The 144179-nt window shown below is 47.6% G+C and overlaps 2 protein-coding genes, 1 non-coding gene and 1 pseudogene across 3 annotated transcripts; 3 read left to right on the top strand and 1 right to left on the bottom strand.

The window, feature by feature from the left end:
• Positions 1 to 58084: 58084 nt before the first annotated feature.
• On the top strand, positions 58085 to 69883 carry LOC123111276 (U3 small nucleolar ribonucleoprotein protein MPP10-like; annotated as a pseudogene).
• Positions 69884 to 75050: 5167 nt separating this feature from the next.
• LOC123111275 (dual specificity protein phosphatase 12) lies at positions 75051 to 87218 on the top strand. Its single transcript, XM_044532036.1, has 6 exons — positions 75051 to 75600; positions 85787 to 85839; positions 85962 to 86026; positions 86105 to 86183; positions 86431 to 86727; positions 86833 to 87218. The coding sequence occupies exons 1-6, from the start codon at positions 75149 to 75151 to the stop codon at positions 86985 to 86987; spliced, it is 1101 nt and encodes a 366-aa protein (XP_044387971.1). The 5' UTR covers positions 75051 to 75148; the 3' UTR covers positions 86988 to 87218.
• LOC123118155 (small nucleolar RNA Z247) lies at positions 76398 to 76526 on the top strand. The gene has a single exon (XR_006457758.1). It is a non-coding gene; the product is annotated as a small nucleolar RNA Z247 (small nucleolar RNA).
• A 4902-nt stretch (positions 87219 to 92120) lies between the features above and the next one.
• On the bottom strand, positions 92121 to 94705 carry LOC123115956 (calcium-dependent protein kinase 25-like). Its single transcript, XM_044536984.1, has 6 exons — positions 93558 to 94705; positions 93326 to 93441; positions 93078 to 93245; positions 92859 to 92986; positions 92526 to 92625; positions 92121 to 92439 (listed from the first exon to the last, which is right to left on the bottom strand). Exons 1-6 carry the CDS (start codon positions 94561 to 94563, stop codon positions 92338 to 92340), a joined length of 1620 nt encoding a protein of 539 aa, XP_044392919.1. The 5' UTR covers positions 94564 to 94705; the 3' UTR covers positions 92121 to 92337.
• Positions 94706 to 144179: the final 49474 nt, after the last annotated feature.

The raw sequence follows: 144179 nt of genomic DNA, 5'->3' as shown, positions 1-144179 counted from the left end.
CTTCTCCAAGACTCTGGCGCAGATTGCGCGCGACTCGTCAGCCAGCTGCTTTGGGATCCTTTCCCGGAGTTGCTGGAGAGCCGTCGCCACACCCTTGAAGAAAAGAGTAAGCTTGGCGCTGGGCTGGAGGTTCTCGTCGGAGGAGTACCCGAAGCCCGCCAAGTCCAGTTGCGCCAGCTCCTCGTCGATGACTACAGCGATGTTGACGAGGCCCTCCGTCCAAAGCTCCACCGTAGTCCTGAAGGTGTTTTGAGTCTCGGCGGCCCTCGTTAGCAGCTCCTCGTTGGCCTTGATCTCTTTCTTCAAATCCTCCTCTCGCTTCTTGGCGCCGCCCAGCGTCTCCGTCAGTGTGGCCAGCTTCAGCTCCAGATCAGCATTTGAGTCCTTGGCGGCGTTCAGTTCCTTGCCCTTGTCGGCGAGTTGGACTTGAAGATCACCATGAGCGAGGGCATCCTTCTCGTGTTCGCACTGGAGCGCGGCAAGCTCCTCATCCTTCCCTTTCAGATCAGCCTCCAGCTGCGTCATCTTCACCTCTAATTCCTTCTTGGGGGATTCGGCAGCTGCGGCGGCGTCCTTCGCTTCCTTAAGCGCCCCGCCAAGTGATTGCTCTCGCGCGGCGAGCTCCTCCTCATAGCTATCCAGATTGACTTTCCGCTGCTTCAGTTCACCTTCCCGGGTGGACAGCTCCTCGGCGACAAGCCTCTGCTGCTCCTCGGCTTCAGCCTTTTCAAGGATGAACGCCTTCTTCGCCTCGACAAGCTGCGCCCTCTCCTCAGCAATAGACCGGAGGGCCTCTTGGTTACGGCTCTGGAGCTCCTCCGCATGCTTCTCTATGTCAATTCCCGCCCGTGCGACAAGCGCTTCCCGGGACTCCAGCTTCGCTTGCCGGGCGCGGTAGAGCGACACCAACTTCCGGAGCAACTGCTCCTCTTCAGACTCGCCACTGCTGCTGCTTGGCGCGTCAACCACTGTCAGCCCTGCAGAGGCGAGCACCTCTCCGTCAAAAGCCTCTCCCTCGACCGGCGCCCTGGAGCTCGACACCCAGGGAAGCTTGATGAAGACACCCTCGCCGGCCTTCAAGTAGGCGTCGGGCTGGGGCTCTTCGGAGCCCGGTGCTACGTCAGCGGCGGAGGGGTCGGCGGTCGGTGTAGCGCCTTGCGCTCCTGCGCCCTCGGGATCGTCAGTACGATCACCGGACCCCTCGCCAGCTCCTGCGCCAGCAGCCTTGGCAGCCTCTTCGCCGGCGGGGTCGTCAGCGTCGGCCTCTTCCTCGGTGGCGGCGACATCTTCAGTATTGCCGCGTGCGTCCTCCTCGCCGGTGGCCTCAGTCTCCATTGAATCTGTGGCAGGGGGATCTGAAGACAGGAAGAGGAAGGAAAAGTCAAGCAAACATCCAAAAAGAAGACCAGAAGAAGAAGAACCCAAGGGAAAATTTCCGACAAGGAGGGTTACCTGTGCTGGGCTCTGTGACCATGGGCTCCACCACCGAAGGCTCGCTGGTCCCATCCCTTGCCGGGGACCTCTCCCTTGCCGGAGAGCGCTCCCTTGTCGGAGAATCGCCCCTTGGCGGCGTAGTTGAAGCAGATAGCACCTCTGGAGCGGCTTCTGGTTGCTCCTGATGGGCCTGCTCTGCTCCTCCACAAGCAAGTCAACAGTCAAGATGTCAACAAAGAAAGAGCACACACACGCGCCCCACAACAGGAAGTGAACAAGTACTTACGCTGGGGGCTGCGCCGGGGGATGCTTCGGGGAGAGGTTGCCGGGTCCGTCAAGGTGGTCTCGGATGTGTCCTTTGTTGTCGCAGCAGGATCATCCTCGATGACTACCACGGGGACCTTGGCCCTCTTCACCGCTCTCTCGGCCAGAGTCCTGAAAAAGAACGAAGTTCAGAAGGAAGCAGATTAGATACAAGACAAGAAACAGCAAGAAACGAAGAAGTATAAATACGACAGGAAGAAAGTCTTACTCCTCCTCCTCTTCTTCCTCCTCGTCGGAGCTGAGCGTGGAAAGGTCGAAGTCAGGTACCCTTTCTGCGTGACGAGGCGGAGGAGTAGGATCCCTTGGGCGCTTGGCGGGAGCTGCAGCAGGATCAGAAGTGGCGGCCCGAGAAGACCCCTCTCCAGTTGCCGGCGCGGCATGAGATGCTCCCGTGTCAGTGGTGCTTGGCGCGGTGGAGTGTGTCCCGCGGCACGGCGGCTGTTGGACCGTCTGCCGCCCTACTGTGTCTCCGGTCCTGCGGAGACGCCTCCTTGGTTGAGCTGGGGGCTGCACTGAGGGCCCCGTCTGCGGCAAGCTACTCGAAGATGGTTGGCCACTTGCGCCCCCGACAGGCTCGCTCGCCTCGGCTTCGAGCTCCCCCTCACCAACGACCTCCCCGCCAAAGTCCTCTCGGTCGGCAAGGCTTGCCGCCTCGGCCGCCTCTGCCTCCTCCAACGTGAAACCAAACTCGCCCGCGGTGGCGGCTGCCGCTGCCTCTTCCGCCCTGGTGGCGATGTACCGCATCTCGTCGTCAGTGGTGTCGCGGGTGAGGAGCCTCTGCTCGTCAGCACGGACTGCTACCTCCACCAAGCCGTCGAAGAATTGCCGCACGACGTCGTCGGAGGGCTCCCGCCAAGTTGGGATAATCCCGTGCGAATCGCACTCCGGCGTCATTGCGCGGATGCGATCGAGCTGGGAGTTGTTGCACAGGGGGATGACGCCCTGCGGCAGCCTGAACCACTCCGGGTGGTTGGGGTCGTGCTTGAACAGCTCCTTGAGCATCCCGTCCAACTCCAAAACAGTGAAGTTAAAATTGAGGCCTGGGCGCAGCCTCATGATATCTGCCGGGCCCCCGAACAGCCAGGCGGGCCTCCCCCTCTCCTGCAGAGGGGCGATGCGGCGGCGAAGGAAGTCCGCGCCAACGGCCCCTACAGTGAGCCCGGCAAGCCTGAGTCGCAGAATCCGGGTGGTGGCGATCTTCAACTTAGCATCATCCGCCGCCAGAGCGCTCCAGTCGCCGCCGCGCACCACTCGGGTTTGGCGCAAATTGGTGAATGGCTGCGGATCTACGTCAACAATCCAACACCACTCCGCTCTCCACTCATCCCACTTGCTGCGGAGCTCCCCTTCCAGATAGACCTCCTTCTTGCCGGCCCTCGAGATCCAGGCGATCCCGCCAGACAGGGGCTCTCCTTTCTCGACTCGGGGCATGAAATAGTGGCGGAAAAGGGCTACGTTGGGGTAGATTCCGACAAAGTTCTCGCAAAGATGCGCGAAAACTGCCATGGTCAGAACGGCGTTGGGGGTGAAGTCGAGGAGATGGAGCCCGTACGTGTTCATAATGTCGCAGAAGAAATCAGAAAAGGGTGGGCAGAGCCCGCAATAGAAGAACAATGGGAAGAAGTAGTACCCTTTTGGGCACCGCTTCGAAGTAGAAGCTTCGGCGGAGAGTGTCAGCGTGCGCGGATGCGCCCGCGTCTCCGTCGACCAGAAGAGATAGAACTCCTCCCGCAGCGCCTTCGGGGTGAGCTCGGGAGGGAAAAGTGCTCGCTCCTTGCGCAGCGCCTCAAGCCGCAGCGCCTCGGCCGACTTCGCACTCTTTCCGGTCTTCGGAGCCATGGCGGAAGCGGTGGAGGAGGGCGGCAGCGACGGGCGGCGGCGACGGGCGGCGGAGTGCTGCTCTCTTTCGGCTTGGGAAGCGGAGGGGAGCGGCGGAGCTTTCTGAGGAAGGAACCGCAAGTGGCAAAGGTGGGGGAACGGCCCCTATTTCCCCTGCTTATAAAGAGGGGAGGTGAACGTTACGCCTTTCTTGATTAAAAAATTGCCCACGATCTCTCCCACGACGCCGCGTTTGACGCGTGCCGTTATGGGAGGGCGCGGTGGATTCGGAGTTAGATTTGGTATGGACCCAGGCCGCGCGTGCCCGTGCCCTGTTTTGGGCCTGGCCTAACAGCGCTCGGCACCGTGTGTGGCCCAGGACTGGGGGCTCCTGTCGGTGTACTAAAGTAGGGGTACCTTAGTACCCCGAACTTGTGCACGGGCAGTCGCAGCACCCAGCGGCAGGGCTTGCCGGGCGTCCGCCAAGATGCTCCGTAGCTCATAGTGATGCCATTCAAGAACAAAGTGTTTTGACTGAGAAGACAAGACTCCGGCAAGAGGAGCTTGCCGGGAAGGGCAAGGCCCCGGCAAGAGGAGCTTGCCGGGAAGGCCAACCAAGGCATTTCAAGAAACTTGCCGCGACGCACCGCGCGTCTCGGCAAGGCCCGGCGAGCGTCAAGCTTTCGGGTGCGACAAGACAACGACCGCGGCAAGGCGCTTGCCGCGGTGAAGCCACCACTCTGCGCCCACGCTCCAGCGCATCCGACGACGTGTCGCCCCAAGATCGTTCCTGGCGCACGTGGCGGGCGGCTGTGCAGTCAAGCGGTGTGAGGTGGCAAGTGGAGATGATGAGAAGGCCATCATGGCAAGCGGTGGCGCCCCAAACGGTCGTTTTCTGCACTGTTTGGGCAACCGGACGGGCATTAAATGCCCTTGTCCCCTGCCGTCAGAGTTAGGTAGAGTACACTGTAGAAGCAGTTGTACCAACCCCTCTTTTTACATTTGTACCCCTGTCTGCGTTGCCACCTGTCGGTGACCCCTTTAGCCTATAAAAGGAGGCCCATGCGCAACGTAGAGGGGGTTCGACTCATTCGAAACTACAGAACGCTCACTCCCTCGAGCAAGAACACAATACAAACAGAAAGCAGTAGTAGGAGTTTTATCTCTCCGGAGAGCTCCGAAGCTGGGTAAAATCCCTCGCGTGCTTCGCCTCGATCTGCTCTTCATGCGCCCTCCGCTCCCTGCCAGACCGAGAAGGGGCCCTGCCCCATAGGTGTTCGTTTCCCATGACAGTTGGTGAGATAACCTCGACGCCACCCCGTACCGGGGCAGGAGTTCGGGAGTATTGCCATAGCTCGTATAACGGATGCTTTTCGAAGGTTGAGGTACACGATTTCCGAAGGTTTCTTGGTTATGTGTTGATAGATGGATACAGCTTGGATGTAGGTATTGTTAGTTTTGGGTGAGATATATTGCTTCCCTTGTATCCCCAACACCAGATTGCATAACCAGAAAGTTTCGGGAGTTTATAGGTGGGAATTCAAGTAGCTCCTAGAATATCTTTCCGACACATGCATGATATGGGATTGGGTAAATCTCTATCATATGTATTTGTTCCGTCTTATTATGCAAGCCAAATCCTTTGTTTTGTTTTATTTGTGGTATTTGAGTTGCTTCGAAGTCAAATGTTGAATCCATACCTTTCCTAAATGGTGTTCTCATATTTCTATGGGAGTGTTAATCCTTCTTGATCATTGAGGTTGTCTTATTAATTCTTTTCCAACCGCGTGCTTCTCTTCAGGTTAACCCGATCCTTTCAATCTGTGCAAGACCAATTCTTGTTTTCTTTCTCAATGGTGTTTGTTTCGTTCATCCCAAGTTGCCTTTGTTTTTCCCGCCCTCCCACCCTTTTTCTTCAAGGACTCAGATTTCTTAATCGGGTATCCATTTTATTGATGGGAAGTCTCTCTATTCTTTTCCGTCAATGTTCTTATCCGGTGATTCTTAGGAAGATACTAATGGAGCTCTAGTTTATTATTCTTTGTTTTTTTTCTCCGGTGGATTAATTTCAAGCTTCGGTGTTGATTATATCTCTTCCTTTTGTTTCACATATCTTCCCATGTGAATTTCGTATCCCAGGCTCTCTTATTTATTCACCTCTCCCAGTTCTTATCCGGAGTGTTAGAACATATCTCAGAAGGCTCATATTTTCATTCAAGATTCGTTCAAGCTATTTCGAGATTATTATCTCATTCAAGTCATTTAATTCAACCAGTGCAATCTCTCTTTAAAATCATTTCAACGGTGTTTCTCTTGAGTGGGCCCTAACCCACAGGTCTTTTTTCCAAGATCTTACCTAACTCTTCTAATTTTTCCGGAGCCATTCCTAATTTTTTCAAAGTTTGACGTAAGAATGAATTTCATCAGTCAGATGTTTTCCAAGATCGATTTCAAATTATTTTTCATTGTTGGCTCAACCTCTTTGTTTTTCATTCTCCTGGAGTATCTCAACAATTCATGTTTGGTGTTTCTCGATGTCATTCTCGGATTTTGAAGACCAAAGAAGAGTTCCTCTTAAATCCTTACCCGTTCTTCCAAAGATGCGTAGTTCAAGTTTGATGCCATCCTCTCATAATTGTTTTCGATTGTGAGAATTCTTTTCACCCATCCGGAGCATTTCATGAGTTGTTTCCATTTCTTTCCTCTGAAGGTCGTCATGTCATAATTCTTCATTCTCAGCATGTAGCTATCGTTCTCCAAATCTTACCCGTGCATCATTCAAGTATTCTCTAATAAGCTCGTGATCTCTTCGTTCAATTGTATCTAAATCCCCTCAAGTATCTTCATTCGTTTTCCAATTCTTTCCAGAGAATTGTGCCTTTGCTACTTTCATTTTCAATTCTTACGGTGGTTCGTTCAAGATTTCACTTCCTTCGTTATCATATTAATTCATTCGTTGTTTCCTAATCCCACCGGTGGTTCCATCTATACCTTCTCAAGTTTACGCTATATCTCTCTTAATAGTTTCTACGAGAATAAGTAGGATGCCAAATCCGTTGCTTGTCATCAATTTAAAATGGTGAAGGATACACATAACGTAATTCTTATTATTGTTTGATCCAAGTGATCTAGTTTCTGTCGGATTTCGGGTTCCGGCAGACCCTTGAGGTTCGAACTCTGGGGTGCGCACGAAGATCTTTCCCCTACCAGCTCACGTCTCAAGGCCTCACAAGGAATCTAGGCTAGAAATAAGAACACACAAGGGACACGGGGTTTATACTGGTTCAGGCCACCATTGTGGTATAATACCCTACTCCAGTGTGTGGTGCGGTGGATTGCCTTAGGGGATGATGATGAACAATACAAAGGGAGAACAGCCTCGCGAGGGGCTGTTCTTGAGCTGGTGCGATGAACTGCTTGGGTGAGTTCAGTCGCCTCTCTCTAGTCTATGCGCAATCTGTATCCGATCCCCCCTCTACTGTGGTGGCTAGTCCTATTTATAGAGGGAGGCCCTGGGCCTCTTCCCAAATAATGAGCGGGAAGGGCGCCAACAATTGGCCATTTTGAAGGGGAACATCTAGTACACTTATCCTGACTAAAGTTGGTCTTTGACTGCCAAAGACTCTGGCGGTGACGCCGTCCTGGGCTCCACGATGACTTCCATCCTGCCACTCTGCTGGTCTTGGTCTTGTTGCACCGAAATAGTAACCTTTGCCTGATGCCTTGGCTTGTGCTTGCCCCCTTTGCACCAAAGGGGAAACAAGGACACTGCACAGGCCGGCGCCCGCCTGGCGCCCGCCTGGTCTCGATCGTCATGGTTTGTGTCACGGGTTCCTCGCGAGGTGCCCTGCCTTGATCTCTCCGCCTCCTCGCGAGTCTCCCTGATGAGGCTGCTCCTGAGGAAGCTTCCTGTCATCCGCCCCGCGAGGCTTGGCCCCTCGCGAGGGTCTTGAGCTTGAGCTAATGAAGCTGGGCTGCACTGGGCCTTCGCTTGAGCCACGCCGCAGGCCGCAGGCAGGCAAGTCTAGGGACCCCCGTTCCCAGAACACCGACAGTAGCCCTCGGGCCCAAGGCGCGCTCGGACTTGGCTTAGCAGAGAAGCGATGGGGCAAGTGCGAAGCACCGCGGGCCCCAATAGCCTGCGGCCTTGGGCGCCGCATGGCGATTGATTGGACGTGGGCGTCCTTGCTTCCCCACGATGCCTCATTATACGCCCGGCTAGGCGGACCCGTGGTTGCACACAGCTATTCTCCTTTCGCCGTCCGCGCGCTTCCTGCCCTTCCTTCTTCCTCTGGCTCCAACTTCCGCCTCCAATCCAACTCAAAATCTCCCCCCTTCTCATTGCCATGGTGCCAACGAAGAAGGAAAGGGGGAAGAAGCCCGCGCCTTCGTCCCGCTCGCCTCCGGCGGCGGCCCCTGCCGTTGATCGGTCTATCATACTCAACCCCGAGGCCTTGGGCAAGGTCCGTTCTGCTCTTGCCACCATCTTCAATGAGTGCAGCAGGACCACGGTCTGGCTTGTGTCCCATGCTTCTTTTGATAGGGTCGTCATGGAGGTCCGGTTCTTTGCCGATGCCCTGTGGGCAGGTCTGGTTCCCCCCTTTTTCGCTTTCTTCAATGCGGTGCTCCCCCATTATCAGATCCACATGATGCACCTCGGGCCTGAGTCCATTACCCTCCTGGCTGTCTTCGCTTTTGTTTGCGAGGAAATGGTGGGCATTCCTCCTTCCGTTGCCCTGCTGCGCCACTTCTTCTCTTTGCGCCTGACCGACCCCACTCAATGCTCGGGGTGTGTGAGCTTCCTCGCCGTGCCAGAGATGGCTGCTTCAAGGATCGATTTCGGCCTTCCTCCCCCTGAGGCCAGGTTCAGAGAGCGGTGGCTGTATGTGGATGTCGGGGTCCCAGCCCCCTGCTCTCGCACCCAACCTTGCCCGCTGTTCCCAACTCAAGCTGGGATCACGAGACGCTCGTGAGCCCCCGGCTCGCCTTCGTCTGGCGCCGCTTCCAGAGTTTGAGGGCGCTCGACGTGACGGCGCCCAAGGTGGTGAAGGAGTTCCTCCAACGTTGCATTGCTCCTCTCCAGCGCCACTCCCGTCGGATGCGGGACTTTGCGGGGCACAAAGACCTCATGCGGCTCCAGGAGAAGGATCTGGCGCCTGAAGTGCTGAAGACGGTGCTCAGGGTCCTGACTGGCAATCCTTCCCCAGGCAGCCTTCGGCACGATGATGCCCTCTTGTATCTTTGCTCGGGCAGGGCCGATTTTGTGAGGCAGATGCCCAGCTTTGACAAGTGGGGGTTGCGCCTGGTTGGCCTCACAGGACCCCGCGAGAACCCAGTTGGTGTGGTTGCCCTTCCGGTCGCCCACGGTGGTCCTGCCTCAGGCGATGGAGCGGGGAGACGAAAATCGCCGGGAGCTGAGGGGGCCGATGTCGAGATGCTGACGCCGCGTGGAGCCCCAAAGGTGGCATCTCCCGAAGCCCGTCCTGGAGCAGTGGCAGGCATGGAGTTGCGGCCTACAGCTCCTGAGGCCGAGGCTCCCGAGGCCCCGGCCGTCCCTTGCGAGGCAGCGCCCCGCGGCGTCCCCCATGCCGGTTCCCTCGGCGCTGATCACCTTGACGATTCTTTCGTGCCACAGGCCGACCCGTGCGCCGAGCGCTTAGGCTGGTTCCGCGTAGACTTCGAGGCCCTCCGCAAGAGGAAGGAGGCCTTGGGCGGTGACGATCGCCCTTGCCGCATGTTGAAGTGCAGGAAGTACTTTGCCATGGATGAGTAAGTCCTCTTCTCTCTTTGCTCCTTTACCTCTCTGCTCTTGCAGCTGATCGCGGCCTTTCAGGGCCCTTCCTGCCGAATTCACAGAGACGGCCAAGGAGCCATCCCCCCAAGCTTTGTCCTCACTGCTGACCCTAGGCGTGCCGAGCTCGAGCGGCGCCCCTTCCACTCGGCCGGTCGGAGAAGTGGTCCGTCCCGCTGGGCACCTCAAGCCTGCGCGCCTGCTGTCCTCCCTTCACGAGCTCTCCTGGGGCACAGCTAGCTTGCCCTGTGCTCCTTCCCTGATCGTGGATGGTGATTGGCTGAAGTCGGTCTGGAGCTCCTCTTTTGGGGACGGACCGGCGCCAGGCCGGGCTTCTGGCGAGGTCCGTCCAGTAATTGTTGGGGCACCAAGCCCCAGCCTCGCGCCGGGAGGGGGCATGCCGCCTCAGGGCCCTCCGCATACGCCAGTGGCAGAGGGTGACGTGCAAGACATGCTCAGGCGCGCTCGGGAAAGTCGCGCCCTTCATCAAGAGTTCCTCCAGGGGGCGGCGGATGTGGTGAGCCGGATTAGGGCGGAGCTTGCTGGCGAGGATGCGCGCCTTGAGGCCGAGGGCCTGCGCCTCGCTGAGAAGAGGCGCAAGCTGAAGGTAGTTGTCGCCCTCGCGCGTCATCAGCGTGACCTTGACAATGCGAAGGCTGAAGTGTCGCTGGCGGCCTCACGGGAGGCCTGCTCCCAAGCCGTCGAGGAGGCCTGGGAAGTAGATCGACAGCGCAAAGATGCGGAGGAGTGCGCATGGGAGCTCCAAGCCTGGAGCAGCAAGTGGAACTGCGCCAGGCGGCCCTTGTGTCGCGGAAGGGGGCTTCCATCGACCACGTGGAGCTCCTGAAGCGCGAGGAGGCGCTGACGCTGGAGGCCGCCGAGCGCAACCTTGACCTTGAGCGGTTGGAGACGAGGGAGCGCCTGGTGACTCAGGCGGAGGATGACGTCGCCACGCGCGAAGTCCAAGTCCAAGAAGAGGTCGACCGCCGCGTGGCGGAAGCTCGCTCGGATCTCGAGCGCAAATATGAAGTGAGGTTGGAGTTGATCAGGGCCGAAGCTGAGGGTAGGACCGCGGCCCTCAGGGCCAAACTGGCTGAAGTGACGCGGGGTGCGGACTCCTCCGCAGCCGCTCTTGGCGCAACGCAGGCGGAGCTGGCCTCTTCCCACGCTGAGCTGCTTCTTCTCCAATAGGGGGTTGATGGTGCCGAGGCCATCGCACGGCGGAATGAGGACGAGATCCGTCAGCGGCGGATTCTGGAGCACGAGCGCGCTCCCATGCTCCGAACGCTCCAGGAACGGGCTAACACAGCCTTGGGCAACATTTGCGAGGCTGCCGCCGAGGTGCCGCATGAGACCAACTACGCCGGCAACCTCCAGTTTTTCACTGACATGGTGACGCTTCTGGAGAACCGCTCTAAGAGGTCTCATTGGCTTGTCGAGGAGAGTTGCCGAGCCTTACTCGGGTGTGCCTTCTCCCGTGTCTTCAGCTATCTACAGGACAGGGACCCCCACTTCGATTTCGATGCCGCCATCGCACCTGTGCCCATAGCCATCCGGGGCGACCTGGCGCAATGGGTGGAGGACAACGTGGACGCCCTCGTCAGGGCCTTCGCATCTGATGATGATGGCGTGATCGTGGCCGCCGATGAAGGCGGCGTTGTGGACGAGCCTGGCGCTGACGGAGGTGTTGGCGGTAGTGGTGATGATGTCAGTGACGCCAGCGACGCCTCTGGAGGCGCCCCAGAAGACGCGGTGAGTGATATGTCCGACTGATCGTATGTCGCCACTGTTTACCCTGCATGAAGAAGGTTCGAGCTCGGCCCTGAAGATTGTAAGAGCATTTTGGGAGGGGAAGCCCCTCATGTAAAGGTTTGCGATCAGTACCCCGATAAGCATAACGCTGCGTGTGAGCTTAGCTACTGGCCCGGTGACGGGTCAGCTGACTTGTTTACCTTTTGACCCCGATGAGTCCCGAGTGGACCTGTGGGGGCCGCAGCGCCTCGAGTGTCTTCTGGGTGAACCCATTGATCCTGCGATGAGAACCTCCGGAGAGGGTGCGGCGATAGCGGTCCGGATTGTAGACGTGCTTGGCCCGGCCCGGCTCGCGAGGGGCTCACGAGGGGAGGCAACTGACGCTAACTTTGGACGCAAAGCCAAAACCAGAACACAAGAGATTGCTCGAACGAGACTAAACACCCCTTCCCCAAACACACGCAAGCCTCAAGATCAAATCCAACTTAAATTCAAATTGAAGAAACTTGTCAACAGAGGAAAAGGCAAAAAGCAAAAAGCCGCGTCCGGCACCTAGCCTAGTCTTCGACGTCTTCTCACCAGCGTGGAGCTAAGTGCTGCCACTGGGCGTGGGCGGGAGCCCCCGAGGCCCGAGGGCGGCTCTCCGGAGACTCTGGGGCATGTACAGCCCCACTCATTATTACGTGAGAGTGTCACGGGCGGCAAGATTCACAGGCACTGGGCCTTCTTCACAGGTACCGGCCTTGCTTCATATCGCCAGGCGAGGGCCCCGCCTTGCACCACACTCTATCGCCATTGATGGCGACCGAAGACCAAGGACGACGCCAACGGGGTAGAGCGGTCGCCAGCGGTTCCCCCGACGACCACGGGTCCTCTGCTGGGGGTAGGCCCTGGGGCACCTCCCCGGCAGAGGGCCTACATCCTGAGAACGCCTTGCTCCGAGCGCCGCGGGGGCGAACCCGGGTCTCGGCCCCTCTCCTGCAGCCCCCGGCGCCCTCCTCCTGAGGGGTAGGAGGCTGCCGCATTGGGGCAGCCATCTGCTGCTGCAACATGTACCTCCTACGACCCATGGTTAGCATAAGCTTGCTCCTGAGGAATTAGTGGTACCCGATAGTTGCTGCCACCAGCGCGGTTGTCGAGGCTCTCTTGAGGTTCCTGAAAGAGCTCAGCTTCTGGCGCCTCCTTGCCCCAGCCTGGCCCGAGGAACGAGCCATGGTCTTCTTCCAGTGCGCACTCTTGATCCACCATGTGGGGCACATAAGCTTCTGGGGCCACCGCTCCGTGGGTCTCACCGTAGTGCCTCATGTGCCACGTAGTTCGGCCTGGAGCATTGTCTTTGGGGTGGCGTGGTGGTCCGCCGAGGCCGAGGGTCGCGGCATGCACTCCTTCGCCAGCCGGAGATGGGGCCGGTGCGACTTGTCGCCTGGTGCTGCCAGCCGGGTTGGCGTTGAGTAGGTCCCGGAGCCCGCTTGGAGTTGCGTGGGCGCGTATGGGGCCGCCATACGGCCCGCTCTGGATCTGGGGCGGCAGCTGGACGCAGAAAGGAGGTGCTCCCGAGGTGGCGACGCCCAGGAGCTCGGCCACTCGCTCTAACAACATGTCACGGCCGCCCTCCAGTAGCCGGCACCTTAGCAGCTCTCGGGCCACCGTGAGCGCGGCCCTTGAGTTCGCCTGCTACCGTCGGGTGTGCGGTGCTGTGGCCGCAGTGTGGCTTGAGGCTCTTGCTGCTGACCGCACCTGCCGTGGTGTGAGGGCAGGCGGCGTTTGTCCGCGTAGCCCGCGCCCTGCAGCGCCCTGCGAAGCGCGAGCTGCTTGAGGCGCAAGGTTGAGGTCGCCCTGGGTCGGCGGCATGGCGTGGGCGGGCCACGCCGCCCAGCAGTCGGCGTTGGCAGTCGGGTCGCTTGACATTAGAACGGCGGGGTGACGGAATGCGAGGTGGCGGAAGAAGGATTCCGGCGCACCCCTAACTGGCACGCCAAATGTCGGATTTCGGGTTCTGGCAGACCCTTGAGGTTCGAACTCTGGGGTGCGCACGAAGATCTTTCCCCTACCAGCTCGCGTCTCAAGGCCTCGCAAGGAATCTAGGCTAGAAAGAAGAACACACAAGGGACACGAGGTTTATACTGGTTCAGGCCACCATTGTGGTGTAATACCCTACTCCAGTGTGTGGTGCGGTGGATTGCCTCACGGGCTGATGATGAACAATACAAAGGGAGAACAGCCTCGCGAGGGGCTGTTCTTGAGCTGGTGTGATGAACTGCTTCGGTGAGTTCAGTCGCCTCTCTCTAGTCTATGCACAATCTGGATCCGATCACCCCTCTACTGTGGTGGCTAGTCCTATTTATAGAGGGAGGCCCTGGGCCTCTTCCCAAATAATGAGTGGGAAGGGCGCCAACAATTGGCCATTTTGAAGGGGAACATCTAGTACACTTATCGTGACTAAAGTTGGTCTTCGACTGCCAAAGACTCTGGCGGTGACGCCGTCCTGGGCTCCACGATGACTTCCATCCTGCCACTCTGCTAGTCTTGGTCTTGTTGCACCGAAACGGTAACCTTTGCCTAATGCCTTGGCCTGTGCTTGCCCCCTTTGCACCAAAGGGGAAACAAGGACACTACATAGGCCGGCGCCCGCCTGGCGCCCGCCTGGTCTCGATCGTCATGGCTTGCGTCACGGGCTCCTCGCGAGGCGCCCTGCATTGATCTCTCTGCCTCCTCGCGAGCCTGCTTGATGAGGCTGCTCCTGAGGAAGCTTCCTGTCGTCTGCCCCGCGAGGCTTGGCCCCTCGCGAGGGTCTTGAGCTTGAGCTGATGAAGCTGGGCTACGCTGGGCCTTCGCTTGAGCCACGCCGCAGGCCGCAGGCAGGCAAGTCTGGGGACCCCCATTCCCAGAACGCCGACAGTTTCTTCTTCCAGAGTTGTTCATCATGTCACATTTCTCGGTTCGAGATGCTTCATATTTTCTTTTCTGGAGTTCCAAGTTTTCCGCATTATCTCGTCGCGAAGCTCCATCTAAATCATTGCAAGGCTTTACCTTGTGTTTGCAACTTCTCTTTCGTTCTATCATCCTTTTATTACCGAAATTCTTCATGGAGGCTCTACATGGTGGTTCTTCAAGGATTCTTTTCATTCTTCAATTGTTCTTCAAGATTTCTCTTGAAGTTAAGATCAGCCAAGCTATACTCAAAATTAAACATGGTGCTCAACACATGTTTTGTTTTGAGGAGCTCAAGTATTCTTCATCTTGCATTCCAAAGTGCAATTCTTTCTACCTTATCTTTTGAGATGGTGTTATATCATTCTTGACAATTTCCGTTCATGTTTCGCGATTCACATGCTATCAAGAATGAGGTATTTTAAATCCATCAATCTCTTCGTTGGAGTTATCTTGGTATAGATTTCACTTAAAGCCTTCCCTAAGGAATGTGGCTATTGTGGTGATTATCAATGGTCCAAGTTATCTCTATATCATCTTGGTGGAAGAAGTTTTTCATCTCATCGGTGTTATCAATTATATTATTTGTTTCCGTAGTGGCAGAAATTCACCTCAATTTTGAGAAGTTTTCCTTAAGCCCACTACAAGCTTATTCGTTTCGTTGTTGATTTTCCAACAACTCCGTTATAACCTTCTTGAAAGGGTGTTTTCCAAGCTCAGTTGTGGCAGAAGTTGGCTTTTTTTCTCCATTCTGTTATTCCAATGATCTATCTTCTATTCTTTCTTTCGGAGGCATTGTGATGTTGCTCTTTTCACTCATCATCTCGATTTGTGAGGATCATGTTCTTTTCGTGCTTAGCCATTTAACCAGAGTGTCATGTCCTCTTTCCAAGTTCTTCCCATTTTATCAAGTTTTGCTTCTCTTTTCTACCGGAGTGCTGCCTGCATTCTTTCGTTCTCATTCCTTGTTTATCTCGTTTTAACCAGAGGGATTTCAATTCCTTCTTGTCCATTGTACTCGTCGTTCATAGCTTTGCAACCTCCAAGGTTCACATGGTGTTCCTTGTTTCTATTTTCTACCATAGTGCTCTCAATTGTGTTCAACTTTGTTGTGTTCTTTCTTTCAACTTTTCAACCTCTCAAGGTTCTTTGGTTTCACTCATTGGTCGAAAAAGCAACTTTGTCTTACCTCTTTCTCTTCCGTTTCTCTCCGGTGCCATCGTAGATCTCGGGACGAGATCCTCTTGTAGTGGTGGAGTGTTGTAACACCCCGGATGTTACTTTCCATAATTGTAACTCCAACTCTTGCCATTTCCAGCTATGTGATATGTTATTTCCTTCGTGCTTGTGTTTTTGTCTTTTGTTTTGCATTTTGTTCATGTCAAGCATCTCATTACATAGCATCATCCGCATTGCATCCGCATGTTTTCATAAAACTCATAATCGTTCGTGGTCGCTGCGTCCCCGTTGCCTTCGTTGACCGTTCCGAGACCAACATGTTTTCGTTTCCCTCTTGTCCAACCACCTAACCTCTCTTGCCAGCTCGCAGCCCCCTCGCGCATGTGTCCGAAACTTCTCCCGGACCCAACCCGGGTTGTCATGACAGATGAGTCTGGATCATCCCCAAACATCTATAAAACATCTTTGGTTTCTCTTTCGGTCTTCCTAACCTATTTATTCCGGGCCGTCCGATTATGATCGGAGGGACCCAAACGACCCCTATCCAAATCCACTCGGTATACATACCGGACAAACCCTAGAATAGTCGTTCCATCAATCATTTCCACCCCGCCGCTGCAAAAACCTCCACCTTGTGTCCTCTTCGTTTTCCCCTCGGGATTGCCAGTGAGCCAATCACCAGCCTCATCCTCCCCGATCCAAATCCATCCAATCGATCTAGCCAACCACCACTGTTGGGTTCTACGGTAGGGTGCGTCGACTGCAAATTAAAATTTCCTACGCGCAAAATAACAGGAACATGCTACGGGAGATGGATCACAGTTTGTTACCACTAGACGCACAGTGCCGTGTAGCGGAAGAAGAGTTGGGGCAGCGCGTGTGCGTGAATCGTCTCCTACTCGTCCAATCTCCCTCGAACAGCCGGTCGTCCGATCCCACGTACAAGTTTGCCGGAGCGGCGCAAGTGCACCGCCTCTAACGGTATCCGCGCGTGCAGGAGGAACACCGTGCGGCGGACTGCTAGGTCCGATCACACAGTCGGCGGCGAGTGGAGGTGGCTATTCACAACACATGCAAACCCTAGTCGCAACGCCGAAGCGATCAACCACATGAGTGTGCTACACCTCCACTTTATATAGGCGTCCGTCCAGGGCTCAACACTTGGGCCTCGCACGGACCCTAAAGCCCACAAGTCTACTCGGTCACGTTCCTAGTCCAGTTCGGATCACATCCGACCAGTGTCCTATGAACCGACCTTGTAGGTTCCTTCCCTTAAGCACCAACCGACCTGCACGGTTAGTAGCAGCCTCTAGCAAGGCGTGCCAACCACCAAGCAGACTATGAAGTTGGTTAGGCGAACCTGTACAACGTGTCACACTTCTGTTCCCTTTGCCTCACGATATATGTTGTCGGGCTCAAGGCGAGACTATCATCCTTGTGCTAGCCCGACCTCTTTCTCGTTCCAGTGATACCGACCACAAACCGGATTATCTCATAATCCCTGTCGCATGGCCATGCTTATCCTGGTCGGATCACACGAGGGCCCAGAGTATATCTCTCCTGATCGGAGGGGCAAATCCCATCTTGCTCGACCATGTCTCGCAGCATGGGACTGGACTAACCCGAAACCTACCTTTGTAATTACCCAGTCACGGAGTAGCGTTTGGTCGGCCCAAAGCAAGTCTGTCACCATCTCGAGTACATGCGTCAGCTCATGTCTTAGGACATAGAACCTATGTTGTACTAGAGACTCACAGATGACATATCGCTGCGTCTCATAGTTGGGTCTGTCCAACTCGGACCTTATCTCGACTCGGATCCGACTACGTCGAATCCAACCAGACCTTTCCAAGTCCACATTATCCGGTTAGCATCCAATGCTTCATGGCTAGTGAGACCAAGCCATCGAACGTGTCATATGCTAGTCTAGTCGGCTGCGTGTCCACACAGCCCTTTCGACTAGGGACCTTTTAGGACAGTCATCTTACAATGCATAGTCCCACAAACAAGTCACGTACTTACTGATACACATCATTGATAATGTCCAAGGACTATCTTTATTCATAAACACATAGGAAATATCATCATACATGATTGCCTCTAGGGCATATCTCCAACAAGCACCTCCTCTCCCTGGAATTCCCCATCGAGCCAACCGGTGCCCGCGGTCGTCTCGCCTTCAGCCACCCACCAACCAGTGCAGCCCCAGCCCCGCTTAATCTGGATCAAACCGAGGCAACATCCTCTCGCCCGAGCCTCTCCTCCGTTTCCGTCGCTGTCGGCTACAAGCCACAGCTCGCGGGGGCACCCAAACGTCATTGGCAACGAAGCCAGCAAGACCCCTCTCCTTCCCTTGTGTTTCAGTTTCTCTCCCTCCTCTCAACATCTCGGTCTTGCCTTCCTACAGGAGCTCCACGTTGGAACCACGCCATGGCTTGAGCTCGGCCTCGAGGTCCCGTCGCCGCCATCTTCTGTAGCTGCTGCTCCATTGCCTTGCCCGCCGGTCGCCGGCACCTCTAGGTCTGGTGAGCCCCGCCCCGCGTGCCCTCTTCTTCCTGTCCTTCTTCTATCTCTTTTGCTCCCTCTCTGTCTTTCTCTGAATTTTCCCCGCCATGACCTTGCAGCTCGTCGCCGGAGATCCACCAGCAGGTCACCAGCATCGTGCCCCGCCATCTTCAGCCTCGTGCCGTCCAAGCCGACGCCGTCACCGCCGAACCTCGCTGCCGGCCTCTGTTTCCCCCGCTTCGAGCAGTGGCTCGGGATCGAGCGCCGCCGCCTGCGCCTGTTCATCGCCCCGCTGCCAGCTCCGCCCTGTCCCTACTGGATCCGCATCGCTAGCCTCTTCTGGAGTCACGCCAAGTTCCCCTGCTCACGCTCGGCCTCCTCTACCTCACGGTCGCACCGCACGCCCGCGCCGTGCGTTGACCTCGCCAGCAACAGCAAGGCCCAGCCCCAAGTCAGCCAGCCTGCATCCTCTCCACCAGCTGGGCCAAGGCCCATGGTGAGAAAACACCCAACCTCTCCTGTGCACTATCGGGCCAGCCAGATTTGGCCCGCGAATGTTTTTTCCCAGATCTGCGAATTTGCTAATTATCCAGTGAATTAATAGATTTGCAGAAAAGTCCCTCTAGATCATGCATTTAATAACTCACAAACCGTGCATCATTTGTAAATAATTTATATATGTAAAATGCTTAGTTTTTCATCTAGTTTCATAATCTACTGCTTTCATCCATGTTAAATATGTTTAAAATGTTGTTTGTTTAAAATTGCTTAAATGCCATGCTAAAATGATTTATTCCGTAACTAAATAATCGTAGGTCCAATTTTAATGAACTTTGTATGTAAATGGGGTGGAAAATGCATAGATTAACTTGGTGCACTTTGTTTTACTGCTTAACAACATTAAAATATGGTTTAGGGTAGAACAGTAGTTAGTTTGAAATATGGACATGAGGATTTTCCGGAATTGTTGTTTGTTGTTTCTGGCCTCATTTAAACTTGCCTAAATAGTTAGTTTACTTTTTTTTCACCTCTTGCCATGTTAATTAACATTTAACAATTGTTGAGTATCTTAACTAAGAGTAAACTAAATAATTCGATGTGGTGTTTCGTCGATATGCAACTCGTTGCATATTGAGCTCCACTTAATTTGTAGTTTTGTTTGTGCATATTGCCATGCCATGCCTCATTAAACCGGACATGCATCATACTTGATTGTGCATCATGCCATGTTTATGTGATGGTTGTTTACCATGTTGTTTGCTTCTTTCCGGTTTGCTTCTCTCAATAGCTTCGGTTTCATTCCGGAGTTGTGAGGATTCGTTCGACTACATCCGTCTTCTTGGTCTCGTTCTTCTTCCTTGCGGAATATCAGGCCAGATGACCATTACCCTCGATATCACTTATATCTTTCCTTGCTAGTTGCTTCGTTCTATCGCTATGCTGCGCTACCTATCACTTGTTTACCATGCCTCCCATATTGCCATGTCAGCCTCTAACCTTTTCACCCTTCCTAGCAAATCGTTGTTTGGCTATGTTACCGCTTTTGCTCAGCCCCTCTTATAGCATTGTTAGTTGCAGGTGAAGTTGAAGATTGCTCCATGTTGGATCCGGATTATTTTGGGATATCACAATATCTCTTATTTAATTAATGCATCTATATACTTGGTAAAGGGTGGAAGGCTCGGCCTTATGCCTGGTGTTTTGTTCCACTCTTGTCGCCCTAGTTTCCGTCATACCGGTGTTATGTCATTTGATTTTGCGTTCCTTACGCGGTTGGTTGATTTATGGGACCCCCTTGACGGTTCGCTTTGAATAAAACTCCTCCAGCAAGGCCCAAGGGTCATCTTTATTTTACCCCCCCCCCCCCGGCCAGTGCTTCTTTAAGTGTTGGTCCGAACCGAGTAGACTGTGGGGCCACCTCGGGGAAACTTGAGGTCTGGTTTTACTCGTAGGATGTCTCATTCGGTGTGCCCTGAGAACGAGATATGTGTAGCTCCTATCGGGATTTGTCGGCACAGTCGGGCGGTCTTGCTGGTCTTGTTTTACCATTGTTGAAATGTCTTGTAACCGGGATTCCGAGACTGATCGGGTCTTCCCGGGAGAAGGAATATCCTTCGTTGACCGTGAGAGCTTGTGATGGCCTAAGTTGGGACACCCCTGCAGGGTATAAACTTTCGAGAGCCGTGCCCGCAGTTATGTGGCAGATGGGAATTTGTTAATATCCGGTTGTAGAGAACTTGACACTTGACTTAATTAAAATGCATCAACCGCGTGTGTAGCTGTGATGGTCTCTTCTTGGCGGAGTCCGGGAAGTGAACACGGTTTGTGTTATGGTTGAACGTAAGTAGTTTCAGGATCACTTCTAGCTTCTCGACCGTTCCGTTACTTCTCTTCCCGCTCTTATTTGTGTATGTTAGCCACCATATTTGCTTAGTGATTGCTGCAACTCCACCTCTTTACCACTTCCTACCCATAAGCTTAAATAGTCTTGATCTCGCGGGTTTTGAGATTGCTGAGTCCTCGTGACTCACAAGATACTATCACAACAGTTGCAGGTGCCGATGATACCAGTGCATGTGATGCAACCGAGCTCAGATGGGAGCTCAACGAAGATCTTGGTCATTGCTATGTTTCATTTCATGTTGATCAGTAGTGGAGCCCAGTTGGGACGATCGGGGATCTAGCAGTTGGGTTATCTTCTTTTCTTTTGGCTTCATCTGTAGTCGGACTATGTGTGTGTTTTGGATGATGTATGAATTATATGTTCATTGTGTGAAGTGGCGATTGTAAGCCAACTCTTTATCCCATTCTTGTTCATTACATGGGATTGTGTGAAGATGACCCTTCTTGCGACAAAACCACCATGCGGTTATGCCTCTAAATCATGCCTCGACACGTGGGAGATATAGCCGCATCATGGGTGTTACATGGACGCTGATCCATCTCCCTTAATACATGAGGCAGATCGATCTCCTTAATACATGAGGTAGGCCTCTCTCCTCCTCCACACATATACCAGCCATTGTACCTCTATAGTTAATTGGGCCTCCCTCTTCCCCCACCACACACTGATAGTCGAGCGCTTCAGGTAGGTATCCATGCCACAGAGACAAACTGCACATGTCCCCTCTCACGTTCCAGTAGGCCAGCCACTCTATATCTTTGACGTGGGCACACACAAATTCGATGGCACTCTTTATCGATCGTGCGCACACACACACACATCATCCCTCTCTTCGATTCTATGGACACCTCAAGCCGATGATACCTCCACTCTCTTCTCATGGATCGCCCCCTCTATATATATGTTATATCCAGGACTCTATTTCACACACATTGCATATGTTACATTTTTTGATTGACCCCCCCCCCAAAAAAACTCTCAAGAACCCAGAGACTATATCTCTCTAGGTTTGTATCTCTCTCACACAACCCCACGTAGGTGGTGTGTGTATACAAGAAGAGAATAGGTGCACCGTGCACATACTCACGCTTCGTGCCCAGCCACACCCGCGCAAGTACACGGTGGAGCTCATTTCTTTACGAAATGGAAGCCCACGTGCTAATTTGAACGCCTGTAGCGGTTGTTTACCTAGGGAGGTCGTGTACCACGCGTGCACGGAACAAAGTTTGACTTGACGCGTTGCCACGTTATTTTTAAATAAAGTTATAGCGCTCAATGGCACGTAAACAGAATATAAAACGATTTTTATGGAGAAAAAGGTAGTCCGCTCAACTATATACAATGGAGCCCGCCTTCCTGGTGTGTCGCTCTTCAGAGTATCTCACACAAGGCTGCGGTGGCCTCTCTCTCTCTCACCGTTGATCACTGATCTGGCCGCATCCCGTCCGCCGAGGGAAAGGGAGTGTGGTGGCCTCTCTCTCTCTCACCGTTGGCCACTGACCCGGCCGCATCCCGTCCGCCGGGGAAAGGGAGGAAGTGCATCGTTTCTCCGTTCGATGGCGCCGAGGAAGCACGTCCTGATCTGCGGTACACGCCGTTCTCTCTGACCAAGCTCCGGCGCGGCAGGGCCTACGCCACCTGCTCGCAGATTCTGCCCGCCTCCACTCACCTAGTTACATCCCGACGACCTCCAGGTATCCCCTCCAGCCTTGCTCCACTGCCTGTCTTCCCACGTCGCTACATGTGGATCTTCCATAGTTCTTTGCCCAAAACGTAGCTCGTTCGGCGTACTTTCCATATTGCAATCTCGTCCTCACACCGTTTTAGACAAACACAACCGTGTTGTTATCTTCCCTTAGGACAAGGAATATGCTTCTTTTTTGTATGTGTCATAAACTGTTATTGGCCAGTAATTGTTTCCTTTCTACCTCTTTTTTGCAAACAGGGCTATCCATTTCACCTCGTTGCTATTGCGACCTTTTGGTGGACTGCACAAATCACTTTTTTCTTAAGAGTGTTTTGTGCAGTTGTACTAAAATGTCACAGGGGCAACGTCTCTACATTTCAGTGCGACTGCACAAAGGGAGATTGGTTTTGCTCTATCCTCCTCATCCAACTCCGAGCCTAATCTTCTCCAACTAGTTAGTCTTAAGAGAGACTGCAAAGGTGACCGACTTCTATTTGTGTGTTTATTGTTTCATCAGCAGCCCTCTATTATCGTAATCACACTTAATATCTTTGGAACAGGGAAGCTCAGCTCTATTTTAGTGGAACTGCACAAAATGATCAGAATGTTGCATGCTCCAGACAGCTACTTTTTTTCCCAACATGCCTTGTTGATTTAGACAGAGCTGGGGGACGTTGCTGCCAATGAAAGCATGGATCAATTTTAATTTAACACCTTCTCACAAATATGTCTTCAGTTGTGATCTAATTATTAGCTCTGATCTGCTAATAACTGACATGCATCAGCAAGGAAGTTAGTTTTTTATTGTTTCTGAAAGAGCATCGATGGCAAGACACATGACACAAAAGCTGAAAGCTCACACCATTGTACAATTTCATGTCGCTGGAAAATTATTTGTATAGTACGTCAATTATGTAAACAAATGATGGAAGCTTGATAGCATTGCCAGAAGCCTCTTCATCATCCGGGTCCATGTGCCATGCACAAAATTATACTCCTTCGTTCCTAAATATTTGTCTTTTTAAAAAATTCAAATGGGCATATTTTAGAGTGTAGATTCACTCATTTTGCTTCGTATGTGTACTCCCTCCGTTCCTAAATACTCTATTCGTCTTTCTAGAGATTTCAACAAGTGACTACATACAAAGCAAAATGAGTGAATATACACTCTAAAATATGTCTATATACATCTGTATGTATTAGTCCATTTGAATCTCTAAAAAGACAAATATTTGAGTAGTCACTCGTTGAAATCTCTAGAAAGACAAATACCCCGGAGTATATTTAAGAAACAAGGGGGTAGTGCACAACCGCATGGGAGACTCAGCCCGGTCGTCGCGCCGCATTAATAGTGAGTAATGAGCAGTCAAATCATAAGCCCCACCTTTCCCACTATAAGTTGCTCGGAAGAAGCAACCATCAATATGCTCTTCTTTGAATCCGCTCATACTACTCCATCCGTCACTGTTTATAGAGCGCGCTTCAGAAAAAGAAAAAAATCTGTGGGACCAAGGCGACTAGCGATCGGCCTGAAAAATAGCATTGGTAGTTATAGCACGGCGTTTATTACTAGAGGGAATAATGCGTACACACATGCATGCAATGCTTCCACCCTGGGTACACACATGCATGCACTTACTCCACTCCGTAGTACTACTCCCTCCTTTCCGGTTTATAGTGCTCAATTCAAAAATCTCACCAATCAAGGTAGATGGCGAGTGGTGGAATACTTTGTGTAGTTTTGCAAAAGCACCTAATTAATGCTCTTGTTTTCCTCAAAAAATTATGTTTATCAATGCATTAATTGCAATGCATGCATGCATAAAGTACATGCATTGGTCAATTTTCTCTTAGTACTTGCATGTAATGATTTAATGCACATTGGAATCTGAACATGTGATGGAAAACAACCAAATTGAGCCTTATAAAATGGAAAAACTAAAATTTTGAGATAAGCCCTATAAACCGGAAAGGAGGGAGTACATCGAGAGAAAATTGTGGACTTGATTGTGGTTACCACGCCCTAATTAATTGAGCATTAAACCAAACGCGTCTACAGTCTCTCTAGTGGTGGAAATGCATTGAGAGAAATGCATCATAATGAAGCGCGCCCTATAAACTGTGACGGAGGGAGGAGTATGAAGGTGCAAAACCAAGTGCGCGTATGGCCAGTCGGTCAACGCACCTCCTCTTGGCATATCACTGACATGTGGGACAGGAGTGTGAGAAAACCGATCTCAATTGACGGCAAAGAGCCAACCCGCCGTTCCTTGACAGAGACGAGGAGCGAGAACACACAGACAGGCTCGCACGGAGGCCAAGATATATTCGAGCATGGTTGGTTGATCGATATCATCATTACATGTTGGGCTGCCGTTTTCCGCCCTTCTCCGGAATAAACGTGTACTTTATCAGAGATAAAAAAATAAGAGTACAGACGCTCCACCATGCGGTTCTAGTAGTAGTACGAGCTCTTCACCTCTTCGTGAAGTCGAACAATGATGGTACTCCGCATGTTGGGTACTACAGTGTATGCCTCTGACAATCTGACACCGAATGGGCTGATGCATGTCCACCGAGGGTAGGTTGCATTAGTCAAAAGGCGTAAGCGAGCTTCACCTTGTCTTGCAAGCTTCTCCTCATTCTGCGAATTGACGGGACACACCAAAAAATAGTGCTAGTCCATACTCCCTCCTTTCCGGTTAATATGGCTAAATCTTTTTTGCGGGTAAATGAGAGAGATTTATTCATATATAAGCATTCTTAGGACGATCAGCCAAGACACTGGTCACTAGGAAGCGAGGTACCCCGCAAAAAAAGAAGTAGAAAGCGAGGTGTTTCATCAAGCCAGCTCTCGGCCACATTCAAAGTGCAGCAAGCACGGTTCGCACGAAGATGCGCCGCAAGGTTTGCTGACCTGTTTACATGCTGAATAACGGCCCTGTTTGGATACTCTAACTCAGTTAGAGGTTAGAGTTAGATTCTAACCATGAACTAACCTTAAACTAACTCTAACCAAAGAGATGTTTGGATGGTAGGGCTAGATTGACAATAAATATTCTTTCTCAATCATTTGACTACTTTGGATCCTGTTTGGATGGGAGGGGTAACTTTTTTTACTAATTTTTCTAGTGGGCCTAGGAGAACTAACCCAAATAAGCTCCTCTAGTGTGGGCTAGTTTTTTGGGGTGGGTTATATCCAACTAACCCAAACTAACCCATCATGTTTGGATACTTTTGGGTTATTTGAGCCTCAACTAACTAAAACTAACTTTAACTTAGGGATCCAAACAGGGCCAACAAAAAAAGAGGAAATATTACCGAGCGCTCCTATTTGTAACAGGATATGAGTCATAATTAAGCGAGAATTGTGGCGAGTGTTCCATGCAATCAACTTCCATTATTACATGCAAGAACCCTCGAAGAGAACCAAATGTGTTGAAGATTGCTTTATCACATTTTAAAATTATAATAAGAGTGCAGACGCTCCTCCATCCGGTTCCTAGTACTAGTATAGTACATACCTTTATAGACTATAGTATTAGTACTAGTACTACTAGTAAACTTTGCGCTTGGCTGTTCGCCTATTCGGGAAGTTGAACAATAATAGCACTAGTAGTATAGTGTATGCTTCTGGCATTCTGACATCGAATTAACTGTTGCACGTCCACCGCCTGAGTGAGGGAGAGCTTGCATTAGTCAAAAGTTTCTCCTTGTCCTGCGAGCCACCGCGCGCAAGCTTCTCCTGTCCTGCAACCTTCTCCTCGTTCGGCAAGTTGACGGGACACAGCAAAGTAATGCTAGTCCATACTGCCTCCTCTCCGGTTAATATGGCTTAATTTCAACGAGATAAATACACTGTCTCTCACTGTATATTTGTAAATATACGGTCAGTGGACTTCATAATATGCTCATTGCGCTCAATATATATATATATTCTGGTGTTTATACGGTCACTAGCTCACCCTGACTGAGTATGTGTGCGCATACACGTGTAGGTTGAGCACTTGAGCATGACCGTGTGTGTTCCGTCATGTGCTCGGACATGCATGCATTAGGGCATCGCGCGCGTTTTTGCGTCCATGTGTACGTGTGACTGTTGCATACACGTAGGGGGAGTATGTGTAGGGGCCACTAAGGAGCGGTCAAATCACACAGTAAGTTAGTCGGAAGAAGCAACCATCATTTCACTCTTCAATGACACGTACGCAATATAAAATGGTTGATATGGAGAGAAAAGGAAAACCACTATGTATACACTAGAAGGAGCCTAAGCTACAAACCTGCTTGCTTAGGTTGCTCTCTTCACAAGCATAGAACGACGGGCCTGATCCCGCAGCTGGGGGAAGGGAACAATGTTCTGCGTAGACGCGGTCGACATCAGTGAGGGAGAAAACCCACAGTTGGTGCGTCCTAATCGGGGGTCACCGCGGTATGGGCCGATGTCGCGTCCCAACTGCCCTTCTAGCTACAGCTCGACGTCCCAGGTAGTCCGTCTTCCTTTTGGAGCTGGCTTGCTCCACTGCCGTAGCTCCATCTCCATGTCGATCTTTCTCTACTTCTACCGGCTTCTACTTGTGATGAGTTTATGTCTCATGAACTAGTGCCAGTACTATTATTCTAATCACACTTCTTCAATATCTTTGCCATCAGGGATGCTCAGGTCGATCTTAGTGGAACTGCACAAAAGCATTGTATGATCCGAGGGTGCCAGCCATCTTTCCTTCGACAGGTTCTGCCTGGCCAGGAAATTAAATCATGTTTAGGGTTTGGGGTTTAAGTCGTAGTGACCCCATCAGTAGTTTTCTTTCGTACACGCTCTCACAACTTTTTTCTTTAGTTGTGAAGTAAATATTGGCTATGATCTGTGAATCATTGAGATGCATCAGCATGCATTTTAGTTTTCCTTTGTATTTGATGGAATGTTGTAACGGGGCAACCTTGGAATAGGAATGAAAATGGAGAGGAAGTTTCCGTTTTTCCGGAGAAAAAATGGAAGCGGGGAGAAACCAACATTTCGTTTCGTTGGATCGCGCCATCGAGCAAAACCAACGTTTAAATCACATCTGTCGTGTTCGTGTCTCACCCTCCTCCACGGCTCGACCCCACATGATCGCTCGGCATGCCACTCACCGCAAACCGAGTATACGATAACTTTCCCGCCTGCTTATCGATGGATCGTGCCATGGAGTACTAGCACTACCGAAAGAGATTGACGAGTTGGGGGAGGACAGCTAGCTGTAGCACGGACTCCCGATAACTTTTTACATGCATGTTGTAGCCGGCTATTGTGACCTTTGAACGCGGAGCAGCCGCGTGCACCCGGAAGCGGCGTGGGCGATGCTCTCTTGGCCGGCACGCCGCTTCAATGCCGGCGCCAGTGAGAGGTCACGTCCGCTCTGGCCGGGCATGAATGCGGCACTGACCGTTTCGGGCGGGAAGCACGCGCGGGTGATGAAGAGGGTTTGGGTTGGTCAGGACCGGCCGTGGCAGCGGTCCGGACGTCTGCAAACAAGAGATGTTATATGTTAATATTGCTGCGTATATAACTAACAACGTAAATAATGTGTCAGTTGGACAAATATGATTGGAGATGGAGATGGAAATTGAATTTTACGTAAACACGGATATGCATGTCTATGTCTATGCGTGTGTGCGTGACGACTCTCGCGGCCTGGAAGCGGGGGCGTGTTTTTGATCGAGTTTTCTTTCTTGGTATGTTAAAAAATCAGTTTGTCTAATTCACATCTAGATGTTATTTAAGGATATCACATCTAAGCTCCCACAGGTATATAATGTAGCAACAAGAAACAAAAAAAACTAGGACAAAAAAATAGACCACAAACAGAGTGGACATCAACTTAGATGTGACATAACTATGTCACATCTAGATGTGTCCTAGACAGACCCTTAAAAAATTGTCCGCCAGTTTTCGTTTCTTTTTTCCGGGAATGCGTGTATTCTATTTAAAAGCACTGCTATGGAGAGATTTTTTACTCCATTATAGCCTCTTGTTTGATAGAGTTTCCCGCGTCTCGCTCTCTCACCCTTTCCATATCAAAACAAGATGACAGTGTCCACTCTATCTCTCTCCTTACCGGTGGTCACAGATCCGGCCGAATCCCGTTCGCTGTGGGAGGTGAGGAGGTGCAGCGTTGACGTTGTCGCCGTCGGTGACGGTGGAACCCGATGCGCACCGTCCTCTCGGAGTCGGCACTGGCACGGACGAAGATCCTCCGCGCCCTTGTTCGCTGCCGTCGTGTGGGCAGATCCCGCCTGCCTGCCTAAACGACATCTCGCCCACCTGAGGTATAACTTCTTGTACTGGTCCAGCTCCCCAGGTTGCTGCGTGCGGGTTTTCTTCTATGCGACTACTCCCCAGCTCCCCATGTATAGTAGCTAGGGTTCGTCCGCTGGTCCAACATCACCTACTAGTACTATTATGGAGGAAATGCCACTCGAAAAGTGAAGGAAATATGCCCTAGAGGCAATAATAAAGTTATTATTTATTTCCTTATATCATGATAAATGTTTATTATTCATGCTAGAATTGTATTAACCGGAAACATGATACATGTGTGAATACATAGACAAACTTAATGTCACTAGTATGCCTCTACTTGACTAGCTCATTAATCAAAGATGGTTATGTTTCCTAACCATAGACATGTGTTGTCATTTGATTAACGGGATTACATCATTAGAAGAATGATGTGATTGACTTGACCCATTCCGTTAGCCTAGCACTTGATCGTTTAGTATGTTGCTATTGCTTTCTTCATGACTTATACAAAGTTCCTACAACTATGAGATTATGCAACTCCCGTTTACCAGAGGAACACTTTGTGTGCTACCAAACGTCACAATGTAACTGGGTGATTATAAAGGTGCTCTACAGGTGTCTCCGAAGGTACATGTTGGGTTGGCGTATTTCGAGATTAGGTTTTGTCACTCCGATTGTCAGAGAGGTATCTCTGGGCCCTCTCGGTAATGCACATCACTATAAGCCTTGCAAGCAATGTGACCAATGAGTTGGTTACGGGATGATGCATTACGTAACGAGTAAAGAGACTTGCCGGTAACAAGATTGAACTAGGTATTGGATACCGACGATCAAATCTCGGGCAAGTAACATACCGATGACAAAGGGAACAACGTATGTTGTTATGCGGTTTGACCGATAAAGATCTTCGTAGAATATGTAGGAACCAATATGGGCATCCAGGTCCCGCTATTGGTTATTGATCGAGAATGGTTCTAGGTCATGTCTACATAGTTCTCGAACCCGTAGGGTCCACACGCTTAACGTTACGATGACAGTTTTATTATGAGTTTATAAGTTTTGATGTACCGAAGTTTGTTCGGAGTCTCGGATGTGATCACAGACATGACGAGGAGTCTCGAAATGGTCGAGACATAAAGATTGATATATTGGACGACTATATTCGGACACCGGAAGTGTTCCGGGTGATTTCGGAGAAAACCGGAGTGCCAGAAGGGTTACCGGAACCCCCCGGGAGAGTATTGGGCCTTATGGGCCTTAGGGGAAAGGAGAGAGGGGCGGCCAGCATGGGCCGTGTGCCCCCTCCCCCCTCTGGTCCGAATTGGACTAGGAGGGGGGGCGGCGCCCCCCTTTCCTTTCCCCTCTCCTCCTTCCTTCCCCCTCCTAGTAGGAGTAGGAAAGGAGGAGTCCTACTCCTACTAGGAGGAGGATTCCTCCTCCCTTGGCGCGCTGGCCGGCCTCCCCCCCTTGCTCCTTTATATACGGGGGCGGGGGGGGCACCCCATAGACACACAAGCTGATCTTCGTGATCGTTCCTTAGCCATGTGCGGTGCCCCCCTCCACCATATTCCACCTCGGTCATATCGTCGCGGAGTTTAGGCGAAGCCCTGCGCCAGTAGAACATCATCATCGTCACCACGCCGTCGTGCTGATGGAACTCATCCCCGACACTTTGCTGGATCGGAGTCCGCGGATCGTCATCAAGCTGAACGTGTGCTGAACTCGGAGGTGTCGTACATTCGATACTTGGATCGGTCGGATCGTGAAGACGTACGACTATATCAACCGCGTTGTCATAACGCTTCCGCTTACGGTCTACGAGGGTACGTGGACAACACTCTCCCCTCTCGTTGCTATGCCATCACCATGATCTTGCGTGTGCGTAGGAATTTTTTTGAAATTACTACGTTCCCCAACAAAAAGTTGTCCTGATTTATGCCTCGGTGGAGGTAGTATACATGTTGTTTCGACAAAAAGTACATGGTGGTTGTGCGGTCATTGTCCATATGGTGGTAGTACTATCACTGGTTAAATGAAGAAATGCTTTTTTTCTCGGGTATCCTGGTTTAGTTCCCATCAAGATAATTATGATGCTTCTGTTTGTTGGTGTGCTTTTCATTAATTCTTATTGACAATTGAGATGTCGTTGCTAATCTTGTAAAACAAAGTAACAACACTATATCCCTTTTTATATTTTTGGAAACAGCGATGCGTATCTCCATACCCGGGCATGTCTTCCTCAATTTTAGTGGAACTGCACAAAATTGGATGGCCATTGTTGTTCTGCCTCACTGTCCTCTGCCACGTGGTTCTTCCTTCCTCGAGCTTGATTACTGAGAAGAAACAGACCACAGCGAGGATTTGTCGAACTTCATAGGTGCCTCACCCAAACTTGATGCCAAATGGATGATGCATCACCACGATGACCTATCGATGCTCATGGTTGCGCCTCATGGTTGCGTCGGCTGGTGAAGCTGGTCGATTTTCAATGAAAAACAAGCTGTCTTCCATCAGTACTCTTTGCTTGTTACGCACAAAGATGATATCCTTCGTCAGTTCACCTTGGTTGCGTTGGAGACGCAGTCGTCTTTCACGTTGGTGCAATTTTATCACACAATTGGCTATGAACCAGATGTTTCCTCGAAGAAGGATCGACATTGGTACTAAGAGCATAAGTTTTGTATTGATTTCTAAGCCTTCTCACAACTTTGTCTCCAGCTCCCCTGTAATTTTATTTGTCCAGCTATTAACTTTGATTTAAAAAAATGGTGTGGACTAAAAACCCGGATGGACGTAGTAGCCCTCCATTTTTATTTACTCTGCATATTAGATTTGACCGAAGTCAAACTTTGTAATACTCTCAAACCTTTCTGATAATTGAAATTAAAATTATTTATTTGTACACACTCTCACACGATTCCGATAATTTGGCGCATGTGTGGTTGTTCACTTAAGGGAGGGTAGTGTACCACACGTGAAGGATAGGAAGTGCGACCAGGACGCGTGGGCGTGGATCGTTAGTTCACTGGAAGTAATACTCCCTCCGTCTAGGTGTGTAAGTCATCTCACGAAAACCAAATAATTCCAAAACACTTAGGCGCGGTGCATTAACTTCTACCTCATTTTTTGTTTCTTGACATTTCAACCAATAAGAGATAAAGGGTGTGCATGCTTTTAATGACTTGAGACTATCAAACACGACATACAGTGGTTAGTTCATTGCATGCAATACTATTAATTAGCAAATAAACATTAATGTTTCTCATTTTCCCCTCCTCCTTGGTCATGGTGCACAGCCTAAGATGACTTACTCACCTAGACGGAGGGAGTAGTAGTTTTCTTCACTATACGTTAAATAAAGAGTTTCGTTTTGTACTTACACAATTTAAAACGATTGTTATGGAGAGAATAAGAAAACCACTCCACTATATATTAGTCGTATACACGAGAGTACTATATGGACGCAGCTTCATTGACTTAGTGCACCTGCCTTTGGGTTTATGACAGGTGGGCCCAAAATATGGCTGGCTCACCTGTCATACAGCCAAAAGCAGGTGCAGTGAAGGCACCGGAGCTCAGTCCGTAGTATAGTAGTATATATATAAGCTGGAGCCTCAGCACTTGTTCGCTAGGGTTTGCACTCTCCACACTCTTGCCGCACTACATATATGTATACACGCTGGAGGCTCGGCGTTCATTTGCTAGGGTTTGCTATATTCACAGTCTCTCACCCTCTCTTCACCAGATCTAAACAAGATTGCATTGGCCTCTTGTCTCTCTCTCCCCCCTCATAGATGGTGAAGGAGGCGTCCATATCCCGTCACACCGGGAAGGGGAGGAGGTGCAGTGTTCACTCTATCGCCTTCGGCGAGGGAGGCAATCCACTGCCAGCTGCGATGTTCTCTTTGACCCAGCGCCTGTGCGGGAGGGCCACCGACCCCTTCTTCCTCGCTGTCGTACATAGTGTGGGCAGATCCGGCCTCCCGTCGCACGCCTTGCCACATCCCGACGACCCTAAGGTATAAGTTTCTTTGAAACCGTTGTTGCTCTAGCTGCATGTGGATCTTTTTCGATCTGTAGTCGAATCTAGGTCTTGGTTCAAAGAGGAAAGAAGGGTGCGGTGGGCTGGAGCAAGAATCTAGGACGTGGTTCAACGAGGAAAGGAGGGACAGAAAGTAGTATAAACTGGCTATCCAGCCGCTTTGTTGGTCGAAAAGGGAAAAAGGGGGGTAACCCGGTACACACATCTGTAAGGAACCGATCTCTTTGTTGAAAAGGGAAAGAAACTGGGGGGTCGGGTAGTTTGTGCAGGACTAGATTTGCTGCCCTCACATGGAAAAAGGTTCAAAGAGAACAAATATGGGACCAACGCATATATGTTGCTTGGCTACATACTCTACATCACCCATTTATATGTGTGGACGCACATGGTGCTGGCATGTCCCATACAGCTATTTTGCTGTTGTTAATCTAAGAATGCCGCCGGAAAATTGAAGCAATGCCACTATTAAAAGTAAATTACATTTTTTAATGAATGTTGTTTTAAGAGAATGTCTCTGTTAATATGAATCAATGCAACCATTTTAGAAATGCTACTATCCTATTTTGTTTTCCATCCAAGATAAGTTAGATGCTTCTTTCTGCCACCGTCTATTTCATCCTCCTTTATCGACAAGCAATTGTTTCCTTTTTTGCCTCTGTTAAAACAGGGGTATCGATTCAACTTGTTGCTATTACGACATTTTGCTTCACTACTCGAAACACTTTGCTTGATTTCAGTGCAACTACACAAAACGAGATTGGATTTCCTATTCGTGTTGGCAGATTCGTAGTTGATCTTGTGAGTGTCATGATAGGTTGGTACTTGCCTTCATCCACATGATCATGCAGTGTGTTTTGAGATGATGTGCTACTTGTATTGGTACTATTTTAAATAAATATTGAATTGAAGCTATTGTATTGCTGTCTTTTCCCATTAAATAGTGAACAAAAATGGTACCAACCCAGACATGATGCTTGTTGCTTTGTTACAACAAACTCTGCATCACCCCCTTTATAAGTAGATGGAAGCACATGGTGTTGTTGCGCCCACTCTCCCCTGGAACTGTTTATGCTTTTTGTTAATCTATTGCCGCTGGTAAAATTAAACAATGCCACTCTCAGAATTAACTACTGAATCTTATTTCAAAACTGCAACACTTGTTAGGGATTGGCGGGATTACCATTTTTGTGGCCGCATGTTTCATCCTCCTTTATTAGCCAGTAATTGATTCCTTTTTGCCTCTGTTTAAACAGGAATATCTATTAAACTTGTTGCTATTGCGACATTTTGCTTCGCTACGCGAAACACTTTGCTTGATTTCAGTGCAACTGCACAAAACGAGATTGGATTTCCTATTTGTGTTGGCAGATTCATATTTTATCCTAGTCTTCTCATGAAAGGTTGGTACAGGCCTTCATCCACATGATTGTGCAGTGTGCTTTGAGATGTTGTGCTACTTGTATTGGTACTGTTTTAAATAAATGTTGAAATGAAGCTATTGTATTGCTGTCTTTTCCCATTAAGTAGTGAACAAAAATGGGACCAACCCAGACATGATGCTTGTTGCTTTGTTACAGCAAACTCTGCATCACCCCCTTTATAAGTAGATGGAAGCACATATTGTTGTTGCGCCCACTCTCCCCTGGAACTGTTTATGCTTTTCGTTAATCTAATGCCGCTGGTAAAATTAAGCAATGCCACTCTCAGAATTAATTAACTACTGAATCTTAGTTCAAAACTGCAACACTTGTTAGGAATGGTACTATCCTGCTTTGTAGTTATTTCTACATGTTTAACCAAGGTATTGTTAAGATAATGTCTCTGTTAAAATGAATCGGTTGCATTGTTTTAGGAATGGTACTTTTCTGCTTTGTCATTCTTTATACATGTTGAAACAAGGCATTGTTAAGATAATGTCTCAGTCAATATGAATGAATCACACTGATGGAGAATTGCTACTCTCCTGATTTGTTTCCCACTAAGATAAAGTAGATCAGTAGATGTTTTTCTTCTCGGAGTACAAGTCATCAACCGTTATTTCTCAGCAATTGTTTCCCTTATACCTATTGTTGCTTATAGGGATATCAAAATTAAAGCTCGGTTTTATTCCAACTTCGATTTTAGTTGAACTGCACAAAAGCAGCCAATGTGTCCAAGGCAAACTGCTGCATTACTGGGTCCAGTTGGTCGTTCCACTTTGCAGAAAGAAGCAGCCACTGTTTGCACTACATTACAGAAGGAATGACCGAGAAGCTTTACAGAGTATTATTAGACGTTGGTGACATGACTAGTCTGCAGAGAGCATTGTCAATTCTACAACACATGGAGTGCACTGGGCAAAAAGTGCCCAAACAAGTACAAGAAGCTATGACAGGACTCCACAATCATAGGCATTACATATTTTGAATGGGAAAAGCTTGTCAAAGTTTAATCATTGATGTTAGCAAGAAGACGTTTGTTTAAGATATTGGAATTGGAAAACCTTGTCAAGATTTGCTCATTGATGTTAGCCAGAAGACATGCATTTGATATTTTTGAGTGGGACGCCCTTGCTGTGAGCAGCGTCGATTGTTTTTTCCTATTCCTGTGTTTAGTTTAGAAGTAATAGTTACTCTGCTGAGATATTCCTGTGTTAAGAGTTTGTTTTGAATATTGCCTATGTAATGCCAGGCCTTGTGTTTGATTGCAAAGTTGAGCTTGGAATGTTGTGGCATGCAGCATCACGAGCTGTTCACCGTGCCTCCTGGGAATAATGCTTCGTATTGTTTTGCATGTCGATCTAATGCCAGTGATTTGCTTGTTAAGAAGAGCATCCTCTTCTGTTGTTTCCATGCTTAAGAAGTTCATCGTCTTATGTTTCATTCATAGCCTATACGACAAGTCGGGTAGGTTAGACATGAAACCATATGATCTTCGGACCAACTCATGATATTAGGCCGTGATTTGATCGTCGTTTTCCAACCAAAACTGCTTGTAAAACTGATGCTTGTAAATAAAAGCAGATGGTCTCGGGCAAAGCGCTTGGTTGGTCGATTTCGACTAGTAAAATATTGGAAGTACTTCACACACGATAAAAACGTTGAACGACACTCGGACGATTGCTAATCTAGCCGTTAGCTGTTGATTCAGCCTTGCCCGTGGATGGCATGATACGCACGTCCTGCATGTATCGTCTCGTAATGTCGTCCATATAGCAGTGCTCGTAAAATATACACTAGTCTCTCAAATTACACACGTAACCCGCCGGTTTTACTTACAGACCTCGGCCCTCGATTTCATTACGCCTGTATTTTACGCGTTGTTTCCGATGACGAGTAAATTACACTTGTATGTTAATACAGGTTTGAAATAAACCAGAGCTCCCAAGCGCGGCCTTACCATTTCATGTCGTCTTAGTTTCTCGAAGGTGCTCATAGGTGTCCGATGATCCTGGCTTCTTGAATGAGTAGGGGCGCTGTATCAGACCATCCATAGGGCCCGCGAGGCCCTCTCCGTTGTCCTTCGAGTTGTTGTGCTCGCCGTGGCGCTGAGCATTGTCAACATCGTCAACGAACATGAGGATTCAGGAGATGACTTTATTTTGACTGGATGACACTAGGGACCCACTAGGGCCATAGCCGTACGTATGCAAGTGCCTCCTTATTATGTACAACTATATTTTTTTTGCTTCCTCCTGGTTTCATGACATCACGGTCCCACACCATTGTCAACCTATGTAGTCAATATAAACGAGAGAATTGCACAAGGTGCGGCCGACAGCTGGGACCAAGCAGCTCGAGCAGTATTTGTGTTTTTGAGGCGTGAGCATTGCAGAGTTTTTCTTGGCGATGATTTCGTTGTTGTTTAGAGGAGAGCGGGGTATTAACTGGGCAGGCTGTGGCCCGTCTAGCCCAGGCTAGATATCCAGCCCAGATACTAATTTTTTCAAGATGAAAATGGCTAGCCCAGCTATACGTTTTTTTGAGGAATACCCAGGCAAGGTCAACTTGTTATTCTCCGCTCCGCTGGGCTGCAAATCTTTCCTAGGAGGGATGCATTAGGCTTAACAGGAAAATGGGCTTTAAAAATAATAAATGGGATGTAATTATAAAAACTGGGCAGTAACTATAAAAAATGCACCAAACACGAAATTAGTTTATAAAATATTATTTATGGATTTTGAAAATCTTAAATTTTCATTGTTGCGCGCGCAATGTTTCGTTGGATTTTTACGTAATACAAATTTATATTTAATCTGACTAGAAATTTCGGGATAAAAATATTTCGGATCCCATCAAAATGTGGGAAATTTTATTGAATTCTGTCTTCAATGGTTGGTTGAAATTATTAATGTTGTTCTAGCTAGAAAATGGGTTGTACTTTTAACAAACTGTAAATGGGTTGTAGTAAATTCCATTAGAATTCAAAAATGGGTTGTACATTCTTACAAATGGCAAATGGGCTATAAGTTCTCTGCCACACACTTGTGGGCCCACTATGTTGACGCATCCCCTAAAATATAAGTTGACGCGTATGCAAGGCTTTGTCAACTTATTATAGTCAACACACGGTTCTAGCAGCAGTGGCTGTTGGATGTCTATCCAACGGATGTCGTGCTTCTTCTTCAATCTCGGATATTCTTAGCTTCGGCCGCCCAAAAAATGATTCCTCCCCATGACATCTGGGGCGCACCATTTTGGAGGCTGGCCTGTGGGCCTACTAAGTTGGCGCGTACCAAGGGCTTTGTCAACTTAGTCAGTATAAGCGATTCTAGCTTTAGTGACCGTACGATGTCCATCCAACGGCCGTAGTGCTTCTTCAACCTCTGGTCTTCTTGCTCCAGCCGCCCAAAGCAGCCGGTCGTGCCGCCTACTCCTGCCTCTCGTGGCCAGTTGTGTTGCCGCGGAGGCCTCACCGCCCCCATACTACTCCCATCGCTGGCCAGGCCATCCCTCCACTCACCCACACCTCCTATTATTCTGCGACCACGATAGCCTCACACCGCAGCCGAACCAGTGAACCCTTGTACTCCTCTGTGCACGGGCTTCCACTGTTGCGTCTTCCCTGGCTCCACGTCGTCCCCTTCCTAGGCCTCGTCGTCGTCCATCGCCCTGGTGCTCTCGGCGCAGCGTGGTCAACGTGGTCAACGACCGACTTCCATCGGAAGAATACTGTACGTGGAGAGGCTGACAGCTGGGTCCACGGCGGCCGCAAGGAAGTGCCTCCTTATTACACGCAAAATGATTATTCCTCCACCTGACAGCAGGGACCCACCGGATGGGCCACCTTATTTCGCGAAAAAAACGTTTCCCCCCTAACTGCTAGGACCCACCGGATGGGCCACCGTATTTCGCGAAAAAACGTTCCCCCCGCTGTCAGCTCGGACCCACCGGAAGTGCCTCCTTATTACGCACAAAAAAATGAATACTCCCCCTGCTAGCTGGGACCCACCTTGGTGGGAGGCTGACTTGTGAGCCTACTAAGTTGACGGGGACGGAGGGCTTTGTCAACTTAGTCAATATGAATGATTCTAGCTCCAGTGACCGTACGATGTCCATCCAACGGCTGTAGTGCTTCTTCAACCTCTGGTCTTCTTGCTCCAGCCGCCCAAAGCAGCGCCGATCGTGCCTCCTGCTCCTGCCTCCCGTGGCCGGCTGTGCTGCCGCGGAGGCCTCACTGCCTCCTACTATTCCCACCGCTGGCCAGGCCCTGCGGCGACGACAGCCTCACATCGCAGTCGAACGAGTGAACCCTCATACTCCTCTCCGCGTGGGCATCCACTGCCGCGTCTTCCCCGTGTCGTCCCCTTCCTAGGCCTCGCCGTCGTCCATCGCCCTGGTGCTCTCGGCGCGGCGTGGTCAACGTGGTCAAGGAACGACTTCCATCGGACATGGACTGTACGTGGAGAGGCTGACAGCTGGGTCCACGGCCACAGCAAGGAAGTGCCTCCTTATTACGCGGAAAATAATGATACCTCCACCTGACAGCAGGGACCCGCCGGACGGGCCACTGTATTTCACCAAAAAAACGTTTCCCCCCTGACTGCTAGGACCCACCAGCTACTCTTCGCACGCAAGGAAGTGCATCCAAAAAAAACCGATTCACCCCCCTGACTGCTGGGACCCACCAGCTACATCTTCGCACGCAAGGAAGTGCCTGACAGTTGGGACCCACCTGGTCGAAGCATACGTAGCGTTGTCATTCTGGTCGCGAACGTGTACGTACATACTGGTGGATGTAGAGGAGTGCACGTGTCATAGTAGAGGCGCGCACGTGTCATAGTAGAGGCGCGCACGTAGCATGTACACGTACGTACAGTGGCCAGGGTGCAAGAAATAAAATACGGCCACGTACGTACATACGGGCAGGGTCTCGAATGCCTACTCGCGCATACGTATGGCCAGGGCTCGTGTACATGGCTAGGTCGGAACAGAGAAACTGCGTCATCGTCGTGTTCATGGGGCGGCAACGGAATGCGTCGTGTTCATGGGGAGGCAACGGAATGCGTCGTGTTCATTGGAAGGCAACGAAATGCGTGGGAGCCAACCGACTTGGACGGAACAGGCGATGGAAACGAGGCTTGGTGTACCGCAGAACGGAGGAAATGGCCTTGTGTTCGACTGGCCATGTTCGAAACGGGATCCTGTTCATTGGGAGGGGTGTGGCGTACCGCAAAACGGAGGAAACGGACCTCCTACGGTCGAAACGGGGGTCCTATTGATCGGGAGGGATGTGGCGTACCGCAAAACGGACGAAACAGACTTGTGTTGGAGCGCTATGGTCGAAACGGGGGTCCTGTTCATCGGGAGGGGTGTGGCGTACCGCAAAACGGGACTCCACGGGATACTGTTCATCTCCACCATCGATCTCCTCCAGCCTCCATGGGCTACCGTCGACCTCCTCCAGCCTCACGGGCTCCTGTTCATCCAGCCTCCACCATGCGCTACTCCATCGGCTACTGTTCAACCACCCCTCTAGGGGCACCCCTCCACCGTCTACTGTTCATCCAGCCCTCCACGGGGTCGTCCTGTTCATCTAGCCCTCCACTCCACGGGGTCCTGTTCATCCAGCCCCAACTGGCTCGATCGATCGGGTTCCTATTCATCTAGAGGCAACGCCACCGCTCACTGTTCATCCAAGCCCCCCCCCCCCCCCCCCCCCCCCCCCCCCCCCCGCGCCCCGCAACGCTCACTATTCATCCAGATAGGCAGCATCGATCGGCTTCAGTTAGCAGTAGTAGCAAAGGAATCGCCCGATCGGGTTCAGTTAACAGCCATCGATCGATCGCTCGGATTCAATGACGCGTAGCCTGCAGTGCAATTGCACGGGTTCAGTTAGAGCCCAACGCCTCACTCGGGTTTAGTTAGAGCCAACGCCTCGCGCACACGCGCGTACGTGTACGAGAGAAACGCGCATCGCTCGGCCCCCGACCACCCACTGTAACCGGGAACTCCCTGAAATTTTCCTCGCCCTCGCTTCTACCACGGTTTTTTCCGTCATGGATGGCCCAAAGAATGTCATGCAGCTGCATCTCCGGCCCGCCCAGGATGAAAATCCTGTCATGATTTTTTTTCATAGAAGTAGGAGCCGACCACATCTATGATGATACTGGGTTTTGTCACAATTATCGTCATAGAAGTGTCATATGTATGACAGAAAAAAAATTCGTTCGGCCCAAAATGTCATGGATGTGTCTTTTTTGTAGTGGAAGGAACCCGTCTTGCAATGTCCAAGATAATCCGCGTGCCGAACACATCGTCATCGAAGACTGGTTCAGGGGCTAGTGAGGGAGTCCTGGATTAGGGGGTCCTCGGGTGACCGGTCTATTCAAAATGGGCCGGACCGATGAGCCGTGAAGATAAAACAGAAGACTATCCCCCATGTCCGGGTAGGACTACTATATGCGTGGACGGCAAGTTTGATGTTCGGATGTACTATTTCCTTCCTCAGCAAACCGACTCTGTACAACCCTAGGCCCCTTCGGTGTGTATATAAACCGGAGGGTTTAGTCTGTAGAGCCCATTAGAACAATCATAGGCTAGACAGCTAGGGTTTAGCCATTACGATCTTGAGGTAGATCAACTCTTGTAACCCTTATACACACCGAATATAATCAAGCAGGACGTAGGGTTTTACCTCCCTTAAGAGGGCCCGAACCTGGGTAAACATGTGTCCCTATTGTCCCTTGTTACCATCGATCCTCGGGCACACAACTTGGGACCCCCTACCCGAGATCTGCCGGTTTTGACACCGACAGCTCCACCCACAAAGGGTCCACGAAGAAGCAACCTTGTCTATTCCACCATGGCCAACGCCCACAAAGGACTTGCCTCACTTGGGTAGATCTTCACGAAGTGGGCGATCTCCTTGCCCTTACAAACTCCTTGGTTCAACTCCACAATCTTGTCGGAGGCTCCCAAGTGACACCTAACCAATCTAGGAGACACCACTCTCCAAAAGGTAATAGATGGCGTGTTGATGATGAACTCATTGCTCTTGTGCTTCAAATGATAGTCTCCCCAACACTCAACTCTCTCTCACAGATTTGTCTATGGTGGAAAGATGATTTGACTGGAAAGCAACTTGGGGAAGGCTAGAGATCAAGATTCTTGTGGTTGGATTGGAATGTCTTGATCTCAACACATGAGTAGGTTGTTCTCTCTTAGAACATGAGTAGTGGAAGTGTAGGCACGTTCTGATGGCTCTCTCACAAATGGAAATGGGGATGGAGGGGTACATATAGCCTCCACACAAAAAATCCAACTGTTACACACATTTGACCGAACTCGGTCAGACCGAATAGAAGAACTCGGTGAGACCGATTTAGTTCAAAATGTGAATGTTAGAAATCTCAGTGGGACCGACATGATCAACTCGATGGGACCGATGTGCTAGGGCTAGGGCAAAGCCTTATCTCGGTGAGACCGATTTTAGCAATGAGTAAACAGACAGTTGGTCACGCAAACTCGATGGGACCAATCGCTCATTTCGGTGAGACCGAAATGTTAGGAAGGGAAACAGAGAGTTTGTCATGCAAACTCGGTGGGACTGATCGCTCATTTCGGTGAGACTGAAATGTTATGAAGGGAAACATAGAGTTTGCAATGCCATCTCGGTGAGACCGAGATCCGTATCGGTGAGATTGAATTGTCTAGGGTTTCTGGCAGTGGCTATGTCAAATGAACTCGGTGGCGCCGGATAGATCAAATCAGTGGGGCCAAGTTTGACTTTAGGTTTTCGACAAATGTGGAAATGAGAAAGTGGCTGAGGGTTTTGGAGAAATATCACTAAGCATTTTGAGCAAGTAGACCATTAAGCAACACCTCATCCCCTTTTAATAGTATTGGCTTTCCTATGGACTCAATGTGATCTTGGATCACTAAAATAGAAATGAAGAGTCTTGAGCTTTTGCTAATCTTTATCCTTAGCATTTTGAAGGGGTTCCTCATCCTCTTGTCCTTGCCATGCCATTGTTAAACTGGTCTGAAATACACTAGGTAAAGGTATTAGTCCAACAAGAGATATGTTGACATTAATTACCAAAATCACCTAGGGAGCACTTGTGCTTACACCGCGGAAAGGGGAAGGAGAATAGGGTGGCGGATGGCTGGAAAGGAAGTCCGGCCGCGTGGTTGCGCGTGGCAGCGGCGGCGGTGCCATCTGTGTGCATTAAGGAGAACCCCTCCCGTGTGTTAGCCCAAGTGTGTTTTCCTCCCGTGTGTTAGGCCCGATGGCAAGCACCATGGGGGGCTCTCTGCAAAAGCAAAACATTTTTCTTCCATTTATAACACCTAAAACTATATTGCGGGTTGAATACCTAAAACTACATGGACTCCTCTGGAAATTTAGCGACGGACCGATAAAAGCAATAATGACTTAATTAGTAGGTATAGATATAAATTATTTTATGTATTGGTACATGCATTGTATGATGAGAATCAACATGTACTAATTCCTTTTGAAATACAAGAGCATTTTTTGGTCCACAAAGTTAACGCACACAACCATCATTTCCTCTAGTCGCATGCATGCTTGCATTATTTTTCATAACTTTTTCAGGGTTTGACACATTAAATGGCTCAACTTTCATAGGACTATCGATCAATGGTGCCATGCCCGCATCATCCTCCCTCCCTTGAAGAGAAATTGTCCTCGGTTTTGAGTCTAATTTCTGTACAACCTTCTTCCAGAACTTGCATCTCTATGGTGATTGCACTGTCTGCCATCGGTTCACCACATGCTTCCTTCCATCACGCATGAACGTGTATATGTTGGATCTTCCAACATGGATGACATCATGATCGAATTGCCATGGTCTTCTCAATAGCAACAAGCATTCATTTATTGACACGACGTTACACTCCACCTTGTCAATATAATATTTTAATTGGACAAACCCGATGCTTGCACAAGATCTTTGCTCACATAATTAGTAAGATTGCCACCAATAGTTATCATCTTGCATGCCCGGTCTGCTGGAAATATGCCCTAGAGGCAATAATAAATGGTTATTATTATATTTCTTTGTTCATGATAATTGTATATTATTCATTTTATAACTGTATTATCCGGAAATCATAATACACATGTGAATACATAGACCACAACATGTCCCTAGTAAGCCTCTAGTTGACTAGCTTGTTGATTAACAAATAGTCATGGTTTCCTGACTATGGGCATTGGATGTCGTTGATAACGGGATCACATCATTAGGAGAATGATGTGATGGACAAGACCCAATCCTAAGCATAGCTCAAAGATCGTGTAGTTCGTTTAGCTAGAGCTTTTCCAAGTGTAAAGTATCATTTCCTTAGACCATGAGATTGTGCAACTCCCGGATACCGTAGGAGTGCTTTGGGTGTGCCAAACGTTACAACATAACTGGGTGACTATAAAGGTGCACTACGGGTATCTCCGAAAGTGTTTGTTGGGTTGGCACGAATCGAGACTGGGATTTGTCACTCCGTATGACGGAGAGGTATCTCTGGGCCCACTCGGTAATGCATCATCATAATGAGCTCAATGTGACCAAGTGTCTGGTCACTGGATCATGCATTACGGTACGAGTAAAGTGACTTGCCAGTAACGAGACTGAACGAGGTATTGGGATACCGACGATCAAGTCTCGGGCAAGTAACATACCGATTGACAAAGGGAATTGTATACGGGATTGATTGAATCATCGACATCATGGTTCATCTGATGAGATCATCGAGGAGCATGTGGGAGCCAACATAGGTATCTAGATCCCGCTGTTGGTTATTGACCGGAGAGGCGTCTCGGTCATGTCTGCATGTCTCCCGAACCCGTAGGGTCTACACACTTAAGGTTCGGTGACGCTAGGCTTGTAGAGATATGAATATGCAGTAACTCGAAAGTTATTCGGAGTCCCGGATGAGATCCCGGACGTCACGAGGAGTTCTGGAATGGTCCGGAGGTGAAGAATTATATATAGGAAGTGCAGTTTCGGCCATCGGGAGAGTTTCTGGGGTCACTGGTATTGTACCGGGACCACCGGAAGGGTCCCGGGGGTCCATCGGGTGGGGCCACCTATCCCGTAGGGCCCCGTGGGCTGAAGTGGGGAGGGGAACCAGCCCCTGGTGGGCTGGTGCGCCCCCCTTGGGCCCCCCCTGTGTCTAGGGTTGGAAACCCTAGGGTGGGGGGGGCGCCTCCACTTGCCTTGGGGGGCAAGCCTTCCCCTTGGCCGGCGCCCCCCCTGGAGATCCCTTCTCCAGGGCCGGCGCCCCCCCTGGGGACCCTATATAAAGAGGGGGGAGGGAGGGCAGCCGCACCCGTGCACTTGGCGCCTCCCTTCCCCCTTGCTACACCTCTCCCTCCCGCAGACGCTTGGCGAAGCCTTGCTGGGATCCCTGCTGCATCCACCACCACGCCATCATGCTGTTGGATCTTCATCAACCTCTCCTTCCCCCTTGCTGGATCAAGAAGGAGGAGACGTCATGCTGACTGTACGTGTGTTGAACGCGGAGGTGCCGTCCGTTTGACGCTAGGATCTCCGGTGATTTGGGTCACGACGAGTACGACTCCCTCAACCCTGTTCTCTTGAACGCTTCCGCTCGCGATCTACAAGGGTATGTAGATGCACTCCTCTCTCTCGTTGCTGGATGAGCTCCTAGATTGATCTTGGTGAACGTAGGAAATTTTTTATTTTATGCAATGTTCCCCAATAGTGGTATCAGAGCTAGGTCTTTGCGTCGTTCTCTTTGCACGAGTAGAACACAATTTGTTATGGGCATAGATGTTGACCACTTTCTTGCCACTACTAGTCTTATTTTGCTTCAGCGGTATTGTGGGATGAAGCGGCCCGGACCGACCTTGCACATACTCTTACGTGAGACAGGTTCCACCGACTGACATGCACTAGTTGCATAAGGTGGCTAGCGGGTGTCTATCTCTCCCACTTTAGTTGGAGCGGATTCGATGAAAAGGGTCCTTATGAAGGGTAAATAGAATTTGGCAAATCACGTTGTGGCTTTAACCTAGGTAAGAAAACGTTCTTGCTAGATCACCTATAGAAGCCACGTAAAAACTTGCAACAACAATTAGAGGACGTCTAACTTGTTTTTGCAGCAAGTGTTTTGTGATGTGATATGGCCAAAGGATGTGATGAATGATATATGTGATGTATGAGATGATCATGTTCTTGTAATAGGAATCACGACTTGCATGTCGATGAGTATGACAACCGGCAGGAGCCATAGGAGTTGTCTTTATTTTTTGTATGACCTGCGTGTCATTGAAGAACGTCATGTAAATTACTTTACTTTATTGCTAAACGCATTAGCCATAGAAGTAGAAGTAGTCGTTGGCGTGACAACTTCATGAAGACACGATGATGGAGATCATGATGATGGAGATCATGGTGTCGTGCCGGTGATGAAGATGATCATGGCGCCCCGAAGATGGAGATCAAAGGAGCAGTATGATATTGGCCATATCATGTCACTATTTGATTGCATGTGATGTTTATCATGTTTTTCATCTTGTTTACTTAGAACGATGGTAGTAAATAAGATGATCCCTCATAATAATTTCAAGAAAAGTGTTCCCCCTAACTGTGCACCGTTGCGAAGGTTCGTTGTTTAGAAGCACCACGTGATGATCGGGTGTGATAGATCCTAACGTTCGAATACAACGGGTGTAAGCCAGATTTACACACGCAATACACTTAGGTTAACTTGACGAGCCTAGCATGTATAGACATGGCCTCGGAACACGGAAGACCGAAAGGTCGAACATGAGTCGTATAGAAGATACGATCAACATGAAGATGTTCACCGATGATGACTAGTCCGTCTCACGTGATGATCGGACACGGGCTAGTTGACTCGGATCATGGATCACTTAGATGACTAGAGGGATGTCTATCTGAGTGGGAGTTCATTATTTGATTAGATGAACTTAATTATCATGAACTTAGTCTAAAATCTTTGCAATATGTCTTGTAGATCAAATGGCCCACGCTAATGTTGTCCTCAACTTCAACGCGTTCCTAGAGAAAACCAAGCTGAAAGACGATGGCAGCAACTATACGGACTGGGTCCGGAACTTGAGGATCATCCTCATAGCTGCCAAGAAAGCATATGTCCTAGATGCACCGCTAGGTGAAGCACCCGTTTTCCCAGCAACTCAAGACGTCATGAACGTCTGGCAGTCGCGTAGTGATGATTACTCCCTGGTTCAGTGCGGCATGCTTTACAGCTTAGAACCGGGGCTCCAAAAGCGTTTTGAGCAGCACGGAGCATATTAGATGTTCCAAGAGCTGAGAATGGTTTTCCAAGCTCACGCCCGGGTCGAGAGATATGAAGTCTCCGACAAGTTCTACAGTTGTAAGATGGAGGAGAATGGTTCTGTCAGCGAGCACATACTCAAAATGTCTGTGTTGCACAACCGCTTATCCCAACTGGGGGTTAATCTCCCGGATGACGCGGTGGTCGACAGAATCCTCCAGTCGCTCCCACCTAGCTACAAGAGCTTTGTGATGAATTTCAATATGCAGGGGATGGAGAAAACCATTCCTGAGGTATATTCAATGCTGAAATCAGCGGAGGTGGAGATCAAAAAGGAACATCAAGTGTTGATGGTGAATAAAAACCACTAAGTTCAAGAAAGTCAAGGGTAAGAAGAACTTCAAGAAGGACGGCAAGGGAGTTGCCGCGCCCGGTAAGCCAGTTGCCGGGAAGAAGTCAAGTAATGGACCCAAGCCTGAAACTGAGTGCTTTTATTGCAAGGGAAGCGGACGCTGGAAGCGGAACTGCCCCAAGTACTTAGCGGACAAGAAGGCCGGCAAAACCAAAGGTATATGTGATATACATGTGATTTATGTGTACCTTACCATTGCTCGTAGTAGCTCCTGGGTATTTGATACCGGTGTGGTTGCTCATATCTGTAACTCAAAGCAAGAGCTGCGGAATAAGCGAAGACTGGCGAAGGACAAGGTGACGATGCGCGTCGGGAATGGTTCCAAGGTCGATGTGATCACCGTCAGCACGCTACCTCTACATTTACCTACGGGATTAGTTTTAAACCTCAATAATCGTTATTTAGTACTCCCTCTATTCCGAATTACTTGTCACACATATGGATGTATCTAGATGTATTTTAGTTCTAGATACATCCATTTCAGCGACGAGTAATTTGGAACGGAGGGAGTACCAGCTTTGAGCATGAACATTGTATCAGGATCTTGTTTAATTCGAGATGGATACTCATTTAAATCCGAGAATAATGGTGATGAGGACATGACTACCTTGGATATGACCAAAAATATTGCATACATGCATATTTGTCAGGTGATTTCTAGTGCAAACTATTCAATAATCTATGATACCACTTGATAGAGGCAAAGGTGTCCCGTCTTTTGATGAGATGGTGGATTTCGCTTTGGTGGAAGTCGACTTTGACGATCCGACTACGAGAGTGCGAGGATGTCGCGCCTTAGCAATCGCTAAACCAACTCCGAGAGGTTATTGACCACGCCGGAGCACGATCAACCTGACCACGAAGGTCTGTTTCCTGCGAGCAAACGAAGAACAAGCAAGAAACTGAGATTGCAGTCTGGATATTGCGAATATAAGATGAAAGCTTTATTGATCAAGGTGGGGTTCTGTGACGCCTTTGTCTGGTCGTTGAACACAAACGAAGTACGCGAAGTTGCAGCTATGGCGAACTTTTAATCTAAACAAAACCCAAAGTCTAAACGGTGCCCTAAGGGCTGTATATATGGAGGAAGAGGGGGTGAATTTTGTGGCCCTTGGTGGAGGGGTCCGAAACTAACCCTATCTCTTGTTTCCCCACACATACGGACTCTAAAAATAGCATATACTTATGTATTTCGAAATTACATGGGCCTGGCCCAATAATAAGGTGACGCAGCACCTAGAATAGCCTCTGGACGAAATTTGTGAAGTGGCATCTTGTATATTTCGTCCAAGGCTTCATGCACTCATTATGGTGGCTTCAAAGTCCTGAAATCATCACTTGTAACTCCGTTCTTGTCCCCCTTGCGCATGCCATCATCTCCATGCTTGTTCTTGCTCCAATGTTCATCCTTCTCCAAGCTAGGCCCTTCATTTGTAAGCAAAACAAATGTATCCAATTTAGGCAGCATCATATTCTTATAAACATTAGAATCATTACCAAGAAACGAAAGTACCTGGTAATTTAGTTGGCGTGCGCGAGCTCTAGTAATTGGTCCAGTATGTATAGCAGCAGGGGCTGTGGGTGTAACAATGGTATTGATGTCCTCATCAAATGGTTGTTCTATTTATATGAGTGATATGTTTTATGGTCATGCCCCGCTGGTGAATGGTTTATTCTTAATGAATCTCGAGCGTAATGTTACACATATTCATAGTGTGAATACTAAAAGATGTAAAGTTGATAACGATAGTCCCACATACTTGTGGCACTGCTGCCTTGGTCACATTGGTGTCAAGCGTATGAAGAAGCTCCATGCTGATGGACTTTTGGAGTCTCTAGATTATGAATCGTTTGACACATGCGAGCCATGCCTCATGGGCAAGATGACCAAGACTTCGTTCTCCGGAACAATGGAGCGAGCAACCAACTTATTGGAAATCATACATACTGATGTGTGTGGTCCAATGAGCGTTGAGGCTCGCGGAGGATATCATTATGTTCTCACTCTCACTGATGACTTGAGTAGATATGGGTATGTCTACTTGATGAAACACAAGTCTGAGACCTTTGAAAAGTTCAAGGAATTTCAGAATGAGGTAGAGAATCAACGTGACCGAAAGATAAAGTTCTTACGATCAGATCGTGGGGGTGAATATTTAAGTCACGAATTTGGTACGCACTTAAGGAAATGTGGAATCATTTCACAACTCACGCCGCCTGGAACACCTCAGCGAAATGGTGTGTCCGAACATTGTAATCGCACTCTATTGGATATGGTGCGATCTATGATGTCACTTACTGATTTACCGCTATCATTTTGGGGGTATGCTCTAGAGACAGCTACATTCACTTTAAATAGGGCACCGTCTATATCCATTAAGACGACACCGTATGAATTATGGTTTGGGAAGAAACCTAAGCTGTCGTTTCTAAAAGTTTGGGGATGCGATGCTTATGTCAAGAAACTTCAACCCGAGAAGCTCGAACCCAAGTCGGAAAAATGCATCTTCATAGGATACCCTAAGGAAACCATTGGGTATACCTTCTACTTAAGATCCGAGGGCAAGATCTTTGTTGCCAAGAACGGATCCTTTCTGGAGAAAGAGTTTCTCTCGAAAGAATTAAGTGGGAGGAAAGTAGAGCTTGATGAAGTACTGCCTCTTGAAACAGTGAGTAGCGCAACTCAGGAAGATGTTCCTGTGGTGCCTGCACCGACAAGAGAGGAGGTTAATGATGATGATCAAGATACTTCGGATCAAGCTACTGCTGAACTTCGAAGGTCCACAAGGACACGTTCCGCACCAGAGTGGTACGGCAACCCTGTCTTGGAAATCATGTTGTTAGACAACGGTGAACCTTCGAACTATGAAGAAGCGATGGCGGGCCCAGATTCCAACAAATGGCTAGAAGCCATGCAATCCGAGATAGGATCCATGTATGAAAACAAAGTATGGACTTTGACAGACTTGCCCGATGATCGGCGAGCAATAGAAAACAAATGGATCTTTAAGAAGAAGACGGACGCGGATGGTAATGTTACCATATATAAAGCTCGACTTGTCGCTAAGGGTTATCGACAAGTTCAAGGGATTGACTACGATGAGACATTCTCTCCCGTAGCAAAGCTGAAGTCCGTCCGAATCATGTTAGCAATTGCCGCATACTATGATTATGAGATATGGCAAATGGACGTAAAAACGGCATTCCTTAACGGTCACCTTAAGGAAGAACTATATATGATGCAGCCGGAAGGTTTTGTCGACCCTAAGAATGCTAACAAAGTATGCAAGCTCCAGCGCTCCATCTATGGGCTGGTGCAAGCATCTCGGAGTTGGAACATTCGCTTTAATGAGATGATTAAAGCGTTTGGGTTTATGCAGACTTATGGAGAAGCCTGCGTTTACAAGAAAGTGAGTGGGAGCTCTGTAGCATTTCTCATATTATATGTGGATGACATACTTTTGATGGGAAATGATATAGAACTTTTGGACAGCATAAAGGAATACTTGAATAAGTGTTTTTCAATGAAGGACCTTGGAGAAGTTGCTTACATATTAGGCATCAAAATCTATAGAGATAGATCAAGACGCCTCATAGGTCTTTCGCAAAGCACATACCTTGATAAGATATTGAAGAAGTTCAATATGGATCAGTCCAAGAAGGGGTTCTTGCCTGTGTTGCGAGGTGTGAAATTGAGCTCAGCTCAATGCTCGACCACGGCAGAAGATAGAGAAAAGATGAGTGTCGTCCCCTATGCCTCAGCCATAGGGTCTATCATGTATGCCATGACCTGTACCAGGCCTGATATAAACCTTGCCGTAAGTTTGGTAGGAAGGTACCAAAGTAATCCCGGCATGGAACACTGGACAGCGGTCAAGAACATCCTTAAGTACCTGAAAAGGACTAAGGACATGTTTCTCGTATATGGAGGTGACGAAGAGCTCGTCGTAAAGGGTTACGTCGACGCTAGCTTCGACACAGATCTGAATGACTCGAAGTCACAAACCGGATACGTGTATATTTTGAATGGTGGGGCAGTAAGCTGGTGCAGTTGCAAGCAAAGCGTCATGGCGGGATCTACATGTGAAGCGGAGTACATGGCAGCCTCGGAGGCAGCACATGAAGCAATCTGCGTGAAAGAGTTCATCACCGACCTAGGAGTCATACCCAATGCGTCGGGGCCGATTACACTCTTCTGTGACAACACTGGAGCTATTGCACTTGCCAAGGAGCCCAGGTTTCACAAGAAGACCAGGCACATCAAGCGTCGCTTCAACTCCATCCGTAACAATGTTCAAGATGGAGACATAGATATTTGTAAAGTACATACGAACCTGAATGTAGCAGATCCGTTGACTAAACCTCTCCCTAGAGCAAAACATGATCAACATCAGGACACAATGGGTGTTCGATACATCACAATGTAACTAGATTATTGACTCTAGTACAAGTGGGAGACTGTTGGAAATATGCCCTAGAGGCAATAATAAATGGTTATTATTATATTTCTTTGTTCATGATAATTGTCTATTATTCATGCTATAACTGTATTATCCGGAAATCATAATACACGTGTGAATACATAGACCACAACATGTCCCTAGTAAGCCTCTAGTTGACTAGCTCGTTGATCAACAGATAGTCATGGTTTCCTGACTATGGGCATTGGATGTCGTTGATAACGGGATCACATCATTAGGAGAATGATGTGATGGACAGGACCCAATCCTAAGCATAGCTCAAAGATCATGTAGTTCGTTTAGCTAGAGCTTTTCCAAGTGTCAAGTATCATTTCCTTAGACCATGAGATTTTGCAACTCCCGAATACCGTAGGAGTGCTTTGGGTGTGCCAAACGTCACAAAGTAACTGCGTGACTATAAAGGTGCACTACGGGTATCTCCGAAAGTGTCTGTTGGGTTGGCACGAATCGAGACTGGGATTTGTCACTCCGTATGACGGAGAGGTATCTCTGGGCCCACTCGGTAATGCATCATCATAATGAGCTCAATGTGACCAAGTGTCTGGTCACTGGATCATGCATTACGGTACGAGTAAAGTGACTTGCCGGTAACGAGACTGAACGAGGTATTGGGATACCGATGATCAAGTCTCGGGCAAGTAACGTACCTATTGACAAAGGGAATTGTATACGGGATTGATTGAATCCTCGACATCGTGGTTCATCCGATGAGATCATCGAGGAGCATGTGGGAGCCAACATGGGTATCCAGATCCCGCTGTTGGTTATTGACCGGAGAGGCGTCTCGGTCATGTCTGCATGTCTCTCGAACCCGTAGGGTCTACACACTTAAGGTTCGGTGACGCTAGGGTTGTGGAGATATGAATATGCAGTAACCCAAAAGTTGTTTGGAGTCCCGGATGAGATCCCGGACGTCACGAGGAGTTCCGGAATGGTCCGGAGGTGAAGAATTATATATAGGAAGTGTAGTTTCGGCCATCGGGAGAGTTTCGGGGGTCACCGGTATTGTACCGGGACCACCGGAAGGGTCCCGGGGGTCCATCGGGTGGGGCCGCCTATCCCGGAGGGCCCCGTGGGCTGAAGTGGGGAGGGGAACCAGCCCCTGGTGGGCTGGTGCGCCCCCCCTTGGACCCCCCCTGCGCCTAGGGTTGGAAACCCTAGGGTGGGGGGGCGCCTCCACTTGCCTTGGGGGGCAAGCCTTCCCCCTGGCCACCGCCCCCCTGGAGATCCCATCTCCAGGTCTGGCGCCCCCCTGGGGACCCTATATAAAGAGGGGGGAGGGAGGGCAACCGCACCCTTGCACTTGGCGCCTCCCTTCCCCCTTGCTACACCTCTCCCTCCCGCAGACGCTTGGCGAAGCCCTGCCGGGATCCCTGCTGCATCCACCACCACGCCGTCGTGCTGCTGGATCTTCATCAACCTCTCCTTCCCCCTTGCTGGATCAAGAAGGAGGAGACGTCACGCTGACCGTACGTGTGTTGAACGCGGAGGTGCCGTCCGTTCGGCGCTAGGATCTCCGGTGATTTGGATCACGACGAGTACGACTCCCTCAACCTCGTTCTCTTGAACGCTTCCGCTCGCGATCTACAAGGGTATGTAGATGCACTCCTCTCTCTCGTTGTTGGACGAACTCATAGATTGATCTTGGTGAACGTAGGAAATTTTTTATTTTATGCAACGTTCCCCAACACGGTCCTTGATCATGCACTGTTTTTTGAAAACACTCCACCGCTGTCCCTTTGCACCGCCATCATATTTCACCTTCTCCATGAATAGATTCAGCCCCTTTGTCGGTGCGTCAACTTTATCGTTTATTTCTTCTTATTCATCTCTTCTTTTCTGCAAACGATCTTCCCAAACTGCCATGAACACATCCACTGGCATATGAATAAAACAAATTTGTTGTCCTCTCCATGATAGAAAGTTACTATTTTTTGGACACCTCAAACCGCCCCGACGCGTTTGCACCATGTGTTCCCAAGTAGTAGATGGCACGACGCCATGGGCACATGATAAACATAAAAAATACTCTACACAACAATAAATTTTCCAAAGTGAAGATTAGCAAAATCCATGTGTAATTTTGATTTCACCTTTGAACCACTTAACTATGTACGGTCTTTCAAGAGGCGCCATATTCAGCCCAAATTTTCTCACCACCTCGATGCTCACCATGTTGACCGCAACAAAATGTATATACATGAGAACACACACATATAGATAGATGGAATTTGTGCAACCAAGGAATGAGCAACAAAATGCGTTTCCACGAAAAAAGCTCATGTTACACAAACACAAGAGAGACGCTAGCGTGATTGCTCAAATGGGCTAGATATGTACTTGTGCACCAACCTATGAGAACAAACGTGTCATCTTCTATTCCAAGTATGCTTGTATGTATGATCTAAGAGGATATACACTCCAAGATAATCGATGTGAAATGCCACGGCTATTGCTATTGAAGCTCTTTTGTATCCTTTTCTTTTGCTTAAGAGTTTTTATATGCTTCATTTACCGCTCTGCTTGATGCTTGAACTGATATGCAAGGCAAGCATGCAATTGTTGTTATGCGGGGATATTGTATCACTAAAGTGCACAAGTAACATGGCCCGATAATTCTGAAACGCTAGTCGCAATGGGTAAGGAACACAACATGCTCGAGGCTATAAATTGTAATGGAAAGGGAAGGTGAATGATGACGGAATGGATACCTTCGTCAACACTACCTTCAGCGATGTCGGAGAGGTTACCATCATTGCTTCCGATTATGGTGTCAAAGAATTAAGTGATCGTTGTCGTCGAAGAATTCAGTGACGGGTCTTAGTCATCCCTAAGTAGCCAAAAATCGTTAGGAAAATGCAAACCGCAAACTCTAAAACCTCAAAAAGAAAAATGGGTAAAAATTTGGGTTTGGTAGTGGAAGGTGGGTTGTGGTTACAAAAGCTTAAGTGTGGTTTGCCGAAATTGGAGTAGAGCCGCAGAAGAGAAGGTGGTAATGTGTGATGGTGTTTTCTCTATTTCTCCTTCCTTTTTATTGGACAAGGTTGATTGGATGTCCAGTGCGTTGATCGGTACGGGATGTCTGGTGGTTGGGGAAAGTGCGTGGTTGACTTGGAAAATCTAGATCTCGTGAATTTGGTGGAATAACAAAAAATTGCATGGATGGGTGGGGTGGATTTTATGGGGGAAAGCGGAGGGAAGGTGGAAAAAAATATATCTAGATCGACTCACAACACAATAAATTCATGGATCAAATCCAACCAAATCTCATCAAAACCAATAAATTGCAAGATTTTTGGTATGGCTATTTTTGGTGGGGATTTTCAAAGTTGGGTAAAAAATAAAATTGGCTAGAAAAGGTGAAGAGGGAGAACTCGAAGATGTGATCAACATTGTTGTGATCCAAGATGATGTAGGGTAAGGGACACTAGTGGACCGATCTTCCAAAACTTAGAGGGGACTCAAGAGGAACACAAATCACAAGGAGGAATACTCAATACAAGTCCGATCACACATCCACTAGATAGAGAAACACATGAGATCCATAAGCATACACAAACAATCTAAGAGAAAAGAGGAACAAGGCAAAGTTCATCCCAAATCCAAGAGGAAGTGGGGTCTTGATGGTAGACAGTTCTTCTTGAATCTCTACGAGAGATGGGGGCTTGAATCCATGGTGGATCTTCCCTTGCAGGGGTCTTGAATCCACTTGGGATCTTTTCCAATGGAGGTCTTGGCCTCCAAGATGGGGTAAAGGAGCAAAGCTCTCTCTAGTTCTTCATCCATGCTTTGATAACCTTAATTCACCCAAGGGGAGGGGTATTTATGGTCTAGGGGGTGACAGAGGGTACATGGGCCAAAACCCTCGAGTCTACGCGCAGGCAGTACCTAATGTCCGGTGGCTATCAGATGCCCGGTCGCTCTGGGGTACCGAATGTCTGGTGGCTCATGGGGGACCGGATGTATGATAGGCATTAGACTTCTGTTAATTTCTTCTTTGGACATTCCGGATAGTGGCACTGGATTTCCGGTCACTTGGGACCTGCGGATGTTCGCTACTTTCTGGATGTCCAGTGTTTGTAGGTTTCATTTGCGACTAGTTCTTCTGGTCGCTGGTCTTCTCGTTGCACCAGATATCCGACAGATGATGCGGTTCAATGACTCCTCCGCTTGTATTACCTGCTCCGCTCCCGCGCTGTCTTGTCCATTGCTCTTAGCATTTCCATGGTCGTTTTCTTGGTACCTAAGTACACGTAGCATTTCTATTTGAGGTAGTAGCCATGTCTTGCATGTAGAGAAGTGAGATTCGATAAGGAGCGATCTCACCTTATGTAGTTATGTTCAATGGCGCGCACATGAGCTCTTTTTATAGGACCACTTGGTGTTTGAGGAGTTGGTGTAATGTCCATGGGGATGATCGTAGGGTGCTCCGCACCACAATACGAGGAGGGGAACTTTTGCAACTTTGTATAATTTAACTCTAGCAACCACCCACTCTGTGCGGGGTTATGGGACTATTTATAGCCGACACAATAGTCACATACAAAGTCATTACCATCTCAACAACAGGCGTCTTCCAGTCCAGCGTCGTCGGTCTCATATCGTTGGTAGTTTGGATGTCCAACACGATGACAAAGTTGTCGACAGGTCTATCCGGTGGAGGCGAGGAGTCTTCATGAATGCTATTAATTAATCCATGATTTTCTAAATAAACTTTGTGTTCACATTGTTTGCGTCATAAATATAACAATAATCTTGCATTATTGCTTGCCGGAGCCCCTGGTCTGGTCAGCAACCACCAAGGCTTGGCACGAGGCACACCCGACAACTTCCTTGCCGGAGCTCTCGTCCTTAGCCTTCTTGGCGGGGCCACTGTTGCCGGATCCCTCTACAACGAGCACAGCTTTTCCCGTGTGCTTCTTGTTGCCCTTACGACGCTTATTCTTCGGGGCTGGGCAGCATCGTCATCTTTTGAGTCAACCTTTGCTCCAGCATGTTCCCCGGGAAGTCTCCTTCCTCCTCAGCAGGTGCACATCTGTCAGCCAGAGCATAGAGCTCGACGACATCCCTCACTTTGGTCACGATTGTTTCTTCCCGCATCTTGCGGTTCCTCACATTCATGCGGAATGCGGCAATGATAGCTGTAGGATGGATGTCGGGAATGCTGCACTGCACATGGCTAAATCTCTGTATGTACTTGCCGGAGACCCAGGTTCGGGCCATTATGAAGCGTAAAACCCTACTCCTGCTTTGTGTATTGGATGTGTATATGTCCAGTTACAAGGTGTGCATGTCCCAACAAGGTGCTTGAAAGGTGTAGTTACACATGCAAATGGACAGGGTTCGACATTTGTAAAGGTAGCCATGGGCCTCCCTTTATAGACTAAGGGTCACCATAGTGGCAAAATGGTAAATAAGCATTGTAAATAGTGGCTACAGTGCCAAATACCTAACTCTGGCGGGTTAGGACAAACACATTAATTGCGTTGTGAGGTGTCTTATGGATGGAGCTCCCCGACAAGGAGGTATCTCCTTCTGTGTTGTTTGCCCATCTACCTTTTATTTTCTTGACACGATCCTGGGACGGGTATCATTAAAGCTATATCTTTGGCGGCGAGCTGCCACGTGCCCAGACAAGACTCACCTAACTACATGCCCACTCGACACCTATTTGACAAGTGACAACCTAGTCGATGAGGTGGAGTGGTGGCAAAGTAGTGGGATTCTTATCGGGCTCGGAGCTTGCCGTGCTTGGGGTTTGGCGGGTCTTCGCCAGCCCCCCCGACAAGGATCTTGCCGTATCTTCAAGCTGGATCTTCAGTATTTCCGACCTCTATCTCGGAGATCTTCTTTGTATTCTTGTAATCTGATCTTGAGTTGTCTTTAGTTGTCCTCTGACAAGCCCTGCCGTCGGGGAGGCTGCTACTGCCTGTGCATATGTCTGAGGTACTAATGACCCAATCTTAGTACACCGACAAGGGGGTGAGAGAGGGGCATATGGGCCAAAACCATCGAATCTATGTGCAGACAGTACCGAATGCCTAGTGGCTATTGGATGTTCGGTCGCACCTGGGGTACTGGATGTACGGTGGTTACCGGAAGTCTAGTGGCTCACGGGGGACGGGACGTCTGATAGGTATCGCACTTCTGTTAATTTCTTCTTTGGACCTTCTGGACAGTGGCACCGGATTTCCGGTCGCTCGGGGCTTGCTAGATGTTCGATACTCGCCAGATGTCCAGTCGTTGTTGGTTTCATCTGGGGCTGGTTCTTCCAGTCACTGGTCTTCTTGTTGCACCGGATGTCCAATGGCTGATGCGGTTTAGCGGCTCCTCCGCTTGTGTTACTTGCTCCGCTTTTGTGCCGTCTCATCCATTGTTGTTAGCATCTCCATGGTCGTTTTCTTGATACCTAAGTACACATTGCATTTCCATTTGTGGTAATAGCCATGTCTCTCATGTGGAGAAGTGAGATTCAATAAGGAGCGAGTTCACTTCATGTACAATGACGGGTCATGAGCTCTTTTTTTAACAACATGAGCTCTTTTTATAGGACCACTTCGTGTTTAGGGAGTTGGTGTAGTGTTTATGGGATGACCGTAGGGTGCTCCACATCATAATGTGAGGAGGGGAACTTTTGCAGCTCCGTATAGTTTCACTCTAGCAACCACCCACTCTATGTGGGGTTATGATTTATAGCCGACACAATAGTCACATACAAAGTCATCATCGTCACAATAGCAAATGTCTTCCTGTCCAGTGTCGCCGATCTCATCTCTTCGGTAGTTTGGATGTCCACCACGATGGACAAAGTTGTCGACCTAGGTCCAACCGATGGAGGCAAAGAGTCTGCATGAACGCTAGTTAATTAATCCATGATTTTTCTATATAAATTTTGTGTTCACGTTGTTTGCATCATAGATATAACTGTATGTCTCTTTGCAACATTTACCAATATATTTTGCCAATTTATGGTATGAGCCCCCTCTCGTTTCCGCTCTAAATCTATAGTCTGACATGCATTCGAATCCATATCCAATTCTTATCTGCTTCGCTCTGAATCCGACAAATAAACATGGTAAAGGATACAGAATGAGCTTTATGTGATCCAATCTACATTCCTAATCTTATACTGTAGTTGTATTATTATGAACTGGTTATGAGCTTGGAGGGTGAAATTTGAACCGAAGCAAAGTTAAAGGTTGTGTATGGGCTTTCTCTCAGCAAACAACAAATTTTTGCATCGAATTTGACATTTCGAGTGGAGTTTGAGGACCAAATCGTAATAAAGGCCATAGCCCGCCTGTGGCTCAACGCGTCAAAACCCTAAAAACCCAAGCCTGCTCCTCCTCTCTTTCCCAGCGTCGCCTCGCTCCCGGCCACCACGGCAATGGCCACGGATTTGGACGAGCCGCTTGCCGCGGAGAAGGGCGAGGTGGCGCTGCAGCAGCTGCGACGCGCCGACCCGTCCGTCTACCTCTCCCCGTCCGCCGACCTCGCCGCCGCCGCCCGGGCGGCTCTGAAGCACTTCCACTCGTCGCTCGCCGTTGTCTCCCCCGTGCAGCCGCCGCCGCTCCCCAACCTCCTCGCCGGCCCCAACTTCGACGCCGAGCAGATTTGGTCCCAGAGCGAGCTGCTCTCCCGCCCCCTCCTCCCACACCTCCACCGCCAGCTCCGCCGCCTCGAGCACCAACCGCCTGCGCTGCCGTCGTCTGCTCCTCCGCCGTCCAAGCCCGCTGAAGCCGAGGAGGACCCGTCAGACGAGGAGGAGGATGGAGAGGGCGACGAATCGGAGGAGGAGAATGAGGATGGCCTGGAGGACAAGATGACGAGTTGGAATCGGGGGAGGGGGAGGATGAAGAAGCGGAGGAGCTAGGGGCGAAGAAAGGGAACGGGGTGGAGGACAGGTTCCTGAAGATAAAGGAGCTGGAAGAGTTTCTGGAGGAGGGGGAGGAGCAGGAGTACGGTGGGGGTTCCAAGGGAGGAGAGAAGAAGGCAAGTGTGAACTTGATGGAGGACGATAGTGATGAGGAGGATGTGGATGAAGATGATGGGGGTGATGATGAAGAAGATGACGATTTGGATGTAAGTAATTTGTACTCACACACTCTCTTTATGTACATGGAATGATTTTTAGCTGATAGAATCTAAGATGTAGAACCATAAGTAATTCAGCAAGGGAAGCCAAATTTTCTTCTGAATGTGCAATATAAATGACTTAACAGCTAGAGCTAGTTCAGGAAATGCATTGCACGCATATGTTTATAGCTACTGCATAGACCATTGTGCTCCTTTTGACAGTTATAGTGCTATATATGCCACATTTTTAATTAATGAAGCACATTAACCCAAATTCCTTTCTTCTTTAACTTGATTGGTGGCACTATTAACTGTAGCTGGAAGATTTTGAGTCTGATGACGAAGAGGGTGCGGGGAAATCGGGCGGAGATATAAAGTAAGCATTTTATGCTAATCTCAAGTATGCTATTGTGGTGATTGTGAAAATGCGAATCAGTTTGTATTATGCTCCTATATCTGTTAAAAGTGTGCTACAGCACAGTTCATCGATCGTGTGAAGATATGACAGTAGTAGCCATGTAGGATTTTAAAATTGCTTGAACAATGTTTCACAACTCTTTCCCAACTTGTAACACATAGAAAATAAATTGATCTATGAAAACATTTAAAGGGTGGATAATTGGGAATTTCTTATGCATGATCTTTATCATGGTTTTCGAGTCGCGACTCATGCGAGTCGCTCTGGGGCAGCGACTTGGAAGAAGTCGAGCCTGCGTTGTGACTAGTCGCGACTCTGAGTCGCGAGTCGACACTAAGCTGAGTCGACCATATTTTGTGACTCATAGACTAGTCGCGACTAGTCGAGCGACTCAAAATCCATGATCTTTATGCACGTTCTAGAAATTCCACACTGTTAATATACAAGATATCACTACATGAGACTTTCCTTTCCTTAGGTGAATAGAAGGGAAGCGAGCCACTTCCTTTCATTGACATAGGGGAGATGTTAAATATTAATACTTGTGTGGAGATGGACTCAATTATAGTAGAAAAGTAAATAATTAAAAAGAGCCCTGTTTGTACATAATTTGTTGATGAGAGGGAAAAAAACTGGCCTATGAAAAATAGATTTAATGTACTGAAGCTTGCTGCCACCTGTACTGGAGATTTGAAGTAGTAATGTACCTTTGTGGGGTTGCAGTGAAACAAGTCTGGAAAGAACAGAAAAACATGATTTTGCGTACCACCTAGCATAGAAATTAACCAATGAAAAAGTTAGATTTCATACAGAACAAACTTTCCTGCCACCTTTACCAAGACAGGGAAAAGGCTATTATCCAATTGCCAACCACCTCCATGAGGATTCAACAAAAAAAAATCACAGAAAAAGGTGTCCTACTCACTTCTACATAACATAGCAAGTTGGTTTGACTGGAGAGAAAACGGAGTCGTACAACTTATTTGCTGGTGCAAATGTCCCTGTTGGACAGTCGTAAGCACCCATCTTTTGTAGTGCATGCATTACAGTCCTTTTCTATCCCACCTACATTTGCCCAGTAAAACCTCTACAATCCGGACATGTTCTTTTAATACCGAGCACATATGCTCCCTTTTAAGTGTGTGTTTGAAGCTTCAAAAATTCAAAACAAACCTTACATGTTCTTGTCAGAGCGCACTATGTATCTTCAATGTTTTGTGAAGGCACCACTTGATTTGTGATCTGCACTAAAACGACGACAACAACAACAAAGCCTTTAGTACCAAACTGTTATGACCGGTTTGGTCTATACCCGAAAGAGGCCCACCGGGCATTAGTATTAGGGGCTTGACCCACAAGTTATCTTAGGCAAGTTATTTTAGGCAAGTTATCTTAGGCTAAAGTTATAAATACTAGTTGTAAGACATCGTTTGAGATCAAGCAAGAAAGATATTTCTATCCTATTGCCCGGCTCCAGAGGAGCCGGAAACCCTAGCCGCCTCCTACCCTAACCGCCGCCGCCCTTCTCCTCCTTCGCGACGGCGCCGACGCGCCGGAGCTCGCGAGCTCGCCCCCGACCTCCGCTGTTCTGCCCGTATAACCTACGGAGTAGAGCCGGTAGGAACCCTAGTCCTACCAATTTGGTATCAGGTACTCGGGTTTCGACCATGTCTTCGCCACCTCCAATTCCGCCACCGCCGCCACCACCACCGCTGCCCGTCAACTCCACCACCGCCGCTGCCGCCAACTCCTCCACCGCCGCTGCTTCCGTGCCGGGCGTCACGGCCTCGCTCTCGGCGCCGACCCTCCCGGCACCCGGCACCGCGCCGGGCCACGGGCGGCCACCGGCCCCCGTCCAACATACGCCGCCGCCGTCACCTCCCCCGCAGCCGCAGCAGTTCACACAGGAGGCAATGGCCGGCGTCCTCAACGACCTCGTCGCCGCGGTCCAGGGCATCCGCCTCTACTTGGCAAGTCCGTACGGGCCGCCTCCACCACTCCATCCAGCCATGGCCGCGGGTCCGCAGGCGCTGCCATGGTACTCGGTACCGGGGGTCATCACCGGAGGCTACCCGGCGCTCCCCGCCCTGGCGGCCGCACCGCCGCCTTGGCCACAGTGGCCGCCGTCGCTCGCGACGGCAACCGCGCCACTCGCCGCCACCACGGGGCCGCAGTGGACCACCTGGACCGCGCCGGCTCCAGCCGCGCCGTCCCTTCCAGCGGCCACGGAGCAGGGTCCTCCACCGCCCCATCCCAGCCCTAACCTGGGCCGGTCATAGCCGAGCGGGCTTCCGGTCCAGGAGGTCCGCTTTCCGTCGTCACCATCGCCACTCCCTGACTGGCTTCACGGGCCGCCATCAGCCTACTCGGAGGCCCGTCCGCCGTCCGGTTTCCCGTTGCAGCCCGAGGCGTCGGGCGCCACCGGGAACTACGCCGGGCATTCCACCATGGACCGCGCACCATCATCCGCCCTACGCACCGCCGAGGCAGTGGGCCAGGGCGCACCACACCAGCAGCCGCCCCGGTTCGCCAAGATCGACTTTGCCACATACGACGGCTCCGACGACCCGCTTAACTGGCTCAACCAGTGTGACCAGTTCTTCCGCGGACAGCGCACACCCGCGTCGGAGCGCACTTGGCTGGCTTCCTACCATCTTCGCGGGGCCGCCCAGACATGGTACTACGCCCTCGAGCAGGACGAGGGCGGCATGCCCCCGTGGGATCGTTTCCGAGAGCTGTGCCTTCTTCGTTTCGGGCCAGCGGTCCGCGGGAGCCGCTTGGCCGAGTTGGGCCGCCTGCCGTTCACCTCCACGGTGCAGGACTTCGCCGACCGCTTCCAGGCCCTGGCGTGCCACGCACCCGGTGTGACGGCCTTACAGCGGGCGGAGCTTTTCATCGGCAGCCTTCCCGACCACATCCGCGTGGACGTCGAGATGAAGGGGCCCCAAGACCTTCAGACGGCCATGTACTATGCTCGGGCATTCGAGCCAGTGTTCAAGAAAGCGTTTTAAGCGACGCTTAAGCGCGATTAAGCGCTGAGCGATGGCAAAGCGCTTCGCTTTTGCCCTAAGCGGTAGATTAAGCGTTTTTAATTTAAATTTGACCAAAATTTGGCAATTTTTGTACTAATTCTGCTGGTCTGCTTGTGCAATAATGGCAATATGCTATTTATCTTATTACTAGGCCATGTTCAAGAACTATTTCCTTCCTATTTTGGCAAAATTCTGTCCACATGATATCTGTTAGGTTACGTCTATTTGAACTGAACTGCATTTTAGTTGTTATTTTGCTTGCTATGCGAACCTGATATGTATTTGCTATTGTGTGAACTGTATTTCAGATGCTACTTCAATTACCCATGTGCCAAGCTTCCTATTTTCATGTGTATATCATTTAAAATCTGTTAAATTCTAGCCAATTTCAAAAAACGCTTAAGTGCGATTAAGCTGCGCCCATTGCTCTAAGCTGTGGCCTTCCGCTTCGCTTACGCTTTCCGCTTTCTTGAGCATTGGTTCGAGCAGCGAGCCCAGGCCTTAACGCGTCCATCCGCGCCACGTGGGGGCCGACAGCTTCCCCGGCCGTCTCCGGCAGCACTGGCGTCGTCCACAGCCGCCCCGGCACCCACCCCGGCACCGACCCGGCCATTCAGGCGCCTCACTCAGGCAGAACAGCTGGAACGCCGACGCCTGGGCTTGTGCTTCATCTGTGATGCGCCCTATGCATCGGGCCATGTCTGTCCCCGCCTCTTCTACTTGGAGACGACAGACAAAACTGAGGAGGAGACACTGGAGGATGGCCTCGGCGCTCCAGCCCTTGCGGAGCCCGCAGCGGCACCCGCGCCCGCCCCGGCCACCGCCCTCGTGGTGTCCCTACACGCGCTGGCCGGTATCCGTGATGAACGGACGATGCTCTTACCGGTCATGATCCAGGGCGAGGGCCTGGTGGCCCTAGTGGATACAGGGTCCACGCATAACTTCCTGCCGGAGACCACCATGCGGCGCCTTGCATTACGGCCAACCGGCGGTGAGCAGTTACGAGTCACAGTCGCTAATGGCGACCGTCTCCGCTGCCACGGGCTCGCCCGCGACGTGCCCATCACTATCAGCGACGAGCAGTTCACCATCACCTGCGCCGGCATCGACTTGGGCTGCTTCGACTTCATCCTCGGCGTCGACTTCTTGCGCACTCTTGGTCCTATTCTATGGGATTTCGACGCGCTGACGATGACCTTCTGGCGGTTGGGCCGCCGCATTCGGTGGGACGGCATTGGGGGTGCCTCCCCAACCACTCCACTCCAGCTGGCCGCGACCACCGCCACGGCCGAGCACCCACTATTGGAGAGCCTCCTCCAGCAGCACGCTGACATCTTCACCGAGCCAGAGGGGCTGCCGCCCGCCCGCACGTACGATCACCGTGTACATCTTCTGCCAGGCTCCACGCCGGTGGCGGTACGGCCTTACCGCTACCCACAGTTGCAGAAGGATGAGTTGGAGCGGCAGTGTGCACTCATGCTCGCGGCAGGCATCATCCGACTCTCCACTTCGCCATTTACCGCGCCGGTGCTTCTCGTCCGGAAGTCAGACGGCACATGGCGTTTCTGCATCGACTACCGTGCCCTTAATGCTGTCACACTTAAGGACAAGTTCCCTATTCCGGTGGTCGATGAGCTCCACGGGGCGCGCTTCTTCACCAAACTCGACCTCCGGTCGGGGTACCACCAGGTGCGCATGCACCCGGATGACATCGCCAAGACGGCTTTCGGACTCATCACGGCCACTTCGAGTTCTTGGTGATGCCCTTTGGCCTCACCAACGCCCCGGCGACCTTCCAGGCTCTGATGAACGACGTCCTCAGGCCCTACTTACGTCGGTTTGTGCTTGTTTTCTTTGATAATATTCTGATCTACAGTGCGTCTTGGGCCGAGCACCTCCAGCACGTCGCCATCGTCTTCAATGAGCTTCGAGCGCACCACCTCCACCTTAAGCGCTCGAAGTGCTCGTTCGGGACGCCTTCGGTGGCCTACTTGGGCCACGTCATCTCGGCCGACGGGGTGGCTATGGACGCCGACAAGGTGGCAGCCGTCTCTGCATGGCCGACACCTCACTCGCTGCGGGCTCTCCGCGGGTTCCTCGGCCTCGCCGGCTACTACCGGAAATTTATCCGGGAGTTCGGGCTCATCGCGGCGCCCCTCACGCGGTTGCTTCGCCGTGACGCTTTCGCCTGGGACGATGAGGCGACGACGGCGTTCGAGGCCCTCAAGAGGGCCCTCACGACGGGCCCCGTCCTCCAGATGCCCGACTTCGACCGCCCGTTCGTGGTGGACTGTGACGCCTCGGGTGCAGGGTTCGGCGCTGTGCTTCATCAGGGCGATGGGCCCCTCGCCTTCTTCAGCCGGCCTTTCGCTCCGCGTCATCTTAAGCTGGCGGCATACGAGCGGGAGCTCATTGGCCTTGTACAGGCCGTTCGTCATTGGCGGCCGTACTTGTGGGGACGGTCCTTCCACATACGCACCGACCACTACAGCCTGAAGTTTTTGCTGGACCAACGGCTGTCGACCGTGCCGCAGCACCAGTGGATCAGCAAGCTCTTCGGCTTTGACTTCTCCGTCGAGTATCGGCCGGGCCGCCTTAACACCGTGGCCGACGCGCTGTCCCGTGGCGACTCCGACCTCGCTTTCTCCGCCGACGAGTCCGCCGGGGCGGCCCTGTGCATCCGCTCCGGGCCGACATTCGGCCTCTTCGCCGACATTCGCCGCGCCATGCGACGGCCGACGACGCCGTCCGTCTTCAGCAACAGCTCACGGCCGGTGACCTGGAGGAGCCTTGGCGCTTCTCTGACGGACTGCTCCTACATGGGCGCCGGGTTCCGGCGCAGGATGATCTTCGTCACCAGGTGTTACAGCTCGCCCACTCGGCGGGTCATGAGGGTATGCAGAAAACCCTCCATCGTCTTCGCGCCGACTTCTACATCCCTGGCGATCGCGCCTTGGTCCGCGACTGGGTTAGGTCTTGTCAGACATGCCAGCGCAACAAGACAGAGACCCCGAGGCCGGCCGGGTTACTCCAGCCCTTGGAGGTGCCATCTCAGGTCTGGCCGGATATATCCATGGACTTCATTGAGGGCCTTCCCAAGGTGGGCGGCAAGTCGGTCATCCTCACGGTGGTCGACCGCTTCTCCAAGTACGCCACTTCATCGCGCTCGGCCATCCATACACGGCGGCGTCAGTGGCCCGGGCCTTCTTCGACGGCATCGTCCGTCTACACGGGTTCCCTGCTTCGATCGTCAGTGATCGGGACCCAGTGTTCACGGGCCATGTTTGGCGCGACCTCTTCAGGATGGCGGGTGTCCAGCTCCGCCTGAGTACGGCGTTCCATCCTCAGACGGTTCAGCCCGAGGTGGTTAACAAGGTCATTGCCATGTATTTGCGTTGTGTGACAGGTGATCGGCCTCGCGCTTGGGTGGACTGGCTCTCTTGGGCGGAGTACTGCTACAACACCTCTTATCACTCCGCCCTGCGCGCTACGCCGTTTGAGGTGGTCTATGGTCGACCACCTCCGCCTATACTTCCGGTGGATCCGGAGACAGCTCGGACGGAGGTTGCGGGTGACCTCATCCGCACTCGTGACGAGATGCTTGCTGAGGTTCGTCAGCGTCTCCTTCAGGCCCAGCAGCTGGCCAAGCACTACTACGACGATCATCATCGCGAGGCGGAGTTCGCGGTGGGTGATTGGGTGTGGCTGCGTCTTCTCCACCGCTCTACGCAGTCACTCGACCCGCGCGCGAAGCGCAAGCTCGGCCCTCGCTACGCCGGGCCCTTCCCTATCTTGGAGCGCATTGGGAAGGTGGCGTATCGTCTTCAGCTTCCAGCCCGCGCTCGCATCCACGACGTCTTCCATGTGGGGCTGCTCAAGCCTTTCCGTGGAGAGCCACCGGTGGCTCCTCCGGCGCTTCCTCCCATCGCCGATGGTCGCATTCTTCCAGAGCCGGCAAAGGTGTTGCAGGCGCAGCTCCGTCGTGGCGTCTGGTTCATCCTCGTTCAGTGGGCAGGCCTTTTGGAGGAGGAGGCTACTTGGGAGCAGCGTGAAGAATTCCGCCAACACTATCCAGACTTTCAGCTCGAGGACGAGCTGTTTGCGCAGGCGGGGAGAGATGTTATGACCGGTTTGGTCTATGCCCGAAAGAGGCCCACCGGGCATTAGTATTAGGGGCTTGACCCACAAGTTATCTTAGGCAAGTTATTTTAGGCAAGTTATCTTAGGCTAAAGTTATAAATACTAGTTGTAAGACATCGTTTGAGATCAAGCAAGAAAGATATTTCTATCCTATTGCCCGGCTCCAGAGGAGCCGGAAACTCTAGCCGCCTCCTGCCCTAACCGCCGCCGCCCTTCTCCTCCTTCGCGACGGCGCCGACGTGCCGGAGCTCGCGAGCTCGCCCCCGACCTCCGCTGTTCTGCCCGTATAACCTACGGAGTAGAGCCGGTAGGAACCCTAGTCCTACCACAAACAATGTGGGGTAGGCTAACTAAAACGACGAGAACAAGAGGCTAAAAGGCAGCTTTATCTGCTCTATTTTTTTGTTGCACAGGCCGCAGAAATGAACCAAGTTTCCTCTCATGCTTCCAAATGTTTTAAACAATTCACGTGCATCGATATTGATTATTCTGTGCACTTGAAACAGTCTGAAGCTTGAGAAATAAAAGAAAATGCAGAATTGAAACTTGAGGTTATTCTATAATCTTCCTTAGGCTGTAGAAAAATGTTATATACATGCATTTTGGTTGCCATGAATTTTTTGTTGTGCTTTTAACCAGCTAAGAGCGTCTTTTCAGGTATGAGGATTTTTTTGAGGAAAGCCGTAAGCAACAAGTCAAGAAGAGAAATGGTTTCACAAAGAAAGTCCACTTCAAGGATGAATTGCATGAAATGGAAGTGGATGACATTGAGAAGGATGATGTAAATGATGGTCCATCTTTAGAGGTACTCATTTCAGTTGAAATAAGTAATGCACATATACTTGTTTATCAACATGCTTTCCCTTCTATGCAGGATGAACAAGGTCTTTCAACTCATGAAAAGGGGCTCTTGAAGATGCGTAACCAAATAGACCTAATGGAGAAAGCTAGTCTTGAACCCAGTAAATGGATCATGCAGGGAGAGGTAGCTGATAGCATGTTTTGGAAATGAGACATATTTCTGACTCACAATATTGTGCTAGTAATAGTTAATTACCATTACAATTGTGTTTTTTTAAACGAGTTCCTTTTGTAGGTTGATGCTTCCAGGAGGCCCAAAAATAGTGCCCTGGAAGTGGATCTTGATTTTGAGCATAATGTAAGACCTGCCCCAGTAATCACGGAGGAAGTCACAGCTTCTCTCGAGGAGATGATAAAGAAAAGAATTGCGGAGGTAATATTTTTCTGGATATGTCACTACGTTCGTAACTGGGTCAACACTCAACAGTAGTATACCGGGAAATAGTAGAGTGAAATTGTGAGGAGTTCTTTGGTTATTTCGTTTTGTGACTCTGCTAGTAATATTGAGATAGCTTCTCTTGTTTCCTGCAGGGTCATTTTGATGATGTTGAAAAGCCTTCAACCTTGCCGTATAAAGCTCCAAAGCAGCAAAAGGAGATGGTATGGTTTTGATCGGGTGCAATAACTAGAATTTTTTCATGATAACAGTACGATAATTGTGTGATTCACTATTGTTGCTATATTTCAACAGGATGAAAACAAGAGCAAAAAGGGTCTTGCTGAACATTACGAGGTCTGTATTGTTTTACTATGATCTTATTTTAAATCCAAATGAGTTGGTAGATGGGATCAGTTTTAGTATAGTTCATCCACTAACTGATTCTTTTGCTCTTCCAGGATGAGTTTAAGAAAAAAACTGGCATTGCACCTGCCACACTTGCTATTTCAGATGAACTGAAGAATGAGGTGAGCAATCAATTGTTTTTACTAGAAAACCTGAGTGACGTTGGATTTACCTATTCTGCTTTTGTTCTGCTTTTGTTGGTCTTAATTGTTGTGCAACATCTGATACATCATTTGTGTTGGATTGAAAGATAATGTCTACTAAGGAGCAAATCTTGCATTGTCTTGTCAGTAAAGGCATGCCAGATGTTATTATATCCATCTAAATTAGCAGTTTTCATGTTCCCTGCTTGTCCTGGTGACTGTAGTGTCAATATATTCATCATCACTTTTTCGTGGTGCACAAGATGCTTGTCATATTACGAAGTACAATTTTAATACCGATGCTCAGTGATGGTTTATTGCCATGCGATGGATATGAAGTTCGCTATTGGAATTTTCGGTGTTAGAAAAATAGTCCATTTTGTAATGAATGAGAAGAAATGGATTGCTTCAGTCTGAGAAGAAATGGTTTATTGCCATGTGCATATGTTCTCTTTGTCTTTATGATGATATCAACTATCAGTCTGGCTATGTGGATATTTTTGTGTTACCAAAGTGATACTTCCTGATTCTGACCAACTTCTTGTTCAACTCAGGCAAATGATTTGTTTAAGAGGATATGCTTGAAGTTGGATGCGCTCTCTCATTTCCACTTTGCCCCAAAGCCGGTATGTGATAGCTCTCTATTAGACAGCATCGTATAATACCTAAAGTTTGCAATTTTTGGTAAGAAGGACAAGTGTTGTCTTTTCAGGTCATTGAGGATATGTCTATACAAGTTAATGTACCTGCTCTAGCAATGGAAGAGGTACCACAATCATTGTTTTTCTCTCGTGAAGTTATTCTATTTGAGTATTTCATTCATGTAACGACTTGTCTTCCTTGCAGGTTGCACCTGTAGCTGTTTCAGATGCTGCAATGCTCGCTCCCGAAGAAGTTTTTGAAGGGAAAGGGGATATTAAAGAAGACATGGAGCTTACACAAGTTGAGCGCAAAAGAAGAAGAGCCAAGAAGAAGAGGAGATATGCAGGTATTTTTTTTTCTCTATTAGGTCTTTGGGGTTTCGCTCGCCTCGACGGCTTTTGAAAAATCCTCCCAAGAAACAATGAATCCTGCTGTCTACTTCATCACCAGAGTAGTTCATGGTTGTATTCAGTTGTTTTAGTATATTGGGAGATTTTGAGTAGCGCAATCTCACACATGGACTGAATTGTGTTGGCCACATGACAAAAACCTGCTACTTTGCCATGCAGAATCGCACAAGGAGAGGCCAGCCAAGCTGCGGAAAGAGAACTCATCAAATATATAGGAAGCTGTTGTTTACATGCTATTTATTTATTGCAAACCTTTGGAGTTAGTTGGTGGGAGGTCCGACAGTGTAATGCCTTTCGCGATCTGATGCCTGGCCTGCAATTTCAAGGCTCTGATGTAGCCAGTTTTCGAGCTTTCGTGCAGTGTAAAAGCGTTTCCTTTTGGAATTTCTCATAGGGGAGTGAGCGTCTTCTCGAGTAGCGGGGTTAGCAGTGCTGGAAAGAATAGAATTGAACTCTTGCGAGTAAAAATGTTATGCACTATATTGGTTCAACGCATCGGTGTGTCCTTCCGGCACACAGCCGAATTCAACCCAGAAACTGAGCAAGGTGGTACACAGTTTGACCATGTTGTACCTTCATAGTTAAAAATTTGAGATTGAGGCCGTTTTGTACTATTGAGCGCGGGAGCATCATTGCTCATAGTTGCATGCACAGTCTACACAGCCGATGACAGTCTTATTTTTCTGAAAGCAGATGGGACAAGTGCCCTCAGGCTGAATGAGGTTTTGAGGATCTATGGCGACTGCTCGGGACAGTGTGTTAATCGTGATAAAAGCTCCATTTATTTTCGTCCAAACACACCTGACACCATCCGGCAGGAGCTAAAAGCAGTGTTGGGTATTTCAGTAGAGGCCTTTAATAAACGCTACTTGGGATCTCTGTGAACGTATCAGAGGCAAGTTGCAAGGAGGTACTGAAAGGCTTATTTCATGTGCAGGAAGGGAAGTTCGCCTCAAAGCTATTGCGCAGGCAATCCCATCCTTTTCGATGAGTTGTTTTAAGCTAACGAAGAAGATCTACAAAAGTTTCTCATCAAACATGGCTCGATATTGGTGGAGCAGCTCAGTGGATCGCAGGTCTCTACACTGGATCGATTGGGAGTCTCTGACCAAACCAAAGAGTGCGGGCGGGATGGGTTTCAGGAAGTTGGATTTGTTCAACCTAGCTCTTCTAGGCAAACACAGCTGGATGCTTATAACGAACCCAGAATCCTTGTGCGCGCGCGTTTTGAAGGGAAAATACTTTCCAACAAGTGAGTTCGTGGATGCAACAGTACCTAAACATGCGCCAGCCACTTGGAGGGCAATAGTTGCAGGGGGGCAGGCTTTGGAAACTGGCTTGGTGAGAAGAATTGGAGATGGTTCGTCTGTGTCCACATGGAATGATAGCTGGATACCAGACCTCCTCTCGTTGCGACCGTCATTTCAAATCGGTAATGCTAATATTCCTTTTGTGGCAGATCTGATTGATGCTGAGACGAGATCATGGAAGATTGAATTGGTAAGACAAAATTTTATAGCCCCAGAAGCTGACGCTATTCTTAACATCCCTTTGGGGGTTGGAGGAGGGGTTGATTCATGGGCTTGGGCCGCTGAAAAGTCCGGAAACTACACTGTAAAATCCGCGTACCGCGCTCTTGTGAACCAGAACGAGCATTCAGCTCTAGGGGAAGGGACGGTTACAGAATCTTCAGAGAATCAAAAACAGTGTTGGTCCAGACTTTGGAAGCTCAAGGTCGTGCCAAAAGTTCGTGTGTTTTGGTGGCGAGTGCTACGGAAAATCCTACCTGTTGAGAGCACTCTGAAATACAAACACATTACTCAGTTGGCACGCTGCAAAGTCTGCCTTGATGCAGATGAAGATTTGTACCATGCATTGATAAAATGCACGCATGCAAAGATGTTTTGGAGGGAAGCGAGGGAGTGGTTGAGCATTAAGCTACTGGAACTTCACCCCTCCACTTGGTCGAAGGACATGTGACACCAGGTTTGATGAAGCCGATCGCGCAAAGATTGTTACGGTAATGTGGGCAATCTGGATGTCTAGGAATAATGTTACTCATGACAAACAAAGCTTGGATCCAGTGGAATCAATGAAGAGAACCAGAGAGGCTCTGGCGATCCTAGAATTGCCTATGGACCAAGCTAAGATCCTGCTTGGACACGGCTGGCGTCCTGCTGCTGAAGGTTTCATAAAGATCAATGTTGATGCAGGTATCTCTATGGAAGCCAGGCTCGCAGGTGTGGGAGGAGTTGCTCGTTCATGTACAACTTATCTCGGTGCCTGGTGCAAGCCGTTTCATGGCGTCACTGATTCACTTCTCGCAGAGGCTCTAGCCCTCCGTGAAGGTGTAATCTTCGCAAAGCTTCGTGGCTTTGAGCGGGTGCAGTTAGAGACTGACAGTCAAGATGTGGTCGATCTCTGGAACTCGCGCCATTCTTCGCGCTCTTTGATAGCGTCAGTGCTTCTAGATATTGAAGGGTTAGCAGATAGTTTTACTTCTTTTAGTATCCATCATGTAAAGAGGCATTCGAATGTTCCTGCCCACTTGTGTGCGAAAAATGCTTGCACACTCGAGGGGACAGACTGCTGGATGTTCTCTCCCCCTGGGTTCTTGGTGACCTGCCTTATGGCAGACAGCACCGGAGCTCGGTTGATTGAATAAAGCCCTTCAGTTCCACGCAAAAAAAAGTCTACACACCCCTCCCATCCCCTCGTCTGGTTCTTTCTCCTCCCGGATATGTTTTTGTTGCACTAGTTATTGTAAGTTTGCAACCATTTGCTTAGGTCAAACTCCAACGGACGCCCATTTTGTCCGTTTGAATAGGGCAATGGGGCGGCTTCCGGCCATTTTCCTAGATACGCTGGCCGCGCCCAATGTGCGGATGCATATGATCATGGCCACCTCGAGCTTCTATGCATACTTTTTTTGGCCATCGGAACATAATTTTTTATTTCATTCAACGACATTTTGATCCATTGGAGTACACAATTCGCCAATTATTCGCTAGGAGGGTGAGAACAAAGAAAACAAAAAACACAATTAGACACTTTAAAAGATAATCAACTTTCATAACTCCTCCCACTACTTGGATCAATATCTTCTCTATATCTTCGTTGTTGATCTGCGGCTTTTCGAGTTTGCATGCTTCTTTCTTGTTTGATAATGTTTACATCATCGGCTAGTTTAACGAGGAGGAAACTAGGGGGATCACCATCCCAAATACTAGAAACTTTATTATGAAAACTAAATTGAGCTAGCTCATGAGCAACACTATTAGCCTCTCTAAAACAGTGCATAAAATTGACCTTCTCTACATCCGTAGCCAAGTCCAAAATTTCCGCATATATTGTTGTTGCAGCATCCCACCAATGATCATGTCTAGTGCAAAAATTGATTACCTCCAAAGAATCTGATTCCGCTTCAATAGCATGAAATCCCATTGTGTTAGCAAAGGCTAGACCATCCCTCGTTGCCACAACTTCAGATGTAACAGCATTCGCATCTATAGGGTAGTATATGCATGACACAACAATAAAATTACCCCTGATGTCGCGTAATATAGCCGCTGCAGCTCCAGCTCATTCGTCCGTATGGTACGCAACATCTACAATTAGCTTCACAAAACGTAGTTCAGGCTTGGTCCATTTCTTCTCCACATCCGGCGACAAAGAAACTTTCCGTGTAGCATTTGCAGCAATCAAAATAATAGATGCAACACACTTCCCCGCTGGTGGTACCCTCTCTCCATTAGTGATCTGCATTCTAACCCACCAGATGTACCAACCTGCAGTAGCAACTGCTTCTCCAATCCCAACACTAGAAGCATGCGGTAGTGAACCTGAAGTGGACATCAATAGATATTCCAGAATGGCCGAACCTGATCGGTCAATCACTAGTGCATCAACTATAATATCGTATATACCCAATCTTTGCCACATCTCAATAGCTGGTTTACATAGAAACAGAAGATGGCGGATATCTTCGGCTCCTTGCTGACAAATCGAACACTCACTGGATGTTGGGATAAGTCTGTTCGCTAGGATTGATCGAACTGGGACCACTCCATGCAAACTTCTCCAGCAAAATATTTATACTTTTCGTGGGACCTGAAGCTGCCAAATCTTGTTCCAAATCGGATTGTCAACTGATGGACCAGGACTAGTTCGATTGCCTCTGAATTTATGTGCTCATTCTGCGTGGTATGCAGTTTTCACCGAAAAAATACCAGTTCGGGTGTGATGCCAAGCAATAAAATCTTCAAAAGCCTCATAATTCAAAGGAATTTGGAGAATCCTCCTAGCATCCACTGGATTGAATATAGCTCTAATCAGTACTTCATCCCAAAACTTCTAGAAAGAATTCGATGTTGTTTCACCTCTAGTCTCATCTCTAGCCTCCATTCTAGCAACGAGTGCACGAGCATCTATTAATTTTCTTGCTATCAATAGATCAATGTAATCTTCTTCTTGATACCAAAACTTGCACCCATCCTACACACAAATTTGAACAAGCAATAAGCTACCGAAAATGCGTCAAATCCGGCGAGCACAACTGAATCAAAAGAAGCACATACCCCATCTTTTTTACACTTGAAGAACACCCATCCGAGATGTTCCGACATGGTAGAAACCCGACTCACGACCTGCCGCGGACAATCATCACACTTTATGACCGACAACGGTGAGCCGACGAGCTGCTAGTCCAACGCTGAGCTTGGGCGATGGCCGGGCGTGTCTTTGCCGGCGAACCGCCGACAACATAGATCCGAGCGGCTGGAGGCAGAGTTAGTACCTGCATGTGACGCAGAGGCGTTGCGGGGGCTGTGCGGTCCGGCACCCGGCCAATCCATGGCAAGGCGTAGTCGCCGATGGCTGAATGCGCCAAATCCAGTGACAACGGCGGCGACCGCAGATCTATCGGGTGTGTGTCGTCGGCGTGGTAAGAGAGGACAAGGTTAGGGTGAACAGCGAGGATGCAACCCGGGAAAATGGGCGGCGGCTATGGCCGGGGCGGGGGGTGGGGGCGCAGGGGTGGGGAAGAGAAAAAAGGAGTGTCTGTGTCCCCGACGGGCGGGCCAGGGAAGGACAAGGGCACACATTCCGCCCATCCGCACGTTGTCCATTTCGATGCAAACACGGGTCGGGAATGAGTCGGCGAGGGACAAAAAACAAACGTTTGTTCGTCCACTCCTGCGTGTTGGGCCGCAATTTATGTCCATTTATCCCGAACGTCGCCGAACATCTTGTGGTCATGAGTTAGAGTTGGTCTCGTCCATTTTGAACTTTCCCAAGCGCGTGAGTGAGAAAAGTACTAAAATAATATGCAGTACTACCAAGCGAATATACCTGGCCCCTTGGGCTGGGCCGGGCCTAATCAAGCCCGATGAAAAAAAACCAGGCCCAGATCTGGCCCGGCCCAGGCGTCAGGCCTAAAAATCAGGCCCAAGCCCGGCCCGCCAGTGTAAAAGACCGCCGGCCCTCGGGCGGGCCTTTTTGTTAAAGTGCTAATATGGTGGGTCCGGGCCCGGCCCGGCCCAGGCTTCAGGCTCAAAATCTAGGCCCGAGTCCGGCCATGGACAAGGTTGGGCCGGGTCGGGTCGGGCCGACCGGGCCGGGCTGCCCATGGCCAGGTCCAACGAATGTCCTGCCGAGTGTCACCACGTTGAGTCGTTGACTCATTTGAGTCCTGGTCATTCAGGACTAGTTTGACTAAACTCTGCAATTTCGAACTGCAATTTCTGTTTCAAAAGTAATTCTGCAACCGCGTGAGAGCTCAGCGAAAACAGCAGGGAGCAGCAGCAGGGCAACCCCCAAGTGCCCCAAACCCTCCGCTTGTAGGGTTTCGTCCTCCCCGTCCGCACCGCCCCCCATGGCCGCCACCTCCCGCGACGCCCCTGTCCCGCCCGCCATGCCGGACCTCGTCCGCGACCACCTCTACTTCGGCGACATCAACGACGCCATCGCGGCCCTCACCGCCTCCCTCCCGGACGGCACATACATCACCCACGTCCTGTCCGTCGTCAGCTCCGCCTCCATCTCCTTCTTCACCGACTACCGCCCGGGCCTCTCCTTACCAACAGAGGAGGCCCGCCGCGTGGTCGCCGGGGAGGACGGAGCGCCCTCGGCGGTGGCCCCAGGGCGGCTGATGCGGGTGGTGGAAAGGACCGGGGAAGGGCTAAGGGTGACGCGGATGGCCGTGCCGCTCAAGGACACGGAGGAGGAGAACCTGCTCGACCACCTCGAGCCGTGCCTCGATTTTATCGACGAGGGGAGGAAGGCGGGCAACGTGCTCGTGCATTGCTTCGCGGGGGTCTCCAGGAGGTACGCTTGCTTATCAACACCTGATTCCGATTGCTTACGTTGTTCTGTGAGCTGTTAGAATAGATATGTGTACAGGACGTAGAGTCCATGTTGTATACGGGCCTTAAGCCGTTTCCTAGTCTGTATATGATCTCTGGTCGTGTCCTATCGTGTAACCGATCTCTGATCGATCTATGCAATATAAATAGACGGCAAGGTGATCCCAAGGGACATCAAGCCTGAATCAATCGATCTCTTGTTTCTTACATGGTAACAGAGCTTTCTCTTCTTCATCACATCTAGATGTCTCTCGTTCCCTTCAGCGTATCCTCAGGAGCTTCTTCCTCAGCCGCCCAGCCCATGACGACCCTCGGCGACAACTCCCGCGAGAAACTTGGGCGCGACAACTTCCTTCTTTGGAAGGCGACGGTCCTGCCCCCGATCCGTGGCGCACAGCTAGACGGATATCTCGACAGAACGCTCGAAGCTCCGGCCAAGACTCTTGAAGTCCAGAAGGCCGACAATCTGGCACCGAGACGGTGCCCAACCCCGAGTACGCTCGCTGGATAGCCGAAGATCAGCAGGTTCTTGGCTCGCTACTGACCTCTCTGTCGCGTGAAGTTCTGACTCAAGTCGTCTCCATGAAGACATCCGCACAGGTCTGGTCAGCCCTTGAGGAGATGTACTCCTCTGTCTCTCGGTCACGAATTATCCAACTTCGGACCCTGTTCGCTGGCACTCGGAAGAACGAGATGACCGCCACCGCGTACTTCACGAAGATGCGGGGCAATGCGGACGAACTTACAACAGCAGGAAAGAAGATGGAATACGATGATCTCATCTCTCAAATCCTTGCTGGATTGGATGCAGAATATAATCGTTTTGTCTCATCCATTGCCGCTAGAACCGATGCCTATTCCTTGAGTGAAATTTATGCTTAGTTCATTGTCTTTGAAGCGCGCCTGGAGTCACAAAATTCTGGGTCACAGCAGTATAATTCGTTGGCAAATCTTGCTGCACGAGGAGGACATGGCAAAGGAAATCGTGGAGGCAAAAACAATGGTGGCGGTCACCGTGGTTGCTACGGCAACAACAACCGCGGAGGCTACAACAACAACAACTACGGCACCAACTACAACCACGGGAAAAACAGCTACCCCCACAATAATCGCGGTGGAGGACGACCAGGACCAGGAGGAGGAGCGAACCTTCCCCGCGGTGAAAGGCCTACTTGCCAGATTTGTGGTAAGGTTGGGCATCCAGCTCATAAGTGCTGGTATCGTTTTGACCCAAATTATGTCACTGAAGAGAGATATGGTGGAGCAGCCACTACTTCATATGGAGTCGACTCAAATTGGTACTTTGATACCGGAGCAACTGATCATATTACAGGGGAGCTCGACAAGCTGACAACACGTACTTGCTACAACGGTCCTGAACAAGTTCATACAGCTAATGGTGCAGGTATGCCTATTAGTCACATTGGTCATGTAGTCGTTAATTCTTTTGATCATACTCGAAATTTTCATCTTAACGACATACGTCATGTTCCCCAAGCCACCAAAAGCCTAGTTTCTGCTAGTCGTTTTGCTTCTGATAACAATACTATTGTGGAAATTCACCCTCGTTCTTTTTTCATTAAGGACCCAACAACGAAGGAAATTCTTCTGCACGGCCCATGTGAGCGTGGTCTTTATCCATTGAAATCGCCTCGCTCACCTCCTTCCTCCGGTATTCAAGTTTTTGGTGCTTCAAGGCCGTCTCTAACAAGATGGCATGATCGACTTGGTCATCCAGCCTCTCCAATAGTCAAACAAGTCCTTAAGAAGTATAATTTACCATGTTCCGTTGAGTCTACTAGTGAGTCCGTGTGTGATTCTTGTCAAAAGGCTAAAAGTCATCAACTTCCGTATCCTAGGTCTTCAAGTATATCTAGTGCTCCTTTAGAGCTAGTATTTTCTGATGTTTGGGGTCAAGCACCCGAGTCTGTTAGTAGAAATAAGTATTATGTAAGCTTCATCGATGATTATAGTAAATTTACCTGGATATATCTCTTACGGAACAAGTCCGATGTGTTTCAATGCTTTCATGATTTTCAACATTTAGTTGAGCAACTTTTTAACACCAAAATCATAGCTATGCAAACTGACTGGGGTGGTGAGTATCACAAACTCAACTCCTTTTTTCAACGTATCGGCATTACTCATCATGTTTCATGTCCACATGCACATCAACAAAACGGTTCCGCCGAGAGAAAGCATCGTCATATTGTTGAGGTTGGACTTGCATTGCTTGCTCATGCCTCTATGCCTCTTAAGTTCTGGGATGAAGCATTTCTTTCCGCTGTCTATCTTATTAATCATGTTCCTAGTCGGGTCATCAATATGCTTTCTCCCCTTGAACGACTCTTTGATGAAAAACCTGATTATTCTTCTCTTCGCGTTTTTGGTTGTGCATGTTGGCCCAATCTTCGACCATATAACACTCGAAAATTAGCTTTCCGCTCTATTCGGTGTGCTTTCCTAGGCTATAGTAACAAACACAAAGGATACAAGTGTCTTGATATTTCCTCTGGCCGTATATATATCTCCCGTGATGTCGTTTTTGATGAATCTGTTTTCCCTTTTGCCCAACTTCATCCCAATGCCGGAGCCCGTCTTAGAGCCGAGATTCTTCTTTTACCTTCTAACCTTCAAAATCCTACGAGTGCTGATCAAGGGGGTGATGATTTGCATGCTCATGTGACTAATCCTACTAATGAACCTGATGGTTGTGTTGACAATACTCAGGAACAGGAAAAATGTCAGCCAAATTTGATGCAAAGTGTCTCCGGTGGCAATGATTTTATGTGTAAGCACATGGCACAGAGAGCGAGGTAGACCGCAGGGGATCACCGACGAGATCGCGCACGTCTGAACCTACAACATCGGGATCGCGCGCGCCTGCAGAACCTGCAGCTGCGGGATCCTATCTCTCTGCAGGCAGGCTGGAAAACCAGGCGCCCACGCCCAGTCACCAGCAGCCACGTATTGTGCATGGGGCCAACCCATCCCATGCCCAACCGAGCATGCCCATGCATGGGAATCGTGGGGCAGGTGCATCTCCTGCACGTATGCCCTCAGAATCATGCGCTGATCAGTCCTCCTCGGATGAAGAGGTTAGATCTTCTGTGGCTTCTTCTGTCCAGGAAATTGTCCAACCTGTACAACTGCCCTCTGTTCTAGATGGTGCTGTTACACATTCACACAACAATATTTTCAGACCCAAGGTAATTACAGATGGACGAGTTAGGTGGTGCAATGTGTGCACGACAGGTGAACCAAGCAGTATCACCGAAGCTCTTCAGGATAAAAATTGGAAGGAAGCTATGGATGAGGAATATTCGGCATTGATGAAAAATAATACTTGGCACCTTGTTCCTGCTCAGAAGGGTGCAAATATTATACCCCCTCTGTCCCAAAATTCTTGTCTTAGATTTGTCTAGATACGGATGTACCTAATACTAAAACGTGACTTGATACATCCGTATTTGGACAAATCTAAGACAAGAATTTTGGGACGGAGGGAGTAGATTGCAAGTGGGTCTACAAAATAAAAAGGAAAGCTGATGGAGAGATTGACAGATACAAAGCACGACTGGTTGCAAAAGGATTCAAACAAAGATATGGGATTGATTAAGAAGACACATTTAGTCCAGTTGTGAAAGCAGCAACAATTCGGTTGATTCTTGCCTTAGCTGTGTCCAACAATTGGAGCCTTCGTCAACTAGATGTGAAGAACGCGTTTCTCCATGGTGTTCTAGAAGAGACTGTGTATATGAGGCAACCTCCAGGGTATGAAGATCCGACTAGGAGACAACATGTATGTAAATTGGATAAAGCTCTCTATGGCCTGAAACAGGCTCCTCGAGCATGGTTTTCTAGACTCAGCTCAAAACTAATGGCTCTAGGATTTTCCTCTTCGCGGGCGGACACATCATTGTTCTTCATAAATCAAGGTGGGATTACAATGTACCTTCTTATTTATGTGGATGACATCATAGTCGCAAGTTCGTCCGATTCTGTAGTTAGCGCCTTGCTCAAAGATCTGCAACGTGATTTTGCTCTTAAAGATTTGGGAAATCTCCATTATTTTCTTGGCATTGAGGTGAAAAGGAAAGATAATGGGATATTGTTGACACAGGAGAAATATGCTAATGACCTTCTGAAGCGAGTTGCAATGCAACACTGCAAGCCATCGGATACACCACTCTCAGTTTCAGAAAAATTATCAATTGAAGATGGTGACCGGCTCAGTGATGATGATGGAACCAGATATAGAAGTATAGTGGGAGCATTGCAGTACTTGACCTTGACAAGACCAGATATTGCTTTTGCTGTGAACAAAGTTTGTCAGTTTCTTCATTCACCCACTAGCGTACATTGGACTGCAGTTAAGAGAATTCTGCGATATGTTAGAGGTACGGTTGGAGTAGGACTAAAAATTACAAATTCCAAGTCTACTCTTGTCAGTGCCTTCTCAGATGTGGGCTGGTAGTCCTGATGATCGTAGATCCACCGGTGGTTTTGCTGTATATTTTGGTGACAATCTTGTTTCTTGGAGTGCACGAAAGCAGGCAACGGTGTCAAGGTCAAGCACTGAAGTGGAGTACAAATCCCTAGTCAATGCAACGTCTGAGATCATTTGGATCCAAACACTTCTCAAGGAGCTCAGAGTCAATCAGCCTAGGGCCGCATGTCTGTGGTGTGACAATCTTGGAGCAACATATCTCTCGTCTAACCCAATATTTCATGCTCGGACTAAACATATTGAGGTTGATTATCACTTTGTTAGAGAGAGAGTTGCAGACAAGCTTCTTGAGATCAGATTTATTCCCTCCGGCGACCAGGTAGCGGATGGCTTCACCAAAGCACTTGCTACTAGACAGTTAGAAGTATTCAAGCGCAATCTTAACTTATAGACAAGTTATGATTGAGGGTATGTGTTAGAATAGGTATGTGTACAGGACGTAGAGTCCATGTTGTATACGGGCCTTAAGCCGTTTCCTAGTCTGTATATGATCTCTGGTCGTGTCCTATCATGTAACCGATCTCTGATCGATCTATGCAATATAAATAGACGGCAAGGTGATCCCAAGGGACATCAAGCCTGAATCAATCGATCTCTTGTTTCTTACATGAGCCCCTTGTTTTTACTGTCTCAGTCTAAATGCCTGATCAAGGAGAAGTTTATGATACGTTGCTATCATCATCAATAATCTGCCATCTAACTTATCAGTTTGTTCTGTAAAATTTCTGTTTGTGTGGTGCTCCAACTGGCTACATCTGGTAAATGTGGATTAAAATGTCCACTTGCTATGGCGATTATGTTCCAATCCTGTTTATGTATGCATGTGTATGGGAGGGACATGTCGTGAACACTCGCAATAACTGTAAATAAAACTAGTAGCTGGACACTTAGCTAAACACTGTGTATTTTGCTGAATAGAAAATACACATCTTATTTTTGGCTAAATACACAGTTAATAGCTTTTTTTTTCAACTACACGTCTCACTCGGCACACACACACATTTATCAGCATTAGGGCATATTTGGTTGCCCTCCACTCTTTACCACACTTTTGTGCCATAAGTGTGGCATGCCATAGTTTTTGTGGTGGCCAAACTGGTCCCCACACTTGTGGCCAAAGTTAGTATGGCAAAGTGTGGAAGCCAACCAAACATGCCTTATGTCCTTGCAAGGGAACATACTAACCCCCCTTTACCGGGTATAACTAGCTGGAGTGCTGGACTACTAGGCTAATAGAAATTTTTACAGAAGAAACTGATGGTTAAGTGTGGCATTTTGGTTAATGCCTATTATCTCATACTGCTTTCTCAAATGTGTCTTGTATAACAAGCATGTGGACTGTTTGTACAGAAGTGTTTGTCTGTTAGAGTACGTAATGGGCCTAATGGGCCCATTAGTCTTAGGGTTAATTAGAGATAAGGGTCGCTTGCTTAGGGGTCAAGTAAGCCTTGTTTGGGAGTCAAGTAAACCTCTTTGTATAAAGAGAGGAGATGTATCAATCTAATCAAGCAAGAATTAAGAAGGAAATCCCTTCCCTCTTGCTCGGCCGTGGGCAAAAATGCCTTGGCCGGCCCTCTCGTGCCCTCCTTCTAGCAACACCATAACAATTTGGTATCAGGTAGCTCAGTTCCGATCATGTTTTTGCCGCCGCCCACCTCGTCGCTTCCGCTGCCGACCATCACCACCGCGCCGCTGGCCATCTACATCGCGCTGTTGCCCTCCTCGTCCGCGCCGCTGGTCGCATCCTCCGGCGCCGCCACCGCCCAGATGCCGGCGCCCTCCACCGCACCACCGGCCGCCGCCTACACCCCGGAGGAGATCACCGGGGTCCTCAACGACCTCGTCACAGCCGTCCAGGGGATCCGGCTGTACCTGGCCAGCCCCTACGGGCCGCCGCCGCCCCTGCCGCCGACCGTCGCCGTCGGGCCGCTGGCCCTGCCGTGGTACTCGCCGCCCGCCACCCCGCAGTGGCCGCAGTGGCCGGCTAGAAAGCATGGACACGGCAGGAATTGCCGATCTGCCGTTCTGATACGGCGGGATACGGGGACACGGCGGGATACGGCAGGATACGCGTGTCCCCAGTATCCCCTGATTTTCGATTAAAAAGAAAGAAAAAAATGAGGGGATACGATGGGATACATCCGTGACACGGTTGGGACACGGCCTGGCCCAATAACAGGCCCAAAACGAAACCCTATGTTAAGTCGCATGCATCTCTTCCACACAAAAGCGATGTGCTCCCAGGTCGCAGCCTCTCCTGGATCGAAGCCGCCTCCTCCTGGATCGAAGCCACCGCCGCCTGGACTCAACGCTGCCACCGGCGGCGACACCTGCACTCGACCGGCGACTGCTACCCCACAGTACCAGCAGGCAGCAGCCTCTCCTCCCAACGGCAGGTAACCCTCCCCAATCTCCAAACCCAGCAGCCTCTCGCCTCTCCTCAACTTCTTCATCTCTTTTATTCTGATTCCTTCCATTGAACTAATGGAGGGTGTGCTTGCTGCTCTTTGAATGATTGTAGTAATCATGCTGCTATTTCAATGCTTTTGCTGCCGGCCTGCTGCCGCTGCTGCTGACTTGCTGTTGCCTGTTGTACCCATGTCATGTTTGCTAGTTTCTAGTTGAATGCTTGTGCTGCTGTTGAACTTGAATGATGATTGATGAATACTTGCTCCTTGTACTGCTTGATGTTAGGTTGCATGGCATGGGGGGATGAGGATCAATCAAGGACTTGATAAAAAGAGACATCAAATGGGGCAGGATTCTCTATTTTGATTTCTTTCTCATTAATTTTCTGTCTTAACTCTATATTACATGGCATATTTTTATTTTATTTTATATATACTCGCCGTATCCCCGAATGGCTGTTTCTGAAAAATGCCGTATCCCGTATCCCCGTATGCGTATCCCCGTCTTTCCGTCCCCGTGTCCGTGCTTTTTAGGTGGCCGGCGCCGGCTCCCAACGCGCCTGCAGCACCCATCGCCGCGCTCGCCAAGCCACTGCAGCAGCCGCTGCAGCTGCCATCTATCGCCACCACCGCCCAGCCCTAGATGCAGTGGCAGCCGCCGCTCCTCGCGGCCTCCGCCGCGCCCGGCGCTCCGCTGCAGCAGCCGCTGCAGCTGCAGCCGCCACCGCCGGTCAGCTCTGGCCCCGCATCGACCGCGCCGGCGGGAGTCCCGCTCCACCAAGTCCAGTCCCCGCCGTCGCCGTCACCGCTTCCGTCTTGGATCGCTACCCGCCACGTGTCGGCGGTGGTGAGGCTGCAGGCTGCTGCGCGCGGCCTCCTAGCGCGTTGGTGTGTGCGGGAGATGCGTGGTCTGCAGCCGTCGCTCCTCCAAGTTGCCCTTCACTGCGCAAGCAAAGGATCTCGATCTCATCCGCTGCGTCGGGGATCTTGGGCATGCGGTTTCCCCCATGGGCGACGGGTATGCTGGGGGCGCACCCCTTCTCGTCATTCTCCATCGCAAGCCCTCCACTCTTCCCTGTGCGGTGCAAACCAACAGCCGTCCGGCAGGGAGAAGGCATGGTGTCACCGATAGCAGCGCACCGCGTAGCACCACTGCATTCCGCCATCGGACGCCGCGAGGGTGCCTCTGCTGGTCACTCTTGCGACCACTTCCAGGTGGTCATACACATGCACTCTTTTTGTCCAGGTGGTGTCCATGGGGATCCAGGTGGCTGTACACGTGCACGTCCGACGTGTGGATGCTGTCCACTTTTTGTTAAGGGGTCCAAAATCAGTCCATTTCAGGTTGAGAATAATAAAACAAGCCGAGATGTAAAAGGCTTGTTTTTAGGTGTTAGGTTTGTGTTGCGTCGAGTCATGGTTATAAGTTGGTTAGGCTGCAGCTCGAGGACAAGCTGCATGTCCAGGTGGGGTGTAGTGTTAGAGTACGTAATGGGCCTAATGGGCCCATTAGTCTTAGGGTTAATTAGAGATAAGGGTCGCTTGCTTAGGGGTCAAGTAAGCCTTGTTTGGGAGTCAAGTAAACCTCTCTATATAAAGAAAGGAGATGTATCAATCTAATCAAGCAAGAATTAAGAAGGAAATCCCTTCCCTCTTGCTCGGCCGTGGGCAGAAAGGCCCTTGGCCGGCCCTCTCGTGCCCTCCTTCTAGCAACACCATAACATTGTCAGTGGGACAATACACGACTAAAAATTGATTTTGAATAGGTTAGTCAATACAGATCAATCCATATAGTTAAAACATTGCTACTGCATCTAAACTGGTCCATTTTATGCTACTGAAAGATGTAGACATTTGCAAGATAAGCATGGCTGTCCGCTGTTGAACTGTTTTTTCCCCGCACACCAACCAGAACAAAGAGGTGAAGGCTGGTGATAGTGATGTTAAGCTAGAAAGAAAGGGACCATGCCTATCAACGCAAAACCGGTGGATGCTGCTAATCTGGAGCACCCCTGTCAGGCATAATAAAATTTTAAATCTGACCTGCTGAGGCTGTGGGCAGTCTGAGGCATTTTGTAAGCTCCAGGCCGCATTGCATATCTCATTTTTTTTTTCTCTCAGAAAGCAAAATGCTACTGTACTAGTTAAGAGAGCAGAAAGCGGTCGTCTCATCCTTAAGACTCCACACTCCAGCATGCCTCTTCAGTTTAAGAGGGGAGTGGTGTTTTGGTGTTGTTCCGGTGAGAAGAGGTGGACACGAAACAAAGTATTCTTGAAGTCCCACATCGATGTGTTTGTGCGTGGCCAGAGGAAGCCAGCAGGCTTCACCGTTTCCTATGGTGAACCACGTTGGGAGTTCATGGCAGATAGTTGGTATTTGTTGAGTTACCTAGGTGCCAATCTGTGCTAGCCTGGCTATGTGTGGGAGGTTTGAACACAGTCCGGTACGACACGCTGACAGCTAAAGCATTTGAGAGTTAGGTTGTGAGTGGTGGCGGATGGAGGAGTTTCGAAATGTGGTTGGTGACTGTGGCGTTGCTTCAGTTTGCCATATACTTTGGCTATGATGAGCTTATCAGTGTTGCCCCTAGCGATGGGGAGCCATGGGTATGATTTGCAAGAGGATATTTTTTTTAACTCGCCGGAGCAAGATGGCTGCAGCATGTCTCTCGATCAACTTGTGATGGATTGCGGCTAGCATAGAATTGTCAGGCAAGCAAGGTGCTGTTGAAACTGACTTGCAGAGCTGATAAACCCATGAAGCGCCACCTCTTCTCAGGGTCACACCGGTCTAACATATGTCCAATTGTAATGGAATTCGACAAGCTAAGCAGAAGTTTCTTGTAGTTGAAACTTTAATCTTCTTGTGAAGGGGGCCAAATCTTGTTTTAACTGGTGCATATGGCTTAATGCAATTCCATATTTTTATCGGTGTTCTTTATTATTTGTAATCCTGCTATACTAAGTTAATGATAAGTTTAGTGAGTTCTAGTATAAAAGATATTCTTAGTCACATGGGATTTTATGTTTTTGAGCTTAAGAATGTTTAGCAAGTAAGAAAGCTGACAACTCATGGCTCTTGGTAACCAATTATTATAGGATGCATTGCAATTTCCACATGTAACTTCCTATTTGATGTGCCAGAAATGGGGAATGTGTATTTTTCACTTATAATGATGCCATTCACGTTCACTATATAACATCTATTTGGAATTTATATCATGCTGCAGTGCTACCATCACCACAGCATATCTAATGAGAACAGAGCAGAAGTCTCTTGAAGGTATGAATTTTTTTTTTGGATCAAATTTTTTAATACACTAATCTTTAGTTTGTACGTTGCTGAATTATCTGATCCAACCTTTTATAATCCATGTGGCATTCACTACTTTATTCTTTTTCCAGAAGCACTAGAGTCCTTGAAGGAAATTAATGAGTCTGTTTGCCCAAACGATGGTTTCCTCGACCAGGCAAGCTATCATTATGAATTGGTCGCACTATATCTCACTAGATTTCTTCTATTAAGTCGAATTTCCTATACCTTGCAGTTAAAATTGTTTGAAGAAATGGGTTTCAAGGTTGATACTTCAAGTCCTTTATACCGGCGCTTCCGCTTAAAATTGTTAGGTTGGTCATTTTCCAACATTTATTTTGAAAAATGGAGGCAGAGAGATCTATCCTTTTGTCAGGTTCCCCATCTCATATCATATGCTTGCCTTTGTGCTCCTTATAATTCTTGTGGTTGCAGGGTGCTGCTCTTGCTGAAAATAAAACAACTTTGTCATAGATTCTGTAGAAAATGATCATATCAAGCAGTGATATTTCTCAATCTTAGCAGCACACTGATTAAGTGTTTGCCTATTACTTGTCGCAGGTCAGTCCTACAAAGTTGGAGAGAAAATAGGGAACCATGTATTTGAAGACGATCCTGGAGTTGCTCGACAGCCTAATCCTACCCAGGAATCATCAGGCAAGGAGAAGACCCTTAAAACAGCATACCGCTGCAAGAAATGCAGGAGGATCGTTGCTGCACAGGACAATGTTATCGGCCACACTCCTGGTGAAGGCAACTCGAGCTTTGAGTGGCACGACAAGAGGAAAGGCCACACACACAACAAGGAACAAGATTGCTCTTCTCTGTATGTTGAGCCTCTAAAGTGGATGACTCCAGGTAAAGTCATCTCTTGCAGGAACATAGTGCGTTCACATATATGTATATTGATCCATAGCATATCACCAGTCTGTTCATTATCTGATGTTGCTCATGATGAAGCAGTAGAAGATGGTGCTTTGGAGGGGAAGCTGTCGTGCATCCACTGCGGGGCGCGCCTAGGGTACTTCAACTGGTCAGGGATCCAGTGCAACTGTGGCAGCTGGATCACCCCTGCCTTCCAAATTTCCAAGAGCAAAGTTGATGTAAGCACCATCTAGATCTTCTCCCATGGGCTAACAGATTCGGTGGGTTTGTCGGGGGGTGGTGTAACATATCGTCCGAACGTCATGCATTGGATCACAAGGAGCAAAAGCTGGAGCCTGCTTCATGTATTCACCCATTGCACTCTGAAATACTGTACGTCACAACAGCTACGTGAGAAGTTTAACACATCATAGTGAAGCAGTCACAGATCCTAAACGTTTACTACCTGCTTTTTCATTAATTAAGCGGCAACCTGATATACTTTTAGAGTTGTAGGGAATTCAAGAGTGTAGTGTATACTAGTGTAGTGAGATGGAGTGGTGTGGGGCGGCTTGCAAGGGGTTGTTGAGTGGGTGAGTGGAATGACTTGTGGTGGAATAGAGTCGGTTGGTTATGATGCGTTACACCACAAATGGGTATGAGAGCATATGTATAGAGTCCAAAATCTGACCGTTACTGCAAAAAGTAATTGGGCTAGGACGTGCCGGGAGAAAACTTGAGGAACTATTGAAACAGTTCAAATAAATTTGAAAGTCCAAGGCACCATTCAAAATCAGAGAAAATATAGTACTTGAAAGGTGAAAAGTTGAGCGATGGCTCCGAATGAAAAATGCAACACCTTTTTTCCGAACATAGAACACAATTTCTTTATTTGAAACGGAGGCAAAAAGTTTTGCCTCATCGATTAATTAAGAAGAAGAGAATTGCCTAGTTAATTTAAAAAAAACTGGGCGAAAACCTACACAAACGGAGCACGGACTAACTACTCACATGGCAAGAAACCCCACAACTGCACACTCGGCCCTTGCCAAACTTTCTGAATGCACAACATCCACAACCCCGACACTGCTACTATGCCAAGTGAATCCCGACAAGAACGCCTCGACACAGGACATCATGTACCTCCCAATCCAAGAGGACATGCTGAGAGACCAAAGATCATCCATCAAGCAGCCACAGACGCCTTGCCTATGACACCACTCTTGCATTTGCCCACCTTCTTTTGTTTGCCCCTTATTGGCGTCCCCGTCAGGAGGCAAGCAATCGACTTGCCCAAATCAGGTCTAGCAACCTCCACGCTAGCGAGCAAGTCACAAAGTTCCTTCACGAAGAGAGCATCTGGATTTGGAGTAGGTGCCAACACACTTGGCACAATGGCCATGCCACTCACACACATCACCTGCTCAATGGTCGCAGATGAGGAAAGGGCAACAACATTTGAAACTCCACGCTCCATGGCCAACACTTGACTCCCAATGAACTTAGGCGAGCGAGAGATTGCACCGTCCAAATCACTACTCTCCTCCGCAAACAATTTGAAAGTACTAGATAGAACCAATTACTCGGTAGTGCATACAAAATCTCAAAACGAGAAATTGCAGAAAAAGGGAAGTCACATCTTTGAAGTTCTGCATGAAAAAGAGCGAAGGTACCAGACTCTATATTGTGACTCACAAAGAAGCAAACCGAGACGACATGGAAGTGTGGGATCCAAACACATGATGTTTCAAAGGCTTAGCAGTTCTGGAACAAAGAAAATGGTAATTTCGAACTGTAGAATCAGGAATTGTTCTCTAAGTACGAATGACTCAAAGTGCTCAGAAAGCACCAAAAGATAAGTCTTCGGAAGTACCAGAGCTTAGAAAGATTCATACTATACTCCCTTTGTAAAGAAATATAAGACCGTTTAGATCCAGTAAAGGTAGCCAACGGATCATGAGGTATGGATGGATGAAACCGAAGGAAGGTTATGTCAAGTTAAATGTCGATGCTGCGTTTGACGACGATGGTGGTACTGGTGGGACTGGGGTAGTAATCCGAGATGTCACTGGCTTCTTCATCGCCGCGTCGAGCAACGACCTGCAGTGGGTAGCAGATGCGGCTAATGCGGAGGCTCGAGCTCTCAAGGATGGCCTGATTTTGGCAGGTACCATTGGCCGCCATATTCACGAGATTGCTCGGGTTCTGGTTAGTATTTTGAACATTGAGTATGTGCCGGAAGTGGTTAAGTGGGCTTATCGAGGCAGGATTTATAATCTGGTTATTGAGTTTGAGGATGAGAGCCTTCTAGTTGCGCCGGCTCATGAGTCTGACGTGGATATGCACGAGGGTGATGGCAGCGCGGGAGCGCAGGAGCCGCCGGTCGGGGACTCTGGACGACAGTTGTCCAAGGGGCCGGGGTCCGAGACCGCGACGACCGGGGATGGAGCAGCCCCACCCTCCTCGGTGCCTTCGACGACTCTGAGATTTGGGTCTTTCGAGCCCTCTTCTGCACCTCCGAGACTGTGGAGTGATAGGGTCGAGTCTAAGGAGGCTTTTGAGCTCGAGTTGCCTGTTTTGGGGTTTGAGGGTGCTGTGGATACCATTCCTGGGGATCTTGGGGGTTCTTCAATCTCGATCTGGAGGGATGAGGAGGTGAGTCGGCAGGTGGCCACTCCCCCTCGCGCTCAGCACACGGTATCTTCTCAGGAGGTGACGCAACTTGTCGTGCCCGGCTCGTCGGGTGGAGCCCTGGGGCAGGCGGCCTCGGGTTGCTCCCCTTCTGTTGAGGAAGGGGACTCGGGCAGGTGGCTCCCGTGTCCTTTTCTTCGTTGGGAGGGGGTCTGGGGCAGGAGGCCTCGGATACCTCCTCTCCCGTCGCGTCTACCATTCGGTTCGTGGCGCCTTCGGGAGAGGGCTCGGGGCAGGTGGCCTCGGAGCCTTCTCCTCATACGGCGCCTGTGGGGGTGGCTTCTCCGGTGCTTGGTGGGGTGCGAGGGCAGGCGGCCCTTGTACTGCCTCCACCACCCTTCCTGCCGGCCCCGTCCTGCGGGGCGCGCCAGGAGTCTGAGATCTTGGTGAGTGCCGGTCCACTCTCCGGCGAGGCTGTGGGTGATCCCGTGCAGATGGATCGACCTGCTGGTTGGGGTGAGGTAGGAGGCCGAACCCCGACCGCGATCTCTCGGGAGGAGGTCATTGCGTTTGGAGGGATTCAGGATCCGATGTCGGAGGGGCGCCGGGTGAGTGGCCGTCTCCAGGCACAGTCGGACGTGGACGACATTCAGCAGCGGTGCGCCATGAGGGCGGCCAAGCTTCGTGACGTCGAGGTCACTACTGGTTGTATTCCATGCTACGACGCTGATCCGTATGTGGTCCTTACTCACTCCGACGGAGGCCAGGGAGCATTTGGTTACTGGATCTGTCTGGTGGGAGATGGTAGCGCGGGATATCTTCAACCGCTTTGGATGGCGGTCATGTAATAGGATAGGCAATTAGTTTTCCTATCTTTATTTTGCCAGCCGGTTGTGGCTTTACGACTTTTTCTTGTTTTAGCGTCGAGGCTCTATGTGAGCTCGCCTTTATTTTGTTCCAAGACTCTATGACATTGTTGAACCTATTTTATTTATTTAAGTGGCCGCATGCATCGTTCTGATGCAGAGGCCGGAGAGTCCCCCCTTTTCAAAAAAAAAAAAACCATTGGCCGCCATAACGTGATTCTTGAAGCTGATTGTATGGAGGTGATCTATGTAATGCTCAATGGGTGTAACTCGCTAGGACAGGCAGCTGCCATCTATGAAGAATGTTCTTTCCTTAGTCGAAATTTTTCTTCTATTACTATTAATCATTGTCCTACAGTGGCGGATCCAGGAATTCAACTTCAGGTGTTCAAATTTTTTTGTCCTAGCAGAGAAGCATTTTTTTCTCCTAACAGTTCTTTTTACTGCGTTTGGACGCCATGCATCCTGTCCGGCTTATCCATGCCCCCAACTGCGCTGGGTTCTTGTACCATCCCGACTGCCAGCAACGCTTGTGCTCGATTTGGATGAGGAAATACTACTTATGCAGCTCCAAAAATAACACAAGTGATATATGTGTCCACTCTATACTCTATATACGAAAAAATTTGTAGAAAATTTTGGGTGTACATCCGTACACCCAAGACCCTATGTGGATCCGCCCCTGTTGTCCTAGAAAGGCCAATATGGGGGCAGACGTTTTGGCTAGCAAGGTGGAGTGTGATCGATCCATTGTTTGGCTATCGGAGCCTCCAAATTTTCTTGTCAATGTTTTGGCAAACGTTAATCCATATTTGAGCATGAAATATAAAATGCCATGATGGCGTATTACCATCAAAAAGAGAAAAGAAATATAAGATCGTTTAGATAACTACTTTAGTGATCTAAATGATCTTATATTTCTTTACAGTGGGTAAGTTGAAAAAAGAGAGTGGATATTCACTAAAAGCGAGCCGAGCTTCATGTAGATAACTTGAAAAATTGTCTGTGAGGGGGGGGGGGGGGGTGTCAGAAATTGTATACGAGAATTAGTTGTGGTACCTTCAATAAACTCATTGAAATGATTAGTCTCAATATTTTTTTGCCATTGGTCCTCTCAAATAGTTGTCATAAATCATCAAAATCAATTAGGGGTGCAATTCATCATATCCGCCACCACCTGTTTCCGATGAACCTTACTTGATCATATAGTGTTTGGTAAACCAAAACATGCCATTGTGTACACTGGGATTGATTGCACCACAATCTTTATTACAAGTTGCTCTTTGTCACACTAGTTTTCTTTTCGAAAGTGCCGGTGCAAACTCTTACAATTTTGTAAAAGCATTTTTGAAAATTGTACATATGATTCGTACACTTGAAATTTGCTTCGTGCACATACGATTTATAACAAACATGAACCAATCGGTTATACATACCGGGTTTGTGAGAGAAAAACGGATTCATAGTACAAACTTGCTTTTAATCACAATAAGTTGCTTCGTGAAAACATTGATTGCAACGTGTACATTTGGATCTAGCTTTGAAGATCGTGTTGTCCACACAACGGTGAAAACAGATTATAGTTTGGACACACGTCTTAAACACATTGCATAGTTTTATTTTTTATTAGGATAACTTCTGCATAACTTTACGTAATCTAAATTGGATGTGTGCATGCATTCCTGGTCGTTGCATTTGTACATGTCCGATTGATGTTTCTAGAGTGCCATGGCATGTGTGAGAGGAGACAGTCGGATGCGCTCGAGTGAACTACAAAAAACCACCACATTGTGCACATCCATTTGAATTTGCCACCACTTTACCTACGGCATAAAAAAATCTACCGTAGTGGTAGATTTGGACTATTCAGAAGCTTCCTTACTCAAGCACATGAAGCAGTAATCTCCGGGGATTGCTCATCATGTCGGATGCCAACCATACTCATTTCGGAACACAAATTCCTTTTCCCCCCAACCCTACAGGAATTGAACTGCTTTCAATGTAAGCCTTTCAAATTTCATGTGGATTTGTTCCCAAAAGAAAGCAGCATGCACATTACAGTTACAGCTCTGCACTCTGTTGACATACACACCGTAGCAACGCTTCACTATAGGACTAGGTCTCGCCTCTTCTTCGGGTTCGATGGCTCCGCACCGCCCGTTCCTTTCCTCATCATCGCCACGAACTCCGAATAGTCTATCCTCCCATCCTGCATACGTCGTCAAGAAAACAGTTTCAGTTCCTTTCGATGCATTTACCATCTACTATTGTTTTGAATGCATTTTTCTTTCTTACGTTGTCGGAATCAGCTTCAGCAATGACATCCTTGAATTCCTCGGCGTCGAACAACTTCTGCTCTTGTAAGGCTTGCTCCAGCTCTTCTTTTGTGATGTACCTGCAAGAGGTATATGAGCCTCCAAAAATCTTGAATCCAGGAGCCTGAGATGTACTATCTCTGTTTCTTTTCTTTTTCCAGAAAATACTACCTCTGTTTCTAATCTAAATGTAAAATATTTTGGCAGTTTAAATTGAACAGCCAAAACGTTTTACATTTTGGAACGAGGTTGTGTTAATTATCAGTTTCTCTTTTTGCGGGCTAATTATCAGTTTGTTGGTGCTTAAACTTACCCACTGTTGTCCTTGTCGAAGTATTGGAACGCGGTGTAGAGGTGCTCTTCCCTGTCCATTCTGTTCATGTGCACCGTCGCGGTGACGAACTCCTCGTAGTCGATCAATCCATTGCCGTCGGCATCGGCCTGGAAATCGAAGCAGAAAATTATTTCTGTTCATGTCAATACGTATATGTAACACCACGTCGTTGATTGTGTCATCTGAATTAAGACTCACTGCTTCCATCAGTTGCTGAATTTCATTGTCCGAAAACTTGTTGCCCTGCTTGGCCAGCCCGTTCTTGAGCTCTTCGAGGGTGATGGTGCCGCTGTTGTCCTTGTCGATGCTCTTGAACATCTCCTTGAGCCCCTTGATCTCCTCCTCTGACAGGCACCCGGCAATGACCTACACAAAGTTCACCGCAAAGTATCAAAGATTAGTTAGTTACCTGAAGAAGCGTTGTTAATGTCAGTCCATGTGCCTACTCTCAGTGCGGCTTTCTTGAACTGGTTCATGGCCACGAACTGCTTCATCCTGTCTAGAACGACGTTGTCGAGCGGCGTGTCGGGGGCGTCTCCGTCTTCCTTGATCCATGGGTGGTCTGAAAAAGCTCAAGTTATTTTTCAGGGCATCGATTGCCTTCGTCATGTAGTACGACAAGCGTGCACGAAGCTAGCATCTGACAGGAGGAAAAAAGAACATGCACAAGTGGCTTACTGAGGACTTGGATGGCCGTAAGCCTATCCTTGGGGTTGATTTGGAGCATCTTCCTGACAAGATCCTTGGCCCCGGGGGAGATGTTGGGCCACGGATCGCTGACGAAGTCGACTTCCCCGCGCAGAATGGCGGTGAAGATGGCGTTCTCAGTCTCCGCCCAGAAGGGTGGGACGCCGGAGAGGAAGATGTAGAGCATGACGCCCATGCTCCAGACGTCAGCCTCGTGCCCGTACTTGCGCTTGAGCACCTCCGGGGCGATGTAGTAGGCGCTGCCGACGATGTCCTTGAACACCTCGCCTTCCTTGAAGAAGACGGAGAGGCCGAAGTCGGTGGCCTTGATGGGCGACGACTCGTCCCTGTTGAGCATCAGGAAGTTCTCCGGCTTCAGGTCCCGGTGCATCACCCCCATGGAGTGGAAGGTGTGCACGGTCCCGACCACGGACCGGAGCAGCGAGGCGGCGGCGCGCTCCGTGTAGTGCCCCTTGGCGATGATCCGGTCGAAGAGCTCCCCGCCGGCGCACAGCTCCATCACCAGGTGCACGTTGTGCTTGTCCTCGTAGGCGCCGCGGAGGTCCACGATGTTGGGCTGGCCGGAGAGGTGGCACATGATCTCCACCTCGCGGCGGACGTCCTCCACGTCCTCCGCGCCCGACAGCTTCCGCTTCGCGATCGTCTTGCACGCGAGCTTCTCCCCCGTCTCCGTGTGGGTGCACAGGTAGGTCACGCCGAACTGGCCACGCCCGAGCTCATCGCCGATGGTGTACGTCGCGCGCACGTCCTCCATGGGTCGCCCGAGAACCTCGCCCACGGGGGCCGGCGGCTTGGCATTGGGGTCCGCCTTGGTTGCCGGAGAGGCGGGCTCGGCCTCGGCGGCGGCAGGAGCCGGGCCATCGTTGGTCGGTGCGTTGTCCCCGCGCGGCGTCTTTGGGGGCGCCGGCGGCTCTGCCTCGGCCGCCGCGTCGGCAGCGGCAGCCTGCCCGGCTCCGTTTGTGCAGCATTGGCCCATGGCTGCGGGGAATGCGCGCTGGCCGCTCCGAGGGAGGAGAGGCAGGCACAGACATGCATGAAGAGTACGCACGCGCACACATGCACAAACCAAAGTTCGGAGATGGGTTTCGTTATCTTTGCCACACAAAAAATGGTTTTGAGCTTGGATGGTTGGGAGTGAATGGCGGGAAGGAGGAGGATTATTATGCTGGTGTCACAACCTGAACCTGAAGCTGTCGAATTCTTCAGTTATGTGTAGCATTCCTCGCAATACCGCTTTGATTGGATCCTACGGCTCACATGGCTCCTCTCCTGACCTCGTCGCTGAGCCGTCAGATCCCTTTTAACTATTATAGAGTGGTTATTCTTGTTATTTACTCCTTCCGTTTCAAAATATAAGGTGTATAGTTTTTCAAAAATCAAATATATTCATGTTAGACCAAGTTTAAAAAGAAAATTAAAGTAACAAATTTGTAGCGTTAGATTCATCACAGAAAGTATTTTTATATTTTATTTATTTTGTATTATAGATGTCAATATTTTATTTTATAATTCTGATCAAACATACACAAGTTTGACTTGCACAAAAATCGATACACCTTATATTTTGAAAGGGAACAGGTACCTTAACCGCTGTAGTGGGTAATGAACCGCCTATATAAGCAGGTGGTTTAACAAGCTACTCAGCTCATTAAGGCTTGTGCTCATTAAGCCTCAGCTCATTAAAGCTTGTGCTCATTAAGCCTCAGCTCATTAAGCTTAACATGCAGAAAATCTGCTCGACTCTGTTCATCTAGAACTCATTAAGCCCATGAGCACCCACAAGAGCTCGTTAATAAACTACGACGTGTCACGGTCTATGGGATGTGAGTGTAGATGTGGTTTTTACGAACGAAAATGATGACTATAGTAGAAGGTGCACTAGTTGCCTCCTATGGGCTAGGTTGGGCAGACGGGGGAGGTGCTACAATGATGTTGCCACATAAGATAAACATATATCTTGTGTTGTACTAACGAGTTTAATGAGCTGCTTGTGACACTCGTTAGCTCGTTTGTTAAAACTCATTAAGCTTAACAAGCTGAAATCAGCGACTTGTTATGTTCATTAAGAAGCGAACTACAAGCTTAACAAACCAAGCTATCGAGCGCCCATTAAGCTCACGAGCTACAAGCTTTTGGTCCAGCCTTATAAGCCAGGTTGTGGCTGGTGTGGAGTACGTTGAATTGTCTATTTCCTAATGGATGGACTCGATACCTTGTAGCTACAGTAATGTAGAAATGGCCTCCTTGGTTTGAACTTAAAACCCTACCTTGTTCCCTTTATTACCATATTTACTGTCCCAAATTCCCCTTGATCCAATCCGGGTCCTAAACAAATTGGTATTCGAGCTCAAGTTCCTTGGTGGCGTTTTCTATTGGTGATTTTTTTCGTCAGATTGATCAAATACCACCCTCTTGCAGTGGCGGTTTTGAGTGATTCTGGCAGCACGGGCGGCGGTGTTTGTGGCGCGAGTGGCGGTGGTTGTTCCGGTGTAGATCAGTTGACTGGAGTGGTTGTTCAAGAACATCTCTCGTTCGATAAAATTCCATGTCTAGCTCTGATACATGCAGCATGGAGATGAGAATCGTTGGCGGCGGTAGGATCCTAACATGGGACAGGTTGTTGGCTTGTTTAGTGGTAAAATTCCTCACCTATTTTTTAGATCAAGGAGATGGGGAGGAGCAACAAGAACATCAATGAGGCAGATTTGCAGGAAGTTTTGTCTATGAAAGAAGAATTAATGGTTTTTTAAAGGACAACGCAACCCTACAGAAAGACGTCTCCAAATCACAAGAGGATGTTCAGTCTATTGGATCCAAGTAATGTGAGATTTCTCTGCAAGTTGAAGGAGTGGAACAAGCAGTAGTATAATTGGGCAAACAACTGTCAGCTATGAGTACAATGTTGTAATCGATTGTCCCACAAACAAGTGCAAACAAGTAGAAACAAGTCAGAAGAGAGAACTGGCCACACTGTCAAATTTCCTCTACAACCAGAACAAGTATAGAGCAAATTGCTAGAAATGAACAATTGACTTGGAAAAGGATAAGGAAAGGACCAAACAAATAGAAGACCTACAGTTACATAATTTACCATCCATTCGTACCGATGACAACACCTAGTTTTCAACAACATCATGCTTATGAAAGCACATGTGTTGTGGGCACACCTGTAGCAGATCATGAAAGAGTCCATACTCCAGCATTTCAATAGTTTCATCAGAACAGGAGAGACAATTATGGCAAGGGTATTATAGAACGCATGCACGGTTCATGAAATCCCTGACTAAGGGACCAAAGATTGATTTCCCCAAGTTTGAGGGCATTGATGTAGTAGAACGGATAATGTAGTGTAATACATATTTTCAGCTGTGCAAATCTAGATGAATATACTCCCTCCATTCCTAAATATAGGGTGTATAGTTTTTGGCACGAAAATTAAAGAACACACATGGAGGGAAAATTTCACAAGTTATGGGCGAGATTACACCTGACTAATTGACATGAGTAAATAGAGGAGCTTGCCTGATATAAGGAAATGTAATCAAATTCCTAAAGAAAATTATCCAAACGAGTGGTGCAACGCAATGCACCTTATATTTCGGATTTTTGCTCAAAAATCTATACACCTTATATCAAGGAACGGAGGGAGTATAACTCAATTGTATACTATAGGTGAAGCTTGCTTGCTTAAGGAGATCTGGGTTACTTAAGAAACACTTTACTTCGAAAGAATTTGCATTGAACATATCAAGAGATTTCCAAAGCAAGGATCTTATGATTTGACAGACAATTTCAATGCAATGAAGAAAAAATTCAATTGTTACTGAATATACTAAGTTATTTGAGGACTTAATGGCTGATGTATAAGAGGAAAATCCCTAGATTTGCGGGTTATGGTTTATCAGGTGCTTTGTTAATGCCTTCACGGTTGGAATTAAAAACCAAGCTACATCTTTCAGACCTACTAATGCATATTTTCTAACTAAATATGTAGAGCCATGTCTTACAACAATTTGTGCCTTCCAATTCCTAAGAAATAATTTGTGCCTTACAACAATTTTTACCATAAGAATACTCCAAGAGAAGATCATCAACAAACATTAGAGAATGGGTATCTGAATCCTACAAAAACTCCAAAGCTAGTTTTTATCACCCCAACTCCGAATATAGTGAAGATGATGGTGTTGTAGGTATTGCTCCAAGCCCATTTGCTTATTAGATTCTCCAAATGAAGGAATTGGTGGATCTTCAAGATGCTTCATGGCTAATGGTCCTAAGGTAATACATCCCTAGTTTGTGGATTTCAATAGTGGAGAAGATTATTTACTTGATTATGATTGCAATATGAGCTAGGACACCCTTGCTAATATGTGTGGCAAACAAGAAAATTTGGTTGTCAATGCGAATAGTGAGAATGAATGCTTAACTAAAGAGCTAGACGATCTCAAGTTAAGACATCAAATTCATCTAGAAGATCATAAAGAACTTTTGAAAACTCATGAGAGTCTATGTTTCGAAATGCTTAACTTGATGCAAGAGCACGAGTGGTTAAAAGCTACCAATGATGATCTTCAAAAGAGAGTACCTCTAATATTATCAAATAACTATTGTCTACTTTCACATCACAAGTGAAGCCACAACAATCATCTCACAAACGTAAAATTGTATCCACCCCATCAATTTCTAGTGCTCCTAAAGATACATCAAAAGACATCACTTCTTTGAAGTAGCTCTAGTGGTTCAACTAACTCTTCTCTTAGCCAAGTTACACTTGAGCAATAAAATGCATTATTGAAAGGAACTGGTGAGAAAGGTATCCACAAAAGTCTTGCCAGAAGTAAGCAATTTGATGAGATTGTGAGTAAGCAAGGATGATATCATAGTAATCAAAGTGTTGGTTTTGATGTAAGTTCAATGCCAATGGAGTAGAATGGGAAGATAATCAATACCCCAGGACAAAGTTTGTTCCTCAAAAGGAGAAGTGTGATCCACTCCCTTACAAGGGAACACAAGGGAAGAATGATCATGCTCCACAAGGATTCAAGCAAAAGGATAGGTGACCCCCAATACAAAATGAGCAAGATACTGCTACATATAGTGGTCCTACTAGAGACAAGTTCAAGTGGGTTACCGAATATACTTCAAGTTCCACTTCTTCAAGATCAACATCAAGTCATGAGATCCCTGTTAAGACGATGTCGATCGCCAAAAGGAAGAACTAGGAGAGTTCTTGAGGGCGACTCCAATAATGAGTTTAAAGATTACATATTTTCTTCGAATGAGTTAGTGCAACATCACTTCCATGTCTATCACTAATCTAAGGAGTAAAGAATACTCTTTGGGTTGGTAAGACATAGGGCCAGGGTAACCTGACACATCTATACACATCATTTATTGTGATTTTCACTCTCTGTCTATTGGATATCCTTGTTGTCCCTTGTGTTACTAACCTGTGTAGGTATTGAAAGTGCAACAAATGAATAAAAGGTTGTTCCTAACTCTTGATGATAACCACAAGTCATCATCAATGTTGTGAAACCACAACAAGTTTGACTACCCAAATTCGTCTACAACAAATCCGATGTAGGTGCATCCTATTGAGAAGAGATATCATATTTGAGGGGAGCTTTACTCAATGTATTGAGCTCATGTAACTGTAATTTTGAAAACACTGATGCTTATATCGAAAAAGGCAACCCCTTTTAGAGCTTAAACAATGACTTTGGCTCATAGGATCCAGTGTCTTTACTAGACCAAACGGTACTAGGTCAATATGCTCATATATGGTTAAGTCATCGATCATTTTTTTTGATAGATGCTAGATTGGTTTTGCATGTCCTAGTTTTGTCCTTCACATATCTTATAGGACCAGAAGCATGTGCTTTGCATGATTTCCATTCAAGTTCATCCATATGGAAGCTTTGATTGATTTGGACTTTTGGCCCATCGGATGCAACAAGAATGCCTAGGAGTCCTCCCTAGCTATCTATCTTAATTCTTGTTTCAATTCTAATTCTTGCTAAATCACAAGAAAAAAAATGAACAAGTCTCAGTCGGTCCCTCCGAATGAGGAGCGTTTGGAGCTTCCGACCCATATTGTGACTGTCATTAAAAACCTTTGTTGTTCTTTAGAGCCACCAAATGTTGTTCACTTGGTCCTTCCAAAGTGCACAAACTGAACCAAATTTCATCCTTCAGAATTGCCAAACGAATTCCACCCGGAGCCACCGAGCCACTATTTGCAGAACAAATTATATAGCTCCATGCTTCCGAATGTTTTTTGTTCGGAGTTTTGAATAGTGCACATGTGTGTATAAAGATTTCAACCCCAAACAGTTTTGAGGAGTCCCCCCCAAAGCGACTAGGAGCCTCCAACCCGTCGCCGCGTACTGATACTTCTCCAACGTATCTATAATTTTTGATTGCTCCATGCTACTTTATCTACTATTTTAGGCAATATTGGGCTTTATTATCCACTTTTATATTATTTTTGGGACTAACCTATTAACCGGAGGCCCAGCCCGGATTTGCTGTTTTATGCCTATTTCAGTGTTTCGAGGAAAAGGAATATCAGACGGAGTCAAAACGGAACGAAATCAACTGGAGAAGTTATTTTTGGAAGGAAGGCCACCCGATGGACTTGGAGTGCACGTCAGGGAAGAAGGGAGGTGCCCACGAGGGTGGTGGTGGGGGGGGGGGGGGGCGCCCCCTGCCTCGTGCCCCCCCCCTTCGGTCCACTGACGTACTTCTTTCACCCATATATACCTACGTACCCTAAAACTTCCAGAACAGAAGATAGATCGGGAGTTCCGCCGCCGCAAGCCTCTGTAGCCACCAAAAACCTCTCGGGAGCCCGTTCCGGCACCCTGCCGGAGGGGGATCCCATCACCGGTGGCCATCTTCATCATCCCGGCGCTATCCATGACGAGGAGGGAGTAGTTCACCCTCGGGGCTGAGGGTATGTACCAGTAGCTATGTGTTTGATCTCTCTCTCTCTCTCTCTCTCTCTCTCTCTCTCTCTCTCTCTCGTGTTCTCTCTCGTGTTCCCTCGATGGCACGATCTTGATGTATCCCGAGCTTTGCTATTGTAGTTGGATCTTATGATGTTTCTCCCCCTCTACTCTCTTGTGATGAATTGAGTTTCCCCTTTGAAGTTATCTTATCGGATTGAGTCTTTTATGAGAACACTTAATGTATGTCTTGCCGTGATTATCTGTGGTGACAATGGGATATCATGTGGCACTTGATGTATGTTTTGGTGATCAACTTGCGGGTTTCGTGACATTGGGAACCTATGCATAGGGGTTGGCACACATTCTTGACTCTCCGATAGAAACTTTGGGGCACTCTTTGAAGTACTTTGTGTTGGTTGGATGAATCTGAGATTGTGTGATGCATATCGTACAATCATGCCCACGGATACTTGAGGTGACAATGGAGTATCTAGGTGACATTAGGGTTTTGGTTGATTTGTGTCTTATGGTGTTATTCTAGTACAGACTCTTTTATAGATTGATCCGAAAGAATAACTTTGAGGTGGTTTCGTACCCTACCATAATCTTTACGTTTGTTCTCCGCTATTAGTGGCTTTGGAGTGACTCTTTGTTGCATGTTGAGGGCTTGTTATATTATCTATCTATGTCATTATTGTTGAGAGAGCTTGCACTAGTGAAAGTATGAACCCTAGGCCTTGTTTCCTATCATTGCAATACCGTTTACGCTCAATTTTATCATTAGTTACCTTATTGTTTTTATAATTTCAGATTACAAATACCTTTATCTACCATCCATATTGCACTTGTATCACCATCTCTTCGCCGAACTAGTGCACCTATACAATTTACCATTGTATTGGGTGTGTTTGGGACACAAGAGACTCTTTGTTATTTGGTTGCAGGGTTGCTTGAGAGAGACCATCTTCATCCTACGCCTCCTACGGATTGATAAACCTTAGGTCATCCACTTGAGGGAAATTTACTACTGTCCTACAAACCTGTGCACTTGCAGGCCCAACAACGTCTACAAGAAGAAGGTTGTGTAGTAGACATCAAGCTCTTTTCTGGCGCCGTTACCGGGGAGGTGAGTGCTTGAAGGTATATCTTTAGATCTTGCAATCGAATCTTTTTGTTTCTTGTTTTAGCACTAGTTAGTCTATAAAAGAAAATTACAAAAAAATGGAATTGAGTTTGCCTCATATGCTTCATCTTTTTAATATCTTTCGTGAGTATGATGGAAAAGAAAATTGTGCCAAAGTGTTAAAAGAAGAATGCATTAAATTGTTTGGCACTAAATCTTTGAATGATGAGCATGATTGCAATGTTGTTAGTACGAATTCTTTGAATATCCATGATGCTAATGATGATTGCACTAGTTATGATAAAAATATCTCTTATGAGCATGTCAACTTTTGTGGAGTGCATGTTTGCATGAACACACCAAATATAGAAGATATTTATTGCAAGAGGCATAAGTACTTAGAAACCAAACCGTTGCAAGAAGATGTTGACGCTGGAACGCGTCACACGAACACGTCAATGTGTACCCGCGGCGCCGAGGGAGATGCTCCGCAACTCACACCGCGGGAGGCCGAATTCCAGCGCGATACGCAAGACAGCAAGCCGGCGCTTTTGGGACCCGAAACCCCACACGCCCGGGAGGGACCCCGTCTGGGCGCGCGGCGGCTATGGGCTGCCCTAGTCGACCTGATCGCCCCTAGGGCCTCGAGGTTCGCCGCCCTGCAATGAAGAGGAGCGAACGAAGAACGAGGAAGAAGAAGAACTAGGGTTAAGTAGAAAATATAAAAGATAAAAAGTGGTAGATTGATTGATCGATTGTGTGTTGTTCAATCGGCCGTCACCCCTTAGGTATATAAGAGGCGGCTGGACTTCCCGTGCAAGGAAAAGGCTTGGATTCACGTCCAAAACCCTAGTCAAATTCGGATTGGTTTTGTCCGAACTTTTCAAAACTGTTCGGTTTAAACTGGCTGCACCTTGCGGGTCTTTTTTGTGGTGGTAAACAATCTCGGATGGAAACGAGCCCAAAAGAAATCTTGACCATTTCGACGAGACGAACAACTTTTATGTTGAATGTTTTTTGATCAGAGGTCATCTAGAGGGTCAAATCGGTCGCGCAAAATAGGCTATCCCTCGCGCTACCCATCAGACAGGGTGTCTGGTGGGGCGCGCCAGTTTTTGCTTCGTGACAGGGCTGTATTCCGATGGCTCTAACTTTTGCATACGAACTCGGATTGGAACGGTTTTTATATCAAAATCGATCATTTCGACGAGACGAAGACAATCCGTGTAGAGAAGTTTCCCATTTGAGGTCGTCTTGGGGCTTAATCAGCCAAACTGTACTTTGAATATAAGATCTTAGTACTTTGAGCATAGTTTCGGCCTTCGAGATGAAATCGGACTGCAATGACCCAAACTTCAAAGATGTTCATATCGACAATACAGAACTCTTTCATGAAGATCACTTCTCCATTTGAGGCCATCTTAAATAAGTTATTGACCGTGCCAAAATCTGGTGTCAACACATGCCCCCCTGTTTTTCGGCAAAACTTGTGTGCCAAAAAATAACTTGCACGAAGTTTGTTCTAAGAGCGATGTCAACACTCCATCGGCCATTTTGTACGTGCTTTGGACGATAAGTATATATCGGCCATTTAGATTAGCAACAAAAGTGAAGCTAATCGAACATATAATGATTTGGTAATACCCTTTCATGATGTAAGAAATTATATTTTATCCATGGATTAAAATAAGCCCATTGAGGGTAACCAATCATACCTGATGAAGAATTCCATGGCATAGGCATCAACGGCATTGTTGAAGAAAATGGATAATGTGTGGACCGAAGATGTTGGAACCTTCGGCTTGGTCCTTCGTAGCTTTCACTCTTTTCCTTCTTCACCTTTGTCGCACTCCTTGTAAAGGAAGCTCGCACATAATTCTTATTTTGAATATTTCCTTTGGGAACCCATGCCATATTTCTCTTTTCAAGTTCTTGTGCACTAAGCTTCTGCAACTCCTTCTTTTGCCAATACGATAAGCCGAGTGGGCATCGAGCTGCGATTTTGTTTGAAGTAATGGCAATTCTTGTTTTACCTTGTGCACTCTCAACTTCTTCCCTTCAGATTTGGCACTTGATTGACTTGCCTCATTGCCTTTTGTAGCCAATGTCAACACTTTAATTGGCTCTTTTTCATTTGAGATCATATCTGAAGTGGCACTCTTACGACCATCTCTTTTGACGCGGTAGATTTGCTCAACCACCTCCTTATTCTTCCTTGTGCACCAGACCGATTCTTTATGATTGAAACGGTCTTTGACGCGTGATTGTTCAAATGTTGATCTCCTTGGAGCTGCATAGTATTGGTGAGATGGTCTAGAATAAGATGGAGAATGTGCCCTTGTATCATACCTGTCCCATGATGAATATGTATCTATATGAGCATAGGGAGGCATCCACGGCATTGGCATTGGCGGCCCAAAATAAGGATATGAATATGTTGCATTAAAATTATCACTTTGCCAATACCAATCCTCATATTTGCGCCTTGGGGGTGATCTTGGTTTCTTTGCATGATTTGGCCGATAAGCATTCTTCTCTTCACTCTTCTTTTGATATTTATCCAATAGTTCAGCGAAGGTGATTTTTGATCTCTTACACTTGCGCTTATTTCGGCCTTTGTTTCCTTTGGTTGTGCTTGCACCGATCTTTGGATTTGCTTGCTGCCCCCCAGTACTTGGTATCTCCATTGTAGCTTCGATGGAATTCCCACCCTCAAGATTATGGTCATTATGCTCTTCAACAACTTCTTTACTTGAAAGCTTGATCCCATCACCTGTAGTTTTTACCTCTCTTTAAATGTATCGGCTTGAAGCAGCCGATGCAAAATTTTTTGCCATCGGGACCAATCGGAATAGACTGGTCATCTCTTGGTGTTTAACAAACTTCAATCGTCCTTTTTCAATGGCCGATTTAACTATTTGACGGAAATATGTTGCAATCCTCAAAATTATGCTTGAACGAATCATGCAACTTACAATACAGTCGTCCTTGAATAGATGGCTCAACATGGTGATCAAGAATTCTTATGTAATTATTTTTGAGCAATAAATCAAATATTTGGTCACACATGCTTGAATTGAAGGTAAACTTCTTGTTTTCTAGCCGATCTTGGTGTGAGAACGGCTTTGGAGTTAAGCAAACGAATGATTCAGATTTTGTATCTCCCCATTCGGCTATGACATTTTATTTTGCCATCTCTTACCGATGTCATTGGATAAGATACTATACTTAGCATCGGTTTGCTCAAAAGAATTTAACCTTGGCTTTAAACTTCTAAACGAAAATAGTTAGAACATACATGTCTCAATTGAGACCAAGTGTAAGCCAAGTAAGAAATAAGCAAAGCTACCCAATTAGATATGAATTTAGATAAAGCAACGGGGAAAGCTTTGGCCACAACAATAAGTCATTATCGGTCTTTATAAATGGTGCAATGGGTTGACCGATATAGTCTATAACAATTTTGTTGCTAACAAGTAAAATTACTCTTCTTCATTGGTCTTTCAAAATTACTTATGAGGATTTTTCTTATAGAAGCATCGACAATAAAGTTGCGACCAAATCGGAAGATAGGCAAGTGCTAGACATACCTCTTCAATTACGTTGGGAGAGCATGATGGTTGTATCACTTGAATAATACTTTGTTCCACTTTTGAATGACTCTCCAATGCCTTGGCATCCTCTTTTTCTTTGATAGATTCGGTACACATACTATTTGATTCGGCTTTTTTAATAACCGAATTAACTTTGTTATCCGAATCACCACTCTTTCTTTCTTTGATTCGCAAGGTTGCTTGTTCTTGTCTAAATTCAGCAAACATTGCAGCTAGTCTATCTTTAAGCTTTTTTCGACCAATTTCAGCCCAATCTTCATCGGATTGCCCCCCAATACTTTGAGACGCTTTCGGCAATGGTGTGTTGCCGAAATTCTGTAATTGTGCAGGGGCAACATGATATGCTACGTTACTAGGTAAAGACACATGCGCTCTGGTAGAATTCTCACTTATTCGGCCATGAGCATGAAGGTGCGGAGCCGAATCACGAATATCTACAATTGCGTATGGTGCCGAAAAATTCGTAGCATGAGGTGTAGCATACGATGTTTGAGGGTAATTGGCCGAATAACTAGTAGTGGCATGGCCAATTCCCCTATCCACCGGCACGTTTGGATTAACATACTGCAAGTTATTTGCCGATGAATAAAAAGTTGAAACACTTTGTTGCATACTATTGGAAGTTCCTACATGGGGTGTCTCAACATGATTAACCGAACTCATCATGTTGTTCATCGGCATATAGATTTGTGGGGTTGCCGATGCATGGGAGTTGGGATACATATGTTGCATGTTGCTAAAATTATATGAAGTTGAAGCATGAAGATTATTCTGAATCGGCTGTTGCACATAATTAGATGCATGATTGATAAAACTAGGGCTAGCCGATACAATATGCTCATTAGACGATCTAGCAACAACATATGTATTATTTGCATCTACATAAGTGAATTGGGTATTCATGTTACCTTTGTAGATTGCAAACCCTAGATGACGATCTCTTCGTAGCAAGAACGGGCTGGAGACCGTTCAAAGCTTCGTCCCCAGCGGAGTCGCCAAAAAGTGTGTTGACGCTGGAACGCGTCACACGAACACGTCGATGTGTACCCGCGGCGCCGAGGGAGATGCTCCGCAACTCACACCGCGGGAGGCCGACTTCCAGCGCGATACGCAAGACAGCAAGCCGGCGCTTTTGGGACCCGAAACCCCACACGCCCGGGAGGGACCCCGTCTGGGCGCGCGGCGGCTATGGGCTACCCTAGGTTGACCTGATCGCCCCTAGGGCCTCGAGGTTCGCCGCCCTGCAATGAAGAAGAACGAACGAAGAACGAGGAAGAAGAAGAACTAGGGTTAAGGAGAAAAGATAAAAGATAAAAAGTGGTAGATTGATTGATCGATTGTGTGTTGTTCAATCGGCCATCACCCCTTAGGTATATAAGAGGCGGCTGGACTTCCCGTGCAAGGAAAAGGCTTGGATTCACGTCCAAAACCCTAGTCAAATTCGGATTGGTTTTGTCCGAACTTTCCAAAACTGTTCGGTTTAAACTGGCTGCACCTTATGGGTCTTTTTTGTGGTGGTAAACGATCTTGGATGGAAACGAGCCCAAAAGCAATCTTGACCGTTTCGACGAGGCAAACAACGTTTATGTTGAACGTTTTTTGATCAGAGGTCATCTCGAGGGTCAAATCGGTCGCGCAAAACAGGCTATCCCTCGCGCTACCCATCAGACAGGGTGTCTGGTGGGGCGCGCCAGTTTTTGCCTCATGACAGGGCTGTATTCCGATGGCTGTAACTTTTGCATACGAACTCGGATTGGAATGATTTTTATGTCAAAATCAATCGTTTCGATGAGACAAAGACAAATAGTGTATATAAGGTTTCCATTTGAGGTCGTCTTGGGTGCTTAATCAGCCAAACTGTACTCTGAATATAAGATCTTAGTAGTTTGAGCATAGTTTCGGCCTTCGAGATGAAATCGGACTGCGATGACCCAAACTTCAAAGATGTTCATATCGACAATACAGAACTCTTTCATGAAGATCACTTCTTCATTTGAGGCCATCTTAAATAAGTTATTGACCGTGCCAAAATCTGGTGTCAACAGAAGAGCTAGATGAATGTGCTGAAAGATTCAATATGTTTCGCGCCCCCTGTGAACTTTGCAATGAACATGGTCATTTAAAGTTCCAATGCTATTTGTTTCATGATCAAGTCGTTTCCAAATATTGTGATAATTTGATTACCCTTGAGCATCATAAAGAGCTTAGCCTTCTTTTGGGTTATGAAGAAATGAAACGTATAACTGAGGGTATTCTAAAATTTAATCTTGATAGATTTCTTGATTTTGATCTAGAGAAGATTTATATGTATTATGCGGTGAATTGCATTGAAAATACTTATATTGCCAGTTACATAAAGAAAAGAAAACAAATAGAAGATGAAGAGAATGCTAACGAAAGGGAAGAGACTTCCCAATATCCTCCTATTATTTCTTATGATGAATCAGGTAAAGAGGAGGAGTCTTCTATCCAACCAATCTCATCAATAAGGAGCTCAAAGAGGAAGGTTGAACCCACACATAATGTGAAGAAGAAAAAGAAAAGAAGGAGCAACAAAGGTAGAAAGGTATCCCTCCCAAATGATGTTGCTCCTATTACTCATTGTGATGATAATTGCTATACTATTGGTGCTATCAATATTTTTAATGATGAGAGTGATTATGCTTATGATATGAAAGGGCCCAAGCTTGGGGAAGCTATGTTTGATGAGGATGAAATATTTGAGAATATATTTGCTGGAATTAATATTTGTCCCAAAGCTTGGGGATGCTATGTTTAATGAAGATGATATTTTTAGCATCCGAAGTTTTGATATGCAAAGTTGTTATGATGATAGCATGCCTCCTATTTGTGATGGTTATATTGATGAAAGTGGGTTTGGAAGAGTGTCAACTTTAGGAAGTAATGATCCCATTATTTTGGAGGATGTTGAATCTTATTGTGATGAATATGAAAGTGGATTTGGAAGTGTCAACTTTATTTAGTGATGATTCCACTATTTCGGAAGAGGTTCCAATTGATTATGAGAACAAAGTTGCTATTTATGATGATTATTGTGATGACTTGTATGCTATTAGGAATAATGATAATCATGAAATTTGTCATCATGATTTTAGTTTTCAATCGGATTATGCCTCACATGATAATTATTTTATTGAGTTTGCGCCCACTACTATTCATGAGAAGAATTTTGCTTATGTGGAGAGTAGTAAATTTTCTATGCTAGTAGATCATGAAAAGAATGCTTTAGGTGCTGGTTATATTGTTGAATTCATTCATGATGCTACTGCAAATTATTATGAGGGAGGAACATATGCTTGTAGGAATTGCAATAATATCAAGTTTCCTCTCTATGTGCTTCAAGTTTTGAAGTTATGCTTGTTTTACCTTCCTATGCTAGTTGATTATCGTTCCCATAAGTTGTTTGCTCACAAAATCCCTATGCATAGAAAGTGGGTTATACTTAAAAGTGCTAGTCATATGCTTCATGATGCTCCCGTTATGTTACAATTCTTATCTTTTATGTGAGCATCATTATCATCATCATGCCTAGCTAGAAAGGCATTAAAGAAAAGCTCTTGTTGGGAGACAATCCAATACTTATCCTTACTGTTTTTGTGTGCTCACATGATTATAATACTGTAGTAATCATGTTTTATAGTTTTTGTTTCAATAAAGTGCCAAGTAAGACCTTTAGGATAGCTTACGGTGATAGTTGTGTTGATCCTGCTGAAAATCAGAAACTTTTGCACCCAGTAAATTAGTTTTGTTAATTCACAGAAACGTGCTTATGATCTGATTCTTTTTCTCTGGATTGGTACACGAATTGCTTAGGACTTCCTAATTTGGTAGGAGTTTTGGAGTTCCAGAAGTATACGTTTGATACAGATTACTACAGACTGTTCTGTTTTTGACAGATTCTGTTTTCTATGTGTTGTTTGCTTATTTTGATGCATCTATGGGTAGTATTAAGTGGTATGAACCATAGATAAGTTGGAGTACAGTAGATATTACACCAATAAGAATTTAGAATGAGTTCATTACAGTACCTAAGTGGTGGTTTTATTTTCTTATACTAACGGAGCTTACGAGTTTTCTGTTGAGTTTTGTGTTGTGAAGTTTTCAAGTTTTGGGTAAAGATTCGATGGACTATGAAATAAGGAGTGGCAAGAGCCTAAGCGTGGGGATGCCCAAGGCACCCCAAGGTAATATTCAAAGGATAACCAAGAGCCTAAGCTTGGGGATGCCCCGAATGGCATCCCCTCTTTCGTCTTCGTTCATCGGTAACTTTACTTGGAGCTATATTTTTATTCACCACATGATATGTGTTTTGCTTGGAGCGTCATTTTATTTTGTTAGTTTTTGCTTGCTGTTAGTTATAATAATGTTTTGCATCTTTAGTTTCAATAAAGAAGTCAAGGATAGCCTTTGGCATGCTTATTTTGCTAGTATACATGTTGCTGTTTGAAAACAGAAAGTTTACCACTGTTGCAAAAATTCCCTAGAAAAGTCAGAGAGTGGTATAATGTTGAATCCTTTTGCATAATGAGCTCTGATAAATTTATTACAGTAGGAATTTTAGTTGATAATTTTTGGAGTTAGGGAAGTATTGATACTCTTGCACTCTTTACAGACTATACTGTTTTGGCAGATTGCTGTTATGGTTGCATTGTTTGCATATGTTTGCTTGATTAATGATTCTATTTGAGGATAGGAGTATTAAATATGCAGAGGCATTTGGTAGATAATTTTGAATAATAATTTTAGTGATTTGTTACAGTAGAAAATGATAAGTATTTGCATTGGTTTATACTAACCGATCTCACGAGTTCTTGTTGAGTTTGTTGTGAATGAAGCTTTTGATAAAAAGAGAATCCATGATATGAGAGGAATTAAGGAGACACAAAAGTTCAAGCTTGGGGATGCCCAAGGCACCCCAAGATAATATTTCAAGAAGTCTCAAGCATCTAAGCTTGGGGATGCCCCGGTAGCCATCCCACCTTTCTTCTTCAACAACTATCGATTAGTATCGGTTGAGCCTAAGTTTTTGCTTCTTCACATGAGTTGTGCTATCCTTGCAACGTAGTTTTCTTTAGCTTTGCTTGCTGTTTGAATAAAGTATCAAGATCTGAAATCCTTTAATGTTAGAGAGTCTTCACATAGTTGCACAATTATTCGACTACTCATTGTGCTTCACTTATATCTTTTGAGCTTGATAATTTTTGCTCTAGTGCTTCACTTAGATCTTTTAGAGAACGGTGGTGGATTTGTTTTAAAGAAACTATTTATCTCTCATGCTTCACTTATATTATTTTGAGAGTCTTAAATAGCATGGTAATTTGCTTAAAATCCTAATATGCTTGGTATTCAAGATTTGTAAGAATTCTTATGAGTGTGTTGAATACTAAGAAAAGTTTGATGCTTGATAATTGTTTTGAGATATGGAGGTAGTGATATCAAAGTCGTGCTAGTTGGGTGATTATGAATATAAAGAATGCTTGTGTTGAAGTTAGCAAGTCCTGTAGCATGCACATATGGTTAAAGTTGTGTAACAAATTTGAAACATGAAGTGTACCTGGCTTGTGCATCCTTATGAGTGGCGGTCAGGGACGAGCGATGGTCTTTTCCGACCAATCTATCCCCTAGGAGCATGCGTGTAGTACTTGATTTTTGATGACTTCAAATTTTTGCAATAAGTATATGAGTTCTTTTGACTAATGTTGAGTCCATGGATTATACGCACTTTTACCTTTCCACCTTTGCTAGCCTCTTCGGTACCGTGCATTGCCCTTTCTCACCTTGAGAGTTGGTGCAAACTTCGCCGGTGCATCCAAACCCCGTGATATGATACGCTCTATCACACATAAACCTCCTTATATCTTCCTCAAAACAACCACCATACCTACCTATCATGGCATTTCCATAGCCATTCCGAGATATATTGCCATGCAACTTCCATCATCATATTCATGACATACATTACTTTTGTCATAATTGCCATTGCATGATCATGTAGTTGACATCGTATTTGTGGCAAAGCCACCATACATTATTTTTCATACATGTCACTCTTGATTCATTGCACCATCCCGGTACACCCCCGGAGGCATTCATATAGAGTCATATCTTGTTCTAAGTTTCGAGTTGTAATCCTTATGTTGTAATCAATAGAAGTGTGATGATCATCATTATTAGAGCATTGCCCAAACAAAAAAAAAAGAAAAAAAGAGAGAAGAAAGGCCAAAAAAAAGGCCCAAAAAAAGAAAATAAAAAGGGCAATGCTACTATCTCTTTTTCCACACTTGTGCTTCAAAGTAGCACCTTGTTCTTCATGTAGTGAGTCTCATATATTGTGCTTCAAAGTAGCACCTTGTTCTTCATGTAGTGAGTCTCATAAGTTGTCTTTTTATACTAGTGTGAATTTTTCAATATAGAACTTGGCTTGTATATTCCTACGATGGGCTTCCTCAAATGCCCTAGGTCTTCATGAGCAAGCGAGTTGGATGCACACCCACTAGTTTTCTTTTATTGAGCATTCATAGCTCTAGTGCACTCGTTGCATGGCAATCCCTACTCCTCATGTTGACATCAATTAATGGGCATCTCCATAGCCTGTTGATTATCCTCGTCAATGTGAGACTTTCTCCTTTTTTGTCTTCTCCACACAATCCCCATCATCATATTCTATTCCACCCATAGTGCTATATCCATGGCTCACGCTCATATATTGCATGAAGGTTGAAAAAGTTTGAGATTATTTAAGTATGAAACAATTGCTTGGCTTGTCATCGGGGGTATAGAAGTTGGGAACATCTTTGTGTGACAAAAATGAAGCATAGCCTAACTATATGATTTTTTAGGGATGAACTTTCTTTTGCCATGCTATTTTGAGAAGACATGGTTGCTTTGATTAATATGCTTGAAGTATTATTATTTTTATGTCAATATGAACTTTTGTCTTGAATCTTTCGGATCTGAATATTCATACCATAATTAAGAAGATTTACATTGAAATTATGCCAAAGTATCGCTCCGCATCAAAAATTCTTTTTTATCATTTACCTACTCGAGGACGAGCAGGAATTAAGCTTGGGGATGCTTGATACGTCTCCAACGTATCTATAATTTTTGATTGCTCCATGCTACTTTATCTACTGTTTTAGGCAATATTGGGCTTTATTATCTAGTTTTATATTATTTTTGGGACTAACCTATTAACCGGAGGCCCAACCCAGATTTGCTGTTTTATGCCTATTTCAGTGTTTCGAGGAAAAGGAATATCAGATGGAGTCAAAATGGAACGAAATCAACTAGAGAAGCTATTTTTGGAAGGAAAGCCACCCGATGGACTTGGAGTGCACGTTAGGGAAGAAGGGAGGTGCCCACGAGGGTGGGGGGCGCGCTGCTACCTCTTGAGCACTGCGTTGGATTTCCCCAAAGAGGAGAGGATGATGCAGCAAAGTAGCGTAGGTATTTCCCTCAGTTTTTGAGAACCAAGGTATCAATCCAGTAGGAGACCACGCACAAGTCCCTCGTACCTACAAAAAATGAGAGCTACTCGCAACCAACGCGATTAGGGGTCAATCCCTTCACGGTCACTTACGAGAGTGAGATCTGATAGAGATGATAAATAATATTTTTGGTATTTTTGGTATAGAGATGCAAAGTAAAAAGTAAAAGGCAAAGTAAAAGCAAAGCAAGTAATAAAGTAATGGAGATTGATATGATGAGAGTAGACTCGGGGGCCATAGATTTAACTAGTGGCTTCTCTCAAGAGCATAGATATTCTACGGTGGGTGAACAAATTACTATTGAGCAATTGACAGAATTGAGCATAGTTATGAGCATATCTAGGTAATGATCATGTATATAGGCATCACGTCCGAGACAAGTAGATCGAAACGATTCTGCATCTACTACTATTACTCCACTCATCGACTGCTATCTAGCATGCATCTAGAGTATTAAGTTAAAAACAGAGTAACGCCTTAAGCAAGATGACATGATGTAGAGGGATAAATTCATGCAATATGATAAAAACCCCATCTTGTTATCCTCGATGGCAACAATACAATACGTGCCTTGCTGCCCCTGCTGTCACTGGGAAAGGACACCGCAAGATTGAACCCAAAGCTAAGCACTTCTCCCATTGCAAGAACTACCAATGTAGTTGGCCAAAACAAAAAGGATAATTCGAAGAGACTTGCAAAGATAACTCAATCATACATAAAAGAATTCAGAGAAGATTCAAATATTTTCCATAGATAATACTGGATCATAAACCCACAATTCATTGGTCTCAACAAACACACCACAAAAAGAAGATTACATCGAATAGATCTCCACGAGAGAGGGGGAGAACATTGTATTGAGATCCAAAAAGAGAGAAGAAGCCATCTAGCTACTAGCTATGGAGCCGAAGTAAACTACTCACACTTCATCGGAGGGGCTATGGTGTTGATGTAGAAGCCCTCCATGGTGGATGCCTCCTCCGGCGGAGCTTCGGAACAGGCCCCAAGATGGGATCTCGTGGATATAGAAGGTTGCGGCGGTGGAATTAGGTTTTTGGCTCCCCTTCTGATCGTTTGGGGATACGTAGGTATATATAGGAGGAAGGAGTACATCGGTGGAGCAACAAGGGGCCCACGAGGTAGGGGGCGCGCCCGGGGGGGGGGGGGGGGGCGCCCCCACTCTTGTGACCGCCTCTTTTGTTCCTTGGAGCAGGGTCCAAGTCTCCTGGATCACGTTCGGTGAGAAAATCACGTTCCCGAAGGTTTTATTCCGTTTGGACTCCGTTTGATATTTCATTTCTTTGAAACACTAAAAAAGGCAAAAAACAACAATTCTGGGCTGGGCCTCCAGTTAATAGGTTAGTCCCAAAAATAATATAAAAGTGGAAAATAAAGCCCAATATAGTCCAAAACAGTAGATAAAGTAGCATGGAGCAATGAAAAATTATAGATACGTTGGAGACGTATCAAGCATCCCCAAGCTTAATTCCTGCTCGTCCTCGAGTAGGTAAATGATAATTTTTTTTTGATGTGGAGTGATCCTTTGGCATAATTTCAATGTAAGTCTTCTTAATTGTGATATGAATATTCAGATCCGAAAGATTCAAGACAAAAGTTCATATTGACATAAAAATAATAATACTTCAAGCATACTAATCAAAGCAATCATGTCTTCTCAAAATAACATGGCAAAAGAAAGTTCATCCCTACAAAATCATATAGTTAGGCTATGCTTCATTTTCGTCACACAAAGATGTTCCTAACTTCTATACCCCCGATGACAAGCCAAGCAATTGTTTCATACTCAAATAATCTCAAACTTTTCCAACCTTCACGCAATACATGAGCGCGAGCCATGGATATAGCACTATGGGTGGAATAGAATATGATGATGGGGATTGTGTGGAGAAGACAAAAGAGGAGAAAGTCTCACATTGACGAGGATAATCAACGGGCTATGGAGATGCCCATTAATTGATGTCAACATGAGGAGTAGGGATTGCCATGCAACGGATGCACTAGAGCTATGAATGCTCAAAAAAAGAAAACTAGTGGGTGTGCATCCAACTCGCTTGCTCATGAAGATCTGGGGCATTTGAGGAAGCCCATCGTAGGAATATACAAGCCAAGTTCTATAATGAAAAATTCCCACTAGTATAAAAAGGACAACTTTATGAAACTCACTACATGAAGAACAAGGTGCTACTTTGAAGCACAATATAGGAGACTCACTACATGAGGAACAAGGTGCTACTTTGAAGCACAAGTGTGGAAAAAGAGATAGTAGCATTGTCCTTTTTTCTTTTCTTTTTTTTCTCCTTTTTTTGGGCCTTTTTTTTCTTTTGGCCTTTCTTTTTTTTTCTTTTTTTCTTTTTGAGCAATGCTCTAACAATGATGATCATCACACTTCTATTGATTACAATATAAGGATTACAACTCGAAACTTAGAACAAGATATGACTCTATATGAATGCCCCCGGCGGTGTACCGAGATGGTGCAATGAATCAAGAGTGACATGTATGAAAAATAATGCATGGTGGCTTTGCCACAAATACGATGTCAACTACATGATCATGCAATGGCAATATGACAAAAGTAATGTATGTCATGATGAAGATGATGGAAGTTGCATGGCAATATATCTCGGAATGGCTATGGAAATGCCATAATAGGTAGGTATGGTGGCTGTTTTGAGGAAGATATAAGGAGGTTTATGTGTGATAGAGCGTATCGTATCACGGGGTTTGGATGCACCGGCGAAGTTTGCACCAACTGTCAAGGTGAGAAAGGGCAATGCACGGTACCGAAGAGGCTAGCAAATGCGGAAAGGTGAGAGTGCGCATAATCCATGGACTCAATATTAGTCAAAAGAACTCATATACTTATTGCAAAAATTTAGAAGCCATCAAAAATCAAGTACTACGCGCATGCTCCTAGGGGGATAGATTGGTAGGAAAAGACCATCGCTCGTCCCCGACCGCCACTCATAAGGGTGCACAAGCCAGGTACACTTCATGTTTCAAATTTGTTACACAACTTTAACCATACGTGCATGCTACGGGACTTGCAAACTTCAACACAAGCATTTCTCAAATTCACAATTACCCAACTAGCACGACTTTGATATTATCACCTCCATATCTCAAAACAATTATCAAGCATCAAACTTATCTTAGTATTCAATTTATTCAAAAGAAAGTTTCACATATCTTGAACACTAAATATATTAACATTAAGCAAATTACCATGCTATTAATGACTCTCAAAATAATCTAAGTGAAGCATGAGAGATCAATAGTTTCTTTAAAACAAATCCACAACCGTGCTCTAAAAGATATAAGTGAAGCACTAGAGCAAAAATCATCACGCTCAAAAGATATAAGTGAAGCGCATAAAGTATTCTAACAAATTGCAATTCATGTATGGCTCTCTCAAAAGGCATGTACAGCAAGGATGATTGTGGTAAACTAACAAGAAAAGACGCAAATAATACAAGACGCTCCAAGCAAAACACATATCATGTGGTGAATAAAAATATAGCTCCAAATAAATTACCGATAGAAGTGGATGAAAGAGGGGATGCCTTCCGGGGCATCCCCAAGCTTTGACTTTTTGGTGTCCTTGGATTATCTTGGGGGTGCCATGAGCATCCCCAAGCTTAGGCTTTTGCCACTCCTTGTTCCATAATCCATCAAAAAAATTCACCGAAAACTTGAAAACTTCACAACACAAAACTCAACAGAAATCTCATGAGCTCCGTTAGAGAAAGAAAACAAAGAACTACTTAAGGTACTGTAATTAACTCATTATTTATTTATATTGGTGTTAAACCTAATGTATTCCAACTTCTCCATGGATTATAAACTATTTTACTAGCCATAGATTCATCAAAATAAGCAAACAACACACGTAAAATAGAATCTGTCAAAAACAGAACAGTCTGTAGAAATCTGTAACTAACGCAAACTTCCGGAACTCTAAAAATTCTACCAAAATAGGAAGTTCTGGAAAATTTGTTTATTGAACATAAGCAAAAAGAATCAACGCAAAAGCACGTTTCTGTGATTTAACAAAATTATATTCGTGCGTGCAAAGTTTCTGTTTTTCAGCAGAATCAAATCAACTATCATCGTAGGTTATCCTATAGGTTCTACTTGGCACGAACACTAATTAAAAGATAAAACCACATCCAAACAGAAGCTAGATGGATTATTTATTCCTAAACAAAATAAAAAACAAAAAACACAAAAATAAAATTGGGTTGCCTCCTAACAAGCGCTATCGTTTAACGCCCCTAGCTAGGCATAAAAGCAAGGATAGATCTAGGTATTGCCATCTTTGGTAGGCAATCCATAAGTGGCTCTCATGATAGATTCATATGGTAATTTTATTTTCTTTCTAGGGAAGTATTCCATGCCCTTCTTTAAGGGAAATTGGAATCTAATATTCCCTTCCTTCATATCAATAATTGCACCAACCGTTCTAAGGAAAAGTCTACGAAGAATAATAGGACATGAAGTATTGCAATCTATATCAAGAACGATAAAATCTACGGGCACATAATTCCTATTTGTAACAATAAGAACATCATTAATTCTTCCCATAGGCTTTTTAATAGTGGAATCCGCAAGATGCAAGTTTAGAGAGCAATCATCAAAGTCACGGAAATCTAGCAAATCACACAAAGTTTTGGGAATAGAAGAGACACTAGCACCCAAATCACACAAAGCATGAAACTCATAATCTTTAATTTTAATTTTAATAGTAGGTTCCCACTCATCATAGAGTTTTCTAGGGATAGAAACTTTCAACTCAAGTTTTTCTTCATAAGATTGCATCAAGGCATCAACAATGTGTTCGGTAAAGGCTTTATTTTGACTATAAGCATGAGGAGAATCTAGCATGGATTGCAACAAGGAAATACAACCAATTAAAGAGCAATTTTCATAATTAAATTCCTTGAGATCCAAAATAGTGGGTTTAGCAACATCTAGGTTTTTATTTCTTTCAATCCCACTTTCATGAATTTCATCATCAAGATCTAGAAACTCCGAATTCTTAGAACGCCTTCTAGGTAAAGGAAGATCATATTCAGTTTCATCAAGATTCATATTGCAAAACAAAGATTTAATGGGGGACACATCAATAACTTTTAGATCTTCATCTTGATTTTCATAGGAATTGGAAGAACACGCTTTAATAGAGGCATCTTTGGAAGCACGCATCCTAGCGGTTCTTTCTTTGCACTCATCAATGGAAATTCTCATGGCTTTGAGAGACTCATTGATATCATGCTTAGGAGGAATAGATCTAAGCTTTAAAGAATCAATTTCAAGAGAAATTCTATCAACGTTCCTAGCCAAATCATCAACTTTAAGCAATTTCTCTTCAAGCAAAGCATTAAAATTCTTTTGTGAATTCATAAACTCTTTAACACTACTCTCAAATTCAGAGGTCATCTTATTAAAATTTCCATAAGAGTTATTGTAGGAATTTCCATAATTATTAGAAGGATTACTAGGATAAGGCCTAGGATTAAAATTCCCTCTATAAGCGTTGTTTCCAAAACTATTCCTACCAACAAAATTCACATCCATAGATTAATTATTATTCTCAAGCAAAGTAGACAAAGGCATATCATTGGGATCAAGAGGAGTATTTTTATTAGCAAAAATCTTCATAAGTTCATCCATCTTTTCACTCAAAACATTGATGTCTTCTATAGCATGCACTTTTTTACTAGAAGATCTTTCGATGTGCCATTGAGAATAATTAGCCATAATATTATCAAGCAATTTGGTAGCATCTTCTAACGTAATTTCCATAAACGTGCCTCCCGCGGCCGAATCTAAAAGATTTCTAGAAGCAAAATTCAATCCGGCATAAATTTTTTGTATGATCATCCATAAATTCAAACCATGAGTAGGGCAATTGTGAAGCATCAATTTCATTCTTTCCCAAGATTGGGCAACATGCTCATGATAAAGTTGTTTAAAATTCATAATATCATTTCTAAGAGTGATGATCTTAGCGGGAGGAAAATACTTAGAGATAAAAGCATCTTTGCACTTCTTCCAAGAATCAATACTATTTTTAGGCAAAGACGAAAACCAAACTTTAGCATGATCTCTAAGTGAAAATGGAAATAACTTCAATTTGACAATATTGTTATCCATATCTTTCTTCTTTTGCATATCACACAAATCAACAAAATTGTTTAGATGAGTAGCGACATCTTCACTAGGAAGGCCGACGAATTGATCTTTCATAACAAGATTCAACAAAGCGGTATTAATTTCACAAGACTCATCATTATTAAGAGGAGCAATCAGAGTACTAAGGAAATCATTATTATTGGTATTCGAGAGGTCACACAATTTGGTATTATCTTGTGCCATGGCGACAAGTAATCCAACACACAAGCAAACAGAAAGGCAACGGGAAAATGCAAACGGGAAAGAGAGGAGGAGATTCGGAAAGAGAGGGCGAATAAAATGGCAAGGGTGAAGTGGGGGAGAGGAAAACGAGAGGCAAATGGCAAATAATGTAATGTGAGAGATAAGGATTGTGATGGGTACTTGGTATGGTTGACTTGCTTGCGTGAGCCTCCCCGGCAACGGCGCCAGAAATTCTTCTTGCTACCTCTTGAGCACTGCGTTGGATTTCCCCGAAGAGGAGAGGATGATGCAGCAAAGTAGCGTAAGTATTTCCCTCAGTTTTTGAGAACCAAGGTATCAATCCAGTAGGAGACCACGCACAAGTCCCTCGTACCTACACAAAACGATAGCTACTCGCAACCAACACGATTAGGGGTTGTCAATCCCTTCACGGTCACTTACGAGAGTGAGATCTGATAGAGATGATAAATAATATTTTTGGTATTTTTAGTATAGAGATGCAAAGTAAAAAGTAAAAGGCAAAGTAAAAGCAAAGCAAGTAATAAAGTAATGGATATTGATATGATGAGAATAGACCTGGGGGCCATAGGTTTCATTAGTGGCTTCTCTCAAGAGCATAGATATTCTACTATGGGTGAACAAATTACTATTGAGCAATTGACAGAATTGAGCATAGTTATGAGCATATCTAGGTAATGATCATGTATATAGGCATCACGTCCGAGACAAGTAGATCGAAACGATTCTGCATCTACTACTATTACTCCACTCATCGACCGCTATCCAGCATGCATCTAGAGTATTAAGTTAAAAACAGAGTAACGCCTTAAGCAAGATGACATGATGTAGAGGGATAAATTCATGCAATATGATAAAAACCCCATCTTGTTATCCTCGATGGCAACAATACAATACGTGCCTTGCTGCCCCTGCTGTCACTGGGAAAGGACACCGCAAGATTGAACCCAAAGCTAAGCACTTCTCCCATTGCAAGAACTACCAATCTAGTTGGCCAAACCAAAAAGGATAATTCGAAGAGACTTGCAAAGATAACTCAATCATACATAAAAGAATCCAGAGAAGATTCAAATATTTTCCGTAGATAATACTGGATCATAAACCCACAATTCATCGATCTCAACAAACACACCGCAAAAAGAAGATTACATCGAATAGATCTCCACGAGAGAGGGGGAGAACATTGTATTGAGATCCAAAAAGAGAGAAGAAGCCATCTAGCTACTAGCTATGGACCCGAAGGTCTGAAGTAAACTACTCACACTTCATCGGAGGGGCTATGGTGTTGATGTAGAAGCCCTCCGTGGTGGATGCCTCCTCCGGCGGAGCTTCGGGACAGGCCCCAAGATGGGATCTCGTGTATACAGAAGGGTGCGGTGGTGGAATTAGGTTTTTGGCTCCCCTTCTGATCATTTGGGGATACGTAGGTATATATAGGAGGAAGGAGTACGTCGGTGGAGCAACAGGGGCCCACGAGGTAGGGGGCGTGCCCGGGGGGGGGGGGGGGGCGCCCCCACCCTCTTGACCGCCTCTTTTGTTCCTTGGAGCAGGGTCCAAGTCTCCTGGATCACGTTCGGTGAGAAAAATCACGTTCCCGAAGGTTTTATTCCGTTTGGACTCCATTTGATATTCCGTTTCTTCGAAACACTGAAAAAGGCAAAAAACAGCAATTCTGGGCTGGACCTCCGGTTAATAGGTTAGTCCCAAAAATAATATAAAAGTGGAAAATAAAACCCAATATAGTCCAAAACAGTAGATAAAGTAGCATGGAGCAATGAAAAATTATAGATACGTTGGAGACGTATCACGCGCCCACCCCCCTGGGACGCGCCCCCTGCCTCGTGCCCCCCCTTCGGTCCACCAACGTACTTCTTCACCCATATACCTACGTACCCTAAAACTTTTAGAACATAAGATAGATCGGGAGTTCCGCCGCCGCAAGCCTCTGTAGCCACCAATAACCTCTCGGGAGCCCGTTCCGGTACCCTGCCGGAGGGTGATCCCATCACCGGTGGCCATCTTCATCATCCCGGCGCTATCCATGATGAGGAGGGAGTAGTTCACCCTCGGGGCTGAGGGTATGTACCAGTAGCTATGTGTTTGATCTCTCTCTCTCTCTCTCTCTCTCTCTCTCTCTCTCTCTCTCGTGTTCTCTCTCGTGTTCCCTCGATGGCACGATCTTGATGTATCCCGAGATTTGCTATTGTAGTTGGATCTTATGATGTTTCTCCCCCTCTACTCTCTTGTGATGAATTGAGTTTCCCCTTTGAAGTTATCTTATCGGATTGAGTCTTTTATGAGAACACTTGATGTATGTCTTGCCGTGATTATCTGTGGTGACAATGGGATATCATGTGATACTTGATGTATGTTTTGGTGATCAACTTGCGGGTTTTGTGACATTGGGAACCTATGCATAGGGGTTGGCACACGTTCTTGAATCTCCGATAGAAACTTTGGGGCACTCTTTGAAGTACTTTGTGTTGGTTGGATGAATCTGAGATTGTGTGATGCATATCGTATAATCATGCCCGTGGATACTTGAGGTGACAATGGAGTATCTAGGTGACATTAGGGTTTTGGTTGATTTGTGTCTTAAGGTGTTATTCTAGTACGAACTCTTTTATAGATTGATCCGAAAGAATAACTTTGAGGTGATTTCGTACCCTACCATAATCTCTATGTTTGTTCTTCGCTATTAGTGGCTTTGGAGTGACCCTTTGTTGCATGTCGAGGGCTTGTTATATTATCTATCTATGTTATTATTGTTGAGAGAACTTGCACTAGTGAAAGTATGAACCCTAGGCCTTGTTTCTTATCATTGCAATACCATTTACGCTCACTTTTATCATTAGTAACCTTGCTATTTTTATAATTTCAGATTATAAATACCTTTATCTACCATCCATATTGCACTTGTATCACCATCTCTTCGCCGAACTAGTGCACCTATACAATTTACCATTGTATTGGGTGTGTTGGTGACACAAAAGACTCTTTGTTATTTGGTTGCAGGGTTGCTTGAGAGAGACCATCTTCATCCTACGCCTCCTACGGATTGATAAATCTTAGGTCATCCACTTGAGGGAAATTTGCTACTGTCCTACAAACCTGTGCACTTGCAGGCCCAACAACGTCTACAAGAAAAAGGTTGTATAGTAGACATCACGTACTGCATCTTCAGTCAATTGCCTTGTTTTTCTAGTGACCTGCATCGCCGGAACTCCTCGTCCCCGTCAGCAATCTACCTCACCATCGCCACTAGCTTGCATTGATCTAGTATCATGCCCATTGTGGAAGAGCTTGTGGTCATGTTTATGACGCTCGTTAATTGTCTTTGTTCTTGTATCACACCATGGGGTCCCGGCAAGCACGCAGGTGTTTTTGGCAGGTCGTGAAGTCTTGGTATTGTGATACATTTGACGACACCAACATCTACATGTGCCTCTATTGGTGATGGTGCTTGTGTTTGTTGGCCGGGATGCGCCTTTTCAAGGGCACCCATTTTCTCTTCTTTGTTTTTCTTTTTGTTAATTGTATGGTTTCGGCCAGATTTCCCTCATAATCGGGATCAATTTGATTAGATTTTCAATTCATTTTTTTTAAAACCGGATTACTCTCTTGGCATATGACCACTTTGGGTAATATATATTGAGGCAGGGAACTCTAGTACTCTATCCCTGTGATTCCTAAAAAGAGCTACCATTACCTTTGAATAAGATACATAAGGGGAACAAAATCCTAACGGTCAAAATGCAGAGGAACCCTAAAACTGGATGAGCTTTTGGAGTCAGTAAAAATCCTAGAAATCGAATGAGCTTTTGTGGTCTATAGAAATCCTAGAAACAGTACGCAGTAGCAATGGCATGTACTGTTTTCGTGACAAAGTGTCTGGCTCGTAGTGTAAAAGCTAACATAATAATTAACTTGACATCACTTTCGTGATAACTTATATGAACTGTGTTGATTGTGCTGATCGTCAAGATCAGTGACGTGATTCCGACTTGCATTTACGTGCATACTAGTAAGGACGCGGCTAACTGTCACATGTGTGACATATTAGCCATCCGCCCACACACCGTGTGTGGCGTGAACAGGTGGCAGCCCACACGAATTGTGTGTGGACGAACATTAGAATTGCCCACACGTGTGGGCACAGCTACTTCGTGCCACACGCCCAACAAAGTACTACTAATCTCCATCCGCGCGTGTGGCACGAAGCAAAAATGCCCACACATCCTGGCGCAACTATGTTAGGTACTCCCGCGGGATGAGGATTTAGTTGCCATCCGGGATGGCAGATGAAGTTATCCGAGAATGGCAAATGTAGTTGTAAAAACATAGCAACTCTATCTGTTTTGGTTAACTATAGTTGCCATGTCTAATTTATGGTAGTTGCCGCGTGTAATCAAAACATAGTTGTCATGTGTGATTAACTACTTGCCACATATTGTCAAACAGTAGTTGCCACGTGTGTTTACCTAGTTGTTACGTGTGGTCCAACCATAGTTGCCATGTATGGTTATTCACAGTTGCCATGTGCGTTTACCTGGTTGCCACGTACGCATAACTGCAGTTGCCGTCTTGCAACGAATCATAATTGCCATGTGTATTTACCTAGTTGCCACGTATGCGTACTGCATTTGCCATCCAACAACGTACGGGTGTGGGCGAAATCAATTTGACCACACGCGCGTGTACTAGGTGTTGGCCGTGTGGGCAGAAACTAGTTCGCCCACACAGCGCAGCTGCCAAACCGCGTGCTGCGGGAGTGTGGGCGAACTCTTCAACGCCCACACACCAGCCCCGCCTACGTGGCACACGAATTCTATCTCAATGTGTCAAGATTCGTGCAAACTCGACTGAACGGTTATCCATACGTGTGGACGAGTTGTAAAACTGCTACATGTGTGGACGTTAATCTTTCCGTACTAGTAAATATGCAAATGTTCAAAACCAAAACTGCACCATATATGCTCCCTTGAACTCCGAACACAGGACACTCGAAACGAGCGACAAACGAACCCAAAAAAGGGCCACGAACTACAGTTTGCGAGATCCCAGAAGATCACAGCAGCAAGAACATCAGCTGTTAGTTGCATGAGCAACTGAAGCAAATCAGACATACACAAGTAACTAGTTTATGCAGTGATCATCAGTCGGTACAATTAAATAAGACCACGGTAATCTACAAAGAATTTGGTGTCAAAGATCCCAACATCGCAATTGTCCAGGTTCAACGTGTAGGAAACGAACTCCTGGTACCCATCGAGCTGGTCCAGCCGGAATTTCGGGCGTTCCTTGTACCTCCGCAAGAGCGCCCAGGAGTGTTTTGCCTCTTCCGCTGCAATCCAAGCCAACACCGCGTCACTCGCCGAGACGGCCTGCTGCTCTGCCGTGGCAACTCGTGGGCGCTTAGGCCACGACTGGTCGGCGTCAACCGCAACCGGCGCTCGCCTTTTCTGCGGCGGCGGGCTCACGGGCTCTAATAGCACTGCCGGCTCTTTCTCCCCCGTGCACGTCGTGAAGAAGAAGCGGCCGCTGGTGCTCTTGGCCCTGGGCACGGAGGCGAGGTCCTTGGGCTCGACGTCGGCGCGGTAGCTGCGGCGTTCGGCGCCGTGCTGCATCGGTTTGCCGGAGATGGGGCGCGACAGGAAGTTGGTGACCGCCTCTGTTTGTCCAGGGTTGAAGCGATACATGTAGAAAACGTCGTCGAGCTCTTCCTTCTCCGGCGATGGATCGCGGCTGCCTTCTTCTTCTTGCGGTCGATGGTCTCTACAGAAGAGAAGGGTGCGGTGGAACAGATGAATTTGCTTATAGGAGGAATCGAAGCGCAAACGGAGTTCCGCGCGACTTCGGAATCCTGGGCGGAAGCCCGGCCGGACTCATCACTTGGCTTGGCGGCGGAGCGGTGTCCTCTGGCTCGTCGACTTACGTCATCTGGAGTCCGACTCATGGGATGATTCCTTACAAAACTCCAGCAAACCACACGCGCGTGAACGGATTCTTCTTTTGGCGAGGTCATCCGAGCGGACGAACCTTTTTATACCCAAACATACATGCCACACATGTGACACGAATCAATCCCGTCCCGTCTTGACATATTTTACAACTAAAGTCGCCAACTGAAAAAAAAACAAACCTTAAAAATAAATTTTGTCATCCAAAAAAAAGTTGTCATGCTTAACAACTAAAGCTGACATTCTCGCGTCACTAAACTTGTCATAAAAACGTTCAGAATTGCCATGTAATCTTGTCATACGTGTGACACTAGGGTTCTTTTTTAGGGATGTTTGTTTGAAAGAACGATGCCATTAGAAAGTCTTTCTCTAAAAAACCACTTGCGGCAACGCCCACGAATTGTCATGTTATAACGCATTTTTTCTAAGATTAACACATATATTTGCCATGCTATTACAAAAAGATTTGTCTTGTCGAATTTCTTTGGACATGCTGGCAGAAAGAATTGTCAAGTTCATGCTGCAGCAGAGTAAATTGCCATGCGTTTTAGGAATTTGCCATTATGCATTACAGAGAATTGTCAGACTAAAAAGGGAAAAATTGCCAGTTTGCCACACATGTACAAGCTACAACAGGTAGATTTGAACTGTTACATTAGAGAATTGCCATGCGATATGGAAAAAAAAAACTGCCTACCTATTTAGAAATTGCCATGATGACATAAGGGAATTACCATACTACATCAAAGGAAATTGTGAGAGGATCAAGAAGAGGGGTCTTGAGGTGGAGTTTTAACACAAGTTTAAGCATTCACAATACATTTTAATCAAGCATTACAAGATTATGAGCAGCAAAAAAAGTAAAACATGCTAATTACAAAAAAGTAAAGGGTTGGTGTCGGTGTCAAAACCGGCGGATCTCGGGTAGGGGGTCCCGAACTGTGCGTCTAGACGGATGGTAACAGAAGACGAGGGACACGATGTTTTTACCCAGGTTCAGGCCCTCTCGATGGAGGTAAAACCCTACTCCTACTTGATTAATATTGATGATATGGGTAGTACAAGAGTGGATCTACCACGAGATCAAGGAGGCTAAACCCTAGAAGCTAGCCTATGGTATGATTGCTGTAATGGTTGTTCGTCCTACGGACTAAACCCCTCCGGTTTATATAGACACCGGAGAGGGCTAGGGTTACACAGAGTCGGTTACAATAGTAGGAGATCTACATATCCGTATTGCCAAGCTTGCCTTCCACGCCAACGAAAGTCCCATCCGGACACGGGACGAAGTCTTCAATCTTGTATCTTCATAGTCTTGGAGTCCGGCAGATGATGATAGTCCGGCTATCCGGACACCCCCTAGTCCAGGACTCCCTCAGTAGCCCCTGAACCAGGCTTCAATGACGATGAGTCCGACACGCATATTGTTCGGCATTGCAAGGCGGGTTCCTCCTCCGAATAATCATAGAAGATTGTGAACACCAGGATAGTGTCCGGCTCTGCAAAATAAATTCCACATACCACCGTAGAGAGAATAACATGTACACAAGTTCAATCTGCTGACGTATTTTGTGGCGTGACGTCACACCACTACCAAGCCTTTACTTGAATCGTTTTTATTATACCACCTCAGCGCGTTTAGCGAAGCGGTTTCCTTGGCACGTCTTATCGAAGCAGAGATCGTATTCCCCTTATTCCGGGATTCCCATCAATACGGACGTGGGTAACCCAACCGCGCCCGTAGCCACGCCTCCTCTATCGAAGGCGAGTCCCAAACGGTCACGGAGACGACTCTTGGTATTCTCCCTCTTTATAATGGGACCAAGGCTCGTTTCTTTTCTTCAATCCTCAATCGAATCTGCCCCTCGCCCCGAGTTCCAACACCGAGAGCCTCAGATTCGAGGGCCTTGGACCTTCAACGATGTCCGGATCCGACCTACAGGGCCGGTGGATGCCCTCCTCCGTCACGGAAGAGGACGTGCAAAAGCTGAGAGAAGCCAAGTACTTGACCTACGAGATTTCGCATAGGCTGCCCGCCAAAGGGCAAGTCATTCCCACTCCCGAGCCCGGCGAAAGCGTCGTGTTTGTGTCCCACCTCCGTCGGGGTTTAGGCTTCCCGATGGATCCTTTTGTGAGAGGGCTCATGTTTTACTATGGGTTGGATTTCCACGACTTGGCTCCGGAGTCCATCCTCCACATCTCGTCATTCATTGTCGTCTGCGAGGCCTTCCTCCGCACTACCCCCACTTCGGTTTGTGGCTCAAAACTTTTAACGTGGAGCCGAAGATGATCGAGGGGCGCCAAGCAGAGTGCGGCGGGGCGGTTGTAAGCAGGAGGGCCGATGCTCCATGGCCCGAGGGCTCTTTCCAAGAGGAGCTCGGCTTGTGGCAACAGGAGTGGTTTTATATTACCGCTCCCAGGGGCAGCAGGCAGAAGCCGCCGCCCATCTTCCGCTCGGGACCTCCACGACGGCTGATGTCATGGGTCAACCAAGGGCTCAACTGGGGGCCGTCAAAGGACGTGCCCCTATTGCAGGGCCGGATTCGAGACCTCCAAGAGAGGGAGATCGATCTGGTTGTGGTGATGCAGGTCATGCTGATTAGGCGTCTTCTGCCCTGCAAACGTTGTCCTCTCCGGCTGTGGGAATTCAATCCGAAGGGACCGCGAATTCTCCAACACTTCATGGGTGCGACACCCGTGGAGATGTACAAATTGTTCTTCAGATCACAAGAGGTGTGTCCGGAATTGACCGAGGACGCCGGCCTAAGCTGCAATCGCCCGGATGCACAAGTAAGTAGCTCTGTGTCTAGACATACCGTTCATTTGCGTTTCCCGGATTTGCCTTTTAACCTGTTGTCCTCTGAACAGGAGTGGATAGCGCAAGCGAAACTAATACGGTGTCCAGCCCCCCTCCCGGAGACCGCGCTGGATCCCGTGCTGGTCAAGATGCTGGAGGTTGCGCCTTCAGAGGAAGGCGAAGGGGAAAACAGAGGAACTACCGCCTCTACCAAGGAGGCTTTTGAGAAAGGGGGGATCGAAAATCCCTCCTTTCAAGGGGAGAAGAGGACCGCTTCCGAAAACCCGGAGGTCAAGGCCTCGAAGCGGGGGAAGAGATCTTCACCAGAGGGTCCTGCGTCCGGGGAGGCCCCGGCCGCACTATCTCCCCTAAGGAATCAGCCCTCCAGCGAGCCGTAAGTAGAAAAAGGGGAGTTTTGTAATAAGGGACATCCCTATTTGTGCTTCTGAGGATAACCTAAGTTTTTACCTTGTAGTTCAGATCTCCGTCCTTCTCAGGTGAGCTCGTCTTCGGGGGACCTTCGTCCGGAGATGATGGAGAGCGAGACGCCTCCATCCGCCGCACCGTCAGGTGGGGCGGACGACCCTGAGGTGTCATCACGGAGGGTATCCCCAAGTCCGACAGGGCCGAAGAGTTCGGCACCAACTGGTGTACAGCCGGGGGAGCTGAAGGATCTGCTTGAGAGGGCGTCTATCTCAGAAGATCACCGTACATTGATGAGTATGGTGATTGGGAGAATTTCATCCGCCGAAGGCAGGTTGCACGATGCCGTCAGAAGTTTGCTGGCGGGGTTTGAGGTACGTAAAAATGACATACCTTTTGACAGTTTTGCACATAAAGCGCACCCTGTATAGATAGTAGCCCCTGAGACTCGGTATGTTGTCGAAGGCGACATCGTGCCGAGGATCATAATCTCAGGTATTAATTCTCGCCTTTCCTACACAGGTGGCGGATAGTCCGGTGGCCAGCCGGACTGATGGAGTTGCTGAACTAAGGCGGCAACTCGACGTTGCGGATGCGGACATCGCGCTGGTCAATAAACGATTGGACGAGTCGCAAGGTAGGTTGTTTCTCCGTTGTCACCTAGTAAGGGAGCCGAAGCTCACTCCTTACAATATGTGTGCTTGATGCAGATGGTGCCGCTGCTGTGGAGGACCTTCGAGCAGAGCTTGCTCGAGCCAAGGAGCAGGCCAGGAGGAGTGATGCGGCTGCCTCGAAGGCGGCCGAAGAGCTAGAAGCCGAAAGGGCTGCTCACTGCCGAAGCAGGGAGGAGATGGCCGAAATGGCCGTGAAGCTGAAAGATGTTACCGACCGCTATGAGGTTCTTGAAAAAGAACGCCGAGCGGAGCAAGAAAGCCTGAAGAAGGCCACCGCCGAAGCCAAGGATGCCCGTTCTGCAATGAGGGCTATAAAGGAGGAGCTGCGCCAGGCCGGAGATATTGCGGCTGGCAAGCCTTTTCTGCTGCGCAGGAGGTTCACAGATCCGAAGTATGCTCAGCTTGGCCAGCTGTGGGGTCCGGAGGATCCTTATATGGATTTAGCGGCGAGTGCGGCAGATGCTGTTGTGCACTTCCGAAGTCAAAAGGATCACGAGACGGAAGAGCTTTTTTGGTCTCAATTCCACAGTCCGGAGCGTTCACTTCCGCTGACCGATCGATTGGCTGAGTGGGCTGAGCTGAATAGACTGTCCGGACTTTCCATGACGGATATCGTGGCTCATGTCTGGCTGGATAGGCCCAAGCCGAAAAGTTATTTTGGCTTATTGCAGCAATTCCTTGGGGCGGTGCCGCATATCAAGGCGATGAAGCGGTCGGCCTGCATAGAGGATGCCCGGATGGCCCTCGCCCATGTGAAGACATAATGGACGGAAATGGATGCCACCGAAGTTGCAACCCGGGGTTCGGGCGAGAGCCGGTTACCCGCCGAGCACTATTTTGGGGAAGTTCTGCGGGGTGCTCGTGCAATAGAGTCGCAGTGCACAAAGAATGTCATGTTTAAATGATTTGTAAGACGATATATAATATAAGTGCTTTTTATACTTGTGCGTTCAAGTATTGAAATATCTCCTGTGCGGCCGTTAATGTATACTTGTGTATAACCTGAAAGATGGCAGTCTTCGGCTTCAGCCCCCACGCACATGGTGCGGGGGTGTTTGCAAAAATAGCGCATTTTCACACTTAATCCAACGTCTTGGTCCTGTGAAGGAGGTGGTAGCGTAGCAAATGAGGCAACCAGACTATAATGCTTTATCACTTTCACTTATCCATAGGAGTTCGAGGGTGGGGCTACGATATAGCCCCTAGGGGCACCGCGCTCTCCGAATTCGGGGCGCGTATGTGCCTGACCGGGAAATGGTCCTTCGTCAAAGCGGAGGAATTCTAAACATTCCGGTAGTCGATCGAGTGGTGACCAGTCTCTCGCTGTATCATGACAGTCAGTTTTCGGCTTTCTCTACTGAGGTGCTCGCCCGGCCGAACCGGGGCACAATTGCAGTAGTTCTCCTGGTGCCGCGTTAGCCGATGATACGGAATGTAAGGCAGCAAAACACAGGAGCCGAGCAAACCCAACATTTGACCAAAGACATGATTCAGAGCTGATGCATATAAGGCCTAACTCGAGACGCCGAACACTCCCTAAGGTATTCGGTCTTTATGATAATCGGGCAGAACAATGCCCTAAGCCCCTAGTGTCCAGGTACAGGTGAGAATTTCTGGCGTGGCCGATGCCAAAACGCCAGCCTCCTCGTTGGTTATGGTAAAAAACCGTGGGATGTGAATCAACAAGAGACAGTAAGAAAGGTCTACGCAGGGTCTTAATCTGAAAAGAATCCTTGCCACGGGTCCCTGCTGCACGTCTGCGCCTGTGTCTCCGTTGTGCCGTATCCTGGACGGGTGTACACACTGTTCATCTGTAAAAAGAGAGGAACTTAGTTTGAAAAGAAATCGTGCAAAAAATGTATTAAAAATAAAAATATGAATAATTGAATAAAGCTGAGCTTTTATTAGCTCTTTATTGCTCATATGCACAGCCCCTTGTGAAGGGGTGTGCGGCTAGGGAGCCCTTAGTTTATTTATGCCGGACTCGCCTAGCCGTGTCCGGGGTCTTTGAACGACCTTTTAATGAGATGATGCCGCGTGGACCGGGCATTTTAAGTGTGAGAGACGCGTAGTGCGGTATTGCATTAAAGCGGACAAAAGCTTCACGTCCCAACAGTGCTTGATGGCTACTTTTAAATGGGGCGACATGGAAGATTAGCTTTTCGCGACGGAAGTTGTCGGATGATCCGAACACAACTTCTAGTAGTAAGGAGCCCATGCACTTGGCGTAAGGGCCTGGCGTCACTCCTTTGAAGGAAGTGCGGCTATGGTGAATTTTAGTAGGGTCTATCCCCAACTTGCGGATTGTGTCCGGATATAGCAGGTTTAAATCGCTGATGCCATCCATTAGGACTTGTGTAAATTGTAGTCCGTCGATTATAGGATTCAATATCAGAGCAGTCCATCCTGCGTTTCGAATACTTCTGGAATAGTCCAGGTGGTCGAAAGTAATTGGTTTTAACATCCAATCTCGGGGTTCCGCTGGGGTGGACTGTGCGACACGTGCTTTAGCGGGTGCCGCACTATTGTTCCGTATTATCACATGAAGTGAGTTTACTGTTTTGACTTCTTGTGGGAAAGTCTTTTGTTTTCCGGCGCTCTGCTGGTGGGGTTCGTCGTCGTCCTCAGTTGGCGCGTCGAGCCCCTTGTGTTCGGCGTTGAGTCGGCCGGACTGTTTGAAGACCCAAGAATCTCGGTGGGTGTGGTTTGCAGGCTTCCCAGGGGTACTGTGGATTTGACATATCCGATCCAGAATTTTGTTTAGGTTGGATAGCTCGTCACTGTTGTCCTTAAGAGGCAGTGTTTTGTTGTTCGACCGCGAGCTTTTGAATCCGGCGTTGACCGCCATGTTCTTTGGGCTCTTTTCTTTATTTCGGCGCTGGTCCTTTCTGCTCCGTGATTTTCTGTTTCCATCTCTGATCTCGGATGTACTCGGGTCGCTGGTGCTGCATCTTGCTAGCCAGCTATCTTCCCCCGCGCAAAAGCGGGTCATGAGGCTTGTTAGCGCGGCCATTCTTCTTGGCTTTTCCTGGCCGAGGTGTCTGGCGAGCCATTCGTCTCGGACGTTATGTTTAAAAGCTGCTAAGGCTTCGGCGTCCGGACAGTCGACTATTTGGTTCTTTTTGGTGAGGAACCTGTTCCAGAATTTGCGCGCCGACTCTCCGGGCTGTTGGGTTATGTGACTTAAATCGTCTGCATCCGGAGGGCGGACATAAGTCCCCTGAAAATTTGCTCTAAACGCGTCCTCGAGCTCTTCCCAACTTCCAATGGTATTTTCTGGGAGGCTTTTGAGCCAATGCCGAGCTGGCCCTTTGAGCTTGAGGGGCAAATATTTTATGGCGTGGAGATCGTCTCCTCTAGCCATATGTATGTGCAGGATGTAATCCTCGATCCAGACTCCTGGGTCTGTTGTTCCGTCGTTGCCTCTATGTTTACGGGCTTGAACCCCGCTGGAAATTCATGATCCAACACCTCATCGGTGAAACATAGTGGGTGTGCAGCGGCCCTGTATTTGGGTGTGCCATTGTCTTCGAACACTCGGTGTGTTGTGTTGCTTCCTGGGGCCCTATTTTTTGGCCCATAAATGGACCTGACCGGGCCATCTATTTTGCGAGGATCATTTGTCGGCTTGTGTGCGGCGCTGCTTGTTGCTCTTGGCCTGTCATCTGGTCGTCTATCCGGCCAGGCGGCCTCTTTGCTTTTTGACTGTGGGGGCTCTACGGCCTCCTCGTCGAATTCGGGCAGCAGCTTGCGCTTCGGGTAGCTCTTTGTTTGGTGGCTGTTGCCATATTTGTCCGCGGTCTTGAGTACTTTGCTCCACCTCATTCTGAGTATGTCTTCTGCTGTTTTGAGCTTCCGTTTCTGCTTCTTCAGACTTCTTGCAGTGGTGACAAGTCTTTTGTGAAGGTTCTTATGCTCCGGTGGTGTGTCCGGCGTGAGATCGTCTGGACTGTTGTTTTCGCCAGGGATGGATTGATTATCCGATTCATCCTGTTCGGATGGTTGCTTGGTTGCATGTTCGTCGCCCACTGGTTTGCCCTGCTCTATTGCTGGGTCATTATGAGTGCTGTTGTTATCGAGGCGGGACTTGGGGCGGCGCTTGCGTCGCCGTTTTGGTTGTTTTTCGGGGGAATTATCCTTCGCCGCGTCCCGTTGTTCCTCGTTATCGCTCCCTTTTGGGGTGTCCACCATATATACATCATGAGTTGAGGTGGCCTGCCAGTGCTCGGTAGGCGCTGGTTCTTGGTCGTCTCCGGCATCGTCGTCCATACCGTAGATGTCTTCGGAGTCGTTGTCTAGCATGTCGGCTAAATCATCGACAGTGGCTACAAAGTGGGTGGTGGGTGGGTTTTGAATTTCGTCGTCATCCGCATCCCAACCGCCCTGACCGCAGTCCGGCCAGGGTTCTCCTGATAACGAGAGATGCTTTAGCGAGTTCAAGATGTCGCCAAAGGGTGAGTGCTGAAAGATGTCCGCAGCGGTGAACTCCATGATCGGCGCCCAATCGGATTCGATTGGTAAGGGCGCAGGAGGTTCGGAGTCTGACGAGGAGCCCGTCACCTCGGAGCCACGAGCTTTACAAGGGACAGGGTCAGTGTTCGGCTCCATTGCCGTAGAGATTGCAGCCCCCGAGGCGGTGTCCAGCCACCTGTCCTCGGTTTGCACGGTCGGCTCCGAACTAGGGATCGGAGCGGACTCACGTGCGGCCTCCAGGGCGCTGTCCGGCGGCAGAGCTAAATCATGCCCATCGTGACAGTGCGGCGCGCTCGGCTGTGGCTCGAATCCATCGAAGATCAAGTCTCCGCGGATGTCGGCCGTGAAGTTTAGGCTTCCAAATCTGACCTGACGGCCAGGGGCGTAGCTTTCGATCTGCTCCAGATGGCCAAGCGAATTGGCCCGCAGTGCAAAGCTGCCGAATACAAAGATCTGTCCGGGGAGAAAAGTCTCACCCTAGACTGCATGGTTGTTGATGATTGAAGGAGCCATCAAGCCTATCGGTGACGACACAGAGGAACTCTCAATGAAAGCACCAATGTCGGTGTCAAAACCGGCGGATCTCGGGTAGGGGGTCCCGAACTGTGCGTCTAGGCGGATGGTAACAGGAGACAAGGGACACGATGTTTTTACCCAGGTTTGGGCCCTCTCGATGGAGGTAAAACCCTACTCCTGCTTGATTAATATTGATGATATGGGTAGTACAAGAGTGGATCTACCACAAGATCAAGGAGTCTAAGCCCTAGAAGCTAGCCTATGGTATGATTGTTGTAATGGTTGTTCGTCCTACGGACTAAACCCCTCCGGTTTATATAGACACCGGAGAGGGCTAGGGTTACATAGAGTCGGTTACAATGGTAGGAGATCTACATATCCGTATTGCCAAGCTTGCCTTCCACGCCAAGGAAAGTCCCATCTGGACACGGGACGAAGTCTTCAATCTTGTATCTTCATAGTCTTGGAGTCCGGCCGATGATGATAGTCCGGCTATCCGGACACCCCCTAGTCCAGGACTCCCTCAGTTGGGATTGGAGTGTGCAAATGCAATGAAGACACGGAGATTTTTGGCGTGGTTCCAATAGGTGGTACTATCGTACATCCATGTTGATGGAGACTTTAACCCACGAAGGGTAACGGTTGCGCGAGTCCACGGAGGGCTACACACACGAAGGGCCCACGAAAAAGCAACCTCGTCTATCCCACCATGGCCATCGCCCACGAAGGACTTGCCTCACTCGGGTAGATCTTCACGAAGTAGGCGATCTCCTAGCCCTTACAAACTTCTTGGTTCAACTTCACAATATTGTCGGAGGCTCCCAGGCGGCACCAAACCAATCTAGGAGACACCACTTTTTAAAAGTTAACCACTACTAGGATAAGCCTAGCAGTAGCATGAGTATTTGGTGTATCAGTAGCGCAGGTAACCACGTTATTCGCTAAAGCTAACATGTAGTAGTAGCGCGTGTTGGCCCATGCTACTGCTATTCATGGGTAGCAGTAGCAAGCTCGGCAGCAACGTGCTATTGCTAATAGCTACAACGCTTTGAATTAAGCCGCGCTACTGGTAAGAGCGCGCTGCTGCTAACTTTATTCCCCTCACTACTGCTAGTTTTATTAGTTTCTGATTTTTTTCTACATATTTGTTTTGTATTTGAACAGGCTTTATACAATAATCTTTAGCATATCATACACATGCAAATGTAATCATAGCATACACATACAAATAGTCTCATCAAATCATGTCATCATCATAATCATCATCCAACACAAAATGGTCTCTCATCATCTCGAAAATAGCGATACAAGTCTTGAATACTTGCAACTACATCATCATCCATCTAAACAATGGTATACACGAGAAGAGCTATACTATGAGTGAGAGAACTATGCAGTACACGAGGCAGCGTTTATGAGTCCTCTCTCGTGCTAGCGTGAACCTCAAGTAACTAGCTTCTGCTTCTTGTCTGCTTTTGAAGCCTTTATGGCTGGTGCCTGAGACCCCCTCCACTTGCGCCTGACACTCAGACCACTCGTCGTACACTCCCGAAACCTTCCCTTTGTACACGACATAGCACTGCTTCTTCGACATCAATAATCTAGGTACCTGTAAGAGATGCATCTTCATCAAGAGAATGTACAATCATATGCAACAAAATATACTTGAGCAACACAAGAAAGAAAGGTTGACAACATATAGTAAACATATAAATAATCAACACAGTTTCATCGTACGCAAACTAGTTAACTAGAGGTACGCAGGTCATCATACCAAAACTAACAAAGTGGCGTTATGCAAGTTCGGCAGGGACCGTGGACATCACAAAGTTTCATCGCTATAGAAACTATAGAAGTTCAACCGACACATATCATCCTCATCGGCATCATAAATAACCAGAAGTTCCATCCTTCCATATCATCGAGGATGCACCCTAGCTTCTTGAACGGCGTGAGGTCCTGACATTGCATGCCTATGCGAGTTCGGACGTCAGATCGCGATATAGGGTCGTGGTGGAACATCCCCTTCTCTTCGACGAATTCTTTCATGATGATCGTCGCAATGTCCCTCTGGATGCAAAAGAAGTCATCTCTAAGTTTATAATCCGCTTCTCCATGAGATTCTACCCACTTGCGGTTATGATCATCGTTTTTGCTTGTCATGCGAAGCTTTTGGTGATCCCTTCTGAACTCCATCATGAGATGCAGGAGGTAGAATCCATCATTCTTGCTTGGTTTTGGGACATGGATGCAGCAGAAGTTAGTTTTATGCAAGAAACCCGTCTTCTTGTTCCTTTGTTTCCTGATCTGAAGGTGGTCACCCCTCAAGCTGAAGCCTTGGAGAGCATCATCTAGAATATTCATTACATGGGTGTAGTCCTTCTTCTCGTAGTTTCTTGTAGGGTCGAAATACACGGCGTGGGCGACTCGCGGGTAAAGAACGATAAGGCCGGTGCGCCCGTTGCTGCGGGGAAAAGAACACCTCAAATTATTCTCCATATGAGTGAGAAGGAATGATTGAAATGTACAAAAGGGTTGTCCAACACTGACTTACTTTGGATGATAAGACAGGAGGACAATTTCCTGATCCTTATTCTATACCATGAAGTTTTTGAGGTACCCCCTAGAAGTTTTACGCTCAAAGTCGCCGAGACTCAAGAAGGACTCGTGCATGTAGTATGGATCTGCCACTCAGATTTGCGAGACTTCTTCTCTCTTCATGACGGAAAAAAGGTGGACGATTGTACAATCGAGCCGCCTTGTCAGAAACATCTCGAAGATATGCTCAAACCGTAGGAAGAACACCTCCGCGGGCCATGTGTCGACGTAGCACTTCCCCTCAGGCACACGAGCCACGTATGTCGGACATCCTGGATCCTTCGAGGCTAGTAGGCTTTTCTCAGTCGACAACACATGGTCGTGCAGTCTCCTGAGATCCCTTGATATTGCCTCCAGTGCTTTCGGCGGTAGCATCATCTCGCCCGTGACATGGAAAATGGCCGCACCTTTGACGGGTACACGCTCTTCAAAATCCGCCGTCTGGCTGTTATGTTCTCTGGCTTGTTTGTAGGCAGAAGAGTCTCTCTTCCCCGGTCTCTTCCTCTTCTTTTCCTTGGGCTGACCTTCCAGACCATTCCTTGACCCTGCTCCAGTGTTGTCGGGCTAAGCACTGTACGGCCCTCGGCTAGTTGAGCCCGTGTTGAGGCGGCATCTTCAGGCATGTCCTGTGAGGATTGCATGAAGAGAGACTTCTTACAATCCTTCCTAGGATGTTCCTGCCTGGGCAGATTATCCATATCCTCATCAACATGCTGATAGCCCGAGTCGTCATATGGCTGACTCATCATATTTAAGTCACCGTCATAGGCGCCTGTATTGAGGAACCGAAGAGGGTCATCCTCGTCCATCTCATCATCCATTTGTTGTTGTACGGGGGCGATTACATCAGCCACTACTGGACCCCCTTCATCACATTGTCCGCCGCTCTCACCCGGCAGTACAGGCGCTGGTAATTGCGTAGGCGGGGTGGTGGTGTTCATACTTGCTTGTTGATGTGTGGTTATTGGTGTGCTATCAGCCAGCTCCAGAAGAAGAAGATTCTTTGGCCATAGCAGCACCCAACCCTTGCAGTTTCCAAGCCGCGGCAGGTCTCCTCGTCCTCTCCCCCTAGCCATACTGGAGGAGGCAAATCCTCGTGCCCCAATTTCACACTCAACATGGTAACCCTGAAGTGCCCACCGGGCATCGACTGGCCGTGGAGCGTGAGTTCCAAGGGCTTCGTTATCACCGCCTTTCCCATGTCCACCTTCTGGCCTTTGATCAAGTAGAGTATGGTGCACGGGGTTTTGTCAGCCTGTAAACACATGTCCGCGGCGTAAAACATCCAAAAGGCAACGAAAACGGAATATTCTAGATATATGTTGGTGCGACATGTAATTACTGTGAGGGCATCGAGCTCAGCCAAAGACGAAGGTCCGCCTAGCGCGCCAGGGGCTGAGGACAGGCTGCTATGAGCAGGTGCGGGTGCCGGACCAGGCACGGTTGCGTGAGCAGGTGATGGTGCGGTGGTGTTGTTCACCGAGTTGCTCCCGACAAAACCGGGCATGGGGAAATTATCTACCGTCTTGTCTGGATTTTCCTTCATCTAGTTGATGATATTCGGGATCAAGTTAGTTGTGAAATCATTTATGCAGGCATCTACAGCTGCAGCGACTGCTTGCTGTAGCAACTCATTTTTCTCCTCAGCTGCTTTTTTCATGTCCTCAACTGCTTTTTTCTCGAACGCAAGCTTCACCTTCTCATTGATGTTCGCCTGACTAAACTTCTTTTTCTGCTTCTTGGCCTCCGGGCCCTCTTTGTAAAAGACCTTCCACATGGCGCCGAAGACATCCATATTGCGGCCGCTGGTCCAAAGGGAGTCCCTTAAGTTTGTTCAAGGCCCGGTTGAGAGGGGTGTCTGTGGGAGTCCTGGACTAGGGGTCCTTGGGCGTCCGGTCTATTGGATGTGGGCCGGACTGATGGGCCGTCGAGATACAAGGCAGAAGATCACCTTTCGTGTCCGGTGGGGACTCCCGTATGCGTGGATGGCAAGTATAGGTGTCCGGATATGTTATTACTTTCTGTAAAAGCGACTTTGTACAACCCTAAGCCCCTCTGGTGTTTATTTAAACCGGAGGGTAGATTGGAGGTAGGATCACAACATTGCTAGGCCAGCTAATCTAGGGTTAGGCCATTCGATCTCGTGGTAGATCAACTCTTGTAACCCCTATACCCTCAAATATAATCAAGCAGGAGTAGGGTTTTACCTCCATTAAGAGGGTCCGAACCTGGGTAAACAATGTGTCCTTTGTCCATAGTTACCATTGGTCCTCAAACATACAACTTGGGCTACCCCTACCCGAGATCTGCTGGTTTTGACACTGACATTGGTGCTTTCATTGAGAGCTCCGCTGTATCGTCGATAGAAGGTTCAATGGCTCACCTCTTCACCAACAACGATGCTGTGTCCAGGGAAATCTTTCTCCCTGGACAGGTCTTTGTGTTCGGAGGCTTTGTGTGCCAACTTGATCGGCCGCCTTGAGCAGGTCGATAGTTATGCCCCCGGCCACCAGATCAGATTTGGAAATCTGAACTATATTGCTGACATCCGAGGAGACCTAGTCTTCGACGGGTTAGCGGCCTCGGCCACTACTTTGGGTCCCCACCAGGAAGACTCTTCGGATCCCCTATTAGATCCCGTCGATGGGTCAACACTCATACCAACCCTGGCCTTAGATCCGGGGTGGGTCTCATTGTCCGAAGACGGGATCGTAAGCCCTACCTGACCTATTCCCCTTGTGGAACTCCCTTCCGAAGACCCAGATGCAATCTTAGACTTGCCTCTGGGCAACCATCCCGAATTGCCGAGGTCTGCACTCAGCGGACCCGATCAGGTGGCCCATGCCGAACACAGTCCAACAGATCCGCAGCTTTCGATCCCACTTCCTCTCTTAGATGAAGCATTGGGTTTGATGCAGTCTCTCGCCATCACAGAGGCCTTGCCTCCGAGCTATACCCAGCTTGGACTGGGGGTTGAGAGCGGGGAATTTTATGCCCCACCCACCACCCACTTAATAGCCATGATCGAGGACTTAACCGACATGTTGGACTATGTGTCCAAAGACATCGACGACATGGACGGCGATGCCGACGCCGAACCAAGCCTAGTCCTACCCGTCAGGGGGCGTTGGACGGCCACCTCAACCTATGATGTGTACATAGTGGACACTCCGGATAAAAAGAACGACGAGGATAACCCGCGCCCCGATGAGGACAAACCCGTCGATAAACCACCAAGGCGCCGATGTCAGCGACGCCGCTCACGATCGCGTCGGGCGAAGGACAGCAATACCGGCACCGGAGATAGTGAGACTCCGGACGATGCTGAAGATCCCGAATACCCCGTCGAGCCCACATCCAAACAGGATGAAAGGGAAGAGGGTGAATATAGTCCCGGACACGCTGATCACGAAGATTCAGAAGACAACAACTATATGCCAGAAACCGAAGAGGAGGTTAGCCTCGGGGACAAAGATTTATTGTCCCAAAGGAACCCCTCAACAAAGAACGCTTCAAGCGACAGCTCATTGCTACAGCCTGAAGCCTGAAGAAGAAGAAGAAGCAGCTTAAAGTCGAACAAGATACGTTGAATGAAAGGTGGACTAAGGTCCTGGCCGCTGAGGAGTACGGCCACGAGCGACTTGTTAAAAGTTACCCTAAGTGCAAGTAGCTGCCACAATTCGACGATGAAACCATTGAGTCAATATCGTCGAAGTGTAATCAGGCAGACCAACCAGAGCGACCACCACGTGGGCGGGATAAAATGACATATCAAGCCGAACACCAACCCGCACCCCTTCGCCGAAGAGGCAGGGAGACGGCAGCCGCGGAATACACATACGACTTGCAACGTGACCTAGCCAATAAAGCTGGTTAGACTAGATCAATCTACAGATCAAGGGGCCATGCCCTTGTGCGAGACAATAGCTATGAAGCCCGGCATGACGACCATTACGATAATCGGGATCAGAACTGAACTCAGATGTCAGCCGATCTCCACCGCGATATTGCACGATATACAGGGGCCACACACCCTTTATGCTTCGCCGATGAGGTCATGGAACACCAATTCCAGAAGGGTTTAAACCCGTAAACATCGAATAGTACGATGGAACGACGGATCCGGCTGTCTGGATTGAAGACTTTCTTCTCCACATCCACATGGCTCGAGGAGATGACCTTCACGCCATCAAATATCTTCCTTTAAAGCTGAAAGGACCAGCACGGCACTGGCTAAACAGCCTCCCAGAAAACTCCATTGGAACTTGGGAAGACTTGGAAGATGCTTTTCGGGCCAACTTTCAGGGCACTTATGTCCGTCCACCGGATGCTGACGACTTGAGTCACATAATTCAGCGGCCAAGTGAATCAACCCGCAAACTTTGGAATCAGTTCTTAACTAAAAATAACAAGATCGTAGACTGTCCGGACGCCGAAGCCTTAGCGGCCTTTAAACACAGCGTCCATGACAAATGGCTCGCCCGACACCTTGGGCAGGAAAAGCCGAAGACCATGGCAGCCTTAACGACACTCATGACCCGCTTTTGTGCGGGCGAAGACAACTGGTTGGCTCGTAGAAGCAACAACTCAGGTGACCCCGACACTTATGAGGTGCTAGACGACAATGGTAAACCTTGCCGCAATAAAAATAAATGTCGGAACAACAACAATGATGACGCAGACGACACGACTGTCAATGCCAGATTTTCAGCGGTCCTAAGTCCGTTCAGCGGAAGAAACCTTTCAAAGGCAACAAGGATGGGTCATTCAGTTTGGATAAAATCCTTGAGAGGCCCTGTCAGATTCATGGCACACCTGATAAGCTTGCGAACCATACCAACAAGAATTGTTGGGTTTTCAAATAGGCCGGTAAAAGCAATACCGAACACAAGGGAAAAGGGCCTCCAAGGAAAGACGATGATGAGCCCCGTCAGCCAAATACTAGGGGTCGGAAGAAGTTCCCCCCAAGGTAAAAACAGTAAACATGATATATGTCACTCATATCCCAAAAGGGAGCGCAAACGCGCACTACGGGATGTCTATGCCGTAGAGCCTCTCGCCCCCAAGTTTAACCCATGGCCAGCCTATCCGATCACCTTTGATCGTAGGGACCACCCAACCAGTATCCATCACGGGGGTTCGACCGCCCTGGTTCTTGATCCAATTATTGACGGATACCATCTCACTAGAGTCCTTATGGATGGAGGAAGCAGTCTCAACTTGATTTATCAAGATATTGTCCGTAAGATGGGGATCGACCCATCACGAATCAAGCCTAGTAACACTACCTTTAAAGGTGTGATACTAGGAGTGGAGGCCCGTTGTATGGGCTTAATTACACTGGAGGTAGTATTCGGCTCCCCAGATAACTTTCGCAGCGAAGAATTAATCTTTGACATCGTCCCTTTCCGTAGTGGCTACCATGCACTGCTCGGACGAACTGCGTTCGCCCACTTCAATGCACTCCCACATTACGCTTACTTAAAGCTTAAGATGCCCGGACCCCGTGGCGTTATCACAGTCAATGTTAACATGGAGTGCTCCCTCCGTACTGAAGAGCACACAGCGGCCCTTGCAGCCGAAGTTTATGGCAGCCTCATCAAGTCGAATAGTTCACCGGCCAATAAAGCCAACGACGTATCCAAACGAGTCCGATCCATGCTTAATAGCGATAAAATAACGGATCCGCACCTTGATTAACAGTCCGGCCTCCGCCGATCGCCACACCAGGTTGTGGCTTATGTACCAGGCGTACATATTACGCACTAAAAATACCTTGGGCGGCACCGGAGGCACACCGCGGAAGAGGTCCATTGTGTGGCTTGACCATAGTTGGACCTCTTATATCTTTCTTCATTTTAAGGCAGGTTCATCAAGAGCCCTACTTGCGAGATGGTTGTCGCAGGAGATCCTTTTAAGGCTGGCGCGTCCCAACCATCAAATACTCCTCTCAAAGGAATTACTACTAAGGAGAAAAGGCGCAGACGTGCGGCAGGGCATCATTGGGGTTTCCTTTCCGAACTATGATTTTTAGGCCCTGTGTTAGACTTCCCCTTATGTAAAATCTTTTCTTTTTCTCTTTGGGCATGTAATATGACCTTAATATTTAACGACACTACCTGTCATCGACGTATCAATAAAGATATAAAGGGCGCAGATGATTATCACGTTCTTGGTTGGGTCTCGGTTTTTCCTTGTCATGTGTGCTCCCCCTCACGCTCGATTGGCATACGTGGTTCGACACGGTCTTCATACCAGGGGTTGTATTCGGCCCTGCAAAATTCTGAAGTCCGAACACCTATAGGGAACTCTTCCGCGTCCCGGATATGGCATTATATGCATTGGCTTCGAATCATGTCTTTGGTCTATAGTTGGGTTGCTCGGCTCCCGTGTTTCCCACCTTACGTTCCACAAGTTCGGCTAAGGTTATAGAGGGTGAACTACTGTGATTGTATTTCCGGTTTATCCGATTAAGTACCTCAGTAGAGAAAGCCAAAACTGACTGTCATGATGGGCGAGAGTGGGTCAGCGATCTGGTGACTTAGTGTTATACTATGAATTGTTCGCAATTTATGTTATGTTATACGAGGGGCTGGGTATTCGACCAGCCACGTTGTAATGGCGCCGCACTCTGGATTGCCGATCATGCAACGAGGGGCTAGTACTTTGAGCCACCAATGAACTCTTATGGCTAAGTGAAAGTACTAAAGTCACATAGTCTGATTGCCTAGTTCACTCTGCAAGACACCTCCTACATCGGACCAAGACGTTGGATTAAGTGCTATCATGCATTCCCGAACACCCCTGTAATATTTACATGGGGGTTGAAGCCGACGACTGGTAAACTTTCAGACATATAAACGACCAAATAGGAGGATAAACTAATCATAAAAAGCATAACCATTTTTTACATCATGAGTTCATTACATGACTCTTACAAACCGGACACAACTACTCAACTATGATGTCCTTGGAGCACTGGCCCTCTACAATACGGGCGCCCTCGAGGACCTCGTTGAAGTACCTCTTGATACGTCTCTAACGTATCTACTTTTCCAAACACTTTTGCCCTTGTTTTGGACTCTAACTTGCATGATTTGAATGAAACTAACCCGGACTGACGCTATTTTCAGCAGAACTGCCATGATGTTGTTTTATGTGTAGAAAACAAAAGTTCTCGGAATGTCCTGAAAATCCACGGAGGCACTTTTTGGAAAATATAAAAAATACTGGCGAAAGAATCAAGACCAGGGGCCCACACCCTGTCCACGAGGGTGGGGGGCGCGCCCTCCCCCTGGGTGCGCCCCCTGTCTCGTGGACCCCCTGAGGCTCCGCCGACCTCAACTCCAACTCCATATATTCCGTCTCGCGGAGAAAAAAATCAGAGAGAAAGTTTCATCGCGTTTTACGATACGGAGCCACCGCCAAGCCCTAATCTCTCTCGGGAGGGCTGATCTGGAGTCCGTTCGGGGCTCTGAAGAGGGGGATTCATCGCCGCTGTCATCATCAACCATCCTCCATCACCAATTTCAA

Source organism: Triticum aestivum, chromosome 5B, assembly GCF_018294505.1.
Source record: "Triticum aestivum cultivar Chinese Spring chromosome 5B, IWGSC CS RefSeq v2.1, whole genome shotgun sequence".
In the NCBI taxonomy this organism is placed as follows: domain Eukaryota; kingdom Viridiplantae; phylum Streptophyta; class Magnoliopsida; order Poales; family Poaceae; genus Triticum; species Triticum aestivum.
The sequence above is the reverse complement of the archived record's forward strand: the minus strand, read 5'-3'. Positions and strand labels throughout refer to the sequence as shown.

Excerpts from the sequence above, each read along its gene's own strand:
- LOC123111275 (XM_044532036.1), top strand. The coding sequence starts at position 75,149 with ATGGCCGCCACCTCCCGCGACGCCCCTGTCCCGCCCGCCATGCCGGAC. Across the intron at positions 86,027-86,104 it reads ACGATGGTTTCCTCGACCAG|TTAAAATTGTTTGAAGAAAT; the intron begins GCAAGCTATCAT and ends TATACCTTGCAG. Across the intron at positions 86,728-86,832 it reads TCTAAAGTGGATGACTCCAG|TAGAAGATGGTGCTTTGGAG; the intron begins GTAAAGTCATCT and ends ATGATGAAGCAG.
- LOC123115956 (XM_044536984.1), bottom strand. The coding sequence starts at position 94,563 with ATGGGCCAATGCTGCACAAACGGAGCCGGGCAGGCTGCCGCTGCCGAC. Across the intron at positions 93,442-93,557 it reads TACGGCCATCCAAGTCCTCA|ACCACCCATGGATCAAGGAA; the intron begins GTAAGCCACTTG and ends GAGCTTTTTCAG. Across the intron at positions 93,246-93,325 it reads TCAAGAAAGCCGCACTGAGA|GTCATTGCCGGGTGCCTGTC; the intron begins GTAGGCACATGG and ends AACTTTGTGTAG.